Genomic DNA, 144,179 nt, shown 5'->3' with positions numbered 1-144,179 from the left:
TCCTACAATCCCAAACATCGAGTATCAGTAATATCACTTGGTCTGACCATGCCCCTATATCGTTATGTCTATCTGAAAAATTCTCCTCACCTTCTCCTTCTCATTGGAGGCTAAATGATTTCTATTCTACGTCACCCTGACCACAAAGAATTTTTAAGTAACGAGTAATCTCAATTTTTCTCCACTAATTTGGACTCCTGCCCCCACATACTCTGGAACGCTCATAAGCTCTTAGCTAAGAAAATTAAACAGATCTCCTTACGTTCTCGGATAGCATGTCTCTTAGATGTCCGAGGTACTAAAATAATTGATCATAGGCAGATTGCTAATCAATTTCACTCCTATTACAGTTCCTTATATAATATAGGTCAGGACCCCTCCACAATGCAATCCTCTGAGACTGATATCAATGACTTCCTGGATTTAGTATCTTTGCTGCAGATAACCTCAACTACACATACAAACGCTGACAGCACCCTTTACTGTCCCTGAAATTACTAAAGCTATCTCTTCGCTGGATTTAAGGCACTAGGCCCTGATGGTTTCATGAATAATTATTATAAATACTATGGATCTATTTTAGCCCAACACCTCCTTGAAGTATAAACAGTAATAAAGCAGTTGATAGTGGTAGCTTCCCTCAGGAAATGTTGGCTGCTACTATAGTTACTATCCCAAAACCTGGGAAGGAACCTACAGACCCGACTAATTTTCGTCCAATTTCTCTCTTGAATTCAGACTTAAAATATATTCAAAGATCCTGTCTGATAGATTTTCTCATATTATTCCCCATTTAATTGAGCCAGATCAAGTGGGGTTTGTGGCTGGTCGACAGGCCCCAGATGGAACACGTAGGTTCAGGAATCTCATCAGGTGGGCGGAGATTTCTGGGGTGCCTTCTTTGCTACTTGCCTTGGATGCGGAGAAGGCATTCGATAGAGTTCACTGGGGATATTTGTCTCGAATTTTGGATTATTTTGGCTTCAAAGGGTTTATTAAGTCAGCAATATTAGCATTATACTCAAATCCGTCAGCTAGGGTCCTAACCTCGGGATTCCTCTCTGATTCCTTTACAATTAGCAATGGGATGAGACAGGGATGCCCTTTGTCCCCAATTATATTTGCTATAGTTATGGAACCGCTAGCAGAATTGATCCGCACTAACCCTGATATAACTGGTATTCAAGTAGGCCCTTCATTCCACAAAATTGGACTTTATGCGGACAATGTTTTACTGTTAATTTCCCAACCTCTGAATTAATGCCTGCCATTCAGGAATCTATCTCTAAATTTGGTAGGGTTTCTTATTACAAGGTGAACTCGTCCAAATCTCAGGTCTTAAATATAGGGGTTAATCTGCGGGATAAAGCAGCACTACTTGATACATTTTCTTTTAAATGGCAGGATAATCATATTACTTACCTGGGTGTCTCTCTCACAAGCCCAAGCTCAGCTTTACCAAAAATTATTTACCTTTATTCACCAAAGTTACCAAACTATTGGATAGTTTCTCATAACCCATGATTTCCTGGGCAAGTAAGATAGCCATTGTCAAAATGATGGTTCTCCCTGTTATACTGTATATATTCTGTACTGTGGTAATACCAGTTGCAAATACTTACCTGGCCAAACTCCAAAGAATCCTTCCAAATTTTATTTGGGCTGGGAGAAAGCCTCAAATAAGATTTACTACTAGGGTTAGACCTTGGGCATCCGGGGGCAGGGGAGTTCCCGATGTCAAAAAATATTATTATTCCACAATTCTCACTCATTTAAAACAATGGTGGATAGACTATAATAAACTTCGATGGGTGGAAATTGAAAGAGTGGCCACTGGGTTTCCTCTCATCTCTCTCTTGTCACTTAACAAACCCGGGCACAATGTAATACATAAGTGTATCCCTTCAATTGCAGCATCACTCACTGCCTGGAAATATCTTACACTGTCTACACCTACATCAGAATGTATACAGTTGACCCAGTTACCACTTCGTTATCTTTGTTCCTATTCCCCTGATCTTAGTTTTGATGGTTGGGAGCAGGTGTGGATACTTAAAATTGGTTTCCTTTATGATTCCACATCCCTACTCTCATTTCAGACTTTAATGCAACAGCACAATTTACCCAAACAGGGGTTTTATAAATATTTGCAAATCCGACATATCTTACAGTCTGTACGATTGGATACCCCGATTTTCCCCTCTAGTGCCTTTACATTCTTTACCAGTATACATTCAAGCTTAAGGGGATATCTTTATTTTACTCTAATTTTACACACCCTCACACATTGGTAAAACCGGTCTACATTCAGAAATGGGAAACAGATTTAGCCCTTGATATTTCTCTTCAAGACTGGTATTCTGCAATTCATTGGGTTAAAAAAATCTCCGAAGGCGCTAGTCATTGGGAAACTGCTCATAAAATTTTACTTAGATGGTATAGAACACCCTCTCAAATTGCTAGAATTAACCCATCATTCTCTCCCTTGTATTGGAGGTAAAGTAGGAGCTTACCTACATGTTTGCTGGGATTTCCCATTAGTATTATCCTTTTGGACAGCCACATTTGCTTTTATTGGCAAAGTAACTAATTTCAATGTTTCCTTGTCCCCGACCCTAGCCCTTTGTTTAATTGGTCTTTGCGAAATTCCACAGGATTTACGTTATGTAGTAGGTCATATAATTTTTGCATCTAGATTACTCATTACTCGGACATGGAAATCCCATGTTCCCCCGACGGTAGCAGAACTGATTAATCTGGTTAATTTCGACTACACCATGGAAAAAATGGTGCCAATTTGGCTTAATTCTGTAGGCAAATTTACAAGTCAATGGTCCACATGGTTTGACTTTCTCACATCGGGAGCTTCTGTGCCTGCTATTATCTCAACTTCAATGATTCGCCCTCTGTTTATATATGTACATCTGTGGAATTAAAATGCGGACCTATTTATTTATGTGATTGTATAACTATATGAGCCAACATATTATAAGCTCTGGAGAGACCTGTTCCCCCATATTCTTCTCTTTAGAGCCTTTCACTCTTTGATGTGGGAATCTACCGACCTGACCATTTGTATAATTTTAAGTGCCAGATTATAGGACATACAATCCTTTTTCTCTGTCTAACTACATGTGCAAAGCAGCCATGAATGTTATTTTCTTTGTTCCTTATTCTTCGTTTGCATATATTGCATTGTATGCTTTATAATGTTAATTAAGAGTAATACTGCTTTTGTAGCCATGTTGGCTAAACCGATGCATACATTCTCTGTTTATGTAATAGTAAAAAATTCAATAAAAACTAAATTTAAAATAAAATAAAGAGCACCTTTCACCTGCCCATACATGTGCAGCTGAGTACAGCATGCAATGGCCAGGGCTGTACAAACTCTGGGGCACTTTACAATTTTTCCCTACCCTCCTCAGTTATTTCGATATTGGTGCCGTTATATTTGGTGCCCGATATTTAAATAACAACCTGAACTGTCAATGGGGCGTGTAATGGAAAGGGGGCGTATTACTATGGCTGCGACACTGTCCAATCTACGCACAGTGCCACAGCAAGAGCTGGAGAGAGGAAAGCATGTGCGCACGCACGTTCTCACTCTTCAGCTCTCGGCAGACAAGGACATGACTGATCTCTCGTGAGAGATCACACAGTCTTGTACTTGTCTGCCGAACTGGCTAAGGGGGCGTGTTATGGCAACATGGGCATGTCACTGCTACAGACAGTGCAAGAGCTGAAGAGAGAAGAGTGAGTATGCTCTCACTCACTCTTCAGCTCTCGGCAGACAAGTACAAGACTGTCTTGTCTTTGTCTGCCGAGAGCTGAAGAGTAGGAGCGTGTGCATGCGCGCACAGCTCCGAGCTCTTTAAAGCAACCTTGTCTCTTCCCCGTATATAAGCCTATACAATTATGGTGTCAGCTTTGCCCCCTTATTATTCAATTCTATACCTACATCTTGAAACCGATCTATCCCACTATACCTATGCTTGAATACAATCCTTTCATCCAGCGTCCTTCATAGATGGCATGGGGGCGTGTAACATCGCAGATCTGGTGAGAGGAGAGCGTGTGCTGTCACTGACTCTTCAGCTCTTGGCAGACAAGGACAAGACTGTGATCTCTCGCGAGAGATCACAATCTTGTACTTGTCTGCTGAGAGCTGAAGAGTCAGTGAGAGCGGACATTCACTCCATTCTCCAGCTCTTGCACTGTCCGTAGCAGTGACACACCCCCTTGCCAGTTCGGCAGACGAGTACAAGACTGTGTGATCTCTCATGAGAGATCAGTCTTGTCCTTGTCTGTCGAGAGCTGAAGAGTGAGAGCGTGCGCGCGCACACGCTCTCCTCTCTCCAGCTCTTGCTGTGGCACTGTCTGTAGCTGATTGGATAGTGTCCCAGCCATAGTAACACGCCCCCTTGCCATTACATGTCCTATTGACAGTTCAGGAGGTTATTTAAGTATCGGGCTCCAAATATAACGGCACCGATATCTAAATAACGGAGGAGGGTAGGATTTTTTTTTAAAGTGCCCCAGGGTTTGTGCAGCCTTGCCTATTACATGCTGTACTCAGCCTCAAATGTATGGGCAGGTGAAAGGTTCTCTTTAAGACCCCAGGCCCATACATTAACTCAGACCAATAAATTCAGTACCCAAGGGGTAACTAAACTTTTAAAAAACGTTTGTCGTGTCATAGTGATGTGTCAGAAGTTTTGATCGGTGTGGGTCCAAGCACTAAGACCCCCACGATCGCTAAAACAAAGTGGCAGAAGTGCTCCGGTGAGTACTGTTCCACTTAATTTCTGATCGTCTTTCCTCGGAGCAGTGTACGGACTCATAGACTTTCTATTGAACCCGTACACCGCTTGCTCGGCTACCAGAGGAAGGACAATCAGAAACATTGTTTTAGCGATCGGTGGGGGTCTCATTGCCCGGACCCCACCGATCAGAACTTTTGACATGTCACTATGACATGTAATTTTTTTTTTAAAGGTTTAGTTACACTTTAAGCAGTCTGACTCCCCTTCCCTTGCAGTAAAATGCGGACCCTGGGGCTGTCATCTACGGCCCGCAGAACACAGAGCAGCTAGTACAGACTCTGCTCCGGGACTCTGGAATTCCCTGACATCGCTGCCCACATATGGACAGTGTGTCAGGGTCTTCCCCAGAGCGGAGTCCCGGGCAGAGCGCTAGTATCAGCTCTGCTCCGGGACTCTGTGGAATTCCCTGACATCGGTGTCCATGTATGGACACATGATGTCTGGGGCTTCCCCGGAGCTGGAGTCCCGTGCAGAGCACTAGTATAAGCTCTGCTCCGGGACTCTGTGGAATCTTCTGACATCGCTGTCCACATATGGACAGCGATGTCTGGGGCTTCCCCAGAGCTGGAGTCCCGGGCAGAGTGCTAGTATAGGCTCTGCTCTGGGGCTCTGAGGAAGCTGCTGATATCAGTGTCCATACATCGACAGTGATGTCAGGGGCTTCCCCAGAGCAGGATTCCCAGTGATGTCAGAAGCACAGCTGGAGTCCCAGGAAGAGATTACTAGCACTCTGCCCGGAACTCCAGCTCTGCGGTTGCCCCTGAAATCCATGTCCATATATGGAGAGTGATGTCAGGAGCAGAGCTGGAATCCCAGGCAGAGTGCTAGAAGCGGCTCTGCTCCAGGACTCCAGCTCTGGGCAAGCTCCTGACATCACTGTCCATACATGGACACTGATGTTAATAGCTTCTCCAGAGTTCCGGCTCAGAGCCTATACTAGTGCTCTGCTCCGAGACTCCGGTTCTGGGGTTGCCCCTGATATCACATTCCGGTCCAGGAGGATTGAAAGTAATGCGGCACGTCAACTTCCCATTTTTTTCTATATGTGGCCCACTTACCCAGCCGAGTTTGAGACCCCTACACTATATAGACTTACATTATACACGCACTATACATTATATACACACTATACACACATACTATATGCATTATACACACACACACACACACACACACACACACACACACACACACTATATAGACTTACATTAAACACACTATAAACTCTATACACACAGCATACACTATATAGACCTACATTATACACATTATAGACACTATAAAAACACACACCACACACAATGTAGACTTACACTATATACACTATACACACCACACACACTATATACTCTATACACACACTATATACAAACTGTATACAGTATATAGTCTTACACTATATACACACACACACACACACACACCATATACACAATACACACTATATAGACTTACACTATATATACACACACATACGCTATATACACACACACACTATATGCACTATACACACACACACACACACTATATGAACTATACACACACACTATATACACTATACACACTATATGCACTATACACACTATATACACTATACACACACTATATACACTACACACACACGCTATATGCACTATAAACATACACTATACACACACTATATGCACTATACACACACTATATACACTATACACACACACTATATACACTTACTAATGCACAATACACACTATACACACACTATATGCACTATATACACACACACTATATGCACTATACCTACACACACACACACACACACACACACACACTATATGCACTATACCTACACACACACACACACACACACACTATATGCACTATCAATATACACACACACTATATACACACATACACACTATACACACACTATATATACACGGTATATGCACTATATACACACACACACACTTACCAGAGCCTCTTCCTCTGCGGTACTTGGGTACAGCCTACAGGACCTTGATCATGTGACTGTGATGTCACTACAGGTCCTTCACCTCCTACTTGCAGTCTTGCTGTTATCAAGCAGCTGCTGGAGGTGTAGACAGGTGGGACGGTCCACAGCAGCACAGAGGAGCAGACTGTCAGGGAGAGTGACTTCAGCACCTGCCCATCACTATCTCTAACAGTCTGCTCTGTACAGCTGATGTGCCGCCCGCCCCCTGTTCCCTGGCCTAGCTCGTCCCTGCAAATGACTCCCCCTGCACACACCCGTCACCTCTTCCTCCGCAGGTGAGACCGATAACCGCTAGAATGTGGCCGGCAGCATCCCTCCATAGTTTTTTGAGGTTATGTGCAGTTCAGGCGGCTATGGGCCCCCTGGGAGCCTTGGGCCCTTGGTGGCCTCCCGAACCGCCCATATGAGGATCCGCCACTGGTCCCTAGTTACATACAAGCAGAGATAAACTACAGGAAGTGGGGGTATCTCTCTGCAGAGGCGCGCTCCAGTGCTCTCGCATCCTGCCTCCTTGGTTTGGTCACGAGTCTCTCTTCATTCTGTTCAATTGGTGTTATGGGAACAGAGGAGCAAGAGCTGCTCGACTGTTTCCACAAGGACCATACAACAGAATGGAGAGAGTCGCGAGCCTCTCTGCCATAGTCTCCATCTGGATTCTGCGGACAGTTTTATATATAGGTGCGGGTCCCAGAGCTGCAGTACAGTGAAATCCAGTTACTCACAAGTGAAGTATTCTAAGATTAGGGACGATCACTTTCCTTTCTCTTCATCTGGCCCAGAACGCCATGATGACCTCTTCCAGCCACGACTCACCTTTACAGAACTTGCAACACAAACATCTTTGGCTCCTAACTTTTCGAGCACAATCCCTACTCAATCCTCACCATCTCACATTCAATCACTTTCACACTCCTGTTATTTTCACCTCAAAAACTTCTCCAGAATCCGCACTTTCCTTACGCAGGAAACCGCCAAAACTCTCATTGTTGTTCTGATTCACTCTCGTCTTGACTACTGTAACTCGTTACTAGTCAGTCTTCCCCTCACCAAACTCTCCCCTCTCCAATCTATCCTCAATGCAGTAGCCAGGCTCATATTTATGACTAACCGCTACACCAACGCCTCTAACTGTGCCAGTCACTACATTGGTTGCCCATCCCCTTTAGAATGAAATTCAAACGTATTACTCTTACCCACAAAGCTCTCCACAGTGCTGCACCTCCTTACATCTCCTCCCTCATCTCTGTCTACCACCCTACTCGGGCTCTACGTTCTGCCAACGACCTTAGATTAGAATCCTCCATAATCCGAACCTCCCACTACCCCAGATGGAAATAATGCCCCCTCTTGGTGCCCCACATAGTAATAGTGCCCCCTTTAGGCCTCACACAATAATAGTGCCCCCCAAAAATTAATAGTGCTCCTCAAGGTACTCCACACAGTAATAGTGCCCCCCAAACAGAATAGTGCCCCCTTTAGGCCTCCCTTCAAAGGAATGCCTCTGTATGTGTGTAGCATGTGAATGGGAGACCCAAGAATGTATGGAAAAGGTGTAAGCCCACAAAATAGCGGCCGGCGGGGCTCTCAGTGTGGATCACGATGGCTGACAGGCCTTCCCACTCTCTCAGGACTTGCTCACAGCTAGTGATGAGGGGTTTGCACGGGTTAATGACGATGTCAGTCTCTATCCCCCGGCACATCCCTGTGTCTGCTCCTCTCCTGATGATATTTGGGGTGTCCTTGATGTTAGGTGCACAGGAAGACACGAGGCTGCGGTGGCATTAAACAGACTCGGCTTGCAGCGGACTTTACTGCAGCGGCAAAATGTCAGTTACAAGTCCACACAAAATGGAGATACGAGGTCCTGTGATAATGTCAATCTACCACACAGCGCAGGGTCAGCATGGCGTTCTCCATGTTATAGTAGTTCTACTCGGCTGCTACCCGTGGTTGATCCCAGGAATATACAGTATGCTGTATAGGGAGTGTCTAACCCACATCAGCAGCTCTCTATCCTGTCAGACTCTCTGGCTCTGTCCTCAATTCCTGGGGTTCCTTATCTTCACATATTGTGTAGTCAGAGGTCCTTGTAATGTGATTTCTCTTCTCTTTCCCGCTTTATCACCTCCTAGAGCTGCTCTCGTCTGTCTTCAGGGGCTCAACTGCCACGTGCTGATACCAGCAGAACTGCTCACTACCGGCTCCAACTGCCACTCTGAGGGGGAGGGACCACTATATATAAACTAAACTCCTCCCACTTTCTGGAAACTTCCAGGAACATACCATCTTACACAACATCATAAAATACATATACAACATATTATCTCACAAGTTGTGTTTTGGGGGACACTACATGTGCTGCTGCACATTAGGAATTTCCCACTTTTTGTCTCATTCAGTAGTTAGGTCCTACTCTTTGTCCCCATATAGTAGTTAAAAACTAAAAGAGAAAAAAACACAAAGCACGGCGCCACATGGTGCAGATTACCCAAGGAGGGATAATGATAGAGATGAGAACAGCAGTGTGCTCACCTTGGAGAGTTGTGCAGACACAGACACAACTCTGGGTTACGACATTACACACAATCCACGTATGAAAAGCTGCTGACAGGGTCAAAAGCTGGCTACAAAAAATGTTGCCACGGGATTCAGGAAGAGATGGGTGAGAAGTAAAAATATATGACATATATTTTTATTTATCATCCATTTCTTCCCATATAGTAGTTAGGACTCCTTTGTGCCTCCATATAGTAGTTAGGTCCCCCTTGTGCCCCCATATAGTACTTTGGTCCCCCTTTGTGTCCCAATATAATAGTTAGGTTCCCTTTGTGCCCCATGTAGTAGTTATCCCCCCTTTATGCCTTCCCTATAATAGTAAGGCCCCCTATGTTGCCCTCATATAGTAGTTAGGCCCCATATGTGTCCCATATAGTAGTTGGTCCCCCTATGTGCCCCCATATGATAGTTAGGCCACCTTTGTGCCCACCATAATAGTTACGCCCCTATGTTCCCCCATATAGTAGTTATTAAATTGATAAAGATATATGATAAGATATTTTGCATTCAAATTAATGAAAATAGAAAAATCTGCCTGGAAAGAATGGTTAAAAAACAATTTTAATATTAGAACCTTTAAAATTTAGGGCTAAGCTAGCCAATATATTCCTGAAAATACCAGGCTAACCAGGTAGGGGGAAGCTAGAGTAGGGTATCAATAGTGAGTAATTGTACACATGAAGCACAACTATTGTAACAATGCCTCATACTACTAGCTAAAAATATTTAAAAAAATGTCCCTTCCTGAACTAGTAGCAGAGTGTGCATTCACACTGAATTGAGATCTGAGACCTAACAGAGTGTGCATTAACACTCAATAGAAGCAAAGCAACACCTATAACACAGTGTGCATTCACAAGCAGTAGCAAAGCAACACCTAAGGCACAGTGTGCATTCACAAGCAGTAGCAAAGCAACACCTAAGACGCAGTGTGCATTAACACTCAATAGAAGCAAAGCAACACCTAAGACACGGTGTGCATTCACAAGCAGTAGCAAAGCATTCACATTCAATAGCAGCAAAGCAACACCTAAGGCACAGTGTGGATTCACACTCAATAGTAGCAAAGCAACACCTAAGGCACAGTGTGGATTCACACTCAATAGTAGCAAAGCAACACCTAAGCCACAGTGTGCATTCACACTCAATAGTAGCAAAGCAACACCTAAGGCACAGTGTGGATTCACACTCAATAGTAGCAAAGCAACACCTAAGGCACAGTGTGGATTCACACTCAATAGAAGCAAAGCAACACCTAAGACACAGTGTGCATTCACAAGCAGTAGCAAAGCATTCACATTCAATAGCAGCAAAGCAACACCTAAGGCACAGTGTGGATTCACACTCAATAGTAGCAAAGCAACACCTAAGGCACAGTGTGGATTCACACTCAATAGTAGCAAAGCAACACCTAAGCCACAGTGTGCATTCACACTCAATAGTAGCAAAGCAACACCTAAGGCACAGTGTGGATTCACACTCAATAGTAGCAAAGCAACACCTAAGGCACAGTGTGGATTCACACTCAATAGAAGCAAAGCAACACCTAAGACACAGTGTGCATTCACAAGCAGTAGCAAAGCATTCACATTCAATAGCAGCAAAGCAACACCTAAGGCACAGTGTGGATTCACACTCAATAGTAGCAAAGCAACACCTAAGGCACAGTGTGGATTCACACTCAATAGTAGCAAAGCAACACCTAAGCCACAGTGTGCATTCACACTCAATAGTAGCAAAGCAACACCTAAGGCACAGTGTGGATTCACACTCAATAGTAGCAAAGCAACACCTAAGGCACAGTGTGGATTCACACTCAATAGAAGCAAAGCAACACCTAAGGCACAGTGTGGATTCACACTCAATAGTAGCAAAGCAACACCTAAGGCACAGTGTGCATTCACACTCAATAGTAGCAAAGCAACACCTAAGGCACAGTGTGGATTCACACTCAACAGTAGCAAAGCAACACCTAAGGCACAGTGTGCATTCACACTCAATAGTAGCAAAGCAACACCTAAGGCACAGTGTGGATTCACACTCAATAGTAGCAAAGCAACACCTAAGGAACAGTGTGGATTCACACTCAATAGTAGCAAAGCAACACCTAAGACACAGCGCGCATTCACACTCAATAGAAGCAAAGCAACACCTAAGACACAGCGTGCATTCACACTCAATAGTAGCAAAGCAACACCTAAGACACAGTGTGGATTCACACTCAATAGTAGCAAAGCAACACCTAAGGCACAGTGTACATTCACACTCAATAGTAGCAAAGCAATAGTGTGCATTCACACTTAATAGAGATTTGACACCTAAAACAAGAGTGTGTATTCACACTATAAAAAGAGATGAAACACCTAACACGTTTCTGCATCCTTTGTTAAAACAGGATGTTTCTTCAGAGGTGTGTAGTATAACAGGGCAGGCTAACACATCATTTGTCATGTACAGTTTTGAGCCACCCTAGAACTTTTCTCTAACAGCACGGCACTGGTATCTGACTGCAGCACGTGCGACGGAATGCCGGCTATTTAAGAGGTAAGCCCTGCCCATCAAAAGGCTAGACGAGTTAGTCATTCCCCCAATCAGAAGGCGCCACGTCATTCAAACGCCCCGCCTTCTCAGGAGCTCATCCATATCCATAATTACTGAGCAAACTAAACGAGGTTATCAGAGGATATAGCATTAGAAAGTTGTTAGATACACAAGCCCATCCACCATTGATGGACCATACACTAAATGCAGGCATATTAAACTACGCACTAATATGATGTCAGCCATCAATAGGATTGTGAAGCAGGACAGACTGGTCCAGAATAAAGGATAATATCCTCATAGGAAACATATATAGGAAATATTATCATTAAGGCCACCAGGTTTCACCGTCTGTTACAGGAATATCCAGCATGCTTCCCATTGGAGAATACGTTTATCCCAATTACCACCTCTAGGATGGGGACGTACCGTTTCAATACCTTGGAATTTCAAATGATCAGAGTTACCATGGTGTTTATCCCAAATATGGCGTGAAATTGGGGTATCAGCTCGCTCTTCAGTATCGTTAATATGGTCCCTGATACGTCTGCAGAACTCACGAGTGGTTTTACCCACATATTAAATCTTGCACTAATATGTCTTCAGGAATACCACACCCTGGGTCTTACAATTGATAAAATCATAGTTTTTATAGGAACGACCTAATGTAGTACTCATGTAAGATTTACTGGCTGAGATTGATTTGCAAGCCTTTCAGGTACCACAGGTACCACAGCTGTAAGTGCTTGTTGGGGCTTAGACATCCATGTTTGATGAGTGACTGGTTTCATATGGCTCTGGACCAGTCTGTCCTTCAAATTACGTCCTCTACTGTAGGAAATCGCTGGTCTATCACTCAAAAGTCCCACTATATTGGGATCAGCCTTTAAAATGCCCTATAATGTCTGGAAAAACTCTCTTACTTGAAGTTGTTTTGAATCAGAGGTCCATATGATCCTAAGATCGGTCCCCTCACTTCAGAAGCTCATTCCTTTTTACTGATAAAGAATGTTGGTGTGCGTCCTTGAGGACCCACTCTGGGTATCCCATCCAACCAAACCTCGTTTTCAGATCTAAGGCTGCATACTGATAATCGGAAAGACTAGTGCAATATCTACGGGTTCGTAGATACTGACCCTTCAGGATTCCCTTTTTAAGGGGTTTAGGACGGCAGCTATCCCACCTTAACAAAGTATTGGCGGCAGCTGGTTTTCTATGGATCTGTGTACTAACTCTTCCTGACACGGATTTGCTTATCAACAGATCCAAGAATGTAATCTTATCAACATGTATTTCTGATGTAAAAAATAAACCAAGGTCATTGACATTTAATATTTGCACAAATTCATTGAATTTGGCTTGTGAATCATTCCACAGTACTGAAATATCGTCAATGAACCTTAGCCAGAGAACAATACTTGAGGTCCAAAGTTCCATAGTCTCATGAAACACAAATTATTTCTCCCACCAGCCCAGGTAGAGATTGGCAAAAGTCGGGGCACATGGACTACCCATCGCCACTCCCGTGAGCTGATGGAAGAACTTGTTATCAAACGTGAAGGAATTCCGTTCCAGAACAAATTGAAGTAACTTCATAATGAACTCATTATGACTTGTATATTGAGTACCTCTAGATATGAGGAAATACTGCACTAAATCACAACCCATTTTCTTGCGGTATACTACTGTAAAGGGCCTCTACATCCAAGCTCCCCAAAAGTACATAAGCATCAAGCTGTACACCCTCTAGCTGTTTCAGAATATTCATTGTATCTCTAACATAAGATGGAAGAGTCACCACAAATGGTTGGAGGATACGATCAACATATAAGCTAGCATTTTGTGTAACACTATCAATGCCTGCTACAATAGGCGGTCCTTTGAGTGGTAATAGGCCTTTATGAACTTTGGGTAAGCTATAGAATGTTGCCATAACAGGAAACTCTGGAGTTAAAAAATGGAACTCTCTCTGGTCAATGAGACCTTCAGATCTCGCAGACAGCAACAGCTTATTTAATTCATCTTTCTAAGATTTGACTGGGTTAGCCGACAATATTTCATAACAACTGTGATCGTCAAAGATCACAAGGCACATAGATAAATAAGCCTGGCGATCCATGAAGACCACGTTCCCACCCTTATCGGATGCCTTAACAATGACAGATTCATCCCACTCAAGAAGCCTCTTCAGGTGAGATATTGTTCACTTTACCGCTATAATGTAGATGAGTCAATTGGTCAATGACTACTTTAAGGAATGTGTCAACTGGTATATTGTAATTTATTGGAGGATTTTTTGTCGAGGGGAGGGTCAGACTGGTGAATGGACCCTCATCTGGTTTTCTATTGCCCTCATCCAACAATCCACCCATTGTTCTCAAGAGTGGCATATCCTCCTCCTCTAAACCCAGTTCATCCCATATAGTAGATAGGCCCACTTTTTGCCCCTATACACTAGTTAGGTCCCCCTTTGTGCCACCTCTATAATATTTAGGCCCCTTTTGTGCTCCTATATATAATGTTTAGGTCCCCTTTGTGCCGCCAATATTCTTGTTAGGCCCCCTTCATGTTGCTAGTATATAGTTATCACCCTTTGTGCCTGCAATATATAATTAGTCCCCCTTTGCCCCTACATAAAGTTTGGTTCCCTATTGCGCCAATAAAAAACTCAAAAAACTCACCTGCCCCATTCCTATGATGAGCGGATTGATCCTCTACCTGCTGTTTGTGGCCCAGCACAGTAATAACAATGGCTCTATCTATCTATCTATCTATCTATCTATCTATCTATCTATCTATCTATCTATCTATCTATCTATCTATCTATCTATCTATCTATCTATCTATCTATCTATCTCATATCTATCTATCTCATATCTATCAATCTATCTATCTATCTATCTATCTATCTATCTATCTATCTATCTATCTATCTATCTATCTATCTATCTATCTATCTATCTATCTATCTATCTAGTATCTATCTATCTATCTATCTATCTATCTATCTATCTATCTATCTATCTATCTATCTATCTATCTATCTATCTATCTATCTATCTATCTATCTATCTATCTATCTATCTATCTATCTATCTATCGATCTATCGATCTATCTAATCTATCATCTATCGTAGACACAGACAGGAGAGGGTTCCTGGGCAAGAACAATATATGGACCCCTAAGGCCTTGTTCACACGGCGTTTATTTGCGCTGAAAAACGCGTCAGTGCATCAAAAACGCATGCTTTAAGCTTCCCATTGACATCAATATAAAAATGCATTGCAGTGCATACAACACTTTTTTTTTATGCGAATGTGTTTAAAAAACGCGTTGTTTAAAAAAAGAAGCATCAGGTCAGTTCCTGGCGCGTAAAATGTGCCAAAAACGCGCCTAATTCCCATAGTCAATGGGAGTCCTAATTACGCACCCAAAACCGTGCCGAAAATGCATACAAAAGTGTAAAAAACACATAAAAAATGCTTGTACATTACACTGGCGTCGTTTTTTTTTTGAGCGCCGTGTGAACAAGGCGTATTAGGGCATGTGGAAAAGTGTTGATCTAATGAGACAATTCCTTTGATTATTTTTTTAAGATTTTTTGTTTATGGCTGCTATGAAATGTGTCCACTTTGAAGTGTTAACAAATCCTCATACTTATTAAATAAATAGGGTCATCATACCTTACGATAATATTTTTGGAATGCTCAATTTAGTACATCCGAACAGACCGGCGTAATTATAACATAATATTAATGAAACGCTTCTCATATCTATTGTTCCTCTCTAAAATAAACATTGCAATTCTTCATGTATGCCTATGCTAACGCAGCATCCTCCTAAGCAGATTTGTATGCATGTCCTCAGATGCTGACAATCAATTTTAAGGTAAATTATGTAAACCGTCAAAGAATATTTCATGTATCAATTACTGTCTGATAAAAGATTTTCACAGTAAAGTTATAGAAATTGTGATTAGAATTTCAATGAATGATGGCAGAGGTATCTAAGAAATCTTATGCAGAAAAGAAAAGAACAAAAATATGGAATAAATCCAATTCTGAAGAATAAGGTAATTTTCCATGTCTTGAAGAAGCAGTTCATCAGCATCGGGTGTCTGTGAGCATATAGAGATGAAAAATAATTGATCTGCATTTTATACATGAAGGTGTTTTCCCCTATTCCTGCCTGAGATGGATATTCAGATATGAAAAGGGTTTCCCCAAATAGATGTTTGATTAATATAGAGTCAAGGAACCAAGAAGTCATTACTGGAAGTGCTCGGTGAGTAGTGGGTGAGTAAACCTGGTTGTAATGCTTCTTGTGCGTGCAAATGGCAGTATGGATAAGGGGAACACATTGTTTTCTGAAATTCAGCGTAGTGTACGATATACAGTATTGAATATAAACTGTAAGAAGCTAGTGGGAGCAGTGCTACGATCTAGAATGTTAGTGTTCAAAGAATAATATCCAGGGGGTAGCTAAAGGCTTGTGGGCCCTGGTGTAAGAAATCAGCTTGGGCCCCCCTACCTCTCCTCAACACCATCAGACCCCTGCACACGCCTATGCCCAGCCGCCTTGCCCAACAGGATGAGCCCACAGTACAATTGTCTCCCATAGCTGCCTCCACAGTATAATGACCCCACACAGTATAATGCTCCCCATGTCACACGGTAAGAAACGTCGGACAGTGGTTGGAAGAGCACAACCAAGACCTCCAAGTACTTCCCTGGCCCCCCTAATTCACCAGACTTGAACCCAATTGAGCATCTGTGGGACCACCTCTTGTTCGCTCTGTGGATCCTCCCCCACGCACCCTCCAGAAAAATGTGGGATGCACTGCAGTCATCATGGCGCCAGATACCATGAGTTACCCCCAGTCTGTCTAGCTACTGTTCCTGCAGCACACGGCGGTTACTCTGGATATTAGCTGGTGGTCATAATAACGTGACTCGACTGTGTAATATTGCCATATAGGTCCCATATAATAAAATAAAATTCAAAAATAATAAAATAAAATGGAACTTTCTAACTTTATAACCCTTATAAACATTGGTATCCTGTGGGGGTGAGTGGGGCGGTATCGTAGATAAACAATTTTATGAGGATGAATCACTTTATGTTTTTTATAGGAGAAAATGTTTGAAAGAATTGATGTGTGAAAAGTTCATGGATAACATTTAATCAGTTCTAGTATATAGTTAAATGATAAAGGCCAATACTTTGTCTAGTTAAGAACATCATGTATTTCAGAGCTTTGTATTTTTCAGTCTTTGCACATTTGCTTTGAAGAGCATAAAAAGTTATCCTGAGAACAAAATGTCAGAAAACATTGCAGAAGCTTTTATATAAACATATTAAAGTGTCTGCTGCTTACCTTGATTTTTACAATCTTTTCTTTAACACAATTGACCTTTTGATTCTATTGCATTTCGTTTACCAGAATTTACAGTTATACGTTTGGCCTACAAAGAATTGATAGGAGCTTTTCGAAAATAACACGGTTACCAATTTCAATACCTAATCCTCATATAAAGCAATTTAGAATATTTGTACTGAACTAAGGGCATTGGAAACAGTGTTAAATGTTTTTTCTGAAAGTTGTATCCAAAAAGTTCTCAATTTATAATACACGTGTTTATATTTGTATTAACTGTCTCTACCAGGGATGCCTAAGTGTTTGGCCTCAAAATGCATGTGACCATATATGCCTAATGCACAGCCCCCAAGAGAAGGCGGATTCACATGACGCACCTACTTTTCCCAGGAAAGTGATCTGGCATGATCGCTCCTGTATACTGAGTGCTCTACCCAACCATATAAAAGGGTTAATGGCCTATTACACGGGCCAAAGATCAGGCAAACGAGAGTGTAAACAGGACAACGATCCACCGATGAATGAGAAAACGCTCGTTCATCGGCTGATCTGCTCATTTACGCAGCAGAAAATATCCTTGTTGTCGGCAGCACATCTCCCTGTGTAATAGGAACTTAAGGCTGAGTTCTCCTCTGTTATGGGGGCATTGTGGCTTGTTTCCCATCTCCAGAAGATGTGTATGACAATGCCGACAGCAAATAGAGATGTTTGAAAAAGTCATACATGTGTGCCTACCGCATAACCAAGACCTGGGTGATGTGCGGCCCTTTGATAGATTTAAGAAGAGCATTAGAGGCCCACACGCGATATTGGGACGACCACTGGTCTATACAGTATTTTTTGTATTGAATAATATTTATGATTACATAAAGGTGTGTTCATCATGGTAAAATAAATGAAAAACAAAAAACTGCTTGGTGTATTAGGTCCTGTTTACATCACATAATAGGACCCGACATATAACTATGACTGAAGGCTGAAATATGTCCCACTGTATAGGTATACAGTGGTATACGTCACCCCAACCTCCCAGGCAGAGTCATACCTGTAGGACTGTGCCCGGGGAAGCTCCTGACATCACTGTCTTTACATGTACAGTTATGTCGGGAGCTTCATGACGTATACGTTTAATGTATACCTGCGATAAATGTGATACTGAAGCATCTGTCATCTATAGGCTCCCATGTTAAAAAAAATGTACACTGCTCGATATATCGTTTTTTCGGCTGGATCACTCAGGATCGAATAGTGTAGTCTACTGCGCTATTCCATCCTCCAAAAAAAGTATACCAATGTATACAAGCCCGACAGAGACTAAAAGGACACCTCTTTTGTTTTCCGTCATGGTGCCCTATGATTACGTTTATCAGGTTTAGAAAAATATGGCTGCTTTCTTCCAAAAACAGTGCCGCACGTGTCCATGGGATGTGTTTGGTGTTACAGCTCAGCTCGATTGAAGTAAATGAGGCTGAGCTGCAATACCACACACAACCTGTGGACAAGTGTGGTGCTATTTCTATAAGAAATGAGTCATGTTTTTCTAATCCTGGACAACCCTTTAAGCTGCACTGATGGTTCCAATATCTGAATCTCCAGACTGGGACTGATATTGGCAATGAAGCATAGATCCTCTTCACATTTACACTTAAAAGAGTATTTACAATTCACATGTATACATCAAAAATATTACTTTTAGAAATACCATAGGCATTGTCAAAGCGCGAACAATTACTTATATTGCCGGTTAGAACACCCGTCTGCACATTCACAATCTTGCGCAACCCTCGCAGCCTCCCTACCCTTATTAGTTAGTACAACCTTCTCCACGAATACACATCCTCTACGAAAACCTAAAATGTACATTACTTCAGATACTCTGCAGACACCATTTTATAAAAAAACAAAACATTAGTAGATCGCCATGGTGGTTTGGCGGGCCAAGGGGGTTTCTAGCGAGTAACCAGGTATAAAACCTTTCTTATAAAGAATAGGATGATGTGAATCCTTAGATTTGAGGTTCATCCTAATCGTACATACCCTTATTTTTTAAGTAAAAATTATAAATCGGTTGATAGAACAAGTAAAATGTCATGGGAATTGTCAGTGAACATCTGTTTAGAGATTTCCTACCAGAAAGAATAAGGAAATATATATTAATGACAGATGACAGCAAGTTCACAGCCACATTGAATAATGAGATGAGAAAGACGTACTAAGAATAGAGTCTGTGTAGGTAGATGTAAAGGACATACATTAAGGAGTATCGGTGAGGAGCCTGGCCATATATAAGATCACTTGTGTACCCCTTGAACAATAATGAAGCCAAAATATGTAAGGTACTGATCCATAATGTAGCTATATATCCACAGATCTTTCAAGAGGCTACCCCCTGCTTTAGTGATATTGCCACCTCGCTCACACATATTTATTCACTTATCTTCCATCAATCGATCCTACAGGACGCCCTGGCAGAATCATAAGCCACATATCTGACAGAAGTCTGCTTAACTTTCCTAGGACATGTCATTTAAAGGGGCTGTCTCATACCTAGACCTTATGACACAACCCCTTTAAGTCCACTTTAAACAATCAATTGTTTTAAAAGGGGCCCCTGATGACTGGAGTTGAGTTAAATCCAAAGCAGAAAATTACCACAGCACTGGACCACAAGTGGGTGCACGCCTCAATAGGACCGGATCCGCGGTCCCCAATATCAAATAGACAAAATAGACGAGGAGACAGCACTTCCAACATATGTCAGCTTTTTAATCACCCATGCGACGTTTCAGTCCATGCTTGAGAAAGGTCCTGCTGGACTGAAACGTCGCACGGGTGATTAAAAAGCTGACATATGTTGGAAGTGCTGTCTCCTCGTCTATTTTGTGGAGTTGAGTTAAAAGCATTTGAAAATGGGGCTAGGTCCTCCAGCAATCAGTTGTAATCTGTGGGAAAACAATGCAGCAAGGGTTAAGTTATTTATTTATTAATGATATAGAAGATGGGATTAATAGCACTATTTTTATTTTTGCAGATGACACCGAGCTATGTAGTATTGTTCAGTCTATAGAAGATGTTAGTAAATTGCAAGCTGATTTGGACACACTGATTGGGCATCCACTTGGCAAATGGGGTTTAATGTAGATAAATGTAAAGTTATGCATCTGGGTACCAACAATCTGCATGCAACATATGTCCTAGGGGGAGCTAAACTGGGGGAGTCACTTGTTGAGAAGGATCTGGGTGTACTTGTACATCATAAACTCAATAACAGCATGCAGTGTCAATCATCTGCTTCAAAGGCCAGCAGGATATTGTCATGTATTAAAAGATGCATGGACTCGCGGGACAGGGATGTAATATTGCCACTTTACAAAGCATTAGTGAGGTCTCATGTAGAATATGCAGTTCAGTTCTGGGCTCCAGTTCATAGAAAGGATGCCCTGGAGTTGGAAAAAATACAAAGAAGAGCAACAAAGCTAATTAGGGGCATGGAGAATCTAAGTTATGGGGAAAGATTAAAAGAATTAAACCTATTTAGCCTTGAAAAAATATGACTGAGTGGGGACATGATTAACTTATATAAATATATTAATGGCACATACAAAAAATATGGTGAAATCCTGTTCCATGTAAAACCCCCTCAAAAATCAAGGGGGCACTCCCTCTGTCTGAAGAAAAAAAGGTTCAACCTGCAGAGGCGACAAGCCTTCTTTACTGTGAGAACTGTGAATCTATGGAATAGTCACCGCAGGAGCTGTCACAGCAGGGACAGGAGATGGCTTTAGAAAAGGCTTCGATAATTTCCTAGAACAAAAAAATATAAGCTCCTATGTGTAGAAATTTTTTCCTTCCCTTTTTCCCTTCCTTGGTTGAACTTGATGGACATGTGTCTTTTTTTCAACCGTAGTAACTATGTAACTATGTAACTATGTAACTCTGAATTCTCTAATAGGGTAATTGAAAATAGCTTTCCTAAACGAGACAACCCTTTGCCAACTTATGCTGCTGTAATATACGCTGGACCCTATTTGGATGTAATAGAGGGCACCTGATATGGACCCCCTTCTATGGGTCAGAGCAGTGAGCTGCTGCAGGGAACAGCTAGTACTCTGAAGGATTCTGCTTGTCCGTGATTTACATTGATTTCAATGGGCACTATATAATGCTTCATGATTCCTAACTGGCCACTTTCCCTGGGAACAATAGCTGATTGTCTGTGGTCCTATTGGTCTGATCTCACCAATCACAAACTGAGATTGTTACATCTCAGAAAACCCCTATAATAACTGGTTGCAATGCCTAAATCAGGTATAATTACAAGCAAACTAGTCCTATAATTTGGTATAAGTCATTAAAATGGAGAGCTGTTACCTGGAAAATTAACTTAAAAATACAGAAGCTTCTAAAGAAAAATCAAAATGTCGCAGCTGCAAAGTATAATATACAAAACTTATTATAATGCGAAGCTCCATTTTTGTGTGTCAAAAAATATTTTCCTTCTAAACTTCCTCCTCTCAGCATTCAGAATTTTCTAGGGACCAGGAGATTTTTGTTGTCTAACCGTAGCACTCCAGAACCAAAAGCGGGCTATACTGAGGGTATGTTCACATGCTAAACTAAAAACGGCTGTAAAATACGGAGCTGTTTTCAAGGGAAAACAGCCCCTGAATTTCACCAGATTTTAAAACGACAGACTTTTTTGAGACGTTTTTTTGCGGCCGTTTTTGGAGCTGATTTTCTATTGACCCAATGAAAAACAGCTCCAAAAACGGCTTAAGACATGACATGAACTTTATTTCACGGGGCGTTTTTTTAAAGTCGGAACGAAACTTCGTTTTTCCCATTGAAATCAATTGCCAGATGTTTGGGGGTGTTCAGCTTCCGTATTTTGAGCCGTATTTCGCTGCGTTAACCCCCTGAAAAAAAAAACGGCTGAATATAAGCCGCGTGAACATTAGTCTACTGGAAAAGTGCACAATGCTCAGTATCCCAGAATATATCAAGTAACACAGCCACAAATAAAATGGGATTATAACAGGCATTCCGACCAATATCATATGTAAAAGAATATACGGTTTAATATTATATATATTAAAAATTATCATGAAAAAATCATAAATACTATTTTTCAAACCTATCCAAGGCAGGTGCTATACTTTATCCAGAACAGGAATTATTTACAGGTTGAATTGTTTGTAACTAATTCTAGTTTTTTAAGTATATACTGTATAACAAAATAATTGCATAATATGGGCAATAAATTATAGGACAGCTGTGGGTCCCAAAATTATTGAAATTTCCGAACAAGATTAGGACCCGACACTGATGTGGGCTAGAGAGCGGGGTAATTGATGGACTGCATTACAAAGGGGCTTCTTCTAATAATGGCGTTAGAATTCATGAAATGTCTCAATGCTCCAAATATAAACACCAACACATTCTGCATTCCCAGTAAAGGGTATGTTCACACGCACTGTTTTCAGATGTAATTCGAGCGTTTTACACCTTGAATTACGCCTGAAAAAACGGCTCCATTACGCCTACAAACATCTGCCCATTGCTTTCAATGGGTTTTACGATGTTCTGTTCCCACGAGGTGTAATTTTACGCGTCGCTGTCAGAAGACGGCGCGTAAAAAGACGCCCGCATCAAAGAAGTGCATATCACTTCTTGGGTCGGTTTTTGGAGCCGTTTTTTATTGACTCCATTGAAAAACAGATCCAATAATGTCCGTAAAATACGCTGCGAAAAACGCGAGTTGTTAAAAAACGACTGAAAGTCAGGGGCTGTGTTCAGGCGAAAACAGCTCCGTAATGTCAGACGTATTTTGCTACTGCGTGTGAACATACCCTTATGTGCATAAGGCCTCCTTCACTTTTTTTTTTCAGAGTTTTAAAATGCATATAAAAATGTGTCTTTGGTGGCGTTTTTTATTCATTGTCATTTTGCGCATGCGTTTTTCTAGGCATAGGTTTTTGGGTAAGTTCATACAAGGCGGATATGATGTGTAAGATACAAAACGTATTCGCCCTGGTAGCTGCAGGGAATTCTGCCTGAAAAACCACACCAAATTGTGGTGCAGTTCTTCGGCTTGAATGTCTATTGCGAAAAACAGAAGGGAAAAAAACAAACAAACACCCATACTTATCTTCTGACGACCTGCAGACCGGCCTCCTAGGATGATGTTTCATCCCATGTGACTGCTGCAGCCTGTGATTGGCTGCTGCGGTCACATGGGATGAAATGTTATCCCAGGAGGCCAGCCTGGACGAAGAAGCCCAGACTTCTGGGTACGTATAAGATTTTTATTTCTGAATTGAGATTTTTGCGGCGGAATCGCATCTTTTCCACCACAAAAATGGCAATATCTGCTATTTGTTGCGGGTATCAGCTCCCCATTGAGTTAAATAGGGAAAACTCGCAACAAAAAAGCAGCGATTATGCAAATACAATTGACACGCTGCGGATTAAAAAAACTCGCCACATCATTTACGCAGTATGCAGATGAGATTTGTTAAAATTTCATCCACGCTACTGCTTCTGTTTTGCGGAAAATCTGCAGTATTTACGCTACGTGTTAACCCGGCCTTTTGCTTTTTCAGTTTAATTCCTTAGCATTAACCAGATCTCTGCTTGTTAGTGAATTTTAATTTTGTTTTTTTTATATATGAAAACCCTTCCTAATCTTGAGCCGCTCACAAGTAAGGGCACATTCAGACGTGGCAGAGTTTTTCCGCTGCAAATGTTGGTGCGGATTTGGGGCAATTACGCAACGAATCTTCACCAACATTTGCATATTTGACAGGTAATTCAGACATTGCAGAATAGACAGCGGACTTGCCACAGATTTCATTTTTTGCATTGCAAAGGCTGAAATCTGCAGTGCAATTCCGCTTCTTCTTTGCAACAGACAGTGCATGCTGCAGATGGAAAATTCCGCAACCTATGGTCCGTAGCGGAGTTTTACGCAACGTCTGAAATAACTTGCCTAAAAATGTATTGAAACAAATGTAAAAAACGGCCGCTGGAGAATTCCACTGCGGACTGTCCGCAGCGGAATTCCACAGAAATTCCGCCACGTCTGAACGTGCCCTAAGGGTTTGCTACAACTGGACTACATGTTACTTACAATGATACATTGTAGCATTGGATGCATCTAGCTCAGAACGTTGCCTAGACTGGATACAATAGTAGCAAAAGCTCAACTGTGAAAAGTATTTCATCTTTGCAAGTTTGCAGACCCTGGTTTGAAACAAGGATGCTCCATTTCACTGACAGTAAGTCAAGATCTTTTTGAAAATGTGAGAAACTAAGACATATAGTACATAAGAAACCTCCATAACTTTGCCTTATGCATTGATAAAATGTAAACGCCCCGTAAAGCCACAGAGCAGGTTTTTATTAAAGGGGTTATCCGGGGACCAAAAATTAAATTGCATTTATATATTTATGTGAAACTAAGTAATTTACTAATATACTGTAATTGCTCGGGGACTCCAGTACTGCTGCCGACGTCCTTGTCCATATATGGACAGTGACAGTGACGTGGGCAGAAGTTGCGGAGTCCCCCGGCAGAGGTGCTCAGGAACTCCAGTGATAGGAAACCCCTGAATTGACTAAATATGACGTCGGGAGCAGGGCTGGAGTCCCGAGCAAAGCTCTAGTTGATGCTCTGCTCGGGACTCAAGCAATAGGCAATGTGACAGCCCATTGCGGTTATCTTCACGAACAGCACATGAAGCAAGAGCTCAGTCACGTGGGGCCGTGTCGGAGCGTTATCATTTTTAGAAAAGCTCCAGCACTTCAGGGAATAATTCACGAGGTTTGAACTCCACCATTTAGTACAGAATTTTTTATTAAAGTATATTAGTAAGTTACTTAGTTTCACATAAATATATTATTGCAATGCAATTTTTGGTCCCCGGATAAGAGGCATTTATTATGGATCGCATTACCCCGGTTGCATAGTGATCTTAGTATTAGATGTTGAGCTGATCAGTGCTTGGTCCATATCAAATGTTTATTCCTGGTGTCAGATTCATGAGTGGTTAGTTGGATGTGCTCAGTTCGCTTCTACAGCGGAGGCATCAAAGTGATATATTATTCAAAAGCTTTTGCGGCAGGTTCCCAAGAGACAGCTACACGGAAATGTCATTACTTCTTCAAATACACAATTTCAGATCTTATCTACGAGAACAATGCGCCAAGCAATAGATCTTATGTGTTCAACCAAATATCCCTCCAGTCACATCAAGCAGGAGGTCCTTCTTGTATTCACCTGTTTGGTGCATTTAGTAAAATTAAGTGTACTAACTTGTTGTTCCTTTTTGCAGTTCCCGGCCAACTGTGGGTGTAATGACCCGAACACACAGCATTATAGATCCCTATACAATACCGAGGGTAACCCCATACCCTCACACTGTCATAAATCATAAGAGATATCTCATATCTCTATCTGCTATATTCTCACCAGTTTTCATCTGTTTCACTGGTTATTATTTTTTTGGTTGTTTTTTAGTGGACAAAAAATTGCAGATGCATTTGCAACTTCATAACCCTTCAGTTATGGCGCCTAAATCCACACGAATATTGCACTAATGTAATTGCGTTAGATCACAGTGAATAATCACATCCAATGTATCTCAATAGGTTTATCTAAAACCAGCAACAATGTTGGGTTAGCAATTTTTTTGCATGGGGTTAATGGTATCACATTTGATACAATATATGGTGGAATTTTACATGATAATGCAATGAGCTTTCGATTTTTTTTTTTCCAGAAAGAAGGCTACACTCCTATATCGAAGTGGCAATGAGACTGGATCCACATTCATGGAAGGATTGTATACTTTTACATGAGCATTGATGTCATTTACAAACTGCCCCACCAGACTACAAGAGGATCTTCTGGTGGGCCCCAAAGGTCTAGGTGAAGACAACTCCATGTGGAGCTAACTTTGAAGACAATGACTTGCAACTAGGTTCTATTTCTTATGGGATTTATTCACAAATATCCTATGAGACTTTATTAATGATATGTCCTGTGTGTGCAATGATAACAACAAATATTACAATATCGTTAAAAGTGGACGTGTACATGTTCTGTATATATGGAGGGTGGGTCCTCAGAATCATCCTCTGGTGGAACCAACGAACACTGGTCTGAAACTATCCATGTCCATGCCTCTTTTAATAGATGAATTTTTATTTTCAATGGGGCTTCCTAACAAATGTTTTCAAATGTTCAATCACCAGCTCGTTGAAATCTGTAGTTGAAATCTAGAGGGTTTTTATGCAAAATTATGGAAATCAATAAGTAAGCGATAATAACAGCAGAGGGATCTGGCCTTATATCAAATGCTAGGACCACTTCAGTGAGAACATTAATGAAGGTCCCACATCTACACACAGAAATTTAATCTAGAGAATTAAAAATATTGGAATGGAGATGCTTCTTTGACAAATATACAACTTTTTCTACAATTTGTTACATTTACAGTAAAATAATAAAGCCATGATCTTGAATTATAGGAATATTCTGACTTCAGCAAATGAAGGTTTCTTCTTTGTGTAATAAAAGTTATACAACTTTTCTATATAATTTCTGTATTAATTTCTCACGGTTTTCAAGATCTTTGCTTGCTGTCATTTAATAAGAACCTTTATTGTTTATTTGCAGTGGATACAAATCTGTCCTGGCCATGTAAGTGGATACACAGGTGCACAGCTCTTTACAAGACAGATATCTGATAACTGTATTTCATCAATCCAAGCTCCTGTCTGTCCATCACATGGCCAGGACAGATTTTCCTACACTGAAAGTAAAGGTTAGTATTGAATGACAACCAGCAGAGATCTTGAAAACTGTGAGGAACTGATACAGACATTATATTAGAAAATGTTAGAACTTTTCATTATACATTGAATGGTTTTTATTTGCATTCAGATTTTCCATCATGTTCCTTTAAAGGGTGTGTATATATATATATATATATATATCAAAGGGGAGAGAATATGGACCGCACATCCACTGTATACTATGATCAATTGCGGCTAGGCAAAATATTTAAATATGAACGAGAGGTTCTTTGTAACATTTTGATCAAATTGTATGCAAGCCCACTTGCCACTTCACGGCGACCTCTAACAGTGGGTCCCTACTCTATCGCTTGCACCACCGCGTGGCGGCCACCGCCACCGCAGCACCGCTCCCGCAGAGGGAGCAACCCAGAGGCCCAAAAGCACCCATGCCATCAGGCCAAGCCAAGCCTCCCTGGCTCTGGGCCACGTCCCCCCACAAGTGCAGCACCACAGTAACAGACACCACCACACAGTAGCACAACTAGTGAACAGATGGAATGAGCTCACCTTACCATGCGCCCCCAGTGGCCAACTGAGAGTACAAGCAGGAGCAGGAACACTTATGAGGTCATTCCTAAATTAAAATCAGATGGGCCAAAAGTGTGGAGTGCTGGTACCAAGTAAAACAAAACAACAGAGGGGATAGACTCTGTATCATATCAAAGGGGAGAGAATAGACATGGACCGCACATCCACTGTATACTATGATCAATTGCGGCTAGGCAAAATATTTAAATATGAACGAGAGGTTCTTTGTAACATTTTGATCAAATTGTACGCAAGCCCACTTGCCACTTCACGGCGACCTCTAAAAGTGGGCTTATACAGTTTGATCAAAATGTTTACAAAGAACCTCATGTTCATGTTTCTAAATTATGCCTAGCGGCTCATATCAACGTATATACTGTGGATTGTGCGGTCCATGTCTAGTTTCTCACAATGCTGATATTGTATAGTCTATCCTCCTCATTTTCTTTGTTTTACTTGGTACCAGCACTCCACGCATTTGAAAAAATACCCAGCTGATTTTAATTCAGGAATGACCTCATAAGTGTTTCTGTTCTTGCTTGTGCTCTCAGTTGGCCACTGGGGGCGCATGGCAAGGTGAGCTCATTCCATCTGTTCACATGTTGTGGTGCTGTATGGTGGTGTCTGTTGCTGTAGTGCTGCACTTGTGGGGGGACGTGGCCCAGAGCCAGGGAGGCTTGGCACGGTCTGAAGGCATGGGTGCTTTTGGGCCCCTGGGTTGCTCCCTCTGCAGGAGCGGTGCTGCGGTGGCGGTAGCCGCCGTGCGGTGCTGCAACCACTAGAGTAGGGACCCACTTTAAAGAGGTCGCCGTGAAGTGGCAAGTGGGCTTATACAATTTGATCAAAATGTTTACAAAGAACCTCATGTTCATGTTTCTAAATTATGCCTAGCGGCTCAGATCAACGTATATATTGTGGATTGTGCGGTCCATGTCTAGTCTCCTACAATGCTGATATATATATATATATATATAATTTTTTTTATTTTTTTTTATTTTTTATAGCTATATACCTTGAACATTATATCAACACTGACTCCTATTGGTAGTACAACTACCATTAGGAGTCTAGGAAAAAAAGTTTCAAGGATTGAGCTATATAATAAATTGGCCATATCATAAAACATTACAAGCATTAACATCTTTGCAAAATATAAAACGGGGTAAGGATTTTGGATTGAGGGATTGTGCACTTATTCATAGGTTTTATGACTCCTGTTTACTTCAGTAGAGAGATGGTCTACACCAGTGCTTCTCAATCTGTGAGGCAGGCCTCCCTGGTGAGGCGCCCCCTAGTTGTTGGTGATGCGCAACTAGAGAGCCAGTCATAAAAGAAGGGATTATAAACTGCCCAGAGCTTTCTATGATTTATATGAATCTCTTGATTAGCAACATAATTAAGGGGTATTCTGAGAATCGATAATTAGAACCTACCCACCCCTGGCACCCCCACCGATCTTGAGAATGGGGGTTCCAAACCCCCAGACCTTCCTCCCTCTACCTCCATTGGGAAGAGGAGCTTGAATAGAGTAGCGGTTGAGCATATGCCCGCCTCTTCATTCAATGTCTATCGGACTGACAGAAACAGTCGAGCGATGTACTCGTCTGTTTCCGTCATTCCAATAAACTTTGAATGGGGCGGCAGCGCTCATGCTCATCTGCCGCTCCATTCAATGTCCTTTTCAGTGCGGTCAAGCAATGAGGAGAAACGGGGGGTTTGGGACCTCAATTCTCGCAATCAATGGGGCCTCAGCGATCAGACAATTATCACCTATACTGTGGAAAGGTTACAATTTTCGATTCTGAGAATACCCCTCTTAACTCCTTTTGTGCTTATTTTAATATTCTACTGTGTTTAGGAGACAAATTTGAAGATAAATTGAGGTCATTTTTTTAAATGTTGCCATGAACTACGATCATTGGTGAAACCAGAATACGCTTTTAACTAAAATTTAGATTTTCCATTTTATTTCTTTAAATATTTTTTTTTTATAGCTTTTTTTATACACCTTGAACATGCTACAAAAATATGAACTAATCCACGTTTAGCTTTAGTTTATCTAATTCATCTAGAAAATAAATCGAATCTGATAGGTTGCTTCGGGTTTCAGCACATTTATGACCATCAAGTCATCATTTGCAACTGGTAGTGGTGGTTATGGAGTAAGGAATATCTTCATATCTTCATTTAATGTTATAGGAAACTCTTGAGACATAAATACATGGCAGAAAATGGGTCATGCAGGCATTTTTACAAGATGTGGTCCAAGTGGGAATAGTCGATTGAGGTCATGTACGTAATGAAATGTAGAGGAAAAATCCAAGGCTAGTTTGAAATAATTGGGAAGGAAATATAGCATTTATAATCTGACAGTATTATACTCTATATACTCTAACAATGCTGCTCACGTTCTCAGTCCTCTACTGTATTTTGTGACTTCACATATTAATAGAACAGCAGCTTGAACAGTGTAAGGGCCGTGTAAGCGAGCGCCGATCAGCGAGACAGCTTGTTGATCGGCGCTCATTTGCTCTTTTCACAACAAGCTATGTTTGGGGACGAGCGATCGTTATGATTGCTCGCCCTCATACACTTCTATCATGTCGGAAGCACAACTAACTCCCAGTTTACACAGTTAGATGTGCTGTCAACAACGATAATTTTTCTGGCTGCATAAATGATACAATTAGATAATGAACGATCGTTTGCTTGTTCATCGGCTGATCGTTGTCCTGTTTACACAGGGCAGTGATTTGGAACATGCGTTTACATGAACGATCGTTTGCTTGATAATTGGTCCATGTAAAAGGGCGTTGAAACTGTGTAATGTAAGGCAGATCACCATCTATTTGTAATATGTGATTCTGTAAGTGTAAAATATAATTCTTAAAGGGTTATTTCTCTGGGAGCCACCAGAATGGAAGTCCCCTGATCTCATCCAAGTGGAGAATTCATATAGAGGTGGTCGGGAGGTAAGGAGACAGCCGAGCTCACTGTTCCCTGCTGTTTCTGTAACTCCCATTCACGTCTATGGGAGTTAAAGGGATCCTGTCATCAACATCTTACCTGTTAAACTCGCCTGACCCCTCAATGGCCGCAGCTGTCCAGAGTTCGTTCCTGTTCTCTTCTTTCCTGAAGTCCTCCTCTGTCGGTAAATATCGTCGTTTAAACTCTTCCCGCCTTTTATGGTAATTATTTTTCCCTCTGGGATGCAGCTTCTTAACCCCGCCCACCGTTGCCACCTGTCTGGCCCTGACTGGTTAAGGAGCTGTCAATCAAAAAGAAGGAGGTGGAGTCCACTCTGAGATGCTGGAGGAATGAAAATCTGACTCTTTTCAGATGAAGATTTGACTCTTTTCTGCTCATTTGCATACGGCGTGGGACCACTGAAAAACGGAATACTAAAGGTACAGAGCTTACTTAGAACATATTTATAGCTTAGATGACAATGATTTTTCACCCACTTTCACCAGGTATTGCTGGCTTTATAGCTAAAATGCTGGTGACAGGTTCCCTTTAAGAAAACAGTGTAGCACAGCGAGCTAGATATAAAGGATATGAAGAAGATCAGTGAACTCTACCGACATGTCTGTCTTAGTAATTACTTTTATTTCCCAATACACGAATATACCAATTCTGGGGAATCTCTTCTTATAACTCTGCATTGCGCCATTCATCTATTATTCCTCTTAGAAATTGATGAATAAATTGACAACTGTGTGTTACCAGTTGGGGGTGTGTCCCTACACATACTGACAATGTCCAATCAGTGATGAAGATTGTAATTACATACAAGCAAAAACACGAAAGAAAAGTGTGCAACGCCATGATAATCAACATGAATAAAAATGTAAACACTTTATTTTAGTACAAGCAATACATCAGGCAAACCTTTTAAAAACATCGAAAAAAGCAATTCATACACAAGAGTCAATGACAATAAAGTGACTCTACAGTAGCAAGAACCCAGAATTTGTGAATAGCCAGAAAAAAAACCCATGGTTAATCAATCAACAAGATCATAAAGTTCTAATATATGGCATGGAATTCTCATAGGTCAAGTATGAAGTGTGAAGTGCCCAAAAAAAACCCTAAAGTGTAACTGAGAAAGCTGAACTTTTTGTTAACGGTACGCGTGGGACTTCAACTGTAGTGCAGTGATAAGCTCCTCCGCTCTGGGCGAGATCTTAGCCGATTCTTCACAGTTCCGGTCCGCATTTCTTCTAGTAAGTAGAAAGTAAAGAGAAAATGTGATCTCTGGCAGCACAGGGCCCCGGGCTGACAACACTGAATGAGGCCCAGTGCAGCTGCACCATTTTCCCTATAATTAAAAATGACCCGACTAACAGTGCCAGGCTGTGTAGGGATATGCTCCTTTGACAAGGGGAATAATATCATCCACAATTTATTCATAGCATTCCATTTGCATTGGCATAACGCAGTATTGTAAGGCTATGTTCACACAGAGTTTTTGGACGAGTTTTTTGACGCGGAAACTGCGCCGCAAAACTCGTCAAAAACGGCCCTAAAATGTCTCCCATTGATTTCAATGCGAGGCGGGGGCGGTTTTCTCCCGCCTCGCGGGAGAAAGAAGGGACATGCCCTATCTTCAGGCGTTTATGCCTCTGACCTCCTATTGACTTCAATGGGAGGCAGAGAAAGCGTATTTTGCGGCGTTTTATGCCGCGGGCGAAATACGCCACGAAAATCGGCGTGCAGGGAGAGGAAAATCTGCCTCAAACTTCCAAACGGAATTTTGAGGCAGATATTCCGCCTGCAAAAAACTCTGTGTGAACATAGCCTAAGAGATGATGCTCCATGTCACGTACCTGAAGTAGCACATATGGATCCATCGGGTTGCCACGGATTTGACTTGGACTAAACCCTAGAGCGGAGTTTAAGAAATTCCCCGATATTCACCCTTTAACCCCTGTACAGGGATCTGGACTTCACTGCAGGAATCTCCCATGTTGCTCCCTCAGGAGTAGTCCTTGTTAGCAACAACTGACCAGCGGTTTAGAAGAAACTGATGATGCAGAACCAAGTGAGCAAGCAAAGTGCATAATGAGACAGGCAAACCGTCAGGACTGGCATGGTTCAGTCATAATGAGAGTCCGGCAGAGGTCAGGATAGGCATCGTACGGGCATAGTCAATGGACGGGCAGATGTCAGGGCAGGACGCAGAGAAGATATGTGGTCAGGAACAAGTTGGGTCATTAACAGTAAAACGGGACAAAACTTACTATAGCATTAATTAACAGTAAGGAACCTAATTGCTCAGGGGAAAGGTCCTTAAATGGGTATTGGTGGAGGAGCAAAACTTTTGGTGCATGTTGTTGGCTCCTTTAAGAAACCAAAAGACCAACACACACATGGAGAAGAGAGAGGCAGAAAATCCGGATAATCGCCCTGGAGCAACCAACTTGAGAAATTCTGATATCCGTAGAAACAGATGAAAAGGCTTCGTAATAGTTAAGATTATTGAATGAGTATTTGTACATAAAAACAACGCATTTCGAAGCCGAACCGGCCTCTTCCTCAGGTAAACTACAAAGGATGGAGCAACTAGAAATATAAGCAGTTGAATGGTGAAACAATCATTGGTGTGTAGCTTGCTGGTTCACAGGTCACAGACATTAGGGCACGATCGCGGAGAGCCAGATTGGCTACAGTGAAACAAATGGTAAAAATTGGTAAAATACTTTTAAAATGTAGCAGTTTGTCCCGCATAGCTAGAGGAATTGGAAGCAAGGTATGAAATGCTTCTGTTTGCAGTGGGTTTGTGGAAATACAATTGAGCAAAGGGTTAGAGCAAACTCTCAGAGGTAAGTGAGCTTGTACGTAGAGGGGTTCTGTTTATCTATTTTAACCCCTTAATGAACGGCCTGAAAATGTCTTCATGACCAGTTACATTTTTCAGTTTTTACCTCTCTGCATTTCAGCAGCCATGATTTTTTTATTTTTTCATTGACGTGGTCGTATGAGGCCTTGTTTTAGTTTGGAAGTAGAAAAAAAATATTTGTACGGCGTGAATATAAGAAAATGTGATTCTCAGCATAGTTTTTCTTATTTATTTTTGATCCCGTTCACGTTTCATGCTATATAACGCATTAGATTAATTCTTTAGGTTATTACAGCCGTTTAGATACCTAATATGTGTAGTTTTTTTATTCTTCTTTAGCGTAGGGGCAAAAAAATATATTTTATGCAAAATAATGACTTTTTTTGTTACTTTTTCTTTAATCCCATTAAGGGATAACTTTATTTATAACTTTATTTTTTACTTGTAATGTATTAGCATACTCCTGTATGCTAATACATTACACTGTGTCACTATGACACAGGCTGCTGTTAGGGCAGCACATAGTGTGCCCTAACAGCAGACTTACTGAACAGACAGCCCTGGGGTCCTTTGTAGGTCCCCGGGGCTGACTGCAGAGGGATTCCCCAGTGTTTGATCACGTCACCGGGTTTCCGATGACAAGATCAATGCGGGGAGTTCCCTTTGATCTTGCCGTGGAGATCAAAGGGTTAAACAGTTGGGGTCCGAATGTTTTCCGACCCCAGCTGTATTCAGCAGCATGCTCTAAGATCAGGAGCTGTTCGTTACAGCTCCTGCTTAGAGGATGAGCGCTCAAAGGAGCGCTCATCAGCCTCTTCTAGACCCCAGACCAGAGCTTGCAGTTACTTACCTCTCCTGTGCATTCCTCTTCACTACCGCCGCTGACAATGTCCTGATGGTCCGACCTCTATGACTCCCATCAATCACCAAACCACTTTGTCTCTTATCGACTCTACTCAGCTTTATTCTAGCCCCTTTGGCACAGAAATGGCTCCAGATTTTCAATAGTAATGTTATTTTGAAAAAAAATCACTGTAGGAAAATTGTCACAGGGTCATAGGACTTGCTAGTTATAAAAACTGTACCTGCGACAATCTTTAGTCTTCCTAATACAAATGTGTTCACTGAACATTAAAACCAAATTCTTCACGTTCTTAGTGTCTGTATTTATTTTCTTTGTGCATCATGGTATCCAACTCAAAATAATTTTTAACCCTTTCGATCTACCCCAATAGTACATTGCAGTGATCGGGTCGTTCTGAGGAACCGCCATACTATTAGGATGCAATGAAGGTGTAGGCACAGCCAAAACACTGCTCTAACAAGCGGGATTGGAGATAACTGTAATTTCGGCATTTTAACCTTTTACATGATGCGGTCAATAGCAACTGCGGCACCTAAGTGGTTTTACAGAGGGAGACGGACTGTACTTAAAAGGAGGATTTTACACAGGTCACTGGCTAAATAGCTGCTTATGGGCCTTGTATGCTCAACCACCGGACAGTGCTGTTTTTTTTGGTTGGCCAGAATGCCAGAAAGTTGTCTCTTTCTAGGGACAGATCGGCTCCCTTTGATCGGAGTTCCACACTGACTGGTGACACAAGCAGCACAGTCACCCCTTTTCATCTTACACCAGATTGAATTCCATCTCCACTCTCTCTACAAGACTATGAGGACACCTAGACCGGGTTCAACGCCGTACAGCGATTCGGTAGACACATACGTTTTTCAGCATTGTTTTGGCTGATAAAAACCATGCCCCTTGCGGGCATCAAAACACTTCACTGTCCCTTTCTCTTGGGAGGTTGGCACTTGTTCTCACACTCGGCTGTTGGGATTGTCTTATACCTGACTCTACAGGCACGGCCCCCCCCCCACTGCTTGTGATGGCCCCTCTCAGCCCAGCACAACTCTGCTGCAATTATTATTTATAAATAATTTTTCATGGTATAATTTCACATTGAGCTGTGATGTTGGGGACAAGAGCTGCTTGAACGATGGGTATCTGTTTGCACGTGCATACATCCGTGCAGCCGAGTCTATGGACAGACTGTATTTTTACTGAAGGATTTGCACAGGGCACCTTTAAAGACTCATGAATGGATGTGTGCAAGTGTAAAAAATACACTTGGTCCATGCAAATATCTAGACAGCTGGTTTATAGCTGAGATATTGGATTCCAGGAGGGCCCTGGAAAGCTTACTGTATAGGCATAGAAGTTTATGACCTGCTTGCCTGGGGCCTTCAAGCCTCTGGCCCCAGGGTAAACCTGGCACAGGGCTGGTCATAGGTGGTCAGCTAGCACAGAGGTAATGACCAGGTCACAGCACAGAGATTTTCCACCATAGCCGCTATATACATTGCCAGTATATAATAAAAATTCCCACAAATCCATGCTTGAGCCAATTTCATAGTGAGTCTATTAACCTATTAGTACATTTTCAATGTGTGGGAGGCAATTGAGGTAATATTAAATTAAAGCCAAGCCAAGACATTATGGAACAACATACAGACTAGATGCAGATGCTACTTGGACAGATCAAACCCACAGGACTGCAAGGCCACAGTCCTAACCATTCACAAGGACTACATGTAGAGGTGCGCACCCCATAGCAACATCACATCCCATCACAGCCAAGATCTAAAGCATTGCATACAATATGGTATCTGCAATCTCTATTATGTCACCAAAGGGACAATCCAAACCAACAATGACTTGTCCCATCACTGTGTCATCATCACTATGAAGCTAACTTCTACTATTTGTTGCGGTTTTTTATGCAAATTTTTGAGCCAAAGCCAAAAGTAGTTTCAAAAGGAATGTGAAATATAAAGGAAAAGTGTATCCCCTTCCTTCTGGATCTATTTCTGGATAGAGTTAAAAAAAATGCAGCAAAATCTGTACCAAAATCTGCGACAAATACGCGATGTGTGAATCCAGCCTTACAGAATTATTACTGAGAATGCTGAAAATGTAAAATACCTACATATTATTGTGAAAACTCACCTTGTGAATGCCGTAGTTTTGTCCTTAAACTTTTATCATGAAGGTGCAACATTTGCAAAAAACCGAGCACTTTCTTGAAATTTTCATTGTGGTTGTGATGGACATAATCGGGAAGTTCTGCTTACAAAAAAAACAATGGCAAACGACTATCTTCCTTCACTTACAAAGCAAATGAAACAATTTTAAGACTCAATGGGATGGTATAGAATGCGGAAGATCCTGATATTTACTAGAAGTGCGGAACTGGCAAAGATACAACGGCGTTCATCTTTGTAGAGTGCATCTCCATCCATTAGTTCTGCAATAAAATGGTTAAACAAATTTGAGAACAAGGAGTCACAACGCCACAAGTAATAGAAACAAGTACAACATTTTATTTATAACAATATCATACAAGGAAAGAACAAATTAAAAACAAATAGCGATCTAAAATACAGTATATGTGTGGACCACTCAAAGGTATTAATATTACCACGGGTATGATGTAATTTGAACGTATGTGCACCAGGCAGTAACGAAAACCATAAGTCAGTGATATGTCACCGCAGTGTCTCACCTGTGCTGTAAGAATATATAAACCACAGAAGTGAAGTTCAATAATAAGTAAAGCCCAAAATATCAACAATTTGGGACATAAAAGACACTGGGGGGAAATGTCACACCAAACATTGCTACATAGTTCACTATGCATAGGTCAAAAAGGAAATATCCTGGCATGTTCTATAAAGTAAATCAAAGCCTTCCTGGAATCACAAAATACTTTGTACAGGCAATCTTACCTATGGAAGTGAAGAGAGTAAGGGGGTCCACACAATATAACCAAATGTAATAACGCCCGACGCGCGTTTTGCTGGTACAGCTTCTTCAGGGGGTTAAAGTTATTGAGTTATTGTTGAAGTCTTCACTCTCTCAACCCTTCTTGAAGCTTTTTTGTTGTCCATGGTTCTCATCTGTTGAGCTTGAAGCAGTAACTAGAAATATTTTACAGCATTGTAGAAAAACAGATTTAGCACAAACTTTGGATGTGTGATTTTAAAAAAGTTGGTGGAACTTGGTGAAAGAGACCGAAAATGTTTAGTTTTACTTGCATTTTTAATAGTTATTAGCTGTTTTTAGATTCCATAGATTCAATGCTATAAAACTGTACAAATGATAATGGGACATTCTTTATGTGTGGAGAGAAGACGATTCAGACATCAATATAGGAAAGGGTTCTTTACAGTTAGAGTAGTGAGCTATGTAATGCCCTACCCCAAGAGGTAGATATAATGGCTGAAACTATGACAGCATTCAAAAAGGGGCTTTAAGCTAATCAAATGACAAAAACCACTGAGGGTTATAAATAATTTAGCAATGAATGATGTAGAATTAATCTAATTGAGTAAGGTGGAACTTGTTGGAATGTCTTTTTTTTCCATCCTAAGTAACTATGTTACATTGCTGATATAAAAAAAACCCTGTAAAGTACAAAGTGCTATATAATAGTACCATGCATATCTAGTAAAGTAATGCGGTGCAGGTACAATGAACAACTGCCTGTAAAGTGGTGACATATAATGTAAATACAATAGTGCACAAAGTACCACTATATTACTACTACATATTGCCTACTGTACATAATAGTAGTACTATATGATAGCACACTGACAATATTAATATGCCAAGCAGTGATATGTAAAACCAATATATATAAGGTCCATACAGTCCCAATATAATAGTGTTATACAAAGGTACCGTGATGTCATTGTGCTAATATAAAATGTGCCAAACAATATTGCTGCCAGGTAATGCCCGCATAACAGGCGTTTTAGCCACATAAAAAATGTCTGACACAGAAGCACTTATAAAGTATTACAATTTACAGTAGCCAACATAAAACACCCGCCACAGTGGTGTCTATAAATTATTCCAGTCACAGTACAGAATACCCTTTCCACAGTAGTGCCAATGAAGTATCCCACCGAATGATTAATACAGGGACACATTAAAAATGACAGTACAGGCTGTCACATGTGACCTAAAAAATATAAATCTAGCAACTTTAACTATGAAAGGGCCAAAACTTAATATTAGGTGCAACACGAGTAACTCAGGACCGGTGGTAATGGCCTCCTTCAGCTTTTCTGCCTAAAAGAGTACTACCCCTTCTAGTAAATATCTCCAATGTCTTCACATTGTTCAACTTTCACATAGTTTTGCTGAATGTCATCTAAAATACTTTTTATTTGCTCCTTTAATTTCAGACTCGAAAACCGAGCAAAGGATACGTCACTGATGAATGAACATCTTCACTCTGGGGATGCTGTAGAAGAAGTAAACAACGCTCATGTCTGGTATCCAAAGGAGGCGTCCATGGAAATGTCCGTCTGACTGTAGAATAAATGCTCCATCCATTGTGTTTCTTCACTTCCTGCAGTTGGTGCTGATGTGTGTGTGTGTGTGTGTGTGTGTGTGTGTGTGTATATCTGTGTGTGTGTGTGTGTTTGTATATATGTGTGTGTTTGTGTATATGTTTGTGTGTGTGTGTTTGTGTGTGTGTGTGTGTGTGTGTGTTTGTGTGTGTCTGTGTACTTTTTGCTGCTGTGTTAGGAAATCACGTTATAAAGCCACCTATCATTAAAACTTGTCTACCACTTTGAAGGTGTAAGATATTTTTTTGTTCTGACATAATAATTTAGACAAAGAACAGAGAACTTTAATGTGCTCAAGTATTCCCCCCCCCCCCTGAAAGTAAATCATTTGTGGATTTCCCTTTTGCTGCAATTACAGATGGAAGTTTCTTGGGTTATGTCTGTATTAGCTTGGCACACCTAGACACTGGGACTTTTGCCCATTCTTCCAGGAAAGACTGCTCCAACTCCTTCGGGTTAGATGGTTGGGTTGGTGTACAGCGTCTTCAAATCATACCACAGATTCTCAATTGGATTGAGGTCTGGGCCATTTCAAGACATATAGCTGTTCCCCCTTAAACCCCTCCAGTGTAGATTTAGCAGTATGTTTAGGGTCTTTGTCCTGCTGGAAGGTGAACCTCTGTCCCAGTCTCAACTCTTGCAGACCGAAACAGATTTTCCTCAAGAATTGCCCTGTATTTACTGCCATCCATATTTCCTTCAATCCAGACCAGTTTTCCATTCCCTGCCCCCACAGCATGACGCTGCCACCACCATGCTTCAGTGTGGGAATGGTGTTCTTAGGATGATGGCAAGTGTTGGGTTTGCGCCTCGCATAGCGTTTGGGGAGTCTGCCACATGCTGTTTGGTGGACTCAAAACGTGTTTTCTATGTTCTTCTTTAAAAAATGGCTTTTTTTTCTGGCCACTCTTCCATAAAGCCCCACTCTGTGGAGTGTACGGCTTATAGTGGTCCTATGGACAGATACTTCCATCTCCACGGTGAATGTTTGGAGCTTCTTCTGTGTTATCGTTGGTGTCTTGCTGAATCTCTGATTGATTCCATCCTTGCCCGGTCTGTGAGTTTCGGTGGGATGTCTTCTCTTCTCAGGTTTGTAGTTGTGACATATTCTTTACATTTTAATGGTGCTCCGTAGGATGTTCAAAGTTTGGGATATTTTTTTTCTTCTTCTCCACGACTTTGGCTCTGACCTGTTTGGAGAGCTCCTTGGTCTTCGTGTTGCTTAGTGGTGTTGCAGACTCTTTCAGAAGAGGTGTATTTATACTGAAATCATGTGACAGATCATGTGACACTTTGATTTCACACAATTAACTACTTATGTGACTTCTGAAGTTAATCAGCTGGAGTGGTGTAAGTCACCAAGACCCAGAAGAGTGGAAGTTCAGATTTCCGCAAAAGGAGGACCCAACTTCATATTTATGCCCATGGTTTTAAAATGTGATGCCCAATAACCTCATATACTATAGATATGATGGTCAAGTGTCCACATTATGTCCATAGAGTGTAACGTTTAGCACAGTTTGTTATATATTGCTTTATGTGCTATATCTATACAACAGGTTATACAGTATATACTTAATTTTTCCTCCAGAGTAACATATATACATAGAAAAGAAATAAAACTAAATCTTTACAATTGAAATGATATGTTTATTTACTATTTAAAGGCCTATCTGCAAAAAAAAGGGAATTTACTGGCATTAAATATTACCAAATAAATCACAAAATGTTACTTTTAGCTATACAATGTACATAAAACATATACAAAGTAATTGAACTGAAACCGCCCCTGCTTCCAAGGAACAGCAAGAGCACATTAGGCCAAATATAAGCCTACAGTATATACCTCTTTTCAAATAAATAAAAGTCTGAAAAATAAAATTACAATGGAAAAATAATTTTGAGTTTCTAATTTTATTTACACGTTTGGTATGATCATCTTATCCCCTTAATGACCGGGCCATTTTGCACGTTAATGACCAAGGATTATTTTTTGTTTTTTCATGGTCGCATTCCAAGAGTCGTAACTGTTTTTGTATTCCGTCTATATAGCCGTATAAGGGCTTGTTTTTTGCGGGACGAGTTGTATTTTGTAATTGTACCATTTTTAGATGCTTATAACATATTGATTAACTTTTATTAACTTTATTTTAGGAGAGAATTGAAAATAAGCAGCTATTCCAGCATTCATTTTCACGTTATAAATTTACGCCGTTTACTATGCAGCGTAAATAACATGTTAACTTTATTCTATGGGTCGGCACGATTACGGGGATACCAAATATGTAGAGGTTTTATATGTTTTCCTGCGTTTGCACAATAAAAACCCTTTTAGAAAAAAATTACTTGTTTTTGCATCGCCGCGTTCCAAGAGCCGTCATTTTTTTATTTTTCAGTCGATGTGGCTGTATGTGGGCTTGATTTTTGCGGGACAATGTGTAGTTTTCATTAGTACTATTTTGGGGTACATAGGACTTATAGATTAACTTTTATTTTATTTTTTATGGGGGGAATGGGAGAAAAGAGAGAATTTTGCCGTTGTTTTTTGCGTTTTCTTTGGACGCCGTTCATCCGGCGGTTTAATTAATGTGTTCATTTTATTGGTCAAGTTGTTACGATCGCGGGGATACCATATATGTGTATGTGTGATTTGTTTTGACCGTTTTATTAAATAAAACCACTTTTTGGGGCAAAAAAGTAGTTTTATTTGACTTTGACTGTAATTTTTTTTAGTTTTTTTTTCACAAACTTTATTTAACTGTTTTACTTTTTTTTTTTTAGTCCCACCAGGGGACTTCACTATGCGATCTGCTGATCGCATATATAATGCTTTGGTATACTTCGTATACCAAAGCATTATTGCCTGTCAGTGTAAAACTGACAGGCAACCTATTAGGTCATGCCTCCGACATCGCCTAACAGGCAGATGCTGAAGACAGACCTGGGGGTCTTTGTTAGACCCCCGGCTGTCATGGAAACCCGACGGCGACCCGCGATTTGTTTGCGGGGGCGCCGATCGGGTGACAGAGGGAGCTCCCCCTTCTGTCAAACACATTAAATGCCGCTGTCACTATTGACAGCGGCATTTAATGGGTTAAACTGCCGGAATCGGCGCGCGCTTCGATTCCGGCAGTTGCAGCAGGAGCCAGGCTGTGTATAACAGCCGTGCTCCTGCCGCTGATCGCATGGGTACGCTGTCAGTACCCGCGCGATCACAGGACGGATATATCCGTCCTCCTGCGCGAACTAGCAGCTGCTGAGGACGGATATATCCGTCCTTCGGCGTTAAGGGGTTAAAGAAGCAATTCTAGAAATGAAAAATGTATATAGATGGGTGTATTTCTCATAATTGTAAAGACCTTCATCTACATATGATGTATTAGATGGGAACGTCTGGTTATGTGTGTGTGCAAACTGTAGTAGAGTTCGGCTGCTTTTCAGCATTGGATGCGTTCTTTCAGGATAATGCTTTGGATCACAACATGTGTAAATAAAGTACATATCTTCATTTTTTCTAAATTAGATGGAAAATATACAAAATATAAAGTTATAATAATTTTTGAGTACAAAAAAATATTTACCTTAAAGTGAATGTATTTTAATATCAGGTTGTTTTTGGCTCCAAACTCCTTTGCTGATAAATTTAATATATTTTCTTGGAATCAGAGCTTTATTTCTCTGATAGAGAGCTCCAATTCCACTGCATAGACATAATGTAAAATTATAAAATTCTGGCTGAAGCAGCCACCACTAGAGGGAGATTGCTGTATACTGTGTAATTAATTTTTTTCACTGTCGCATTCTGAGTCGTAACTTTTTTTTTATTCCGTCGACATACACGTATAAGGGCTTGTTTTTTGTGGGACGAGTTGTTATTTATCAATTGCACCATTTTTGGGGGCATATAATATATATACTATTATATATATATATATATATATATATATATATATATATATATATATATATATATATATATATATATATTTTATTAACTTTATTTTAGGAAAGAATTGAAAATAAACAGCTATTGCAGCATTGATTTTCACTTTATAAATTTACGCCGTTCACTATGCGGCATAAATAACGTGTTACCTTTATTCTATGGGTCGTCACGATTACAGGGATGCCAAATATGTAAAGGTTTTATGTTTTCCTACATTTGCAAAATAAAAACCCTTTAGAAAGAAAAAAATTACTTGTTTTTGCATCGCTGCATTTCAAGAGCCGTAACTTTTTTTTATTTTTCAGATGATGTAGCCATATGTGGGCTTGTTTTTTGTGGGACAAGGTGTAGTTTTTATTGGTAGTATTTTGGGGTACATGGGACTTTTTGATTAACTTTTATTTTTTATTGTGGATTGGGAGAAAAAAAAGGAATTTTGCCGTCGTTTTTTGGATTTTTTTTGGACTTCACCTTGCAGTTAAATTAATGTGTTAACGTTATTGTTTGAGTCGTTACGATGGCGGCGATACAATATATGTGTATGTGTTATTTTTTACACTTTTACTAAATAAAACCACTTTTTGGGGAAAAAAGTGGTTTTATTTTATGTTTACTATAATCTTTTTATTTATTTTTTTCATAATATTATTTAACTATTTAACTTTTTCTTCTTTGTCCCTCTAGGAGACTTCACCATGCGATCTGCTGATCGCTTATTAAAATGCTTTGGTATACTCTGTATACCAAAGCATTATTGCCTGTCAGTGTAAAACTGACAGGCAATCTATTAGGCCATGCCTCTGGCCTAATAGGCAGTTACGGAAGGCAGACCTGGGGTCCTTTGTTAGGCCCCCCGGCTGCCATGAAAACCTAACGGCGCCCTGTGATTTCTTTGCGGGGGTGCAGATGGGGTGACAGAGGGAGTTCCCTCCCTCTCTCAAACACATTAGATGCCGCTGTCGCTATTGACAGCGGCATCTTATGGGTTAAACTGATGGAATCAGGGAGTGCTTCGATTCCAGCAGTTATGGCAGGAGAAAGGCTGTGTGTAACAGCCGTGCTCCTGCCGCTGATCGCGTGGGTACACTGGCAGTACCCATGAGATCAGAGCAACGGATATATCCCTCGCTATGCGGGAACTATCTACTGCTTGTGACGGATATATCCGTCGCTCATCGTTAAGGGTTTAATGAGTGCAATAAACAGTATGCAGCAAGTTCCTAGTCTTTGTAAGGCTGGCCATACATTTTAGATAGCTGTCGGTTGAATGCTTGTTCGGCCGACAGCTATCTCTCCCAAATCCGCTATACACATGCACGCTCGGCTTGGCTGAGCATCCATGTGTGTGTTCTCAGGGGGAAAGTCGACTTATCTAATAATGAACAAAAGTATTGGACATGTCGGAACACTGCCATACACATTAGATGGTTGGACGGTACCGCCGGCGGGTTTGGCCGACATACTTTTAATGTGTAAGGCCACCTTAAGTGTGGGAGCTCGACACGCTACAAAAACTGATTCTCTTTATTTTAAGCCAGCTGTACACTGTTCTCTTATCTACTAAAGCTTTGCCTTCTCCTTACTCTTTAGAAACAAGACCCTTCTAATTTTTTGGGTCAGGATTTCATTGTGTTATAAGACCCTTCTCAGGTTTAGAATGGTTACATAGAGGAGGGGTATCGTGGCCAGCTAGTTTTACCATCCCCTATTGACATTTTAAGAGGTTGTATAAAGGGTCCAAATGATTCCACTAGTTTAGTATTTTTATGGCTTCTGTAACCTGTTATAAAGGTAAAGTTCCCTGTCCTGGTCACATTTTCCCTTTTATGAACTGCTACTCTATTTTATTGTTAAGATTTCCACCCAAAATGTAAATTGGTTATATATTGGTAAATAAGAAGTTACAGGAGCAGCCAAAATTTGGTAATTGTTTTCTTTTACTTGCCATTTTCCTGTTTAGTTGCGGCCACCATTTCTTTAAAGGTGATAACAGGTAGTGCAGCCATATTGGTTGTCACTTTAAAGGGGTTGTCTGGTTTAGAGTATCCATTTTCATATACCCTATTAGGGAATTCTAAGTTAATAGAGGGGGCTCCCCTGTTCAGGATCATTATCTCTTGGCCAGAGTGGAGAGCAGTATCAAAGAGCGTATCTCACTCTGAAGGACCTATCCTGTTCTGCCTTACATAGACAACACATTAATTTAAACGGACACTGTGTAATGCTTAATTTATCCTGTGGTGGAGCTGCAGGGAAAATGAACAATTGCTGCCAGGTTTCCCCACAGGGGGTCACAGCAGGGGGACACTTTGCAATCATCTTATTGTCAAGGGACTTGGATTAAATCTGTGGATAGAAGGACAGTTCAGCATCTATTTACTAATAAATGGAAACTGTTATATTTTGCGTAGAAATAGTCTTTAAAGGCTCAGAAAATAATTCTCTTTATGGCTTTTTCTCCTTTTCTTTGCAAACTGGAAATGTTTTCTTTATTAAGATAAGAATAAACTGATGTCGGACGCTTGACTTTAAAAAATATATATTATTTGTGTATTTATTTATAGATTTACAGACTGTGGGGAAATGTATCAAAATTTGTACAAGAAAAAAATTTGAGAAATTGTTCAAAGCAACCAATGAGATTTCAGCTCTCATTTTTCAGACGTCCTTCGAAATATTAAAGCAGCAACCTGATTGGTTGTTATGGGCAACTGTTTCATTTTCCTTTGTACAACGTATAGTAAATCTCCCCTGGTGTCCTTTGCATTTCTGCTTGATTTAACTGAAATGTGCAATAAAAATAGTAATGGAGAAACAGATTGCAAATTGCATTAATGTCATTAGTATTTTTAATGTTGCATAAATAAAGAAGTCAAAATATTTTAGTTGGTTCTGGAATATATAGCACATTATATTAAAGTCAGTGTCTAGTTTAGAAAACGCATCTTCAAATACCCTATTGGGGAATTCAGAATTAATAAAGGGGGCCCCTACTCATCTCTTGCAGCATAGAGCGGCTACAGAAAGTGTTTCTATCTCTGGGGCACCCAACATATCCGTGAATTGCAAGGACATCACATTGACTTCAATAGGGATTGTGTAATGCTTCATTTCTCCTGTGGTAGTGCTGTAGGGAATGTGAACACTTGCTGCCAAACTCCTCCACAGATTACAGCTGATCACTGGGGATCCCAGCATCAGGACACCATGTGATGAGCTTGGAGAGTCATTCTACCAAACAGGGATTGTCCAAAGAAGACATGCCCTTTAGCTTTACGTTATATAACTGCAAAAAGCATACATTTAACAGGCATTTGTCACCATTTTAAAATGTATATTTTGTAACTTTTTTATAATTTCTGCCAAAATATATATTCCTAGAAAATCTTTTTGTCTAGTTTCAAAGGGATATTCCAACTTTCCCGTTATATGTATGCCAACTTTTTCGGCTTGACTAATTGGGGTGAGGTGATACCCGTTCTCCTGACCAGAGATGACAACCCCATCTAGCAGACGTGGGCAATCCTGTGGATATGCCACACATATCTGAAGTAGGAATACCCCCTTCAAATACAACCAGCATGTTAATTTAAATATTCATTACCTGTTAATCTGTATAAATGATCTCTATACATAATGTCATGGCGGCATCTTTGGTGTCTTACATTTAAAATGCTTGTCAAGGATTAGATAAATAGTGCCACCCCTGTCCACATGTTGTGTGTGGTATTGCAGATCAGCCCCATTCACTTCAATGGACAGACACAACCCATGGACATATGTGGAGGTGTTTCTGAAATAAATCGGCCATGTGTTTCTATTCAAAGTTTTTACAACAACTTTAATGTCATTTGTAGACAGCACACAATAAATATTTAAACGGATAAGTGAAGATCATTAAAAGGAATTTCCGGGAACAAAATATTGATGGCCTTTCCTTAGGATAGACCATGAATGTGTAGCCAGTGGGCATCAGACTCCCTCCAATCGGCAGAATTAAAGAGTCCCTAATGATATGCCATCCATTCACAGAATACTCTATAAAACCCACTTTAAATGGTAAAATTACACATTTTTACTATCTGTCTGGAGACTGCCTTTAAGTTTATCCAATTTAGTATTCAAATTTACGCAATGTATTTCCTATACAGGTTATTGGACTGGACATGATGACCTCTGATTAGGATCTGAGCTCACAAGAATGGACCACCTAGGTTATCCTTTGGGGGAGTGGTGAATGCCTTTACTGCAGCCAAAAACTGGTTCAACATGCAGTAATGGAAATGTTGTTGGTATTTCTAGTTTAAGGGCATGACCACACATGGCGGAATTCCTCCGCAACTGTCCGCATCAATGCCGCACAGAATCTGCGTTGCAGATTCTGCAGCGGATCTGCACAAAATGTGCAGAAAATTGATGCGGACTGGCCGCTGCGGACTGCAGGAAAAGTGCTTCTCTTCTCCCTATTCAGTGCAGGATAGAGAGAAGGGACAGCACTTTCCCTAGTGAAAGTCAAAGAAATTCATACTTACCGCCCGTTGTCTTGGTGACGCGTCCCTCTTTCGGCATCCGGCCCGACCTCCCTGGATGACGCTCCAGTCCATGTGACCGCTGCAGCCTGTGCTTGGCCTGTGATTGGCTGCAGCCGTCACTTACACTGAAACGTCATCCTGGGAGGCCGGACTGGAGACAGACGCAGGGAGTTCTCGGTAAGTATGAACTTATATTTTTTTTTACAGATACATGTATATTGAGATCGGTAGTCACTGTCCCGGGTGCAGAAACAGTTACTGCCGATCGCGTAACTCTTTCAGCACCCTGGACAGTGACTATTTACAGACGTCTCCTAGCAACGCTCCCGTCATTACGGGAGCCCCATTGACTTCCTCAGTCTGGCTGTAGACCTAGAAATACATAGGTCCAGCCAGAATGAAGAAATGTCATGGTAGTAAAAACAATACGCTCCGCAGCACACATAAGATCTGCGGACTTCATTGCGGAATTTTGACTCTCCATTGAAGTCAATGGAGAAATTCCGCCATGAGTCCGCAACCAGTCCGCCACTGCTCCGCAACAGACAGAGCATGCTGCGGACACCAAATTCCGCTCCGCAGCCTATGCTCCGCAGCGGAATTGTACGCATCGTGTAAACGAACACTGCTAAATTAAAGTGAAAGTCAATGGAGAAACGGCTCCGCTGCGGATTAACGCTGCGGAGTGTCCGCAGCGGAATTTAAGTGAAATTCCGCCATGTGTGAACCCGCCCTAATTCATCCTCATCATGATATACAAACAATACAGCATGATAAAATCCCAAAAATAAAATGATAAATTGATGTCTGCTACATCTGAATGCAACGAGCCACATCCAAGTAAAACCAAATTAATATTTAGACAAGAAAAGTCCAAAATAAAGCAGAAACAACCAGGATTTACCAGAAATCATCTCCACCGCTGCTTCTTGTACTTGCTCGTTCTCGTGTTTTCAGTCGCAACATTTCCATAACACTTTTAGCATAGATGTCCCTCAAATTGACATTTATATCGGATTCTGTACTGATGTTTTTCATTAGTTTCTTTAAGGCCTCTCTTTGCCTCAGAGCTGCCTCCTTCATTTTTAATGTGAAGTAACAAGCAGCAAATCGGTCATTGATAATAGCAATTGGCAAAGCTAAAACTAAGATCCCGGATAAAATGCACAAAAAGGCGACAATTTTACCAAGTGTGGTGTCTGGTCTGATGTCTCCGTATCCTACAGTTGTCATGGAGGTTGTCGCCCACCACCAGGCACTGGGCACACTTGTAAAAGTCGTGTCAGGGACGTTAAACTCAACAGCGTATTCCAGGGCAGAGAATATGGAAATGCCCACCGACAGGAAGAGAAGCAGAAGGCCGACTTCTTCATAGCACTGCGCGATTGTAATTCCTAAAGACTTCAAACCTGAAATGTGAAAATACAATAATAAATTTTTTAGTTTTTTGTTTGAGCAGAAACCATCCATGTTATCGTCAAAAATTTTTAACTTCTATTTGTCATTAGCATGATGGTTTATTTTTATATTTTTTTATATTTAGTGAAGTAAACCATTGGGACGACAGCACACATAGCGGATTTTCCATCCGGATGTGTGGGTGAAGAAATCCCCAGCGGAAGAATGTGGCAGGCAAATGGATGAGATTTACAAATTTCATCCACATGTGAACATTTTCCACAAGGAGTTTCGATCATGGTCATTTTGTTCTGGATGTTTACTGTGGATATCACTCTTTTTAATGTCGAAGGGGTGAAATCCGCAGCAAATTCCTTTTGAAACTAGAAGAATTTTTACAGTTTGTAACACACCAGCACTCAAGTATGTATTGGTCTGGACAGGACTACTCTATTAAAGGCATAGTGACATGTCAGAAGTTTTGATCAGTGGGGGTCCAAGCACTGAGACCCCCTCCGATCGCTAAAACAAAGCGGCAGAAGTGCTCGGGTGAGCGATGTGCAGCTTTTTTTCTGATCGGCTTTTCTAAGAAAGCCGAGTGAGCAGCAGTGCACGGGCTCAATAGAAAGTCTGTGAATCCATACTCCGTTTGTTCGGCTTTTCTTTGAGAAACTAAGCCAAGTGCTACTGCCGCTTCGTTGTAGCAATCCGTGGGGTTCTCAGTGCTCATGTCCCCGCCGGTCATAACTTCATGACAGTTTTTTTTTTTAAAGTTGAGTTACCCTTTAACTTAAAATGAATGCCTCGGATTCTGGGCGCCAGGATTGCACCAACAAGACACTCTGCATTGGCCAATTCATTTAGATACAAGCTAAGTGAAACCAAATACATTTTTTCTCCAGGTAAAGGAAAGCTACAACTTTGCTCCTGGCTCGCCCTTACTTATGCCTATTTCCTTCAGTATATGTGTGACAATTACCTGATAATCATCTTTTTCTCACTTTATAATCTGCACTTTATAATCATTCTGCCCTGGTTGTAACAGAAATAGGCTCTAACATCCTGCTGAGCCTATGATAGTCTTGTGTTTATACAGCCGCCAATCTGAGGAGGTGGAGCTGCAGTGTGGAGGTAGAGAGCAGTGGCGTTAACCAATGATAAGACAGGGGGTGTGTCTCAGACTTCTTCAGGTAACCTGTAGTTAAGCTGTAGTCACAGATCACAGCTCTGCCCTAATGGAAGTCTGCTAAAAACAGACAAGCAGCAAGCACTGATGAAAATAAACTGCAGGTGAGCAGCACCTACAGCAAATAATTCTTAAGCTTGAAACAGAATATTCACTTTAAATTAGTTCCTCTTGTAGTAATATTAAAACAAGAAGACTGCATACCTATTGAACAGAAGGATGATGTGAATGTCCTACAATCTTCTATATGAAGTTGTGCGTTTTACTACATATGACACATCCAATAGACACAATAAGGCCATGTTCACGTGGTCAGAATTCGCAATAGGCTACAGGGAAATTCGTTGCAGAAATCCACATCTGAAATCTCGGGTTTCTGATATAGATTTGTACACGGATTAGCTCTACTAAATGGATTTGCTCATTTGACATTCAACAAGGCTAAACCACTACTGTTCAGCACAGGATACGTGTAGATAATGAACATGAGAGGGATTATAAAATCTGCAGCACAGATTTAGGGCTAGTTTACACTAGTACGTTTTTTTGGCGCTGTTTTTGATGCAGAAACCGTGTCAGGACCCACGGCAAAAAACTTCCAAAATCGCCTCCCATTGATTTCAAGCGAGCGGGAAAAAACGATTGTAGGAAAAAGAACGGCATGCTCTTTCTTCCTGCGGTTTACTTCTTTGACCTCCCATTGAAATCAATGGGAGGCAGAGAAAGCATTTTTCACAGTGTTTTTTGCCGCTGCAGCGGCCGAGAAACGTTGTGAAAAACGCCGCACAAAACACTGCAAAGAAAGTGCAGGCAGGTCAAAATCTGCCTCAAAATTTCTAAAGGATTTTGAGGAAGATTTTCTACATGTGAACATACCCTAAGGGCTCATTCACACGAGCGTGAATCTCGTCCGTGTGCTGTGCAGTGAAACAACGCACAGCAGACGGCCCCATTGATTTCAATGGGGCTATTCACATATGCGTGAGTTTTCACGCAGCGAGTGTGTGCGTGAAACTCACTGCATATCCTATATTGGTGCACCTAGCCGCCCATTAAAGTCAATGGGTGCGTGAAAGCCACGGACAGCACATGGACGCACATCCGTTTGCTGTCTGTGTTTTACACATCAATTACATTGTAAAAAAAAGAAGTGCTTACGAGTGCGTGAAAAACACATGCCACTCGCAAAGCACACTGATGCATAACGCAACGCACACGGACAGATTTACTCGCGGTTTTGTCTATTATTTTCAGAACATGTGAATGCGACATAAAAGACCCCATTCACATTTATTTTTGGTGGAATTCTGTTCGGATTTGGATATGGAAACAGCATGTAAAGGCGTGAACGCATGTACATATGCTAATAGTTTGCTTCAGCCAGAAGACTAAATCCGACAATAGTGGGAAACTTGTAAAGACCATCTGTCACCGTTTTTCAGTTATATACAATAATACATTACAATATATTCTCATTGGAGGAATCGTTTAAATAAGGTATGTTACTTTTTCAGTGTCCCATTAAGCTATTTTTAATGACATTTTATTGAAAGGCAAATAAGTCAATATGAGCCCTGGGACCATATGCAATGGCTACAATTAGACTTTCACACTGACAATATTGCAGACACATCCTGACCCCTAAACAGTGACAAATTGGATTGTAAAATACATAGAATTTTCTTAATATGTCACAACCATAGCTGAATATGTTGTAGAAGAAACTGATAAATGATATATACTAAGGGTATGTTCACACGGCCTATTTACGGACGTAAATCGGGCGTTTTTGCCCCGAATTACGCCCGAAAATAGCGCCTCAATAGCGCTGACAAACATCTGCCCATTGAAAGCAATGGGCAGACGTTTGTCTGTTCACGAGGCGTATATTTACGCGCCGCTGTCAAATGACGGCGTGTAAATAGACGCCCGCATAGAAGAAGTGACCTGTCACTTCTTTGGCCGTAATTGGAGCCGCTATTCATTGACTCCAATGAATAGCAGCGCTAATTACGGCCGTAATTGACACGGCGTTCAAGCGCCTGCACATGCCGGTACGGCTGAATTTACGGGGATGTTTTCAGGCTGAAACATCCCCGTAATTTCAGCCGTTACGGACCCCCGCCGTGTGAACATACCCTAAAAGTCATACAAAGACATTCATAGTGCAGAGTATTTTTTTATTATATCATTTTGTGCAAAGGAATAGAAAAAGAGCATTTTGGTGGAAGATACTCTAGTACAGATACAGATATACAGATGCTTATATGGACTGAAAATATGGCAATGATAATGAATAAATTGTTACTTTTTACCATGAGTTTAATGCTTTGCTTTGCCTGTAGGGGTGCTGCAGGGAAAACAACTGCAAAGCTAAGACATGGGTTTGGCTTGTCATTGTAATACTGTGCTGTATGCCTATTGCTAGGTGAGGTAGAAAAAAGAACACGGCGCCGCAAATCAGGATCTGATACAATAGTAATAAAAATGGGTCGGTGAGACAATTCCGCTCACCTCGGGTGGTGGACACCAAGGAGGTGTCAACAAAGCTTGGGAAGCTGCAGCCAGGTCCACATCACAGCCAAACGAAGTTTGCTGTCGGTTTGTAGTAGTTTAGGAGTAGGAAAAACGGGACCACCGGCGCTGCTTAAATCTTTAGGCGATACACAATACACAACCAACGTAGTGGATTAAGTGTATAGAGTTTTATTGTTGATAGGCTACGCGTTTCGACGTCGAACTGACGTCTTCCTCAGGCCAATCCGTCTTCCTCAGATTGGCCTGAGGAAGACGTCAGTTCGACGTCGAAACGCGTAGCCTATCAACAATAAAAGTCTATACACTTAATCCACTACGTTGGTTGTGTATTGTGTATCGCCTAAAGATTTAAGCAGCGCCGGTGGTCCCGTTTTTCCTACTCCTAAACTACTACTGTATGCCTATTAAGTACTATAATGTATGATTATTGTTATTATTTGAAAGCGCTATTAATTCAGGGTGCTGTACATATTACGAGGGTGAGTAAAAAAAAAATCTACACTCCGGTTATATTAAAACTTTTGTTGGTCGCACTGTCTTATTAGCGCTTTTAGTACGAGGTCGCTGTCTCCCCAGTCACTACTGCGCAGGTTTGAACACGTTACATCTGTTTATTTGTGACTGTGGTGCGAGAAACCATGGCTCCCCCACTTGTGATTCGCACGAAAGAAGAGCAGCGTGCTGTGTCTCAGTTTTGTGGTCTGGTGGGTCTGGTGCCAATATTTAGCGAAGACTTTGTGCGCAGTATGGAGAAAGTGTTTTGTCCCGAAGATGTGTGTATGAATGGATAGAGAAGTCCAAGGAAGGTCGCACAAGTGTCAGCCATGAAGAAGGAGCCGGACACCCATCCACGACTGATGACAACATTGAGCGTGCACGTGAACTGATTCTATTGGATAGACTATCACCTTTTTGGTCCCCTGGAAGAAGCCGTATGAGGATGAAGATTCACGTCTGATGAAGAGGTGAAGACAGCGGTGCATTCGTGGCTCGCAGCTCAGCCTAAAACATTTTTTAATGTGGGACTACGAAACTTTGTAGACAGATGGACAAAGTGTATTAAAAAGCAGTGAAATTATGTCGAAAAATTATGTATTTGTTTTTTCTGAAGCTTGATTAAAATAAATTCTACAGCCAGAGTGCGGATAATTTGTGACTTACACTCGTAAAAAGGGTTAAAGAAATGTACATAACATGAGTCAATAAAAACAGGTACAATAAACATAAGGTTAACCCCTTCCCTCCGTATAGCATATACCTATGTCATAGCCAGGTAGAGGAAGTATGGAGCTTCTCACGGGCTGAGCCCACTCCATACAAAGCGGGTGTCGGCTGTATGTGACAGCCGACACTTCACAGTAACGAGCGAAATCCTGCTTGTTAAACACATTAAATGCAATGGTCAATAGCGACCGTGGCACTTTAATCGCTAGAAAAAGGGGGGCGACCACCTTTAGCAGCAATGGGGTGCCGATGGTTGTTGTGGCAGCCTGGGGCCTTAAATGAAGGCCCCCAGATATGCCATCTTTGTGCTCCTATTAAGCCCAGGGCTTAATAGAAGCCTGTCAGAAAGGAGATATACTGCAATACATTAGGATTGCAGTATATAGTGCAAGCGATCTAACGATCGCTGGTTCAAGTCCCCTAGGGGGACTAATAAAAATAAAAAAGTAAAAATCTGTTACATAAAGTTTTTTTCTGTACAAAAAAAATAAAAATATTAAAAGTAATAAAAAACAAAACGTTCCCCCCTAAAGCACTGTAAAAAAAATAAATAAATAGATATACATAATTGGTATAGCCACGTCCGTAAAAGTCTAAACTATTAGGGTAAGGCCACGTGGTGCGTCGTTGACACGGTTTTGTTGCGTTTGAAAACCGCATGCGGTCAACTGCATGTGTTTTTATCTCTGTTAGGCCGGATTTACACGAGCGTGTGCGTTTTGCGTGCGCAAAAGGTACTTAACAGCTCCGTGTGTCAGCCCCGTATGATGCGCGGCTGCCATCATTATGACACTCTGTTTGTATGTTTGTAAACAGAAAAGCACGTGGTGCTTTTCTGTTTTCATTCATAGTTTTTACTGCTGTTGCGTGAATCACGTGATTTTCACGCACCCATTGACTTCAATGGGTGCGTGATCCGCGAACAACACACAAATATAGGACATGTCGTGAGTTTTACGCAGCGGACACACGCTGTGTGAAAATCACGGACTGTCTGCAAGGCCCTATAGACTAACATAGGTCCGTGTGAGGCGCGTGAAAATCACGCGCGTTGCATGGACGTATATCACATTAGCCCCTTCAGGACCAAGCTCATTTTGGCCTTCAGGACCAGACCCATTTTTTCAAATCTGACATATTTCACTTTATGTGGTAATAACTCCGGAACGCTTTTACCTATCAAAGCGATTCTGAGATTGTTTTCTCGTGACACATTGGACTTTATGATAGTGGAAAAATGTGGTCGATAAATTCAATATTTACCAGTGAAAAACACCAAAATTTGGTGAAAAATTGCAAAAATTAGCATTTTTCTAAATGTAAATGTATCTGCTTGTAAGACAGGCAGTTATACCACACAAAATTGTTGCTAATTAACATCCCCCATATGTCTACTTTAGATTGGCATCGTTTTTTGAACATCCTTTTATTTTTCTAGGACGTTACAAGGCTTAGAACTTTAGCAGCAATTTCTCACATTTTCAAGAAAATTTCAAAAGGCTATTTTTACAGGGGCCAGTTCAGTTGTGAAGCGGCTTTTAGGGCCTTATATATTAGAAACCGCCAAAAAGTCACCCCATTTTAAAATCTTCACCCCTCAAAGTATTCAAAACAGCATTTAGAAAGTTTCTTAACCCTTTAAACGTTTCACAGGAATTAAAGCAACGTCGAGGTGAAATTTTCAAATGTCATTTTTTTTTGCAGAAATTCATTTTTATTCTATTTTTTTTTGTAACACAGAAGTTTTTACCAGAGAAACGCAACTCAATATTTATTGCCCAGATTCTGCAGTTTTTAGAAATATCCCACATGTGGCCCTAGTGTGGTAATGGACTGAAGCACCGGCCTCAGAAGCAAAGGAGCACCCAGTGGATTTTGGGCCTCCTTTTTATTAGAAAATATTTTAGGCACCATGTCAGGTTTCAAGGGCTCTTTCGGTGCCAAAACAGTGGAAATCCACCAAAAGTGACCCCATTTTGGAAACTACACCCCTTGAGGAAATTATCTAGGGGTATAGTGAGCATTTTGACCCCGCAGATTTTTTGCAGAAATTATTGGAAGTAGGCTGTGAAAATAAAAATCGTCATTCTTTCAAAGATTATGTAGGTTTAGCTAATTTTTTCTAATTTCCACGAGGACTAAAGGAGAAAAAGCACCACAACATTTGTAAAGCAATTTCTCCCGAGTAAAACAATACCCCACATGTGGTTATAAACAGATGTTTGGACACACGGCGGAGCTTAGAAGGGAAAGAGCGCCATTTGGCTTTTGGAGCTCAAATTTAGCAGGAATGGTTTGCGCAGGCCATGTCGCATTTGCAAAGCCCCTGAGGTACCAAAACAGTGAAAACGCCAAAAAAGTGACTCCATTGAGAAAACTACACCCCTTGAGGAATCCATCTAGGGGTGTAGTGAGCATTTTGCCCCCACAGGTGTTTCATAGATTTTATTAGAATTGGGCAGTGAAAATAAAAAAAATCCTTTTTCTTCAATAAGACGTAGCTTTAGCTCCAAATTTTTAATTTTCTCAACAAATAAAGGAAAAAAAGAACCCCAACGCTTGTAAAGCAACTTCTCTGGAGTACGGCAATACCCCACACGTGGTCGTAAAATGCTGTTTGGGCACACGGCAGGGCTCAGAAGGGAAGGAGCGCCATTTGCTTTTGGTGTACAGATTTTGCTGCATTTGGTTTCTGGTCGCTATGTTGCATTTGCAAAGTCCCTGTCGGACCAAAACAGTGGATCCCCCCCAGAAGTGACCCCATTTTGGAAACAACACCCTCAAGGTATTCACCTAGGGGTGTAGTGAGCATGTTAACCCCACAGGTGTTTTGCAGAAATTCGTGTGCACACGATGTGTGAGAATGAAAATGGGAATTTTTCCTTAGATACGCCAATATGTGGTGCCCGGCTTGTGCTACCATAACAAGACAGCTCTCAATTATTATGCGGTGTTTCCCTGTTTTAGAATCACCCTACATGTGGCCCTAATCTTTTGCCTGGACATTCGACAGGGCTCAGGAGTGAAAGAGTACCATGTAAAATTGAGGCCTAATTTGGCGACTTATAAAGTATTGGTTCACAATTGCAGAGGCTTTGATGTGAAATAATAAAAGAAACCCCTGAGAAGTGACCCCATTTTGGAAACTGCACCCCTCAAGGCATTTATTAAGAGGTGTAGTGAGCATTTTCACCCCACGTGTCTTTTCCATAAATGATTGCGCTGCGGAAGGTACAAATTAAAATGTTTCCCTAGATATGCCAATTCAGTGTCAAATATGTCATGACCAGCTTGTGCAACTTTTTTTTTATATACACCGTTCACCGTACGTTATAAACTACATGTTACCTTTATTCTGTGGGTCAGTACGATTCCGGCGATACCAAATTTATAGAACTTTTTTATAACTTTTTGCACAATAAAATTACTTTTGGAAAGAGAATGTATTTTTTCTGTCGCCAAGTTGTGAGAGCCATAACTTTTAAATTTTTTCGTCGATGGAGCGGTGTGAGGGCTTGTTTTTTTGCGAGACGAGGTATAGATTTTATCGGTACCATTTTTGGATACATGCGACTTTTGGAAGACAGTGACCAAAAAAACAGTAATTATGTCAGTGTTTTTGAGGTTTTTTTTTACGGCGTTCACTGCGCTGGATAAATAACATAATATTTTTATAGTTCAGGTCGTTACGGTCGCTGCGATACCAAATATGTATGGCTTTATTATTTTTTTCAATAATAAATGACTTGATAAGGGAAAAATGGCGATTGTGTTTTGTGTTATTATTTGAAACTTTTATTGTATGTTTTCTAACATTTATTTTTACTTTTTTTTACACTTTTTTTTACACTTTTCTTTAGTCCCACTAGGGGACTTGAATGTCCAACTGTTTGTTTGATGTTCTAATACATTGCACTACCTATGTAGTGCAATGTATTGGAACTGTCAGTTGTTCACTGACAGCAAGCCGATCAGGCTCCACCTAATCAGCTTATGTAATGGCAGACAGGAGTCCATTGTTAGGGCTCCTGTTGCCATGGTAGCAGTCGCCAGCCTTGCCATCGCATGGCAAGGCTGCCGATTTTCTACAAACCTCTAGGATGCAGCGATCACAATGGATCGCTGCATCGAAGGGGTTAATGCCAGGAATCGGAGCTAGCTCCGATTCCTGGCGATAGATCGGGGTGTCCGCTGTAACATACAGCGGACACCCACTGCTGATGACGCCGGCTCAGCTTCTGAGCCGGAAGATGAGCCGGCGCCATCTTGCCGATGTTACCGGAAGCCTCCTGGGCCCCGCCGACGACGGGGCATAGGAGGATTCCGTTACAGGCTGATCGGGAAGTAAGCATTAGCCCTCCGATCGCCTTTGCAGCCACCGGCAACCCAGCGATCACGTTGCTGGGGTGCCGGTGGCTATAAACTCCTCACATGCTGCGATCTCTATTGAACGCAGCATGTGAGGGGTTAATCGGTCGGATCGGAGGCTAGCTCCGGTCCTGGCCGATACCTTAGGGTGCCAGCTGTAACATACAGCTGTCACCCGGTGGTGATGTCGCTGGCTCAGCTCCTGAGCTAGCTTCATCTCCATGACGTACATTTACGTGAAAAGGCGGTAAGCCACCGATTTTAATGACGTTTATATACGTGATCCGGCGGGAAGGGGTTAGTCTAAATAAGCCCTAATGCTGCAGTTCTGTTGTGTTTTTAAAGGAAATCATTGATGGACATAGTTTTCAACCGTGTTGAAGTTTGTTAGGTGCATCCTGTATATAGTTCATTACAATGCATTGCAGAACTGTAAGGCTGGATTCACACGAGCACATTACGTCCATTACGCAGGCAGTTCAGCAACAACTTTGGCAGCGCGGTCATTAACTGCATGCGGTCGGACATTATGAAGATGCAGATAACTGCACAAAACACACATTGTAATGTAATAGCAGCCGTCTGTCCATAACAAACATTTCACCATTGACTTCTATTGAAAAATGACTAGCTGCAGTTTAAAAACGCAACGTGGCCGCAACGTGTGGCTTTACCCTTACAATGTTGCAATACATCATTATTTAACCTGCACAATGAATGGCATAAAAAAAAAAAGTTAAACGACAGAATCGCTGTTTTTTGGTTACCTTATATCCCACAAAAAATTGAATAAAAAGTAATCAAAACCTTGCATGTACCCCACAATGTTATCACTAAAAACTACGGCTTCTCCTGCAAAAAATAAGCCCTCATACCACTCAATCGATGGAAAAATAAAAAGTTATGTCTCAGAATTTGGCAAATAAAATTAATTAAATTTTTTACAGTTAGTTTTTTCCTTGTAAAAGTAGTAAAACATAAAAATCTTGATATAAATTTGGTATTGCCGTAATCGTATTGACCCGCAGAATAAAGTTAACATGTTGTTTTAATTGCACGGTAAATTCCATAAAAACGAAGCGCAAAAAACAATGGAGGCATCGCTGTCTTTTTCATTTTCTACCCCACAAATAATTTTTTTCCCATTTTCAAGTACATTATATGGTACAATAAATGGTTCAATGAAAAACTACAAATTGTCTCGCAAAAATCAAGACCTCAAAGGACTATATTAATGGAAAAATAAAAAAGTTATGGCATTTGGAAGGTGGGGAGGAAAAATATGAAGATGAAAATCTGAAAAATGGCTGTGACGGGAGTGCATCAAAGGAGCTATTAGTGATTATGAAAAATCCAGAAGGCACCTGTATGTCTAAATGCTCAGCAGGTGATGCCATCATAGCTCAGGAGTAGTTATTTTCTTTTTCATTACGTTACCCAGCTCTGTACAACTTCTCTGTTTTGATGCTGACCTGTGCCAGTAGGCAGCCCTGGCAGGAGTGTCTCTGCTAAAGTTAATACCCAGGGATGGATAAGGGGGATGCCTGCAGAAGGTGCTCGGTGTTATGAGAAGCCCACCACAATGTTCTGCTTCTTTTTTCACAGACATATATTTTTGAAGTCATACATGACTAAGGCCTTATTCACATGAGCGTATTTCACGTCCGTGTTACGCGTGTTAAAAAAACACACGCCACACGAACCTATGCAATTCAATGGGGCCATTCAGACATTCAGTGTTTTTCACGCAGCGTGTGTCTGCTGCGTGAAACTCACTGCATGTCCTATATTTGTGCGTTTTTTGCGCATCACGCACCCATTGAAGTCAATGGGTGCGTGAAAATCACGAACAGCATACGGACTTACATCTGTGTGCCATGTGTTTTTCACGCAACAGTTGCTAAAGAAATGATCAGAAAAAGAAAACCACCTCCTTCAGTTTATTTTGCTGACGTAAAAAACGCAGACACGCACCATACACGGATGTCACACGGAACTGCAACGCAGGAAAAACGCTGCATTTTTTACGCACGCAGAACGGACACGTTCGTGTGAATAAGGCCTTAAGGCGTGGGCTACTTGTTAAGTAGTGTTAAAGTCGCCAGATACGTTGAGCCCACAAGTTCCTGATATCTTGAGTTGTAAACTGGTTCCATTTGAATGTCTATTTTTCCTATGTTCCCCGACCTTTTTCGTGGAATAAGTTTCGAATAGTTTCTAGTTTTATTTTGACCTTCGGTTTGGAGTTGGTATTTTCCTCCGTGTTTCATCAGGTCACGACGATAACAATATTTTGATTCCTTTAATTTCCAGTTTGGAATTATAAGCAAAATCAGTTGAATGGAGCATCATACCTGATAAAATCAATTCTGTATTTTTTGCTGTGATGATCTAGAAACATGCATAACCTACAGAACTCCTTACATCAAGAACTCAGCATTTTTTTTCATGCTCTGGTGACTATTGATACATATGTATTCCTTTTGACCGTGTTCTGCCACAGACCTGCTCCTCTGGGAAGATGCTGAGAATCTTAATTTCTGAGCGCCTGTGGCATCAGCTCAGCAATAACAGCCAAGGTTAAAGGACCAACAAACGTATTTAATAATAATTATGTTTCTCATATATTTATGTATTGCCCTCACATAGCACCGAAATGAATATACTTTAATTATTCATGTTTGGGGCTATGAAAAATGAAATATAAATTAGTCAACTTGAATTTCATTATGCATTTATTTTTATTAATATCTAATGGATAATAGTTAGATTTAGAAAATGTAAGAATTTGTGAGTTTGATTAATATTGAACAACATTAAATGCTATGTACACCTAGTTTTTTTTTTTTTAATCACCTTTCTGTTATCAATCACCTCTAAGTTATGAATGTAGATGTGATCGGTAGCAGCTTGATCCTGTGTGACCCGCTGTCACTGAACCCGTCAGTCCCGCTGACCTGACGGACATAGGTGTCAGTACTAGATGCAAATGCTCTGTACACAGTATACAAAGCAGCTAGATCTCAAAAAGTAAAAATAATAAATCATTTTTAATAGAAAGTATTTAGAAAGTTGCACAAAACAAACACTGATAGACACACACACACACACACACACACACACATGCACGCACGCACACACACACACACACACACACACACACACACACACACACACACACACACACATACACGCACACACACACACACAAACACACACACACACAAACACATACATACATATATATGTGTAGCTATAAAATATACAAATCTACCACTTTGTAATACAGTAAAGGAAATAAGTATTTGATCCCTTGCTGATTTTGTAAGTTTGCCCACTGTCAAAGACATGAACAGTCTAGAATTTTTAGGCTAGGTTAATTTTACCAGTGAGAGATAGATTATATTTAAAAAAAAAACAGAAAATCACATTGTCAAAATTATATATATTTATTTGCATTGTGCACAGAGAAATAAGTATTTGATCCCTTTGGCAAACAAGACTTAATACTTGGTGGCAAAACCATTGTTGGCAAGCACAGCAGTCAGACGTTTTTTGTAGTTGATGATGAGGTTTGCACACATGTTAGATGGAATTTTGGCCCACTCCTCTTTGCAGATCATCTGTAAATCATTAAGATTTCGAGGCTGTCGCTTGGCAACTCCGATCTTCAGCTCCCTCCATAAGTTTTCGATGGGATTAAGGTCTGGAGACTGGCCACTCCATGACCTTAATATGCTTCTTTTTGAGCCACTCCTTTGTTGCCTTGGCTGTATGTTTCGGGTCTTTGTCGTGCTGGAAGACCCAGCCACGAGCCATTTTTAATGTCCTGGTGGAGGGAAGGAGGTTGTCACTCAGGATTTGATGGTACATGGCTCCATCCATTCTCCCATTGATGCGGTGAAGTAGTCCTGTGCCCTTAGCAGAGAAACACCCCCAACACATAATGTTTCCACCTCCATGCTTGACAGTGGGGACGGTGTTCTTTGGGTCATAGGCAGCATTTCTCTTCCTCCAAACACGGCGAGTTGAGTTAATGCAAAGAGCTCAATTTTAGTCTCATCTGACCACAGCACCTTCTCCCAATCACTCTCAGAATCATCCAGATGTTCATTTGCAAACTTCAGACGGGCCTGTACATGTGCCTTCTTGAGCAGGGGGACCTTGCGGGCACTGCAGGATTTTAATCCATTACGGCGTAATGTGTTACCAATGGTTTTCTTGGTGACTGTGGTCCCAGCTGCCTTGAGATCATTAACAAGTTCCCCCCGTGTAGTTTTCGGCTGAGCTCTCACCTTCCTCAGGATCAAGGAAACCCCACGAGGTGAGATTTTGCATGGAGCCCCAGATCGATGTCGATTGACAGTCATTTTGTATGTCTTCCATTTTCTTACTATTGCACCAACAGTTGTCTCCTACTCACCCAGCGTCTTACTTATGGTTTTGTAGCCCATTCCAGCCTTGTGCAGGTCTATGATCTTGTCCCTGACATCCTTAGAAAGCTCTTTGGTCTTGCCCATGTTGTAGAGGCTAGAGTCAGACTGATTAATTGAGTCTGTGGACAGAACACATGGAGAAAACAAAAAAAGATACGCAAATCTAAACTACCAAGTTCCAAAATATTTCCGACTATTAGTGGCTCATTTAAATGTTGCCACCCACGTTGTTTGTGTTGTAAAAACATCTCCCATAGACAAACTATTTTTACCTCTACAGTTACGAATGAATCTTTTAAAATGAAAACTTTTCTTAACTGCGGCAGTTCTTATGTAATATACTTGATAGAATGTCCCTGCCACCTGCAATATGTTGGCAGGACAACGCAATGCCTACCTACCAGAATGAACAACCATAGATACAACGTCAATACGGGTTTTTCTAAACACAGCCTTTCCCGACATTGTGCCTCTTTTCATAATAAACAGTTTGAAACACTAAATATTATCCCTATTGAACACATTTCATGTGATGTTCCCAATAGATTCCATAAATTGAAACAAAGGGAGAACTATTGGATTTTTAAGTTACAGACGCTGAATCCACGTGGTCTTAATGATATTTCAGAATCCTCTTTGGATTGATGCCTATTTGATCCATCCTTATATATAGAATTCTATTGAATAATGTTCTGTCTAATATACTAATGGTTTTAATATCGCGAAAAATTCTATATTTTGTACATTTGAGAAACTGATTTATGTAGTGTATATGGGTATATATTTATATCTATACGTATATACACAGCGTTGACTTTTGGAATGTCCCCCCCTTTTTTCTGATTTAATATCAGGTATTGGAACATTTTTATCCCAATGATTTTCAGTTGACAATAATTATAGGAATTTTTTTTGACTATTTCAGACAATACATATATTTAGAAGTATTGTTTAAATATGGCTTATCTATTGATATTTATTTATTTATACTTTTTTTCTTTGAGGAAACATTTCTTCTATCTATTTTTACGATTCGATATGTATATGCGTATATATTATACATCATTAATATTGACCTGACTGTTGCTCACAGATGGCTATTTAGTGGTAAAGAAATATGTCTATCAACTTTTTTCACTGTGTTAATAACCCTTTGATATTTCGTTATTATCGGAATATGGGCACTTGCTATCATTCAGACCACATAGACACTTAAATACAGCATATTTATAATGCTGTTACTCTTGATATTATCAATCGGTGTTTTGCTGCCTATTGACAGATATATTTTTAACATTATTTCGAGCAGTAATAATCAAACATTGCATTGAAGGTCGTTCGCATGCTGCCAATTAGTGTTAGCAAAGTGAACGATCTTCACTATCTATTAATAATCAAAGAATTGACGATGCTTTTTATATGTATTAAATTTTAGATTCAACTTTTTTATATTTACGGTTTCCTATTGATTTTACTGTTTGTTACATAGAAATAGATAGCTATTTTTATTGCCTCTCTGATCGCAAAATCGCATGTCAGGTCGTTTCGGCCATTAGTGACACCTTGCGTTTCTGTACACCCGTTTTTTACATTCGATGTTTTTTATATATCCAATAGTTTTATCATTTCTATACAATTTTTATTTCCTTCATTTTTAACATTGTCTAAACAGAATGATTCAGTATGGGGGATACTAACCATTCATAAACACTAATAACATACATGTGTCTTTGTATTTATATTTATAAGTGTGTGTTTTCCTATTTTTGATAAATGTGTGTTTATGTGTGTGTATATATATATATATATTTTTTATATGTGTGTATATATATGTATATATACTTTTTGACAGTTCGGTATAGCTGTTATTAGATATATATTTCTTGACCATTTGATATAACTGATTCTCCTTTTTTATTACACATTTCTATTACTGATTTCGTTTTGATTGCATTGCATGGTATGCATATGTTTATTCATTTCTCTAAACGTGAAGTCTAAAGGACTCATTATTCTGTTATATGTGTATTCATTCATTTATATATCGTTTTTCTTTCCTCGGGACATGCAATAATTTGTTTGATAACGATTTATTCTAAGATTGTCGCTAATACACCTGTCATTCATGACGTCATATTTAACCTTCTTGACCTTTTTCTCTCCTCCCCCTCCCTGATCCTCATTTCCTTCCTGTTTGTTTAACATCCATAGGTATATAAGCACCCCTTTATATATGTTTTTAACGGCCTGAGGAAGACACTTGTCCAGTGTTGAAACACGTAGCCCTTCATGTGTTCAATAAATATATTTTATACATTTCCTACTATTATTTACGATCTACTTCAGCCACGCAGCAGAGCCCTATAGGATCCTTCTTTTTTTGTTTTCTCCATGTGTTCTAATTAGCGGTGACTGGTTGTTTCACCGGCTTGGATCCTGGCAGCAGCATCAGTGGATTTATCTATTGCCTTTAGCAACTTCTACGTGGTGAGCATAGCTACTACGTTGTCTATCTCGTTTTAGTCCTGCTGACCTGCACTATGTGGCACCGTGCTTTTTGCTTTTGTATTTATTTAGTCTGTGGACAGGAGTCTTTTATACAGGTGATCATGTAAGAGCTGTCTTTAATGCAGGCACCAAGTTGATTTGGAGCGTGTAACTGGTCTGGAGGAGGCTGAACTCTTAATGGTTGGTAGGGGATCAAATACTTATTTCTCTGTGCACAATGCAAATAAATATATATAATTTTGACTATGTGATTTTCTGTTTTTTTTAAAATATAATCTATCTCTCACTGGTAAAATTAACCTAGCCTAAAAATTCTAGACTGTTCATGTCTTTGACAGTGGGCAAACTTACAAAATCAGCAAGGGATCAAATACTTATTTCCTTCACTGTATCTCTTTATTACCTATTTTGTCTACTTAGTCCTGTTTCACTCCTGGGTGTTGTTGCTACTGGTGTACAGAATTGTGTGGTTAACTAGTAGAGCCTGACTACAAACATTCTCTTCTGTAGTCAGGTTCTATCAGTAGATGCTCAGCACACAATAATTAAAGTTTTTTTTTTTCCATGTAATACATTAATCACCTATAAACAGGATAGGTGATAAATGTATGATTTATGGGGTCCCCACCGATCACTAGAATGACAGTACCAAGTCCTCGTTCCTGCTCACCACACAACCTTGGAGAGATGAGGTTCGAACGGAGTGGCGGTCAAGCTTGCTCTACCACGGCTCTATTCATAGTCTGTGGGACTGATGAGAACAGCAAATATAGAAAATATTTGAGTCATTGTTTACATGGATATTTCATGTATTTATAATGTTCATAGCTAAGTCATTTGGAACACCTTAGAAGACTAAAATAGATGTATCTGTAAGCCAGGTCTCATGTTAAGATACTAATTATATAAATAGGATGTAGCCTAAAGCCCTTTTTCAAACCTCAAACAAGAGCTAAGAGTTCTTCTACTGAACTTAACATGGCAGCACCAACTGAACTACGCAGCAGCTATCCTAAGCTTATTATTTCTCATTACTCAATATGTACATTGGCCGTCAAGTAAATGTTAACTAGAACACTGCTTGCTTCACTGAAGAGCACCCAGATATTCAACAATTTTTTCATATTAGATTTGTGCAAAAGACGTTTTTTTTTACCAAATGCTGAGGAGTTACGAGACAACATTGACTTGAACTAACAGACAATGGGTTATATTATGTTTTTTTGTAAATATTTTTCATTTGTGGTAATTTTAAAAGTAATTATTAATTTCTATAAATCTTATGATTTTGTTTTAGTGAATTTAGAGGTTTTTGGTGGCATGGAAGGATCCAACAATAAGTAGCGTAGGGTTAAGAGGAGACCACTTTTATAAAAATGAGGCATACACTGTTATGTGTCCTTAAAGGGTTGTCTCATCATGAGGTAGACCAAATTGCATCTTGCGCAGCTCATCGATAATTTTCTGAACTCTGCACCCCATTTTCTGTCATTTTTGTAAGTGTCTGAAAAATTGTAAGCATCAAAAAAGCTTAATTAATATGGTGTTCAGGCTGACCATCATTCTTTTTAATGTCATTATGCTAAAAAACTGTCATAATGACATTGATAAATATGCCTCATTGTGCTACCACTGCTACATCTGTCTAATTAGAATTAATGGGGCCATTCTGTTGCTACCAGTCAAATGGATTTTAAGGTAAAACCTACACATTGTTATATTTTCTTGAACAGGGTGGGGGCTCCCTTTATATTAGGGGTTTGTTTGGGACAGAGGTCAAGGACTCAGGTAAGACCTGATCCCAGCTGAACGAGCAGAGATTTATTTTTTTTACAATATTCGCATATGTTCAGTATTGCTGAATGCGGCTGGAGGGCTCTGTAGAGAACAGACCTTTTAAGAGTGTATACACTAGAAGGGGCTGTATGATAGATTCTGGTCTGTATAAACTCGGGGGAATAGCTTATAAATTTCACAAGCATTCAGATCACTTCCACAAGGGATAACCAGAATTATGATAATGTGAGTCGTGTTTCTGAATATAGAATCTACTTAAATCCATATTCATAATCAGAACACAAGGCACAGCTGTAATAACATAAGAAAACGATAATAAAAGGTACAATAAACATAAATATATATATATATATATATATATATATATATATATATATATATATATATATATATATACTAAGTGGATTGTATCGTCAGAAAATTACCAAGTTTGGTAACATATTTTGTTTTTTTATGAAAATTGGTGTTAGTTTTGTTTTTTTCCATATCAATCTAAAAAAAATCCTATATCAATAGGTTGATACTTCCTGTTTTGTACAGATAACTTTTCAGCTTGTGCTGTGTAGATTGGAGGTAGGGTCACTCCTTATCATAAAATGGCGATGGCAGGATTACAATGAAAGCTGTAACAAAATTTTACGTTTCTACTGAGGAAAGAGGAGTTCCCCTCCAAATACAATGACCCCCAGAAAGGGCCATCAAATGAACTGTCTATTCTTAATTGCCCTCTGCTGACCGGACAACATTTTAAATATAATAGTGTATTTGGAGTAATAATACCTGGTGACCTCCAGTTGGGCCCCTCTTCCGTGGATCTGCTGTTTTAGGGTCCCCTCTGTTTTAAGGTCCCCTGAGGCTGCAGCGCTTCTTAGACTATGAGTCTAAGACACATCTCACTGTTATTGGAATGGCCAGAGCTGCTCACGTGAGGAGTTCTGGCCAATCAGTGATTGAGAAGCGCTCAGTCTGAGAAGCGCTGTGGCCATTTTGGGACTACACAGAGGGGACCCAAAAACGACGGATCCACGACAGAAGGGCACAACTGGAGGGCACCAGGTAATATTACTCCATATACCCCATCACATTTATAATTTTGTCCTTAGAATGGAGGGTCACTTTGAAATAATAAGTTTGCCCCCAAAAAGATCATAATTGTAATGAAGTCGCCAGAGAACATAGAGCTATTCCCGGACAGTGAATCATATCCACTAGGAGGCAAATATGCACACACCGACAGCGCGATCATGTGATCGGAATGCTGGAGTCAATGACGCAACCAAAGAGTGGGTCTCTCAATAACACAGCGTCCAGCGTGGGAGAAAAACAGCAAACACTGTTGCAGCAGGTGACATATAATTAATAGGTATACACCAGCCATATTAGAGGTACTCCAGTTATACTGTTTTGCTTGGTGGGTCCCACCGCAGAATCTGCCGCAGAGTTATTTCTACCGTCAGCAGGAACATTTCACTTTAATGGGTGGTTTGGGCGGAATCAGCCCGAAGATCGGGCAGGACGCTTCTTTTGTCTCGTAGCTGACAAAAGCAGCGGAATTTTGAGGTGAAACCCATGGCGGATTGTGCTGCAAAAATTCTGCCGTTTAAACTGAGCCTTAGACTGACCTTACACTGTCTAAAACGCTAGTATCGGCTCTGCTCTGAGACTCTGGAATTCCCTGACATCGCTGTCCACATATGAACAGCGATGTCTGGGGCTTCCCCAGAGCCGGAGTCCCGTGCAGAGCGCTAGTATCGGCTCTGCTCCGGGACTCTGTGGAATTCCCTGACATCACTGTCCATATATGGACAGTGTGTCAGGGTCTTCCCCAGAGCGGAGTCCCGAGCAGAGCGCTAGTACAGGCTCTGCTCCGGGACTCTGTGGAATTCCCTGGCATCGCTGTCCATATATGGACAGTGTGTCAGGATCTTCCCCAGAGCGGAGTCCCGAGCAGAGCACTAGTACAGGCTCTGCTCTGGGACTCTGTGGAATTCCCTGACATCGCTGTCCATATATGAACAGTGTGTCAGGGTCTTCCCCAGAGCGGAGTCCCGAGCAGAGCGCTAGTACAGGCTCTGCTCCGGGACTCTGTGGAATTCCCTGACATCGCTGTCCATATATGGACAGTGTGTCAGGGTCTTCCCCAAAGCAGAGTCCCGGGCAGAGCGCTAGTACAGGCTCTGCTCCAGGACTTTGTGCAATTCCGTGACATCGCTGTCCATATATGGACAGTGTGTCAGGGTCTTCCCCAGAGCGGAGTCCCGAGCAGAGCACTAGTACAGGCTCTGCTCCGGGACTCTGTGGAATTCCCTGACATCGCTGTCCATATATGGACAGTGTATCAGGGTCTTCCCATAGCGGAGTCTCGGTCAGAGCGCTAGTACAGGCTCTGTTCCAGGACTCTGTGCAATTACGTGACATCGCTGTCCATATATAGAGAGTGTGTCAGGGCCTTCCCCAGAGAGGAGTCTTGGGCAGAGCGCTAGTACAGGCTCTGCTCCGGGACTCTGTGGAAATCCCTGACATCACTGTCCATATATGGACAGTGTGTCAGGGTCTTCCCCAGAGCGGAGTCCCGAGCAGAGCGCTAGTACAGGCTCTGCTCCGGGACTCTGTGGAATTCCCTGGCATCGCTGTCCATATATGGACAGTGTGTCAGGGTCTTCCCCAGAGCGAAGTCCCGAGCAGAGCACTAGTACAGGCTCTGCTCCGGGAACTCTGTGGAATTCCCTGACATCGCTGTCCATATATGGACAGTGTGTCAGGGTCTTCCCCAGAGCGGAGTCCCGAGCAGAGTGCTAGTACAGGCTCTGCTCCGGGACTCTGTGGAAATCCCTGACATCGCTGTCCATATATGGACAGTGTATCAGGGTCTTCCCCAGAGCGGAGTCCCGGGCAGAGCGCTTATACAGGCTCTGCTCCAGGATTCTGTGCAATTACGTGACATCGCTGTCCATATATGGACAGTGTGTGAGGGTCTTCCCCAGAGCGGAGTCCCGAGCAGAGCGCTAGTACAGGCTCTGCTCCGGGACTCTGTGGAAATCCCTGACATCGCTGTCCATGTTTGGACACGCAATGTCTGGGGCTTCCCCAGAGCCGGAGTCCAGTGCAGACTACTAGTACAGGCTCTGCTCCGGGACTCTGGAAATCCCTGAGATCGCTGTCCATATATGGACAGTGTGCAGAGTCTTCCCCAGAGCAGAGCGCTAGTATAGACTCTGCTCCGGGACTCTGTGGAATACCCTGACATCACTGTCCATACATCAACAATGATGTCAGGGGCTTACCCGGAGCAGGAGTCCCAGTGATGTCAGGACCACAGCTGGAGTCCCAGGAAGAGCCTACTAGCGCTCTGCCGGGACTCCAGCTCTGGGTTTGCCCCTGACATCTCTGTCCATATATGGACAGTAATGTCAGGAGCAGAGCTGGAATCCCAGGCAGAGTGCTAGAAGCGGCTCTGCTCCGGGACTCCAGCTCTGGGCAAGCCCCTGACATCACTGTGGCAGCATCTGCGGTTGGCACTGTGGCAGCATCTCCGAAGGGCAATGTGGCAGCATCTGCGGAGGGCACTGTGGCAGCATCTACGGAGGGCACTGTGGCAGCATCTACGGAGGGCACTGTGGCAGCATCTACAGAGGGAATTGTGGCAGCATCTACAGAGGACACTGTGGCAGCATCTACAGAGGACACTGTGGCAGCATCTACAGAGGGAACTGTGGCTGCATCTACGGAGGACACTGGCAGCATCTACAGAAGGCACTGTGGCAGCATCTACAGAGGGCACTGTGGCAGAATCTACAGAGGGCACTGTGGCAGTATGTACAGAGGACACTGTGGCAATATCTAGGGGTGTGTTGCATTATCTACAGAGGGCACTGTGGCATTATATAGGGGTGTGTTGCATTATCTACAGAGGGCACTGTGGCAGCATCTACAGAGGATTCTGTGGCAGCATCTACAGAGGACACTGTGGCAGCATCTACAGAGGGCACTGTGGCAGCATCTACAGAGGGAACTGTGGCTGCATCTACGGAGGACACTGGCAGCATCTACAGAGGGCACTGTGGCAGCATCTACAGAGGGCACTGTGGCAGAATCTACAGAGGGCACTGTGGCAGTATGTACAGAGGACACTGTGGTAATATCTAGGGGTGTGTTGCATTATCTACAGAGGGCACTGTGGCATTATATAGGGGTGTGTTGCATTATCTACAGAGGGCACTGTGGCAGCATCTACAGAGGATTCTGTGGCAGCATCTACAGAGGACTCTGTGGCAGTATCTACAAAGGGCACTGCGGCAGCATCCACAGAGAGCACGGTGGCAGCATCCACAGAGGGCAATGCGGCAGCATCCACAGAGGGCACAGCGGCAGCATCCACAGAGGGCACTGCGGAAGCATCTACAGAGGTCACTGTGGCAGCATCTACAGAGCGCACTGTGGCACTATCTAAAAAGGGGCTGCCCAATCTTGACATGTGTGTCTGCCAAACGCTGCTAACTGAGCCGCCGGACTGCATTTAGCGACACTTAAACTGGAAAACTGGATTGTTGAAATAAGCGCGTGGAGAAATATCTCAAATTTTAAACCTAGCGGTATTATTATAGTAATGTAGTATTAATTTTATAGTAATGTAGTATTATTATTATTATTATTATTATTATTATAGTAATATAGTGTTATAGTAGTTCAAATAAGTAATTTATTAACAATAATTTTGTATTGTATCAAATTTGAAAGTAATGTGGCCCGTCAACTTCCCATTTTTTCTATATGCGGCCCACTTACCCGGCCGAGTTTGAGACCCCTGGTCTAAATCTTAGACAGCTTAGTAAATCTGCCCCCATATGTTTTAATCTAAATATCTTTCAGTCAAATCTTTAAATATCTTATTTTTGTCCCAAGTTATCAAAGATTGAAGTTACAGGCTTCCTGTGAGAAGAGGGTGTGATGACGTCCCTATGACAACACTTCCTTCCAGGCACTTTTAGTATGATCCATTCTACTACTAAAGTGTTTATATATGGAGATTGCATAGGTGTATGCTTCAATTCATTACCTTTAAGCTGTATGCATCAAGTCTGTCATATTTGCTGCACCGAGTAACTAGGATTATCCATTGGCCATATAGTGTATGCTTATTATACGTCAGTTTTATCAATTAGGCTGATATATCTTAATGTGTGTGAGGTAAGAAAATTATAGAGAACACATTATTTGAAAAGGGTTATATGAGATGATGAAAACGTCTGCTTTTTTTTCCCCCAGAAACAGCGCCACTCTTGTCCGTGGGTTGTGTCTGGTATTGCAGCCCCATTTCATCTTTCAAATGTTTTTTTTTTGTGAACTACACTATTCCAGTGTCTTGAGGCTTACAGTACAGCCCTTCGCAGATCTCAGGTTTACATTTAAAATAGATTTATTATACAAGCCATACACAGAAGAATAAGAAGTGAGAGATGTTTTTATAATTGTTTCCATAGTTACATTGAACAATACAAGAAAACGATCCTGCTCTTCATTTGTTTATGTCAAATAAGGAATATAAATACGTAAGCTATTCGAAGAAGAGTTTTAGGCCTTATTCACACAAACGTGTCCGTTTTTCGCGCGTAAAAAATGCAGCATTTTTCCTGTGTTGCTGTTCTATGTGACATCAGTGTATGGTGCGTGTCTGCGTTTTTTACGCGCTTTTGTCATCAGTATGTCACGCGTTTCACGTCAGCAAAATGTGAGGTGTTTTTCTTTTTCAAAATCATTCCCTTAGCAACTGTTGCGTGAATCACGCACAGCACACGGATGTGCGTCCGTGTGCTGTCCGTGATTTTCACGCACCCATTGAATTCAATGGTTGCGTGATGCGCAAAAAATGCACAAGTATAGGACATGCAGTGAGTTTCACACAGCGGACACACGCTGCGTGAAAAACACTGAATGTCTAAATGGCCCCACTGACTTGCATAGGTCCGTGTGACGTGCGTTATTTTCACACGCGTAACACGGACGTGAAATACGCTCGTGTGAATTAGGCCTTAGAAGCAGAATTGTTTTTACTTTTTATTCTTTTTTAGTAACTCACTGGTTGGAGTTCACATGGGGTGGATACGCTGTGTAAGGGTATGTGCACACACACTAATTACGGCCGTAATTGACGGACGTATTTCGGCCGCAAGTACCGGACCGAACACACTGCAGGGAGCCGGGCTCCTAGCATCATAGTTATGTACGATGCTAGGAGTCCCTGCCTCGCTGCAGGACAACTGTCTCGTACTGAAAACATGATTACAGTACGGGACAGATGTCCGGCAGCGAGGCAGGGACTCCTAGCATCGTATATAACTATGATGCTAGGAGCCCGGCTCCCTGCACTGTGTTCGGTCCGGTACTTGCGGCTGAAATACGTCCGTCAATTACGGACGTAATTAGTGTGTGTGCACATACCCTAATAGCACTCTGCGTATCTGCCCTGTGCACCACAGAGAATACCGAACAAAAAACCGCACCAAACTATGAAGCAGTTTTTCGCCCGAAATCTCTGCTGAGTAAAATTGCAGCGCTTGTAAGTATGAGATTTTTTCTTCTTTCCTGAGTTGTGTTTTTTGCGGCGGCATCGCTGCGTACCTGTCGCAAAAACACAACAACTGCTATTTGTTGAGGGATTTACCTCCCCATTGAATTCACTTTGGAAAACCCACAACAAATAAGCAGCGTTTACGCAAATACAATTGACATGCTGCGGAATAAAATTCCGCACAGCAGGTCAATTTCTGAGCTTTTTTCCGATCAGTATTTACGCAGCGTGCGGATGAGATTTGTTTTATCTCATCCACTTTGCTGCTATTGTATATGCTGCGGATTTTCAGCAACTAATTCCATTGTGGAAAAACCGCAGTTTTTACGCAATGTGAGAACTGACTCTGAGGGCTTATTCAGACGAACGGGATATACATCCGTGCAACGCGCGTGATTATCACGCGCGTCGCACGGACCTATATTAGTCTATGGGGCCGTGCAGACATGTGCGTGAGTTTTCCGCTGCGTCAAAGTCACGACATGTCCGTTCTTTGAGCGTTTTTCGCGCATCACGTACCCATTGAAGTCAATGGGTGCGTGAAAACCACGCATGCCACACGGAAGCACTTCCGTGCGACCAGCGTGATTCGCGCAACAGCTGTGAAAAGGATGACTGAAAACAGAAAAGCACCACGTGCTTTTCTGTTTACAAACATCCAAACGGAGTGTCATAATGATGGCGGCTGCGCAAAAAGCACGTAGCCACGCACCATACGGGGCTGCCACACGAAGCTGTCAAGTGCCTTCTGCGCGTGCAAAACGCTGCGTTTTTTGCATGCGCAAACGCACGCGCTCGTGTAAATCCGGCCTTAGGCTCATTTTTAACTGATATGTTTGTTTTGATTAATAAAGATATACCATTTATATGAAAAGGTTTTGTTTTTGCTTTTTTGAGCAATCTGTTCTCTCTCTGTTGGTTTTGATAACATCTGCATGGATTTGGTAAGATTTCTTATTGCCTTTGTGGTTAATCTCACACACTGATACCCCTGAGGATGCTGGATTTGCTGGATATGCATGGGGTGGTCCCTGTTTTTGCCAGATTTATACTTATTGTTTGATTCTTATAAAGTTCTAGGTAAGTGCTCTGTTGCAGGTCACATTTCTTATGGCCCTATTTAACTTTTAGGGAATTGTTATGTATTGAAGTGGGTCCTTATCGGGGTTTCTCATATAGTCTAGCAGGGTTTATTCAGCTTGGGGTTTTCACACATTTTATGGTGTATCTTATTGTGGATCACCGTTTTTACCTTTGTATACAACGCTTTTAACTTGTCTGTGTATAATTGGTGTCAATAAAATTTTATAATTGCTTTGAAATATCCCTGGATGTGCACATCAATTTTTTGACCTACTTTTTCTGGTAGCTATAATATCACACACTAAGGGGGGATTCACACGAGCGTGTATTCGGTCCGTGCGGGCCGCGTGGTTTTCACGCACCACGCACAGACCAATACAAGTCTATGGGGCAGTACAGACAGTCCGTGCTTTTTGCGCAGCGTTTGTCAGCTGCGCAAAAAGCGTGACAGGTTCAATATCTGAAAACCACGCAGGTCGCACGGAAGCACTTCCGTGCGAACCGACTGAAACAGCACACCAGCTGTCAAAAGGATGAATGTAACCAGAAAAGCACCATGTGCTTTTCTGTTTCCAAACATCCAAATGGAGTGTCTTTGAGATGAGCGAACCCGGACAATCGAACCGAACTTCACCGGGTTCGGCCGAACTAGTTTTAGCCGAACCCGGCAAAAAAATTTCCGGTACGCGACGTCCGGAGATAGTCACTGTCCAGGGTGCTGAAAGAGTTAAACTGTTTTAGCACCCTGGACAGTGAATACCGATCCCAATAAACATGAACCTGTGAAAAAAAACAAAGTTCTGACTTACCGATAACTCCCGGCTTCTTCCTCCAGTCTGACCTCCCGGGATGACAATTCAGTCCAAGTGACAGCTCCAGCCAATCACAGGCCAAGCACAGGCTGCAGCGGTCACATGGACTGCCGCATCATCCAGGGAGGTGGGGCCCGATGTCAAGAGAGGCGCGTCACCAAGGACGTGTCACCAAGGCAACGGCCGGGAAGTTCTCAGTAAGTACGAACTTTTTTTTTTTTTTTAACAGGTTGCTGTATATTGTGTTCGGCATTCACTGTCGAGGGTGCTGAAAGAGTTACTGCCGATCAGTTAGCTCTTTCAGCACCTTGGACAGTGACGGGCGTCGACTAGCCTCATCTCTATGATGGCGGCTGCGCGAAAATCACGCAGCCGCGCATCATACACGGATGACACACGCAGCTGTCAAATGTTTTTTGCGCGCGCAAAACGCTGCGTTGTTTGCGCGCGCAAAAACGCAATGTCCGTCTGTATCTGCCCTAACACATATGGGGGAATTTATTATACGTTTTACGGCACTTTTCTGGCGTAGGAAAGTTAGAAAAAAATTCTGACTATTGTGCCGCTTGCGCTGCTTTTCTAAAAAGTGGGCAGAGCTTAGCAGAAGAGGGCGGGGCTACCCACGGCGCAGCCAATTTACTATAATTTACACCAGCTATGATTTTATGTATAAAATGTCAGCCTTAATAAATTCTCACTAATTCAACTCATTTTTTATTGATCCAACACATCTAAAATATAAAAATAAAGCAACTTTACATACAGCTTCTATGCAGACTTATGTGACTCTATGGTTACAGGTGAGAATCAAAGCCGGTGTGTGTGGTCTGATCCTGCAATCATGTGTGATCTCTGACTGCAGTTGCGTCTGTTTATGCAGTTCCCAGGGCGAGCTGTATACTTTTATCTCCTCTGTGTAAACCATAGTTCAGGGCTGACAACCTTTTCTGGCCTGCGAGTCACATTCTCAGATTATACCACTCCTAAGTGTCGCAATAAAACTTAAAGGCTATGTAAACCTTATTTATTATAACTTTATATCCCGTCCTGAAAATTATATCCTGTCCAATAGATCCAGGTCCCACCTCTGGGACCTGCACCTATCTCTAGAATAGGGCCCCTGACTCCCCCGTCATACCTTGTCCCGCTGCTCTCTAATGAGTATACCCCTTTAAGGCAGTAGCCTCAGTTACTAACAGAAGCAGCATAGCATAATAGAGGTGGCTTAGAAATATTGAGAAACAAAGTGAAGTTCCCCTTTAAGTCCCAGTTTTGAGCCTGACTACACAATATATAATCCCCAAGTGCCTCAGTCACACAAGAAATTATTTGTAAGAAGATTTTTTTTTTTCCAAAGTAAGGCTCAGTTTCTTGCTAAATTAATGACACCATTTATGCGTTGCCCTGTGTACCTTCCTGTTAACATTATGTTCCGCTCTGTTTCCTTGGTTCTCAGAACCACATCTAGTTGACTTTAACAATTGATTTTCCTTTTCTCCTCAGTAAAGCTGGTATAGGAGTTTTAATGTAGGCATATAAATCAATTCCTATGTATACATACAAACAGGACTTTACACATTACCGCCATAAAATGAAGAATTTTTAGGGCTGCATAGCACAGAATTATTTAAATGAGTCTTGCTTTACTGTAGCTGTTGTTGTTTGTTGAGCTAACAATGATGAAATATATTGTATAATGCACGTACCAATGGAGCCTGGTGAATCCAAACATTTATGGCCTCACCTGTATTTATTATTCTTGTAATATTGAGTCTCATGCACACGAGCATATTATGGTTCCACACATTCTCCGAGTTGTACAAAACCGTAATATGGGCCGTTTTAATCATAGGGCAAGTGATGCAGCTGCACTGGGCCCTCTTTAGGGTACGTTCACATGGCGGATTTTATGTGGCGGGTCCCTCCAATCCACGGCGGATAGATCATAAAAATTCCACCATGTGAACTGACCCGTAGTGTTGCCAGTCTTGCGTGTTACCATATACCTGTTTTCTCTCCGACATTCGACTCACTAGAAGGACTGTAACCTGTAAGGAGCTTCTGAAATTCCGTTTAGAGTATGTAAATAGCAGTAAAGAAATGTGATTCCAAATTGTTTAATTTTTCACCGCATGAGTTTCTGTATTTCCAACTTCTGTCCAGGCCACAAGGTAGTGTTTAAACCCCTAGACTGGCCCTGCCGAAAATTCATCCTAACAAGGACGGCCCAACACAAACCATATCCCAACGTGTTTCCTCCAACATGAATTCATCAGGGATATCAATAGTCAATAGAGAAATTGTACAAGACATGGATGGCCACACCACATGCACGGCCTGTACAGTATTTCTAGCCCAAGAAAAAAAGACTCAGTCCCAATTATCTCCATTCTGGAAAATCTATATATTATGTAGCACTAAGCACACATGTTGGTGGCACAAATAGATATGTTTTTCTAGAAAATAAATAATGGTCACATTTAATTTTAGTTAATTCCTGTAATGATGGGGGTAGGGAAACGGACAAGTGAGCCCTAATCTACCCGCCACTCTGTCCCTGCCTACTTGCAACGACCCGCCCTAGGCGACGGGGTACAACTGGGCGGCGGTCCCTACGCTCAGTAAGTGCACGAGACAAACAGACAAGGGTACACAAAGCTAAGGGAAATGGGGCAGTTGCCCACAGCAACACCGTGAGCAACAAGAGTGGTGAACGAGCCGAGTCAAACCAGGAGAGAACGAGGTACCAAACGCAGAGCAGGAGAGTAGTCAGTAAGCCAGGGTCAGTATGGAGCAGGATCAAATAGTCAGAAGCTGTAGCTGGGCCAGGAAACCACACGAGAAGAATCACAAGCAAAGGAGGAACAGGAAAGGCAGGTATAAATAGACAGAGGGCGGGAGCTAGCTCCGTCTGGCCAGGCTGCGATAGGCTCTCCCGCTCCTAAGCCTGCCTTCCTGAGTGGTGGAAGATGGAGTCAGTCTCAGAGACATAGACTCAGGTGCAGACTGATTACCTATGTGCGTATACACAGAAGTTGTGCCTGGCAGATCCTTTACAATTCCACTTAAAGCCTGTGATTTGGCAGTTTTGCTGTAATCAGAGAGCTAATGGATAGTAAATAGTAAATTTAAAGCAAAACCATATATACCAGTGTATATATATATATTTATATATATATATATATATATATATATATATATATATATATAGGCAAACGAGCCCCAAAGTAGAACTACACTTTAAAGGGTATGTAAACCTTTGAGCAAATGTATTTTTATAAAAGTGCGACGTTTCAGTCCAACATTAGGACTTTTTTCAAGCATGAAAGTCCTAATGTTGGACTGAAACGTCACACTTTTTCTATGTTGGCTTGAATAAAAAAAACACAGTTTTTCATCTATACTATCGGAGTGCTGCAAGATTCATTTCTTTGGGATATCGATATAGTCTCTGGATCTGGACTACTTGCTGGCACCCGTTTACATATCAATTTGACTGTGTTGGAGTGCTGCTGTCTTTTCTGCTTGTATATATATATATATAAATCTGTATTAGAGGATTTTGAGCAACTTTTTAATTGATTTTATTTTAAAAAATGTTTTACTATTTGAGATACAGTTTCTATACATCCTGGATACATAGGGGCTGTGGCTTGCATTTAGAGACATGCAGGACCCGCTGTCACTGAAGCCATTAGTCCCGCTGACCTGGACCTGACGGACACGGGTTTGTGTGCAAGCTACATCATCTATATATCCGGGATACATAGAAGTTGTATCTTAAAAAGTTATTTTTTGAAAAAATAAAAAACAATTAAAAACTTGTCTAAAATACTGCTATGTTCACACTGAGTTTTTTGACAAGTTTTTTGATGCGGAAACCGCACCGCAAAACTCGTCAAAAACGGCCCTAAAATGCCTCCCATTGATTTCGCTGGGAGGCCGGGGCGATTTTCTCCCGCGAGCGGCAAAACAGCCTCGCGGGAGAAAGATGGGACATGCCCTATCTTCGGGCATTTACGCCACTGAACTCCCATTGACTTCAATGGGAGGCAGAGAAAGCGTATGTCGCGGCGTTTTATGCCCGTGGCGCTCAATGGCCGCGGGCGAAAAATGCAGTGAAAAACGCAGGGAAAATCGGCGTGCAGGGAGAGGAAAATCTGCCTCAAAGTTCCAAACGGAATTTTGAGGCAGAAATAGCGCCTGCAAAAAACTCAAAAGTGTGAACATAGCCTGCAGGTCCTTCTGTTTTCAGTGCCTTCCACTCATTTCAATGGAGAGTGACCGTTCATGTAATGCCAGCTCCTCATTCAGTTGGTCTCCACAGATCACACTTATATGGCAGGTCTTAGACATGCCGTGTGATCAGTGGAGACCAAGCCATAAAAGTTTAGAACGTTTGGCAGAAAAATGTCATGCTTTCACCTTTTTTAACTTATATACCTCAGTATATGTGAGGCAATAACCTCATAATATGTTTTGCTGCTGATTTAGTTGCTTGAACCTATAATAATTGTGTTCTTGACTTTAAGGGTATGTTCACACGGCGGGGGTCCGTAACGGCTGAAATTACGGGGATGTTTCAGCCTGAAAACATCCCCGTAATTTCAGCCGTACCGGCATGTGCAGGCGCTTGAACGCCGCGTCAATTACGGCCGTAATTAGCGCTGCTATTCATTGGAGTCAATGAATAGCGGCTCCAATTACGGCCAAAGAAGTGACAGGTCACTTCTTCTACGCGGGCGTCTATTTACGCGCCGTCATTTGACAGCGGCGCGTAAATATACGCCTCGTGTGAACAGACAAACGTCTGCCCATTGCTTTCAATGGGCAGATGTTTGTCAGCGCTATTGAGGCGCTATTTTCAGACGTAATTCGGGGCAAAAACGCCCGAATTACGTCCGTAAATAGGCCGTGTGAACATACCCTAAAGCTTATTGTACTTTGCACTTACACACAACAGCTAATATAAAGAAGCAATGCTGCAATGCAAAGCATGGATGGCAAATAACCACCAGCCTGAGCCTCTGATGATACTAAAGGGGGATTTTAGACTCAGACTCAATTGAAACACTTCTCTGCCATTTACATTAGCCTCATGACCACCTGTTTATTTTTTTCTTACCTTTTTATGGGACACAGGTAATCCTGATTTACATATTCAACTTTAGATAAGAAGACAGGTCCACCAGGACTATCATCCTAATACCTTTGTGTTTACTCTATTATGGAGCGCCCTCTTCTTACTTTTACCTTTTTTCACACTTTTTTAAGGCAGTACAGCACTTACTGATTGTTTTCGTGTTCCCCAGAATGGGACAGGGGTAAAATACAGCCAAGCAGCCAAACATTGAAGAAAATAAATATAACCTACAATAAGTGTTCCTTAACGAAAAAACCTTGACTACAATTTTAAGAACATAACTTTCCACTTTAACCTTTGTAAATCCCCATTTCTGCAATGTATCAGAAATACAAGTCTTTTGTGAGAATTCAAACCAAAAAAATCTGAGTGACATACTTAGTGCTCGTCGGGTTTCATGTGAACATTTCTATTTTATCTATAGTATTCCAATCTCTCTGAAACAGAAATGTTCCTTTATCCATACATCATGGATAACAGCTATTGCAAAGTATAGAACAAAAAGGGTCCCCCTTCATGTATTGTGCAGTGTCTGCCTTCCTCTATATAAAACACAGAAATGAAATAGTCACAAATACCAGTGATGGAAATGGATCCAAATTTTACTCAAGTAACAGCTGTGTGTGATATGAATGACATGCTAATAAAGAAGGATTATTTACAATGCATGCAGCTGATGGCATTGTCCGACTGACGCGGCACATATATTAACTCAGTTTAAGATTTAAAAAGACAGTGCATGCATAATACTTGTTTATTTGGATGAAAGTTCAAAAAAATATTCAAGATTTGAACCTTTGAATAGGAGGCAAATTATAAATATGATTTATCAATCCGTTTTATTTGACCCAATTTGCCATATTGGTCAGTAAAAATGCTCTGTAAACTGCTTTGTTGTTTCTTGTACACCTAAGTGGAAAATAGAATTTCTCATGGACGTTTTGCTTCAATGCATTTAAAATAAAAACTATTTATTAACTTCTATTGTTGATTAAAACGCTCCAACATTTTGTGTCTGCAGCACCTATGTGCCTCCATGGGTACTAATTACATAAACATTTTGTGTGCAGTCTGACTCTGTTGTGATCATTTACATCTACCAAAGAAGAGGGAATGTAATAATACATGACTACAGTCATGGCTGGCTTGAAGTTGGAAAGCGCCCTGTGCAGTACCTTCTGTTGGTGCCCCCTCTTCCTGGTATACTGTGCCTTATTAAAACTGCCATAGAGTATGGTGCTTAAATATCTGTTCTATACATTGGCCAAATGCCTAAACTATAATTCTGCATAGTGGTGGCCCCGTCATGCACTGCAATAAATATACTATACAGCGTGTAAGTAGCAGTACCATACAATTCTTAAGTAAATACCACCATACAGTGCTTAAATAATACCCATAATACAGTGCTCAAATAATATCACCATATAGTGCTCAAATAATGCCACAATTCAGTGTTAAAACAATACCACCATGCCGTGCTCAAATAATAGCAACATACAGTACTCAAATAATAGCAACATACAGTGCTCAAATAATACCAAAATACAGTGCTCGATTAATACCAAAATACAGTGACAAAATAATACTTGTAGCGTTCAAGGCCGCGGGCCGTCGGGTTTACTCACCTCTCGACGCCCGCAGCCATGGATCAGTGAGAGCTGGCTCGCATCTCCTTCCTAGGAGACGCCAGCGCTCACTTTCGCTCCGGTTCGCTGTGTCCCGCAGGGTGCTCGCGCACGCTCGTGCCTGGCCTTAAAGGGCCAGCGCGCGCACATGTGGAAATCTTCAACTGCTCATGATTTCCTGGACTATAAGAAGGCCTCTCCCTTCTGATCCTTGCCTGAGCATTGTTAGTGTATCCCAACTGTGTCTTGCAAATGGTTCCTAGTGTTTTCCCGTTCCAGTTGTTACCCGTACACTGTTACCTGTTCCTGTATCCTGTGCTGTGTTCCTGTTCCTGTGCCTACTAGTGTTGGAGTCATGTCTACTGCAGCTGTTGTCATTTGCCACATCCTGTGTCATCTTCCACGTCCAGTGTGATCCGCCACGTCTGGCGCAACGTGCTGCACCTGCTGTCATCTGCCATGTCGTGTGCCATCTCCCTCGTCCAGTGTGATCTGCCACCTCTGGCGTAACGTGCTGCACCTGCTGTCACCTTCCACGTCTGGCGTAACCTGCTGCACCCAACTCCATCCGTGCCAAAGCCTCGGCCACTGTATGGATTATTCAGGTACCCATGTGTGGGACTTAGTATTGCTGGGGTGCTTTGTGGTTTGGCCAGCTACCTCACCGCTACGGCGGTGCGGCCCAGTGGGTTCACATACCCACAGACAATGACAATACCAACATATAGTGCTCAAATAATGCCACCATACAGTGCTCAAATAATAACAGCATACAGTGCTCAAATAATGCCACCATAAAGTGCTCAAATAATAGCAACATACAGTGCTCCAATAATAGCAACATACAGTGACCAAATTATACCACCATACAGTGACCAAATAATACCAACATACAGTGCTCAAATAATGGCACCATACAGTGCTCAAATAATACCAACATACAGTGCTCCAATAATACCACAATACACAGCTTAATTAATACCACCATACAGTGACCAAATAATACCACCATACAGTGACCAAGTAATACCGACATACAGTGCTCAAATAATACCACCATTCAGTGCTCAAATAATATCACTATAAAGTGCTCAAATAATACCACCATACAGTGCTCAAATAATACCACCATAGAGTGATCAAATAATACCAGCATATAGTGACCAAATAATACCACCATACAGTGACCAAATAATAACAACACACAGTGTTCAAGTAATACCACCATACAGTGCTCAAAAAATACCACCATAGTGACCAAATAATACCACCATAAAGTGACCAAGTAATACCACCATAGAGTGATCAAATAATACCAGCATACAGTGCTCAAATAATACCACCATACAGTGACCAAATAATAATAACATACAGTGTTCAAATAATACCACCATACAGTGCTCAAATAATACCACCATAGTGACCAAATAATACCACCATAAAGTGACCAATTAATACCACCATAGAGTGTTCAAATTATACCAGCATACAGTGCTCAAATAATACCACCATACAGTGACCAAATAATAATAACATAGTGTTCAAATAATACCACGATACAGTGCTCAAATAATACCACCATAAAGACCAAATAATAACAGCATAAAGTGACCAAGTAATACCACCATAGTGTAATCAAATAATACCGGCATACAGTGCTGAAATAATATCACCATAGAGTTCTCAATTAATACCACCATAGAGTGATGAAATAATACCAGCATACAGTTTTCAAATAATACCACCATACAGTTCTCAAATAATACCACTATACAGTCCTCAAATAATACCACCATACAGTGACCAAGTAATACCGACATACAGTGCACAAATAACACCACCATACAGTGCTCAAATAATAGCAACACACAGTGGTCAAATATTACCACAATACAGTGACCAAATAATACCACCATACAGTGACCAAATAATACCAACACACAGTGTACAAATAATACCACCATACACTGCTCAAATAATATCACTATCATAACTCCTAAGCAGCACGCCCGCTGTCTCGGGGTTATTTTTGACTCAGATCTTTCCTTTACTCCTCACATACAATCACTTTCACGCTCCTGTCATTTTCACCTCAAAAACATCTCCAGAATCCGCTCTTTTCTTACGGAGGAAACTGCCAAAACTCTCATTGTTGCTCTGATTCACTCTCGTCTTGACTACTGTAACTCATTACTAGTCGGTCTTCCCCTCACTAAACTCTCCCCTCTCCAATCTATCCTCAATGCAGCAGCCAGGCTCATCTTTATGACCAACCGCTACACCAACGCCTCTAATCTGTGCCAGTCACTGCACTGGTTGCCCATCCCCTTCCGAATAAAATTCAAACTTATTACTCTCACCCACAAAGCTCTCCACAGTGCTGCACCTCTTTACATCTCCTCCCTCATCTCTGTCTACCACCCTACTCGGACTCTACGTTCTGCCAACGACCTTAGATTAAAATCCTCCATAATCCGAACCTCCCACTACCGTCTCCAGGATTTCTCTCGTGCTGCACCCGTCCTCTGGAATGTGCTACCCCAGACAATCAGATTAATTTCCAATATCCACAGTTTTAAACGTGCCCTGAAAACACATCTATTTAGACAGGCCTATAACATTCCCTAATCTGACTCCTTTCCATGGCCCTCCATTTAGATTAGTCATCAGAATAAGATTCCCTCACACTCCTTCTCTTCATGTCCATCATACACGGATAGTGGCTGGTGACCGGCTCATGCAGCTTTATGTTACCACCGCATGTGTATAAAAATGGCCGGACTATTGTACAGAACAAACACTGTTACACTTTGTGTCTCCCTTATGTCCTCATAGATTGTAAGCTCTTGCGAGCAGGGTCCTCACTCCCCAGGTTTGAATTGTAAATGAACTTTGTCACTATGTAATGTCTGATATTGTTTGTTTCATGTTCCCTCTAAATTGTAAAGTGCTGCGTAATATGTTGGCGCTATATAAATAAAGATTATTATTATTATTATTATTATTATACACTGCTCAAATAATACCACCAAGGAGTGCTCAAATAATACCACCATAGATTGATCAAATAATACCAGCATACAGTGACCAAATAATACCACTATACAGTGACCAAATAATAATAACATACAGTGCTTAAATATACCACCATACAGTGCTCAAATAATGCCACTATGCAGGGCTCAAATAATGCCACCATACAGTACTCCAATAATAGCAACATACAGTGCTCAAATAATACCAACATACAGGGCTCAAATATTACCCCCATACAGTACTCAAATAATACCACCATACAGTGCTCAAAAAATAGCAACACACGGTGACCAAATAATACCACCATACAGTGACCAAATAATACCAACATACAGTGACCAAATAATACCAACATACAGTGCTCAAATAATACCACCATGCAGTGATCAGATAGTACCACAATAGAGTGCTCAAATAATGCCGTTATACAGTGCTCAAATAATGCCACCATACAGTGCTTAAATAATACCACCATGCAGTGATCAGATAATACCACAATAGAGTGCTCGAATAATGCCGTTATACAGTGCTCAAATAATGCCACCATACAGTGACCAAATAATACCAATATACAGTGCTCAAATAATACCACAATACAATGCTTAATTAATACCACCATACAGTGCTCAAATAATACCACCATACAGTGACCAAATAATACCACCATACAGTGATTAAATAATACTGACATACAGTGCTCAAATAATACCACCATACAGTGCTCAAATAATACCAACATACAGTGACCAAATAATGCCACCATACAGTGATGATATAATACCAACATACAGTGATCATATAATACCAACATACAGTGCTCAAATAATGCCACCATACAGTGCTCAAATAATAACACCATGCAGTGCTCAAATAATACCAACATACAGTGCTCAAATTATACCACCATACAGTGCTTAAATAATACCACCACACAGTGCTCAAATAATACCACCATTCAGTGACCAAATAATACCACCATAGAGTGACTAAGTAATACCAACATAAAGTGCTCAAATAATACCAACATACAGTGCTTTTCTTAATACCACCATCAGTGCTCATATAATGCCATCATAGAGTGCTTAATAATGCCAACATACAGTGCTCAAATAATAGAAACATACAGTGACCAAATAATACCACCATACAGTGCTCAAATAATGACACCATACAGTGCTCACATAATACCAACATACAGTGCTGAAATAATATCAATATACAGTGAACAAATAATGCCAACATACAGTGCTCAAATAATGCCTCCGTACAGTGCACAAATAATGCCACCATACATTGTTCAAATACCAACATACAGTGCTTAAATAATACCACTATATAGTGCTCAAATAATACCACCATACAGTGACCAAGTAATACCGACATACAGTGCTCAAATAATACCAACATACAGTGACCGAATAATGCCATCATACAGTGCTCAAATAATACCACCATACAATGCTAAAATAATACCACCATAAAGTGCTCAAATAATAGCAATATACAGTGCTCAAATACAGTGCTCAAATAATACCACCATACAGTGACCAAGTAATACCAACATACAGTGCTCAAATAATACCACCATACATTGCTCAAATAATAGGAACATACAGTGCTTAAATAATAGCACCATACAGTTCTCAAATAATACCAACATACAGTGACCAAATAATTCCACCATACAATATTCAAATAATAGCAACATACAGTAACTAAATTACAGCTCCATATATAAAGTAATGTAATAACTGTTCTATTAAATGTCTAAATAACACCACTATACAATTATTTTTATAAATAGTATTAACTAGCTTTTATAGCCGGCGTTGCTCGGGAGGTTGACTTACGGTATAGATAGAGTAAAAACTCACTATTTAAATACCCAATTATGTGTTGTAAGGCCCCGTAGAATTTGTCCGTAATTACGGACCCATTCACTTCTATTGCCCATCGACACCGTCCTGTATATTTACAGGAAGGTGTCCGTGCCGTAGAAAGGCTCCGCAAAAGATAGGACATGTCCTGTTTTTGTTTTTTATGGACCGTGCTCCCATACTTTATATGGGAGCACGACGCGCATAATAATTAGAGAGTATTAAAAGTTAACTTACCTGCTTCTTCCTCCAGTACAGCCTCCCGGGATGATGTTTCATCTGATGTGACCGCTGCAGCCAATCACAGGCTGCAGCGGTCACCAAGACAACGGTACATATGAACTTCTTTTACTTTCAATCGCTGCGGAAACTCTACCCGAAAGGGCTGCCCCTTCTCTCTTTCCAGCACTGATAGAGGGAATGGGCTGCCGATTAGTGCAGAAAAAACGGGTCCGTAAGTACTGGCGGAATACTGGTGACACCGGACCCAATGTTATTGTAAACACCATTAAATATTCTTAACACTTTGATCACATGATCAAAAAAAATTGATTCCCTTTAGGAAATAAAAGTCCTAAGCCAGCGCTCCTAGACTAAACTACGAAGTGGTGGATGAGGGGCGGGGACTTCTGATTCATGCCCATTTCGCATATCTTTTCCTCGCTCCTCATCTTTACCATTAGTCCCTCCATCGCTCATTGCTTCTCCATGCAGTTTAGACCCTCAATCGCTCATTGCTTCTCCATTCATTTTAGTCCCTTAATTATACGAGACAGGGCAACTGTCCTGCCTCTGTGTAAACCCGCTGTGGCCAACATCGCAGTGCTGCTGTGTTAGGCAATTCAGCGAGGAATGATGTACGTTGCAGCCAATTATGGGCTGCCATGTCATCAATAGGGGGCGGAGCCTGTCAGTGCAACCCGTTATCTGGGGAATGCGTGTCCAATCAAAAATAGCTATTCCCTGATTTAAAAAAAAAATAAAAATCGTGCTTCAAACAAACTTTCGAAAATATATATAAGATAAAAGATTTGTGGTGGGTGCAAGTCTTGGCTGCCAGGACATCTGCGGCACCACCCTTCAGCAGATGCGGCTGCTGCGCCCTGTGTGACTGCACATAGATCTGCATACACAAAACAAAGTATATTTTTAATCTAGAATTTTTGCAATGTTGCTTCATTTTTATATTGCTTGCAAAAGTGCACAAAGCCTTTAATGGTTATGATATAGATGTGCATGATCTTTATCGAAGATTATATAATAACTTTTATGTCCTCGCATTTGTTATTTTTTTACTGTAAATTTTACTATCCCATATAAAGAAAGACAGATTCAAAGCTTACAGACATAGGACATTTTCACACCTACTTCACATTTCCTAGCAGGGTGAGATCACGGGATAGTTATAAATACTTGGATGGTGCTGCTAAAAGATCATGTGCACAATATAGTGGAGAGAAATAGGGACAGTTCAGAATATAATACAAAGGCTGCTTCGTGGTTTTGAAATTTCGGTCTCAGATATTTATGCATAGTTAATGTACATTGAAATTCTATGTCCTCTCCAATCCCTCAAAATCCTACATGCTTTACATCTTCTAATAAGTACATTGGTTCTTCTGACATCATTCTTCAAGGTCATTGAGGTCTGTTCACGTGCACTAAGCAAGGTCATGTACCGTCCTCCCTGTACTATAGACTTGTGATCACTATTTATAGTATTTATACAGGCTGTGGGGTGGACCATTGTATGAAGGTGACAAGGGCTCCAAAGAACAGAAGATGTCTCCATCTCTGATGTCAGCTAAGTAATATTTCGGAGGCAGAAGATAATGAAAACTTTCAGTTTTTTCAAAGATTCTTTGTTTAAAACCCTATAGAAACATTTTGGAAATGTCTCTTATAAATGTCAGATGGCAGCGATGTACAGTAGGTCTGTGAACTTGGCTCACATTGCTTTATATAAAGAAGGGGAAATTTTTTGAGCACCCAAAACATTTTGGTGTCATTGCCAACATTCATTTTTATGACATTATGCTACTCACATTGGGAGAAATTTAATAAACAAAATGCGCCAGATTTCTAGCTCAATTTGTGGAAAAAAACAGTCGTACATGCATTGCCCTAGATGTATCATGTGTATTAGACACTTTTTGCACCTCACTAGACAGTTTAAAAAATTGTCTAGAAAAGGGGGCATAATGAAGCGAAAAATGGGCATAGCTCAACTATGCCAAAGTGCATCAAAATTATGCCAAAACTTTGGTGCAAAATCTTGGTCTAAAGTAAGCCAACAAAGAGGTGGTATAGGGAAGAGAAAAGTATCTAGTAAATTTATCATACAGCATGCAACACTGTGATGAATTTAGCGCCACTTCTGAATGCCTGGTCTAGTTTTAAGCTGTTTAAGACAATAAGGATATGTTCACATGTAAAATCAAAAACGTCTGTAAAGTTTTTTAAGCCGCTCACGTTTTTTGCTGCGTTTTTCGCTGCATTTTTTTTACGTCCAGTTTTGGAGCTGTTTTTCTATAGAGGCTTTGGAAAAGCGGCTCCAAAAGCAACTGAAGAAGTGACATACACTTCTTTTTCGCGGGCCTTTTTCTTATGTGGCCGTTTTTCAAAACGGCCGCGAAAAAAACGGCCCATCGGAACTGAAATCAATGGGCAGATGTTTGGAGGCGTTCTGCTACTGATTTTTCAGCCGTTTTTCTGGAAGTTTACGGCCCGAAAAATGGCTGAAAACACTCTGTGTGAACATACCCTAATAATAAATCTGCCCCATTGAGTCTTATATATCAGAGCTGTCATTGAGGAAAACAATTATCCTTATTAACCATAGCAACCATTTTTCCTAAGCCGTTAAATAAATGATTCTGATTGGTTGCTATGGGCATCAAGGTTGTTCTTTTCTTTAAGACAGCTTTGATAGATGAGGCCCATTGTGTCAATAATTTCCAGTGATTTAAATCTGTGGTGCCAAAATGGTACAGTGCCTATCCAGGTTGAAGCCAAAAATGCCTGTGTCATATGAGACAGACTATTTGCTTGGAAAATTCTGGACTTCATTTAACTCTATATGAACCAGCCTATAACTAACACCTTTTTATTTAATTCTATATCAACCAGCCTAAAGCTAGGAATCAGTTTATGGCTAGGCTACGATTACTTTTGGTTGCCCGCAAGTTGTAGGCATAAAAGCGGTTTTCCAAGCTTATGAGAAACACAGAAAAGTACTAATATATGTCTGAATGATAACCAGATGATGTCACCATAGCTCAGAAGAAGTTATTTTTCATTTTTATTATGTTATTCAGCTCTATGCCGCACTATTGTTTTTATTTTATCATGAAAAGGACTACAGTTCCTATTATTTATCTCCCTTCTCGAATACATTGCCTATATTAACAGCTGCCTGCATGCCCTTAAATTACAAGGTTTATAGTGCTGCTATATTCTGCACTATCTGCTGGTCATAATTTTGGAGGGGGATAACAGTGAGCAGTAAAAAAACGAGGCATGTGTTGTGTGGCGTCCCATTCTACAGGGAGGGAGAGAGGGGAGATAACCACGTGTTCAGTGTATGGAACATCACAGCAAGAAGCAGATAAACACAGGAGCATGGTCATGTGACTGTATGTGAGACTGGCATACAGAGGCAGTTCAGCTACAGACAGCACATTAGTAAGTGACTAATCTTACTGCAGTTAAACTATCTGCACAATTTTTTTAAAGATCAGAAAAATGCTTATTTATGTGAGAAAACCTAAAGTTAACTTGAGATGATTGCAAAAAATCTGAACATGTCAGAATTCTTGAAATGCTCATGAGACCTTTTCTTCAATAGGGAAACATTGGGGTTACACAGGAGTTGCGGTAATGCAGCCATTTTACTAAGACTCTTGGGTGACCAAATGACGCTGTGTAGTATGTTATTAAGGCTAGGGCTCCTCAGTAGCATTTGGTCACCCACCAGTCGCAGTAAACCTCAATGTTTTCAGTGAGGGGTAAAGAAAATCAAGAATAACAACATGGTCGAAATGATCCTCGACATTTACTATTATGATGTATTGTCAATAAAGTATGATGTAAGTATTAATTGCCATGATATAGGTTCTGGAAAATATATAATTCTTATTTTATCATCATAGAGGCAATTGTCCTTTTAATCATTCCTTTTTGTGTAGGTGAAGGCATATATGAGGTCCTTCCAAAAAGTGTAATCTCCCTATGATACTCAAATATATTATAGTGAGGAGAAAGCGGTAGTGATAGCCAAAACACAAGCGGAGCCAGCCACAGTGGCCTAATTGCCGTGACATTTACAGTTCACCCATAACTGAAGCAGCCACGTCATAACACATACCTTCTCTGTTCTCCTGCACTACTCTGTCTGTCAATAGAACTAGTAGAAAGTTACATGTTAACCTCTAAAATGCTGCCACTCAGGTTACTTAATCTTCTGCATGCAAAAAAAAGTTCACAAAGCTCAAAAAGTTACAATCTCTGACAGTGGTACGGTGCTGACAATCTGGGGTTGTTACTATAAAACCAGAATTCCTGGAAGACCTTGCTTGGGCATCAAACAATTGGCAGCCCTTTAAATGTGTTGTATAAAAAGGGTCTACTATATTTCTAGAAACAGCACCATTCTTGTCAATGGGCTGTATCTGGTATTGCAGCTTTACTCCATTCACCTGAATGGGACTTAACTGTAATACCTGACACAGTCATTGGATAAGAGTGGCGCTTCTGGACATAAAGTAGTGTAGACACTTTTTTTTATACAACCTTTTTGATATTGTGCTCATGAGCTGTAGACACTTTTCTTAAGATATCATGGTAGATCTAAAATAGAATAGTATCGTTTTTTACATCTATACTGTGTAGACTCTTATCATAGGCAGGTGTAGAGAATGCTCCATTTCCAGAATAGATAACTGTACAGACAGCTTTAATAAGCTCATTTAGCGCCTCTAGGTACGCCAGTGACGGGCTGCTAATTGACAACATTGCATAATTTAAAGGTATTTATTCCTCTTGAGAGTTTTCTAATCTTCCACTTTTCAAATTACTAATTAGAATTGGGCTGTACACAAAAAAATGAAGCATGTGCTGCTGTGTAATACAGATACAGGTCACAGTTAGATATATGATGACTATAAATATACAATGACCAGCTTAAGGATAGAAGGTGACAGAAGCCAAATCTACTTATAGGTTATGTATTAATGGTGCATATATAACTTGTGTATCAGGGGTGGACAAAGATGACCCCTATGTTAAAAAAAAAATGTGGGCCCGTTCCGCTTCCACCAGCTGATTGGCTGAGAATGACATGAGAGCGTTCCCAACACCAAAATCCTCAACAACCTCACAGCCATTAGGCCTTTTTACATGGGCCAATCATTGGGCAAACGAGCGTTTATAAGAAGTAGAACGATCAGCTAATCAACGAGCAAATGCTCGTTCATCACCAGATCGTAGTGTTTATGGAACACAAAATATTATCGTTGTCGGCAGCACATTTCCATGTGTAAACAGGGACATGTGCTGCCGACATGATGGAAATGCCTGGGGACGAGCGATCGTAGTAACGATCGCTCATGCCCATTCATTACTGATCATAGTTCCTTGTGTAAGGAGCAAACGAGTGCCGATCAACAAGCTGTCTCATTAATCGGCACTCGTCTTTATGGCCAATATTGGCCGGTGTATTACTGGATTGCCATTATCTACTGTATGTGTCCAGGGCCCCTAACCCCTATTATCAATGGATGTTACACCAGTCCATCCCTGATATCCAGAGGTTTATACAGATCACAAAAACGTCACTGTTCTTGTCTGGAGGAGGGAGAATTCATTGCCCGTTCATGCTCAGAGCCTGCATAGAATATTGATTTTGCTCATTTTACTTGATTACATTATATGGTATAATTATATAATTGCATGTGGCCTGCAGTTTCCCTTTAACATAAATATAGCATATCCGAGAAAATTCTCAGAAAGGCCATAACTTTTAATAATGGGACAAACTTACTGCATGCATTGGAGTGTATCATTGTATATAAAACAACCTACATAACCTAAAAAATTATATATTACTGCCCTGTTGTCTGAGAAAAACAAGCTAACCAATTTGAAGATGGAATATTTGTTCTTAAGATGTGCAACCAATGTAAGTATAGGACAGTCATGGAAGGTTACTGTCTGTTAGAAGATCATCACACTCCTCTGTTGCTGCTGTAATTGTTTTGACCGGCTAAAGCATGTTCTAGACCCCCCACTGCCTCATCCTGCCCCTGTCACATGACCTCACTAACATACATTAACATATGTTACTCACATGAGTCACTCTCATCAGTGGGCAGGCCACTTTCTCCCTCAAGATCAGCACACTCTTCTCCTGCTGCTGTGATTAATTACATTGTGATTAATTACAGGGTGTTCTATGCCCACCCACTTTATGACACTGTCCCTGTCACAAGTATCCCAGTCCTTGCTAACATAATCACGTGTGTAGTAGTCAATTCTTCCCATCAGATCAGTACACTCATGTACTGCTGCTGTGATTATTTTCCATCCCCTGATTAGCTATAGGGTCTTCTATACCCACCCACTTCATGATTCTCCCACTGTTACAGGGTCCGGACTCACTAACATAATCACATCAGGGGACAGGTCAATTCCTCCTTTAAAGAGGCTCTGTCACCAGATTATCAAATCCCTATCTCCTATTGCATGTGATCGGCGATGCAATGTAGATAACAGTAACGGTTTTTGTTTTTTTTTAAAACGATCATTTATGAGCAATTTTATATTTATGCAAATTAGCCTTTCTAATGGACAACTGGGCGTGTTTTCTCTTATTTCTAACTGGGCGTGTATTGTGTTTTTAGCAACTGGGCGTGTTTACTTCTTTCACTGCACAATCACACTGTGCTGTGGATCATGCTGGGCTGGAACAATGAGAAGTGGATGACACTGATTGGGGGTCACTGATTGGTCAGCCTCATACATTCCTCTGTACAATGCCCAGTTGGTAAAAAGTAAAAACACGCCCAGTTGTCCATTGAGAAACTCATTAGCATAAATCTAAACTAGCTCATAACTTGCTCAAAAATGATCGTTTTTCAAAATAAAAACCACTGCTGTTATCTGAGCGCCGATCAGATTATGTAGGAGATAGTCAAGTTATAATCTGGTGACAGAGCCTCTTTAAGATCAGTACGGTGATTTCTGTTTCTATGATTGTTCCCAGCTGTAGGGTCTTTTATGCCCACGTTTTTAATGACACTGTCCTTGTCACAGGCATCCCTGTCCTCACTTACATTATTACATAAGTAGACCGGTCATTGCCTCCTGCAAGATCAATACACTCCTCACCTGCTGATGTCATCATTCTGTTGATTTGATTTGAGGAGTGTAATTCCTCCATGTAATTACTTCATGATGCTGTAACTGGAACATGCAGCCCCCTCCAGCTGACATACATGAGTGGAACTGCCAAAGTCGTCCACAAAGCCCATTTACCAAATTCTGCTACATTATGTCCTATCTATTACCATGGGAATATGGGTTCAAATGAGCAACAATAATAATCCCAAAAAGAAGTACAGGCACTGTGTTATGTACTAGAAGAATAGACAAGACCATTACACAGCATGATCCTAGCTGGAATATACGTATTTATAGGACATAGGAATTATTATAAAACATTAAATTCTAATATTCAAAGTAATATGTTTATATATTGACGTTTCCTCTGTATTAGTAAGGCTGGGTTCACACGACCATGTTACGTCCGTAATGGACGGAACGTATTTCGGCCGGAAGACCCGGACCGAACACACTGCAGGGAGCCGGGCTCCTAGCATCATAGTTATGTACGATGCTAGGAGTCCCTGCCTCGCTGCAGGACAACTGTCCCGTACTGTAAGCATGTTTTCAATACGGGACAGTAGTTCCATGGAGAGGCAGGGACTCCTAGCATCGTACATAACTATCATGCTAGGAGCCCGGCTCCATGCAGTGTGTTCGGTCCGGGTCTTCCGGCCGAAATACGTTCCGTCCATTACGGACGTAACATGGTCGTGTGAACCCAGCCTAAGTGTTTATTATGATCATCATACAACCATGTTTTATTTCTTACCACCCATACATCATCAACTATATTATTATTATTATTATTATCATTATTATTATTATTATTATTATTATTATTATTATTATTATGCTGCTAATAGTATTGGAATGAAAGAGTAAATCCCGGCATTTCTTTACTGTAGTCATTGATAATTGCATTGTGAAACCCATAAGAAATGTTCTCCTATACTCAATTCTACGCTTACAGGGAAATACCAATAAAAACCAGAGATTCCCATTGTAATAATTCATTAGAGCAGCGTTCTGCAACCTGTAGATCTACAGCTGTTAAAAAGCTACAACTCCCAGCATGTCCCGACAGCTGCAGGCTATCAAGTCTATCTGGGAATATTAGTTTCCCAACAGCTGGAGATCCACAGGTTGTAAACTGCTGCATTAGGCTGGGTTCACACAACCTATTTTCAGACGTATTGGAGGCGTTTTACGCCTCGAATTACGTCTGAAAAAATGTGAAATGACAGCCGGGCTCCTGCTCCATTGTCCGGGATCGAAGTTTACTTCAATCGCGGCCGTTTAACCCGCTAAATTCTGCAGTCAATAGCGACCGTGACATTTAACTCGTTTACAGAGGGAGGGAGCTCCCTCTCTCACCCATTGGCAGCCCACAAATGCAATTGAGGACGGGCCTCCGATGGGGTGCCATGACAGCCAGGGTCCTGATAAAAGCCACCAGGTCTGCCCTGGACATATGCCTATTAGGTCGCGCCGGAGGCACGTCCTAATAGATTGCCTGTCAGATATACACTAACTGGCAATAATGCTCTGGTATACTAAGTATACCAGAGCATTATAGCAGCGATCTAAAGATTGCATAGTAAAGTCCCCGAGTGGGACTAAAAAAATAAGTAATTAATGTGAATTTAAATTATTAATAAAAATGACACCAAAAAATAAAAATAAAAATTTTTTATTTAGTAAATGTGTAAAAAAATTAAATAAATGTACACATATATGTTATCGCCGCGACCGTAATGACTCAATTAATAAAGTTAATATGTCATTTAAACCACAAGGTAAACACCGTAAAAAAACCCGCAAAAAACAATGGCGAAACTGCTATTTTTTTCCATTGCCACCCAAAAAAGTCATAATAAAAGTTAATAAGTCCCACGTACCCCAAAACAGTACCAATCAAAACTACATCTTGTCCCGCAAACAACAAGCCCAAAAAAGTCACTACATTGATAGAATAATAAAAAAAAAGTTATGGTTCTTGGAAAACGACGATGCAAAAACAAATAATTTTAGTTAAAATGTGTTTTTATTGTGCAAAAGTCGTAAAACATAAAAAACCTCTACATATGTGATATCGCCGTAATCGTACCGACCCATAGAATAAAGGTAACATGTTACTTATGCCGCGTAGTGAACGGCATCAATTTTAAACGCATAGAACAAGGATGGAATTTAGGTTTTTTTTTCTATTCCCCCCCAAAAAAAGTTAATAAAAGTTAATAAAAAAATGATATGTACCCCAAAATGGTGCCATTAAAAAGTACAACTAATCCCGCAAAAAACAAGTCCTCATACAGCTATGTCGACGGAAAAATAAAAAAGTTATAGCTCTTTGAATGCAAAATAGAGATGTAGCAGAGCTGAATGTGTCATTGAACTAATGTGCAGCGTGATAACTCAATGAGTTCACATAACTTAATAGGCTTACCCACAGTCCATCAATATATCACGGCACATATCAAAACGCCAAACTCACATCTGTGTCATCTGTACATCCATCGACCTCAATAACCCATCATAATTATTTTTGATGAGCAGATTCACCAGTCCAGAGAATACAATGGAGGATTTGCTTAATCTATTATTCTTTTAAAGGGTTTGCCTAGTTTATATAATCCATTTTTAAATAACCTATTAGGGAATTGCATGTTAATAGAGTAGGTCCCACATTCAGGAATACAATCTATTAGCTAGAGCAGAACGTGGCTGCAATGAATGTCTCTCCATCTGGAGGACCCGGCATGCCCATACATTACACAGCCATCCCATTCATTTGAATTGGATCTGTGTAATTCTTCCTTTTCCCCGTGGTGGCGCTGCAGGGGAAATAAATATTAGCTGCCAGGTTCCCCCACAGATTACAACTGATCACATGGGGTCCCAACATCAGTATATCCTGTGATTATTGTATTTTCAGGGCACCCTGGTAATTAAAAGAAATTGTTCAAAGCCGACAGACCCTTTAAACTCACCAAAAAGTGAGTCGGCTTATTGATACTTATTGATGTATCCTGATGGCCAATGAATTGAAAATTGATTCACTGATTGGCAACAGTTTAATTTGGTAAAAAAAATTAATGTGCCAATTTTGACATAGAATTTAGAAATGCTAATACTATTGTATATTATCTATCTATCTATCTATCTATCTAGCTATCTATCTATCTATCTATCTATCTATCTATCTATCTATCTATCTATCTATCTATCTATCTATCTATCTATCTATCTATCTATCTATCTATCTATCTATCTCTATCTATCCCATATCTATCTATCTATCTATCTATCTATCTATCTATCTATCTATCTATCTATCTATCTATCTATCTATCTATCTATCTATCTATCTATCTATCTATCTATCTATCTATCTATCTATCTATCTATCTATCTATCTATCTATCTAATCTATCTACACAGTAACCAAGCATGTCTTTTGCAAAGTTACATCCAACCCAGAGATATTTCATTGCTTTCCTGGTTGTAGCCATAGCTCTTAGGAAATGATTATTTAATAATGTTAATGATGGTTTGTGCTCAGAAATTTCGAGGTGTGTAATTGCACCTGACCTAGAAGAACCACATACATAATTAACAGCTTATTCTGATGACCATGAATACTTAATACATGACTTTACCTGTAGAATGTCTTCCAAGCTTCAACATCCTCAGTGATCTCAGCAGTCTCAGAACCTGCACTATCCTCCCGACGTTCTCAAGGTCGGTACTCTCACCAAGCCAGGCTTCCACTACCAATGTAATGTAAAAGGGTAAGATTGCAACCAGGTCTATGATATTGACCACGCTCCTCATGAAGCGACATTTGTCAGCTACACATAGAAACCTGAGCACTAACTCCACTGTAAACCAGAAGACGCAGATATATTCCAGGACATTTAAGAGAGGATGGTCTATGGTGTTGACCTCAGAAGAGATCAGGACCATGTTCGCTATGGAGACCACCACAAAAGTCATAGAAATAGTGCCAAAGGTCTTCGCTGCTACTGAAGATCCAGGCTTCTCCAGGACATCCCAGAGCTTCTGTCTAAAGTCTTCAAATGCAACACCTGTGAAGTCATCTTCTTCAGGCTCGATCTCCTCCTCATCCTTCTTAATGTCAAGGGACTCAATCTTTAGTTTTTTCCTGAAATACCTGTCTCTACAACAATGGTCAATGCTCAACTCATCTATACCCCAGTACTCCATCTCCTGGAGGAAGGACACTGCGCAGAGCTGGTCCATGACATGAAGGCGTCCAGTCTTGTAGTAGTTCATGATGTACTCAAACATTTGTGAGCTCCGGTCAAAGAAATACTCATTGTCCATCAAGTTGGCATCATCACATAGGTCATAGACCTCGTCCCCCCCTGAAGTTGCCAGCTTACCCAGTCGTGTCTGTGGGTGGCTGGATAAGGTTTGCAGTGAAAGATTGAATCTGCTGCCCCCCACATTGATTGTGAAATGATCCCGGGGAGCTGCAGAATAATCGCTGCAGAAAACGCTGGAGTCCAGGGACAGGGCAGAATCCGAATCTCCGCACATGGGAAAGGGCATTTGCTGCTTCAAGTTACTGCTGCCGGTATGTGGGGGCATCCTGAGACCCCCCTCATCATCGGATTGAGATGGGACATCAGAACAAAATAAATGTGGGAGCATCAGTCCTAGACCCTGGAGCCGGCTGTGTGCAGCCGATGATCTCCTTACTGTCTGCTGCTGCTGCTGCTACTGCTGCTGCACTCAAGTCGTGTCTACCTGTGCAGTGTCTGCTGCCTGCCTGCCTGCCGTTCATCGCTCATGAACACATGGTAATTGCTTCTTTTGTCTTGACCGCTCCCCCCTTTGGTATTGAAAAGTTCTTTGGACCCAAGCGAAGAAAAGACTCACCCAGCACTGCTTCATATGAACATGGCAGTATGATTCCATGCGATTTCAACACCTGCAGATTGGACAGCACCCTCACAGTGGACGGGGCTCTGTGCATTCAGCACCCTCACAGTGGACGGGACTCTGTGCATTCAGCACCCTCAAAGTGGACGGAGCTCTGTGCATTCAGCACCCTTAGAGAGGACATGGTGCCTGTACCTTTAGTGCACTTTAAAGACTATGTAAACCTTTGAATGGCATTTTTTATTACATAAACAGGTCAGTCCGTGTGATTGGAGCAACTTTATAAATAGTTTTTATTAAATATTATTTTTACTTTTTGAGATTGTAGCGCTAAATCCTGTTCCCGTCAGGCCCGCGGGACTGATGGGTTTAGTGTCAGCGGGTCGTGCATGTCTCTGACATATAGGCTCCAGCTGTAATCTATCACATCTAAATTAATAACTGTGGGACTGACAGATTCAGGATTTAGCAAACGATACAGCTGCTCTGTATACAAAATACAGAACAGCTGTATCTTAAAAAGTAAACATTTTTTTTTTATAAAAACGAAATGAAAAGTTGCACCAATCACACTGATTGACCTTTTTAAAAAAAAAAATAAAATAAGAAATGCCTTTCAAAGGTTTACATAGCATTTAAGTGGACAGGGCTCCTATGCTTTCAGCACCCTCAGAGTAGACAGGGCTCCTATGCTTTCAGCACCCTCAGAGTAGACAGGGCTCCTATGCTTTCAGCACCCTCAGAGTAGACAGGGCTCCTATGCTTTCAGCACCCTCAGAGTAGAAAGGGATCCTATGCATTCAGCACCCTCAGAGTAGACAGGGCTCCTATGCTTTCAGCACCCTCAGAGTAGACAGGGCTCCTATGCATTCAGCACCCTCAGAGTAGACAGGGCTCCTATGCTTTCAGCACCCTCAGAGTAGACAGGGCTCCTATGCATTCAGCACCCTCAGAGTAGACAGGGCTCCTATGCTTTCAGCACCCTCAGAGTAGACAGGGCTCCTATAATTTCAGCACCCTCAGAGTAGACAGGGCTCCTATGCTTTCAGCACCTTCAGAGTAGACAAGGTTTATTTGCTTTCAACACCATTATTATGTACAGAACTCCCTGGTTTCAGCACCATTACCATGGACAGTATTCTTTGCTTTCAGCAGCTGACAGCTCTCTGTGTACAGGACTGGAATCAACCCATTCTTACACGTTTCAGAAAGTAGATGCACATGTCAAAGCCAAACCAATCAGATGCACCTTTCCGGGCCATCAGTTTCGGTAAACCACATGCTAAAAGACATGGTCTCTCATGTAGATACCCATAGCCTTGTGAGAATGATTGTATAACATCTATCTATCTATCTATCTATCTATCTATCTATCTATCTATCTATCTATCTATCTATCTATCTATCTATCTATCTATCTATCTATCTATCTATCTATCTATCTATCTATCTATTTATCTATCTTAAAATGGATATATATATATATATATATATATATATATATATATATATATATATATATATATAGTTTGTCATAATAAGAGAATATAATACTAATAATATAACAGTATGTGTAACATAGATGAGTTCATTATTTACGCAATGAAAGACGATTATAAAAATAAAACTGCATTAGTTGGTGATGTTGTTATTAATAGGATATAGTACCGGTATGAAGGGAGCATAAACTTTGTTTGTGTTTTATGAGATAGATAGATAGATGATAAATAGATAGATACATAGATAGATAGATAGATAGATAGATAGATAGATAGATAGATAGATAGATAGATAGATAGATAGATAGATAGATAGATAGATAGATATGATAGATAGATAGATAGATAGATAGATAGATAGATAGATAGATAGATAGATAGATAGATAGATAGATAGATAGATAGATAGATAGATATGAGATAGATAGATAGATAGATAGATAGATAGATAGATAGATAGATAGATAGATAGATAGATAGATAGATAGATCGATATGAGATAGATGGATAGATAGATAGACAAGATAGATAGATAGATAGATAGATAGATAGATAGATAGATAGATAGATAGATAGATAGATAGATAGATAGATAGATAGATAGATATGGGATAGATAGATATAGATAGATAGATAGATAGATATCATTTAGTTGGAATGTGCTGTTCAACTTTTTGTTGTGTTTATGTGATCCATATATGTGGGGTTAGTGACTGCCTCCACTTGTTGTTCTTGCACTCCTCCCATTCTGCCCTGGGTGATTTTAATCAGTTCAATGCTGGATCCTACCATCCCCAGGTATATATGTAGGCTTAGTCCCAGTTCTGGGTGTATGTGCAGCGTAGGTTCCCACCTTACAGAGGTCGCCTTGTCGTGGCAGGTGGGCTAACACTTTTTGATCAAAATGTGCACTAAGAACCTCCCTATTTGTAAGTAGATTTAGCTTTAGTGCATATTTATTTATATTTAGTGGTTTAGGTGGCATTAGTGTCGCAGGGTGCTGTCACCATTCTATGTTTGCTGTATATCTGCAGTCATGGGTGTTCTTGCACCTGCATACATTTTGTATCATTTAGTTGGAATGTGCTGTTCAACTTTTTGTTGTGTTTATGTGATCCATATATGTGGGGTTAGTGACTGCCTCCACTTGTTGTTCTTGCACTCCTCCCATTCTGCCCTGGGTGATTTTAATCAGTTCAATGCTGGATCCTACCATCCCCAGGTATATATGTAGGCTTAGTCCCAGTTCTGGGTGTATGTGCAGCGTAGGTTCCCACCTTACAGAGGTCGCCTTGTCGTGGCAGGTGGGCTAACACTTTTTGATCAAAATGTGCACTAAGAACCTCCCTATTTGTAAGTAGATTTAGCTTTAGTGCATATTTATTTATATTTAGTGGTTTAGGTGGCATTAGTGTCGCAGGGTGCTGTCACCATTCTATGTTTGCTAGATAGATAGATAGAGATAGATAGATAGATAGATAGATATTAGATAGATGGATATGAGAGATAGATTGATTTTAAACCTATCCCAAGTGATCTCTGAGATCAACATGGGATCAAATTGTAACATATGCTATTTTGGAAAGTGCAGCATATTGATTTTAGATATACAGATGTAATAGAGCTGAAATGCTATTTTAGCTGTTTTTTGTTTTTACCATACAATAACTCAATGAGTTAATAAAATTCAGTTTTGCTGCAGTCCTCTTGAAAATCAAAGATAACACATAAGGGAAATTTTACCAAATTACCGCTTTGTTCCATCTGCTGCACCTGTTTGTTCAATAATGATATCATTAGTGATACTATTATTAATAATCATCATTATAACAATAACAGGAAAGAACAATAAATGACTTACACTTTTTTTTTTGCCATTTAAGTATACACTTTTACTGCCAGACAAATGAATAATCAAAATGTAACAAAATAAAGTAAAGCTACTGTCTTACAATATATCAACAAGTTGTCAATAGGGATTCTAGGTAAAGAGGTTATCTTACCCTGACAACCCCTTTCCATGTGCCCTATTATGACATAAGGACATCATAAAGGTGTTCCTCCGCTCGGGACCACCCTCTATGAACCAGAGCAAAAGCTCCAGAGAAGTAATGACTCTCACTCTTGTGGACTTGGCCTGTCCGTGTATTACATAGATGATCATTATTAGAAATCACCACATGTAATACTACATATCCCCTGTAGTGGCCTCTGCAGGAAAAATGAGCAGCTTGTGGCAATTTTCCCTGCCAAAATTAACTGTTTGCTAAGGGTCTTAGGAGCTAGACCTGCTGTGATCAGCTGATGGCCGGGGTGGCTATCATATTAAAAGGATTGTCTGTGATGAGACACCCCCCCCCTTCTTTAACAAAACATTCCATGCTTATAAAACACTGCATTAAAATGTTTGATGATGGGTGTAGTGAATAAAGAAAACCTATTTATTGTATTTTATACCTTTTTTATAGCTTTACACCAGTTTACAGACATTATTACGTTTCTCAATAGATGGCAGTTTTTGAAAATGTCATAAATACTACAAGGTTAAATGTATATATGTATTTCAGAGCCAGTGGCATGACCATGTTTCCATTTGTACATGAATAAATAAACTTGTAAGCATTTCAAACAGGTGAATCATATTTTAGTTTGAAAGAGGTCGCCGTGAAGGGGCAAGTGGTCTTATACAGTTTGATCAAAATGTTAACAAAGAACCTCATGTTCATGTTTATAAATTATGCCTAGCGGCTCAGATGAACGCATATATTGTGGATGTGCGGTCCATGTCTAGTTTCTCACAATGCTGATATTTTACTTGTAGTACTGCATCAACCGAATGCACTGAAAAGATATAGGAGAGAGGAATTTGTCATTCAACGGTTTCTCTTGTGCACAGTAATATCTTGCTGAGCTTCTATAACTAGGTAGGTTTCACCCACAGTCCTATGGAAAAACAAAGCTAACACTTGTTGAAATAATGGGGCAATAAGCTAAATTACAAATTCAGCCCTGCTACATTTCTGGACATGATGTTGGGACAGTTAACAGTGCTGTTCTCTTTTTGATTTATGAGTGTTTTTGTCTGTGATTTTTGGAAGGTCTCAATCAGTAGGATATTTTTACCTAGCTAGAAAAGTTCTGCTGTATGCTCCAAAGCACGAAATATCTAGGATTTATTTTATCAGGAATTATTACATAGGGAAAGGATGCAAAAACATGATAGCTTTAAAGGGAACCTGTCACCAGCATTTCTCCTATTGAACTTTACTTCTCCCTCACTGGCCGCTGCTATAAAAAGTTCATTGTCGTTCTCCCCTCTCCTAAACTCCTCCTCCGACTGTAAATAACGGTCTGCAAACATTTTGCGCTTTTTATCGTAATAATCCGGTGTCACTTTGTGCGCACACCCCAGAAGAGGACTTCAATGGACAAGTGCAGGATTTTGTGTGCTGGGGGAAGGCGAGGAGCTGTCAATCAAAAGTAAGGAGGCGGGGTAAACCCAGAAAGACTTAAGGAATGAAGATATGACTCTTTTCATACGAAGATCTGACTCTTTTATGCTCATTAGCATACGGTGTGGGAACACAAAAAAACTGAATACTAAAACTACAGAGACAACTAAGAAAACAATTATAGGTTATATAGAAATGGTTTTTCACCCACTACCACCAGATATTGCTGGTTTAATAGGTGAAATGCTGGCGACAGGTTCCCTTTAAGTTCATCTCCAGCCTTGAACATCATTTTGTTTTTTAATCGAAATAAATTCAAAATGCTGTTCTCATTAATACCTTAATACATTACATCTTTATAGTGGTCGTAGCTCCTAAATCCCCTGTATAAACATAGGGTTTAAGCGTACCTAACTTTTCCAGTGACTTTTCCTTATACGTACATGAGGAATAACACTTTTTTCTGGCCATTATATAACTTGTATTTTGCATTTTTTAGCAGTTTTCCCTTCTGCAGGCACTATCTCTAATTCTACGGTTTTTCTAAGCTAGTGGGTGGAGCCTAACCACTATCATGTCTTCTATACACTGCATACATAGAAGAGAACATCCTGCTCTTCTATCTCTTTATGGCACACCCTTAGAAGCAGTAGTATCATGAAAGAGATTATACAGCAGTAATGAGCAGTGTAGCTGAGAATCCAGCGCTGGGGTGAGATAAAACACTTACTAAGAAACTGCAGCAGCGTCTCTGTGTGTGTCTCTCTCAATCTCTTTCTCTTTGCACCTGCTCCCTCCTCCCCCTCCCCTCTGCATAGACTTCTATTAGCAGCATATAACCTGATCCCTCAGTGAGCTGATAATCCGTCTCCTCTCTCAAGATGGAATTTAGCAATCAAATGAGAGTGAATGATCAGTGCAGGAGGCAGAACGTTAGGACAATTTAAATCATACAATTCTGGCAGCCTGCCATTCCACTAGGGGGAATTTAGTAGCTGACAGCATACAACATTGTACTTAATGGGGGAGATTTATTAAAACGGGTGTTTCATACGCCAGTCTTATTAAACAGTACACTGTAGTAACATACAACACATTTATAAATTTGTCGCATCTTTTGGATGGCCATGTGCAACAATCGTGGCGTAACAATCCCTGCGACCTCAGCCCCATCCCTCTCCCACCCCGATCGGACATAAAATTAAAAAATATGTATATTCTCCTCACCGATCTGCTTCACTCCCTTAGGCTCTCACTTGCAGGCCGCGGCACATACAAGGTCCTGACGCCAAGCAACTTCAGGGCCTGTGATTACAAGTATTTCTTTGGGTTAAATTTATTTTATTATCTTATTTGGGGGAGAGCAGGTAGATTGATCAGGGGGGAAGCAAGGAACAGAGCCCGGCACGAGCCTCTACCTTGCCATGGCCCACAAAGTGAAATCTAGGTCAGCTAGGAGCTGGCTTAGATTTCGCCTATAATTTATGCCATTTTTCTGGCATATATTATAGTCAATCTGTCGTGGTTAGCATGGGATAAAATGCCCACAGTCACAGTGTTTACCGCAAATTATGACTTTTGTGACTTTTCGACACCATAAAACTTGCATAGAAAGGTTAACAAATTCCCCCAATGGGCCAATGTTCCTATATGCAAATGTAGAGCCATTTTGCACAGCTCATTGTGACCTCTGTTGCTTTCTAAAAGTCTGCTGGCAAAGCAACTTATCAGGGTTATTCGAGATGAGAAAAAATGGTCGACAATCATTTTTTTCCCCCAGAAAGTGTCAGACACAGCTCACGTGTGGTGCTGTTTTTGAAAATAAATAAATAAATAAAATAAAAAGATCTTTTATGACTTGCACTGGGAAAAAAGAAAAAAAGAGTTAGAGGAACACTCCAGGCAAAACTGATGCTGTGTTATAACTAGTGCAGGGTCTGAGGGGGTGGTGCATGACACTAGTATTCTGTTTTTGGAGGTCTTTGAATCCGTGTGACATGCAACTCTCCCTCTGGCCCTCCGTAAGACATAACACAGTGTATCAGCGCTAACCCTGGTGTTGCTTTAAACTACAAACTCAGCTCAGCTACATCTATAACTGTATGAACTTTTAACACTCTCTCACTTTCTTTCTTCTGCCTTGTCTGCCTCTCCTGTCCCATGGCACATTTTCAGAATCTGTCGTTTGTATATTTTTGCATAATATTAGTTTCTCACTTCAAGGTGCTAAAATCAATTCCGTCTGAAGAACACTGGGGGTCCAATTTAATTGGTAAACTGTAGTTTTTCTTATGTAACTAAGATTATCATTCCGATCTATTCATCCAGAAATCTCCATGGCAAGCCGGAAATTCACTAATGAAATTCAATATCCGGAGAGATCCTGCGGGTTTTCACTACAGGTGCTGCCTCCTGTCTGCAGAACCGATTGATTGATTTACTGATTGACTTATTGAAATGAGCCCAATAATTGTAAATTAGACCGACCAGGAACCAGATGTGTTGTAATATCCAGGTACAAGGTCAGGCCATTGTATGAAAAAATATAGAACTGTATTATTATATAGTTTGATACATAATAACGCGTTATAATACACAACAATATAAATTTTCCATTGACATCTCTGTAAATAATTGTATAAACATCCCATTCTGATGTCAGTAACCTGGCTTTTTTTTTTTACAAAGATGTGCGGTGTCACATAGTATAGGTGCCGCTTATCTCTGCCTGCAGAATTGATTGCTTTTGCCATCCACTGATTGACTGACATGCAGCAATCCCTCTCTCTAATAAGAGGTTCTTCAACAACTGCAGTATGTATTATATAGCACTGGGCCCCATCTCCTGCAGAATATCAATATACAGGGTGGGCCATTTATATGGATACACCTAAATAAAATGGGAATGGTTGGTGATATTAACTTCCTGTTTGTGGCACATTAGTATATGGGAGGGGGGGAAACTTTTTAAGCTGGGTGTTGACCATGGCGGCCGTTTTGAAGTCGGCCATTTTGTATCCAACTTTAGTTTTTTCAATGGGAAGAGGGTCATGTGACACATCAAACTTATCGAGAATTTCACAAGAAAAACAATGTTGTGCTTGGTTTTAATGTTACTTTATTCTTTCATGAGTTATTTACAAGTTTCTGACCACTTATAAAATGTGTTCAAAGTGCTGCCCATTGTGTTGGATTGTCAATGCAACCCTCTTCTCCCACTCTTCACACACTGATAGCAACACAGCAGAAGAAATGCTAGCTCAGGCTTCCAGTATCCGTAGTTTCAGTTGCTGCACATCTCGTATCTTCACAGCATAGACAATTGCCTTCAGATGACCCCAAAGATAAAATTCTAAGGGGGTCAGATCGGGAGACCTAGGGGGCCATTCAACTGGCCCACGACGACCAATCCACTTTCCAGGAAACTGTTCATCCAGGAATGTGACATGTCAATGGCTGTAAACAAAGAGAAGCTTGTAAATAACTCATGAAAGAATAAAGTAACGTTAAAACCAAGCACACCATTGTTTTTCTTGTGAAATTCTCGATAAGTTTGATGTGTCACATGAGCCTCTTCCCATTGAAAAAACTAAAGTTGGATACAAAATGGCCGACTTCAAAATGGCCGCCATGGTCAATACCCAGCTTGAAAAGTTTCCCCCCTCCCATATACTAATGTGCCACAAACAGGAAGTTAATATCACCAACCATTCCCATTTTATTTAGGTGTATCCATATAAATGGCCCACCCTATATATATATATATCACACCTCATGCTGCAAAATTTTGTTTTGAAAGGGATGAGAATATTTCATATCAATCAATTTATAAATAGTGGACAGGAAGGTCCCCTATTTCTCTTAAAAAGAGGTTCTGCGGCAGCTGTGGTGTGAATAATAAGGAATAATTTAACCCTTACCCTCTAACCCTAACACTAAACATCTATGCCTAACAACCTAACTCTAACCCCCTAACCCTACCTACCTAACTCTAATCCTAACCTACTAACCCTAAGCCCAGCCCTCTAACCCACTAACCCTAAACATCTAACCCTCTAACTCTAATCCTAAACCCCTAACCCTCTAAACACTAACACCCTAACCCTAGCCCTCTAACTCCAACCCTCTAATCCTATTCCTAACCCTAACCCTCTAACTCTAACCCTTTAACCCTAACCCTCTTACCCTAACCCCCTAACTCTAACCCTAGTCCTATTAGAAGTCACCTTTGAGTCTGATGACCCTTATAAATGCACTTATTTTGCGACTTCATTATTTTATTATTATTTTATGTGCTTAAGGAACTCCTCAATGAATTCTTAAATTCTTATAATTTCTAGTAGGTGGCACATTATCACGTATTATATGAATCCACCACCTTTCATAAAATTATGCCCTGGAGATTTAACCTGCTTTAGTCACCAAGGATCAGGCAATCATATTGTACATCGACTTAACCTTTATCTTCAATATAGTTTGCAGCAGCTTACTTTACAGCTAGAAAATATTGATGGAGTGGTTCTTAGTGAGAGCTGTGCTCACGTTTGTGTTATTTGAAGGGCTGTGTTAAGAATGTAAGGTCCGAGATTCTCAGTGATGAAAATCTCTTCGCAGTGTGAAAGAATTTTACATTCAGTAGTTTTCGAAAATAGGTGGAGGTCCAGTCCCACATATGATCCCATATCTATAATACACTATATGGAGAAAAGTATTGGGACATATTACACCTAGGAGCTTTTATGACATCCCATTCTAAATCCACAGGCATTAATATGGGGTTAGCCCCTTTGTAGCTAAAACCGCTTCCACTCTTCTGGGAAGTTTTTCTACAAGATTTTGGAGTGTCTGTGCGAATTTTTGCCCATTCATCCAGAGGAACATTTGTGAGGTCAGACACTGACGTTGGAGCAGAGGGCCTGGCCTGCAATCCCCATTCTAGTTCATCCCAAATATGTTGGATGGGGTTGAGGTCAGGGCTCTGTGTGGGCCAGTCAGGTTCTTCCAAACCAAACTCCCCCAACCAACCAACCAATCAACCAACCAGCCAGCCAACCAACCAACCAACCAACCAACCGACCGACCCACCAACGATGTCTTTATGGACCTTGTGCAATGGGGCACAGTCACAATGGAACAGAAAAGGGCCGAACCCAAAACTGTTCCCACAAAGTTGGAATCGACAATTGTACAAAATATCTGGGTATGCTGAAACATTAACATTTCCCTTCACTGGAACTAAGGGGCCTTGGCCGACCTCTTAAAAACAACCCCATAGCGTTCTCCCTCCTCCACTAAACTTTACAGTTGGCACAATGCAGTCTGGCACGAAACGTTCTCCAGTCATTCGCCAAACCCAGACTCGACGATCAGACTGAGAAACGTGATTCATCACTCCACAGAACACGTTTCCACTGCTCCAGAGTCCAGTGGCCGGCGGCTTTACATCAGTCCATCCGTCGCTTGGCATCGTGCTTGGTGATGTAAGACTTGCATGCAGCTGCTCGGCCACCATGCCATGAAACTACCGGGACACAGTTTTTGCTTATGTTAATGCCAGAGGATGCATTATATCTATAGTATACAAACATACATTTTGGTAGATATACAATGGAACATTCTACTAAAAGTACAGTATAAGCGCAGAATAAATAATATCAATTTAAATGCAAAGAATTTAGTAAATCTATTATATATAATGTTATTACTGTCTTGTCTTCGATCAGTCTATTACCAGGTCATTATTACATTATACAATACAATTTTTCGGGTTTGAGTTATGTACTCTGCCTAGAGGCCTAGAAACATTGACAGATTTAAAAGCAGTGTGTCTGGAAATATAAGTAACACTTTATAAATAATTCTTTCTGCTGAACGACCAAAGGGCATGATAATGTGTTCTGCTCCCACCATGTGAAGTGTGAACAACGGATTCTGAAATTTCACATAATGCCCTCAGCACTCAGTGACCATGCAGATAAAAATATTTATTCATCTAAGTACATTACAGGGGATTTTTTGTTACTATTGTTGTGTAACTAAATTATTAGTGCACCCCAATTTACTAAAATCACAATTTACTGAGAAATTATCTTTATATTATGAGAAAGGGCAAAGAAGAGAGGAAAGGAAAAAAGAAGATGAACAATAATAATAATAATAATAATAATAATAATAATAAACAATCATAACAATCCTAAACTTGCCATTGAGGAGCCTGAAGACCCAAATAGCAAACAGGACATTATAGAGAGATGGGAACAAGGAGTTTACAACTTACTGGATAAAAGATATTGGGGTTGTATGAGATTAGAAAAAAAATTTTTTTCAGAAACATCGCCACTCTTATCCATGTGGTGGGTCTAGTATTGCAGCATCAATTGAATGTGGCTGAGCTGCAATACCAGACAGAGTCCAAGAACAAAAGTGACGCTGTTTCTCCAAAATAATAAGGAGAACCATTTTTTTATTATCTCAGACGTCATTAAAGGATGACAAATCTTTCTGAAAAATGAAGCTGGCTTAAATATCAGCTGGTCACCCTATGTACAGCCACTGAAACTGTCAGCAATCAGTTTTCATCGTTGTGGGGAAGGGGGGAAATGTAGTATTACATGGCGTCCATTAAAATCACTGTTTTTCCACTTTGGCTTCTAAGCAGGGGACCCTCCTCAATGACGTCCATAAGCCATAATCAGGACACACCCTTTAAGGGTTCAATAAGAAAAAAAATCACATTGATCTAGTTAGGAAAATTAACAGATCAATGAAAAACAAATGGAAATAACGGTTAGACTTAGGCTTGCATGTATTCTGTACCATGAATGCATGTAAACTGACCAAACAAAACCCCCAAAATGTGGCAATACATAAAACATAAAGGATAACTTAATTTTTATTGTTATATCCAATGCTGATGTGATGTAATGTATTGTCTTTTATAAAATAGTTATATTGGGACCTCCCTCTATGAGCCTCACAAAGAGCGACTCTTCTACATGGTTGGCCATTACATGTACAGATGCTGTAGGTGGATTTGAATAAGGATGTGCATGCAAGAAACCTCTCAAACATTGCATACCTGAAAAAAATCATCATCAAATCTGAAACAAAATTCCCCCATTCGATAGGCTGCACGGCGGTTCAGTGATTCGCACGGTTGCTTTGCAGCACTGGGGTCTAGGATAAAGATAAACAATTTTCCAGAAATACGTTTCAGTTCCAATTTGGTTCGGCCGTCCGATTTGAGTCAGTTCAAATAAATTTGTTTGAAATCAAAAGTGCCCCGATTGCCCTTAAAAGTTGTGTATGACACTCTGAGGTCTTCTAGGACTGTATCCAAACCCTTACAAGCACTTTAAAGCCAATACAGCATTAGTAATGACAAAATGACAGCAACATACAGTGAAGGAAATAAGTATTTGATCCCTTGCTGATTTTGTAAGTTTGCCCACTGTCAAAGACATGAACAGTCTAGACTTTTTAGGCTAGGTTAATTTTACCAGTGAGAGATAGATTATCTAAAAAAAAAAAACAGAAAATCACATAGTCAAAATTATATATATTTATTTGCATTGTGCACAGAGAAATAAGTATTTGATCCCTTTGGCAAACAAGACTTAATACTTGGTGGCAAAACCCTTGTTGGCAAGCACAGTAGTCAGACGTTTTTTGTAGTTGATGATGAGGTTTGCACACATGTTAGATGGAATTTTGGCCCACTCCTCTTTGCAGATCATCTGTAAATCATTAAGATTTCGAGGCTGTCGCTTGGCAACACGGATCTTCAGCTCTCTCCATAAGTTTTCGATGAGATTAAGGTCTGGAGACTGGCTAGGCCACTCCATGACCTTAATGTGCTTCTTTTTGAGCCACTCCTTTGTTGCCTTGGCTGTATGTTTCGGGTCATTGTTGTGCTGGAAGACCCAGCCACAAGCCATTTTTAATGTCCTGGTGGAGGGAAGGAGGTTTTCACTCAGGATTTGACGGTACATGGCTCCATCCATTCTCCCATTGATGCGGTGAAGTAGTCCTGTGCCCTTAGCAGAGAAACACCCCCAAAACATAATGTTTCCACCTCCATGCTTGACAGTGGGGACGGTGTTCTTTGGGTCATAGGCAGCATTTTTCTTCCTCCAAACACGGCGAGTTGAGTTAATGCCAAAGAGCTAAATTTTAGTCTCATCTGACCACAGCACCTTCTCCCAATCACTCTCAGAATCATCCAGATGTTCATTTGCAAACTTCAGATGGGCCTGTACATGTGCCTTCTTGAGCAGGGGGACCTTGCGGGCACTGCAGGATTTTAATCCATTACGGCGTAATGTGTTACCAATGGTTTTCTTGGTGACTGTGGTCCCAGCTGCCTTGAGATCATTAACAAGTTCCCCCCGTGTAGTTTTCGGCTGAGCTCTCACCTTCCTCAGGATCAAGGATACCCCACGAGGTGAGATTTTGCATGGAGCCCCAGATCGATGTCGATTGACAGTCATTTTTTATGTGATTTTCAGTTTGTTTTTTTTATATAATGTATCTCTCACTGGTAAAATTAACCTAGCCTAAAAATTCTAGACTGTTCATGACTTTGACAGTGGGCAAACTTACAAAATCAGCAAGGGATCAAATACTTATTTCCTTCACTGTATATGGCTATGGGTAAACGGATAGTAACAAACTAGATATTTGCAGAACAATTAGTGACGTCACGTCTGTGAAATCTGTACCAGTACGCAGCGGCATGCTATCAACACCAGGATTTAAATTTAAAATTTATTTATTTTAAAATAAGGTGTCACTTAGACACAGACTAAAGTATAACGACGCTGTATAAATTCTTGACACAGAATAATATGTCCATTTTTGGTGGCACTATTATTAGCAATTAGATATATGCAAAACAATGAGTGACGTGACGTCCGGGACCACTGTTTCAGCAGGCAGCAGAACGCTATCAGCACCAGGATAAAAAAAATAAAAATTCAACAAGAAATTGTTAGTGAAATTTTACAAGAATACAAAGAAAAAGTATAAGCGTAGTCCATATAAGCACCAAGACTCTGCACACATACAAATAAAGGAAAATAATCATGGGGCCAGTGACAATACACTGCCTCAAATGTGGTGCATATACAGAACATACCAGAATAGTAATAAGAAGAAAAAAAAAAAACAGAATACTGTCTACCTGGAACATTACCTCAGAATGTCTGCAAGGAAAATTAGTGTATACAACAGCCAAGCATACAATATACAATACAGTATACCTGCAGCAGCACTCACTCACAGCAAGGGCTGCCTGTGCCTGACTAACTAACACACTGACACTGACTGACTCCTATCTCCATCTAAAATCTATATCTCTATCAAATTCTTGTAAATCTAACTATCTATTCTATTCTCCTCACTATGAAACACACTCACTGACACTAATCCACTATCTATCTGTATTCTGTGTTTTACTATCTCTCACTCTCTGTCTGGCATCCTCTCTCTCCTCTCTGTATCCCCACAAAGCAGCAACATTTCCTGGTTGGGCTGTTTATAATGGCTATAACTCATATAACTGTCATCCACTGAGTCATCAGTGACTCACACCTTAAACCCATCATGATTGGCTGTGCTAGAGGGAGGCTTGCCTGCAAGGCATTATGGGGGAGACTGCCAGGTCATCCTTCTTTTATGTCTTCTTCTGATCTGTAAAATAATGGCCACCATTTTGAGCGATTCGTGCAGGACAAATTCCAAAAGTTTCGTGTTCGCTAAAATCTGAAAATTTTGGGTAATTCGTAACTAATTTGATTAGTGAAGAACTCAAATTCACTCATCTCTAGTCCTAGATTCAAATCTGGCCAAGAGCAACATATGCATGAAGTTTGTAGGTTCTCCCCGTGTTTGTGTGGGTTTCCTTTTGGGTTCTTCACGTTCCTACAACACTTACAGATAAGTTAATTAACTTCTTATGAAATGGGCTCTAGTGTATGTCTGAGATAGGGAACTGATATGAGTGATGACAGCTCTGCAGAATATATCAGCGAGCCCCTCACTCTCATCAAACTAGCTATTAAATAACAAGGGGCCTTATGCTGTCCATGTCCACCCCTGACCGTTAGGGTATGTGCACACGATGAGAGGCATTTATGTGTGAAAAGACAGACTGTTAACAGCTGCCTCGTTTCACACGTAAATGCTCCTCCTCGCATTTTGCGAGCCGTCTGATACGCTCGTAAATCTTGAGCTGTGCTTCATTGAGTTCAATGAAGAACAGCTCAAATTACGTGGCAAAGAAGTGCCCTGCACTTCTTTGCCGAGGCAGTCCATTTACGCGTCGTCGTTTGACAGCTGTCAAACGACGACGCGTAAATTACAGGTCGTCTGCACAGTACGTCGGCAAACCCATTCAAATGAATGGGCAGATGTTTGCCGACGTATTGTAGCCCTATTTTCAGGTGTAAAACGAGGCATAATACGCCTCGTTTATGCCTGAAAATAGGTCGTGTGAACCCAGCCTAACAGTTAATTTACTTTGGTTTTCCTTGGGACTGCAAAAAAATAACAACTCAGTGACAAATTTAGCTCTTTTTAATATTTATGAGGGGGTGACTGCTTAGTATTATCATTGCACACAAATGTAGCTTTTATAAGAGTGTCAGTCACATGGGTTCATGTAGTGCACATGTTGGCTTACAGCCTATTAGTCACGCCCATATTAGACAAGGCGGGCTGCCCAGCACCTTCCAATATACTGACACACCATTCTCCCCCAGCACTAGACCTGGCTGCATCCTGAAAAGATATCCATAAAAGCTACATTTGTGTGTAATGATAATACTAAGCACCCACCCCCCCCCCCCTCATGAATATTAGGCGTGTGAGTGGGTGTTCATCAGTATATTGCACTTGTGTGATATCTCTCTATGTAGCATTATGGTTTGTCTGCGTCCTGCTGGGAGATGTTGTTCCTCCCTCATCAGTAAGTATGGCCTGTTCAGTGATTTTAAATTAATCTAGTTCTTTTTCAGTGATTTGTTTGTAATAGGTGTGTAGGGACTCGCAATATGATGAGGACCCTTGACCCGGGTTGCGAGCTAGTGTATTTTGGCCAAAATATATATATTTTCAGGATGCAGCCAGGTCTAGTGCTGGGGGAGAATGGTGTGTCAGTATATTGGAAGGTGCTGGGCAGCCCGCCTTGTCTAATATTATGGGCGTGACTAATAGGCTGTAATCCAGCATGTGCACTACATGCACCCATGTGACTGACACTCTTATAAAAGTTACATTTGTGAGCAATGATAATACTAAGCAGCCACCCCCTCATAAATATTAGGCGTGTGAGTGGGTGTTTTATCAGTATATTGCACTTGTGTGATCTCCCTCTATGTAGCATTGTGTTTCGTCTGCGTCCTGTTGGGAGGTGGTGCGTGTACTTGCCTTTATGAGTAAGTGTGGCCTATTCAGTGATTTTAATTTAATATAGTTCTTTTTCAGTGATTTGTTAATACAAATACAATTGTTGAATAATAATTTATATTTTATTTCTGGCTCACTCCTGATATAATTTCAGGCCCAAATTTATAATGCAGTACACCACACATTTTTCTAATCACATTAAGTGTCATAGGTGACAATTATTTATGTAATTGATGCCGTATCTCTGCACCAGAAACACATTTGCACACTTCACATTGATGAGGTTTGCGAGTTACTATTAATTCTGATTTTACTTTTCAAGGTTAATGAGTTTGTTGTACAGTTCTTATTCTTGATAAAAAAAATGAAATATCTGTCACATCTAATTCTCATCAAAGCAGTGTTTATGTGTTCTGTTTTAGATGATCATTAAAGGGGTTGTCTGGTTTAGAAACTCCATTTTTAAATATCCTATTAGGGAATTTTGATTTAATAGTGGGGAATATCCTGTTTAGGGGTTCATGTATTAGCGGCTGCAAAAAGCGTCCCTAGATCTGGAGGACCAAACATGTCCATACATTAGGGACAGACGATTTAATTCAATGAGAACTGTGTAATGCCTAATTTGCCCTGTAGTTGTGCTGTATAGTAATAGATCACTTGCTGCTGAGTTCCTCCTGTGATCAGTCCCTTCCTACAAAATGGGATTGTCCAAAGCAACTAACTCATTTGAAGAGTTTATCCTCCTTTTATCATCGTGTTGTTTCTAGGTCCAAAGTTCTGTGCTATAAATGTTTTGATTATATCTTTATATTGGTCGGAGTTCCATTTTTCGTACACAGAGCTCTAAATTCTCTGCATAGACAATGATTTAAAAGATAGCATGTTGGTTGCCTGCAGCCACCTCTAGGGGGAGTTAAAGAGCTTACTGCATACTGTTTACACATTAAATGAAAAAATATACAGTATACAAGTTGCTCCTAAGCTCCCTCTAGTGGAGGCTTCTGGTAGCCAGCATGCTATATATGCAGGGGATGTAAAGAATAATTTTTACATTTAATGACAGCAAGCATACTATTTTCTCAAGGTTTATATATATATATATATATATATATATATATATATATATATATATATATATATATGAAACTAGACATATCCAGTGGAAAATTCCCAGAAAAAGAAAAAAGAGACTCGTATTCAAACCAAACCTTGAATCTACAATATTGTTTAACCACTTAATCACTGCGGTTAGGCGATTTTAGACATTTCTGCATTGCCAAGAAAATGTAGTCTTTCTTATTTAAAAAAAAATGTTTAAACTTGGATAAGCATTTTTTATAACTATTTTAATATTATTTAAATAAAAATGTGCTGTTAAAATAAATAAATAAAAAAAAAAGGTCAAAAATTAATACAACCCCAATTAATCATGAAACAAAAAAAAAAAAAAAAAAGACACAACAACAACCAGCACAAGTGGAAAAATCACAAAAAGATATCTGGTCGTAAAGTCTAAAAATATGTGAGGCATTAAGGGATTGAAAGATTAATTACTGATTCCTTCGAAATGGTTCATGTCTTCATGTCTTATATTTGGATTCCTATACTTTGTCCCCGTTCTTACTTTGAGTATAAAGAGCTCAGTACGTCTCCTGGAGGGGTTTTCACTAAAGTGATGATTGTGGGAAGCAATTTTAAAGTATTTTACTAAATATAGAACTGTAATTTCTGCCCTGATAACATTTTGCCCAGAGAAGAATTACATTGATCACATTTATTCTAGAGATCCCTGATTATAATGACTCCAACATTTCACAACTTCCAATCAGGCAACATGTGGATTTCCACTGATTCTTTACCTAAAGAAAAACGCACCTCGTGAGCATCATTTTACAACATTTTTCAGGTAAACTCGACATATAATACTTTATAAACACTTTGCTGTACTCATCGTGTACTGATTTTCAGCAATAAAATGTTTTCCTCTCTGATCATGTCTAAAGCTAAGTTCAGATTTCTACTGTTTCCTCTTGGTAACCAGAGAGCAGGACAATGACCTGGATCTAAGTAATGCCATATCACCCACTCTGAGCATTACAAATCAGAGGAGTAAAAACCTCTGCAAATTTCTAGTTCATAGTCATTAATCTAGAGAGCCAACTTCACATAGTACTTGGCTTCACTCTTCTATTAAAGGATCCCACCCTTGTAGGAGATGTTCCTTTTACCCTCTTATGCCAACAACAACATAGTACCCCCCTGTAGATTGTGCCATACAGCCCCCCTGTAGACAGTGCTATACAACCCCCCTTTAGACAGTGTCACACCCCACTTGTACATAGAGCCCCCCACCTCCCTCTTGTTGATAGTGCCATACAGCCCTCCATGTAGATAGCGCCATATAGCACCCCTTGTATATAGTGCCACACAGCCCCCCTTAGTAGATAGTGCCACACACAGCCCCCTGTAGATAGTGCCACACACAGACCACTGTAGATATTGCCACACATAGACACCTCTAGATTGCGCCACACACCACCCCCTGTAGATAGCGCCACAGCCCTCCACCTTGTAAATAGTGCCATGCAGCCCCCTAGTAGATAGTGGCACACAGCCCCCTTTAGTAGTGCCACACAGCCCCTTGTATATAGTGCCACACAGATCCTCCTTGTGTATAGTGCCACACAACCCCCCTGTATAGTGCCACACAGCCCCCTAGTATATGGTGCCACACAGCCCCCTAGTATATAGTGCCACAAAGCCCTCCCCTTGCATATAGTGCCACATGGCCCCTGTAGATAGTAGCAGACACAGACTCCGATAGATTGCGCCACACAGCATTCCCTTAGTAGTGCCGCACAGCCTCCTCTTAGTAGTGCCACACAGCCCCTTGTATATAGTGCCACACAGCTCCCCCTTCTGTATAGTGTCACACAGCCACACCTGTATATTGCCACACAGCCCTCTTGCATATAGTGCCACACAGCCCCCTAGTATATAGTGCTACACAGCCCCTTTGTATATAGTGCCACACAGCCCTCCCCTTGTATATAGTGCCACACAGCCCCCTGTAGATAGTGCCACACAGAGACCCCTGTAGATAGTGGCAGACACAGACTCCTGTAGATTGTGCCACACAGCCCTCCCTTAGTAGTGCCACACAGCCTCCCCCCCTAGTAGTGCCACACAGACCCTTGTATATAGTACCACACAGCTCCCCCTTGTATATAGTGCAACAAAGCCCCCCTATATAGTGCCACACAGCCCCCCTTGTATATAGTGCCACACAGACCACTGTAGATAGTGCCACACACAGACCCCTATAGATAGTGCCAGACATAGACCCCTGTAGATTGCCCCACACAGCCTTCCCCCTTGTGTATAGTGCCACACAGACCCCCTTGTATATAGTGCCACCCTGCTCCCCCTTGTGTATAGTGCCACACAGCCCCCGTTATATATAGTGACACACAGCCCCATAGTATATAGTGCCACAAAGACCTCCCCTTGTATATAGTGCCACACGACCCTTGTAGATAGTGCCCCACACAGATCCCTGTAGATAGTGCCAGACACAGACTCCCATAGATTGCACCACACAGCCGTCCCTTAGTAGTGCTGCACAGCCCCCTCTTAGTAGTGCAATACAGCCCCCCTTGTGTATAGTGCCACACAGACCCCCTTGTATATAGTGCCACCCTGCTCCCCCTTGTGTATAGTGCTACACAGCCCCCGTTATATATAGTGCCACACAGCCCCCTAGTATATAGCGCCACAAAGACCTCCCCTTGTATATAGTGCCCCACACAGATCCCTGTAGATAGTGCCAGACACAGACTCCCATAGATTGCGCCACACAGCCGTCCCTTAGTAGTGCTGCACAGCCCCCTCTTAGTAGTGCCACACAGCCCCTTGTATATAGTGCCACACAGCTTCCCCTTCTGTATAGTGCCACACAGCCACCCCTGTATAGTGCCTCACAGCCCCCTTGTATATAGTGCCACACAGCCCCCCTACTATATAGTGTTACACAGCCCCTTAGTATATAGTGGCACAAAGCCCTCCCCTTGTATATAGTGCCACACAGCCCCCTGTAGATAGTGCCACACAGAGACCCCTGTAGATAGTGGCAGACACAGACTCCTGTAGATTGCGCCACACAGCCCTCCCTTAGTAGTGCCACGCAGCCCCCCTTAGTAGTGCCACACAGACCCTTGTATATAGTGCCACACAGCTCCCCCTTGTATATAGTGCCACAAAGCCCCCCTATAGAGTGCCACACAGCCCCCCTTGTATATAGTGCCGCAAAGACCTCTGTAGATAGTGCCATATACAGACCCCTGTAGATAGTGCCAGACATAGACCCCTGTAGATTGCCCCCACACAGCCCTCCCCCTTGTAAATAGTGCCATACAGCCCCCTAGTAGATAGTGCAACACAGCCCCCCTTGTGTATAGTGCCACACAACCCCCCTTGTATATAGTGCCACCCTGCTCCGCCTTGTATATAGTGTCACCCTGCTCCCCTTGTATATAATGCCACCCTGCTCCCCTCCCTTGTATATAGTGCCACCCTGCTCCCCCCTTGTATATAGTGCTATACAGCCCACTAAAAAAATATATATATACCTTACCCCGTTCCTTCGACAGATGGTCGGGACACATGCTCCGGTCGGGACACATGCACAGATGCAGTGACGTGATGCGTGATCGAGCGCCTTATAGGCTGCAGGCCTAAAGTGGTTTGCAGCCTCAGGGCCGATTCTAGCTTTTCTGCTGCCTGAGGCAAAAATTGAAATGGCGCCCCCCAGATTTTTATTGACACCCCACTGGCTGTTCTACATCACTACCAGCCTCCGCAAATTCTTTGGATGCGCCGTTGCCTAGTTCTCCCCGCATGTGCGGTGCAGCGATGAAGCTGGGCAGAGTACACCTCGCTGCACGGTGCATGCCGAAGTAGTAAAAGGCAATGGGGCATTCGAGAAAGTTGTATCAGCCAGGGGGATGTCAATCAAACATGGAATGGTAGGCTTGGAGGCAGGACCATGTGACTCTTCAGGATAGCGGTACCACCCCATGACCCTTTAATGAGTAATTAGCATATAGTGTGCACTGTTTTAAAGGTTGATTTTTTAGATTTTGCTGCATCTGAAAAAAACATACAGGGAAATATTTGGAAATTTTGTCAGGTCATGTATTACCGCATGGTGGTGGTTCAAGGGGTTAAAACTACCTGACAGGTTCCCATTAAATATACAATAAATTTAAAATAACTTCATCTGCCCTGCAATTTTGTTATTATAATTATATCCTACATAATTACAGCATCAGTACCAAGCTCTTGCATATACGGCTCCAGAACCAAGAGTATTACATACATACAACACCAGCAACCAAGCTCAGTACATATATACAGCACCAGAACCAAGCTCACTACATATATATACAGCAACAGAACCAAGCTCAGTACATATATACAGCCCCAGAACCTTGCTCAATACATATATACAGCACATATATACATCACCAGAACAAAGCTCAGTACATATATACAGCACCAGAACAAATACAGCTCAATTTAGTGCAACCCCTGCCGTACAAGTTTGTACGGCGTAAAAAACTACAGCTCCCAGCATGGCCCGATCAATGGTAAGGATATGCTTGGAGTTGCTGTTTCACAGAAAAAAATCATATCATAATCAAACCACCCATCATACAGTAATGATTAGAGGCAGAATAAACATTTCAATTAAGTGACTCACCTGCGACGTCTCAGATTCTAGTTGTTCTTTTTCTCTTTTCTTCTTCATCCAGTCCAGACCGGACCTCTATGATGACTTCTCCCAGCCACAACCAATTTCTGCAGTTTTCTTCTCAGATGTCTTTAACTTATCACTTTTAAAACATTTCTGCACCTGTAAATGAAGATACAATTCTCAACGCCCCTAAATATAATAGCGCCATACACTCCACCTCTAATTATAATAGCACCATACACTGTGTCTCTGATTATAATAGTACTATACATCCGCTAGGATGGTTTAAAGGCACTGATTGGCAGGGCAAGTCATTTTGCCCTGCCAATCAGCGTCATTGTAAGGCACTGAATGGTCGGACATGGAACGTGCCCGGCCATTTAGCTCTAATGCATGTAATTGTATATGTGTGCTATATACGCAGGTACAATTAGTGCAAGAGGGGTAGGCAGCCGCTAGGTTTCAGAGGTGCCGCTGCCCCCTCATAGAGAATGAGGCTGTCGCTAGCACCGGGTGCCCATACATGTTAGGTGCCGGGCAGTGTGGCCCCATAGTGGCTTCGCTACCACTGTAGCAACAATAATGCCGTTCCACCGGGTATGGGGGGCTTTGTCGGTGGGCAGCATGGGCCCCCTCATGCCTGCAGGCCCTATAGCCGCCGCTATGGCTGCTACAGCGGTAGTTACGCCACTGCTCACTGGAAAGATTCTGATTGGACTAATGCAGTGACTATCCCCCATGATGTCAACAGAAGTCTATAAAAAGGGGAAGTTTGATAGTCGCCGCTATTGGCCCTGAAGCCTCTGAAGACGCTACACGTTGCAAAACATGTCAGGGGGGCTAACCAAGTTATAATAAATTGTAATTTTCTGGCAGCTATAAAGAGTCTATTACTAAATAAAGCGGACTCAGCCATTGTTTTATATAGCAAGGAATTCGCTGTAACCTGTGGCACTGCAGTGCTAGTCAGACACTTAGCATCTGCAATTCACCTCTCTGCCAGTTTGCATTGACTCTGGTGTGTTATTGCTACTGAATAAAGTTGACGTTTTAATGAAGTATAGGTACAAAACGGGTAGTTGGAATTTATGGCTTTTTTTGCCTTTTGGCAGTTAGGTATTATTACAGGACACTGTGGAAGCTCAAAGGATGGCAACATAGTTAAAACAAAATTGTTAGGTCACATGTCTGACAACAATGCGGAGATAAACCGTTGTCTGTTTCTAAGGGCAACCAGAACAATTTTAAAAACAGATATGTACATGATTGGAAACAAAGAAAAGAAAAGCTTAAAACTTGTTTTCAACATCTTCAAGAAAATACAAAAAAGTATTTCACACCCTAAAAAGTCAACATGTATGGATTACCAATAGAATATACCATAAATGCTTTATCAGTGGGAGTCTGACCAATGGGACGCCACCAATTCTGAGAATGAGGGTCCTGTATGCCCCATATGGAGATGAGCACAGACACTATAATTCTCTATGTTCTTCTTAATTTTTACTTATTTCTCTTTTTTTATAGTATGTACAAGGCATATGGGATTGGACTGGATGACCATGGATCACATTGACGACAGGGAAAGGTGCCTGCTACCCTGGAAGTTACAGTATGCCTTTGTATAGTCAGGGGCGTAACTAGGAAAGACTGGGCCTCATAGCAAACTTTTGACTGGGGCCCCCCTCCCCTGGGTGTCACACAACCCCCCCTTGTAGATGGTGCCTTTTTTACAGCCCCCTGTAGATAACGCCATACAGCCCCCTCTGTAGATAGCGCCATACATCCCCCTGTAGATAACGCCATACATCCCCCTGTAGATAACGCCATACACCCCCCCTGTAGAGAACGCCATACAGCCCCCTCTGTAGAGAACGCCATACAGCCCTCCCTGTAGATAACTCCTTGCAGCCCCCTTTGTAGATATCTACAGAGGGGGCTGTATGGCGTTATCTACAGAGGGGGCTGTATGGCATTATCTACAAAGGGGGCTGTATGGCGTTCTCTACAGAGGGGGCTGTATGGCGTTCCCTACAGGGGGGCTTTATGGCGTTATCTACAGGGGGCTGTATGGCGTTATCTACAGGGGGGCTGTATGGCGTTATCTACAGGGGGGATGTATGGCGTTATCTACAGGGGGATGTATGGCGCTATCTACAGGGGGCTGTATGGCGTTATCTACAGGGGGGCTGTATGGCGTTATCTACAGGGGGGGCTGTATGGCGTTATCTACAGGGGGGATGTATGGCGTTCCCTACAGGGGGGGCTGTATGGCGTTATCTACAGAGGGGGCTGTATGGCGTTCCCTACAGGGGGGGCTGTATGGCACTCTCTACAGTGGGGACTGTATGGCGTTATCTACAGGGGGGATGTATGGCGTTCCCCACAGGGGGGGCTGTATGGCGTTATCTACAGGGGGCTGTATGGCATTCTCTACAGGGGGGGCTGTATGGCGTTCCCTACAGGGGGGGCTGTATTGCGTTCCGTACAGGGGGGGGCTGTATGGTGTTCTCTACAGTGGGGGCTGTATGGCGTTATCTACAGAGGGGGCTGTATGGTGTTATCTACAGAGGGAGCTGTATGGCGTTATCTACAGAGGGGGCTGTACGGCGTTATCTACAGGGGGGCTGTATGGCATTCTCTACAGGGGGGGCTGTATGGCGTTTTCTACAGAGGGGGCTGTATGGCGCTAACGCCATACAGCCCCCCCTGTAGAGAACGCCATACAGCCCCCCTGTAGAGAATGCCATACAGCCCCCCCCTGTAGGGAACGCCATACAGCGCCCCCCCTGTAGGGAACGCCATACAGCCCCCCCTGTAGGGTCCGCCATACAGCCCCCCCCTGTAGGGAGCGCCGTATAGCCCCCCCTGTAGGGAACGCCATACAGACCCCCCTGTAGGGAACGCCATACAGCCCCCCCTGTAGGGAACGTCATACAGCCCCCCCTGTAGTGAACGCCATACAGCCCCCCCTTGTAGAGAACGCCATACAGCGTCCCCCCTCCCAAAAAAATGCGACCTACAGTGTGTCCTACAAAAGACATGTATCCCCTCTCCACAGGTTAGGGGATACATGTGTGATCGCTGGCAGCGATAAGGAGAACGGGGGACCGAAAGTCCCCTGAAGTTCTCCATGACTAACCTCTGACTTCCGGCGTCTGTGCAGCTCAATAAAAATGAAAGGAGCGCTGGTCATGCATGCGCACAAGCGCGACCGGCGCTCCATTAATTTCTACGGAGCTGCCGACACAGACCCCGGTAGTCCGAGGTTTGTGATGGAGAACTTCAGGAGACTTTCAGTCCCCCGTTCTCCCTATCGCTGCCAGCGATCACACATATATCCCCTATCCTGTGGAGAGGGGATACATGTCTTTTGTTTAACGGCAGAGCGGGGAGATACCTCCCTGCTCTGCCGTAGTGTTCAGTGGCGTCGCGCTGTAGCAGCCATAGCGGCTGCTAGTGGAGCTTCCGGCCATGGTGGGGGCCCGTGCCGGCGGGCGACACGGGCCCCCTCATGCCGCGGGACCCTGTAGCAGCCGCTACGGCCGCTACGGCGGTAGTTACGCCACTGTGTATAGTGTGTCCACATAGACCTCTGTAGCTCGTCTCATAAGCTGCACTTTTCTAAGCTCTCGACTTCAGGTTTCATGCTATACAGCTTCATCATTAGGGTATGTGCACACACAAAATAAAAAAAGTCTAAAATACGGAGCTGTTTTCAAGGGAAAACAGCTCCTGATTTTCAGAAGTTTTTTAATCAAAGTCACGTTTTTCGCAGCGTTTTTAATGGCCGTTTTTGGAGCTGCTTTTCTATAGAGTCTATGAAAAACGGCTCCAAAAACGGCTGAAGAAGTGCCCCGTCGGAACAGAAAGCAGTTTTTCCCATTGAAATCAAAGGGCAGATGTTTGGAGGCGCTCTGCTTCTGATTTTTCAGCCGTTTTTTGGGACGTTTACGGCCAGAAAAATGGCTGAAAACACTCCGTGTGAACATACCCTAATTCTACATTGAAATGTCCTTCTGTAAGAGAATCACATCTGCAGTTTCATATCAAATAACTAGGTTTACATTGACATAAACACAACGGCTGCAACATCACCAAGGAGACAAACGAACACAGTAACGAAGCTTATCCCGATACTGCTGAGGATTCTTTCCGTGAAACTTTAAATATTCTACATATTAAGGCCTTATTCACACGAACGTATTTTACGCCCGTGATACGCTCGTGAAAATCATACGCGTCGCACTGACCTATGTTAGGCAATGGGGACGTTCAGACTGTCCGTGATTTTCACGCAGCGTGTGTCCACTGCGTAAAACGCACGACATGTCCTATACTTGGCCGTTTTTCACGCATCACGCACCCATTGAAGTCAATGGGTGCGTGAAAATCGCGCACGGCACACGGAACTGCTACGCGCCCAAAACACAGTGTTTTTTTTGCGCGCACAATACGCACACGCACATGTGAATAAGGCCTAAGGCTGGGTTCACACGACCTATTATCAGACGTAATGGAGGCGTTTTACGCCTCGAATTACGTCTGAAAAAACGGCTCCAATATGTCGGCAAACATCTGCCCATTACTTTCAATGGGCTTTACGATGTACTGTGCTGACGACCTGTCATTTTACGCGTCGCTGTCAAAAGACGGCGCGTAAAATTACAGCCTCGTCAAAAGAAGTGCAGGACACTTCTTGGTACTTAATTGGAGCCATTTTTTATTGACTCCAATGAAGAACAGCTCCAAATTACGTCCGTAAAAGATGCCCCGCAAAACGCGAATACATGCAATTATGTCTGAAATTCAGGAGCTGTTTTTGAGACGTAATCCAGTTATCGTGTGCACATACCCCAGGGGCGTAGCTAGGGGGGGGGGGCAGGCGGGACATGTGCCCCGGGCGCAACTTAGAGGGGGGTGCCAGCGCCACCTCCTCCTGCACTATAATTGTACCTGTGTCTATAGGACACAGGTACAAATAGAAGCAATGAATGACTGGGCACGTTCCGTGCCCGGCTATTCAGCGCTTTTGCAGCAGTGAAGCTTCTGTCGATGAAAGGCGCTGATTGACAGGGAAAGTCATCCTGCCCAGCCAATCAGCGCCTTTCATAGACGCTTCGTTCAACCCCCAGGAGACCTGCGCAGAAGAGAGCAGGTCTCCATTGCTGCCGGCCGGCGTGGGAGCGGGATTAAGGTGAGTTTGAATTGCTGTTTTTTTTTAAATTGTAATAAAAAAGTGTGTGCCTGTATCTACAGGGGGGAACTTTATCTACAAGGGGGACTTTATCTATGGGGGGACTTTATCCACGGGGGGGGGGCTTTGTCTACACGGGGGGGGGCCTTTATCTACAAGGTGGACTTAATCTACGGGGGGGACTTTATCTACGGGGGGACTTTATCTACAAGGGGGACTTTATCTACGGGGGGGGGCTTTACCTACGGGGGAACTTTATCTACAGGGGGGGCTTTATCTACATGCGGGGGGCTTTATCTATGGGGGGTGTCTCTACAGGGGGGCTATATACTGGGGTGGGCTATCTATGGAGCACCATATACAGGGGTGGGCTATACAGGGCCGCCATCAGGAATTTCAGGGCCCCATACATCTAAATTTTCTGGGCCCCCCTACCGTGGCACCGCCTGTTAACGGTACTCCGTCCAGCACTATATCATGGTACCCAGGGCCGCCATCAGGGGGGTATTAGGGGTACTTCTGTGAGTGGCTGTGTGATTTTCGTGCAGCCGTCATCATTATGACACTCTGTTTGTAGCACGTGGTGCTTTTCTGTTTTCATTCATAGTTTATACTGCTGCGGAAGTGCTGGGCGTGATTTTCACGCACCCATTGACTTCAATGGGTGCGTGATGCTCGAACAATGCACAAATATCGGACATGTCGTGAGTTTTACGCAGCGGACACACGGACACACGCTGCGTGAAAATCACTGACAGTCTGCACGGCCCCATAGAGTAACAAAGGTCCGTGCGAGGCGCGTGAAAATCACACGCGTTGCACGGATGTATTACACGTTCGTCTGAATAAGCCCTAACAATAAGGCCCAGTTCACAGAGTTTTTGGGCCTTGATATTGACTCGGACACTGCGTCAGAATCAGCACCAAACAACTTCCAAAACCACCTCCCATTGATTTAATCTGAAATCAATGGGAGCCAGTCACGGAAAAAAGAAAAAGCAGCACATCCTTTCTTGCCGCGGTTCCGCCTCTGACCTCCCATCGAAATCAACGGGAGTCAGAAAATGCATTTCTCGCTGCGTTTTTTTGTCTGCTGTCCTCAATCGCCGCGGGCAAAAAACGCAGCAAAAAACCCGGCAAGATAGTGTGGGCAGGTCAAAATCTGCCTCAAAATTCTTTAAGGAATTTTGAGGCAGATTTTTTCGGCCTGCAAAATACTCTGTGTGGACAGGGCCATACTTAAACAGCACTTTGAGACACTTTACTCACTGTGTCAGAAGAGCTGCTGCTTCCACTCCAGTCCTCGTCAGGCGATGTCTACAGTCCAGATGTCCAGTCCTTCACCTCCAGGCTCCAGAAAATGGCGGGGATCATAGAACTCCTGCCGCCGTGCAACAACTGGACTCCTCCCTCTCTCCTTACGCAGCTACGCTCTGGAGGAGGAGGAGGCGGAGGAGGAGACGAAGGAGGAGGCGGAGGAGGCGGGCCAGCAGGTAACTAGTCTGTGCGCCGCTCTCCCTGTGTGGCTGTCCTTGCCAGTAGTTTGGCGATGTTCTTGTGGTGCGGGCGCACCTCTTCCCTCTTGCCGGCGGGCACGAGCGTTTTGCGCGCCGTCACGCCTGGTCGTTCGTGCGCGGGCGCGCGCATGCGGTCCTTCGTGCGCGCTTGTGCGGTCGAGCGGGCGTGGCCACGCGTTTGCGGTTGAGCGTGTGCGCGCAAGCGGGCGGTGTTTCACGGCGGTGTTTGATGAGAGGGGGGCCCGCAGCTCACGGCGGTGTTTGACTAGAGGGGGGCCCGCAGCTCACGACATTGTTTTGGTGAAAAGAACAGGCCCCATTGCAGGCCCCTGATGGCGGCCCTGGGGCTATAGCTAGTGGGGGGCTATATACAGGGGTTGGCGATTTATGGAGCACTATATACAGGGGTTGGCTATATCTACAGGGGGGCTATATAGTATATAGCCCCCATGTAGATATAGCCCACCCCTGTATATAGCCCCCTTATAGGTATAGCCCACCCCTGTATATAGTCCCCCTGTAGATATAGCCCACCCCTGTATATAGTATTCCACAAATAGCTCCCCCTATAGTGCTCCACAGAAAGCCCACCCCTGTATATAGCCCCCCTGTACATATAATCCACCCCTGTATATAGTGCTCCACAGATAACCCACCCCTATATATAGTATATACAGGGGTGGGCTATCTGTGGAGCACTATATACAGGGGTGAACTATCTAGTGGAGCACTATATACTGGGGTGGACTATATGTACAGGGGGGCTATATGCAGGAGTGGGCTATCTGTGAAACACTATATACAGGGGTGGACTATATGTGGAGCACTATATACAGGGGTGGGCTATATCTACAGGGGGGCTATATACTGGGGTGGGCTATATGTGGAGCACTATATACAGGGGTGGGCTATCTCTACAGGGGGCTATCTGTAGAGCACTATAGGGGGAGTTATTTGTGGGACACTATATACAGGGGTGGGCTATATGGGGGCACTATCTACACGGGGCTCTATGGCAGACACTATCTACGGGGGGCACAGTGTGTGTGTGTGTGGGACACGGTGTATGGTGCTATTATAATTAGAGGTGCTATTATATTTAGGGGCGTAGTGTGTGGTATAATGAGAACTTTATCTTTATTTATAGGTGTAGAAATGTTGGAAAAGTGAGAAGCTGAAGACATCTGAGCGGCGAACTGCAGAAATGGGCTGTGACCGGGAGAAGTCATCATAGAGGTCTGGACCAAATGGAGAAAAGAACTAGAATCTGAGACGTCATCGGTGAGTCACTTAATGTAAATATTTATTCTGCCTCTAATCAGCACTGTAGTCACTGTGTGATCTGCAGCGAGATGATGGGTGGTATGATTATGATAGGATTTATTTTTTGTGAAACAGCAACTTCCAGCATATCCTTACCATTGTTTGGGCCATGCTGGAAGCTGTAGTTTTATGCCGTACATACCTATACGGCAGGGGTTGCAGTAAATTGAGCTGTATTTGTGCTGGTGCTGTATATATGTACTGAGCTCTGTTCTGTTGCTGTATTTATGTTCTGAGCACTATTCTGGTGTTGTGTAGAGAACTATATTGCTTGTAAAATGTACAAATGTTTTTGTGCTCGAGTTACATAAAAAGAAATGTGGAAAAGAAATGACACGTCGATTGGTAGAGAAAAACAAACACGGCGAGGGGGAAGGAGATGTCGGGAAAGAGGTTGGGGGGGGCGCCAAACTGAATCTTTGCCCCGGGTGCTGGAGAACCTAGCTACGCCTCTGGTTTGATTAATATAGAGTCAAGGAACAAAGTGTCACGGAGCGGGTTAGTGGACCCACTAGGCTGTACCGCCGCAGCGGGGAGGCAGCTCGCCAAACAACAGGACACCCCAGAAATACAATGTCCCGCACAAGGTTACCTGAATAGTCCAGATGGTGGCCGCAGCTCTGGCACAGATGAGATGGGGGCAGCAGATGGCGCCAAACGTGGCGGATGACACAGTAGCCGCAAGTTGCGCAAGATGTGGCGGACTCCTCCGGGCGTGGCAGAAGACACAGGACGTGGCGTATTCCTCCGGACGTGGCAGATGACACAGGATGTGGCGGAATCCTCCGGACGTGGCAGATGACACAGGACGTGGCGGATTCCTCCGGAAGTGGCAGATGACAAAAAGGCACTTAACAGCTCCGTGTGTCATCACATAGGATGTGCGGCTGCGTTATTTTCGCGCAGCCGCCATCATTATGACACTCCGTTTGGATGTTTGTAAACAGAAAAGCACGTGGTGCTTTTCTGTTTCCAAACATACTTTTGACTGCTGTTACACGAATCACGCGCGTCCCACGGAAGTGGTTCCGTGTGGTGCTCATGATTTTCACGCACCCATTTACTTCAATTGGTGTGTGATGCACGAAAAATGCAGAAACATAGGACCTGTCGTGAGTTTTACGCAGCGGACTCACGCTGCGCAAAAATCACGAACAGTCTGCACTGCCCCTTAGACTTGCATTGGTCCGTGCGACATGAGTGAAAACACGCGGGTGGCACGGACGTATATCGCGTTCGTGTAAATCCACTCTAACAGCCACAGTAATCACAGCAGCTAACCCAATTAGGTCCAGGGCATTTTTCGTTTTTTGAAGATTTTTGTTCTTTCCTCTCTGCAATAAAAGAGCCATAACTTTTTTTTTTCTGTCGACGTAACGTCATGATGGCTTGTTTTTTGCAGAACAGGATGTAGTTTTTAATGGTGCCATTTAATATAGCATGTAATGTACTGGGAAACTGAAAAAAAAAATTCAGCTCTCCACTGTTCTTTGGGTTTCGTTTTTAAAGGCGTTCACCGTGCGGTAAAATGACATGTTAACATTTTTCTGCTGGTCAGTAAGATTATGGCGATACCAAATTAATATTTTTTGTATGTTTTACTACTGCTACAGTTCTCAGACCCATCATTTATTTATATTTTCTTCGTCAATTGAGCAGTATGAGTGCTTATTTTTTGCAGGGTGAGCTGTAGTTTTTATTGGAACCATTTGGAGGACATACAACTTTTTGATCTCTTTTTATTCCTTGTTTTTGTAGACGAGATGACCAAAAACAGCAATACTGGCGTTTTAATATATATTTTTTTTTACTGAGTTCACCGTACAGCTTAAATAATGTTATATTGTAATAGTTTGGACTTTTACAGACACAGCGATATCAATTATGTTTTTATTTTTATTTTTTTATATTTTGAGGCAAAATGAGAATTTTTTAACTTTGAATATTTTTTTGGATATAATTTTTTTAATTAGTTCCCCCTAGGGGACTTGAATTAGTGAACGTTGAATCGCTTGTACAATATACTGTGATGTATTGCAGTATATCGTGATTTTCCAGGCTCCTATTAAGCCCTGTCCCTGGCCTTCATTAGGCTGCCATGACAACCATTGTCTCTTCGCAACTGTGTCAAAGGGGGTGTCGAAGGGGGCCGCCCCTCTTTCTAACAGCTTAGATGCCGCAGTCGTTATTGACCTCAGCATCTAAGAGTAGAGATGAGCGAACCGGGACAACCGAACCCGGTTTCGGTCCGAACATCGGGAAAAGTTTGGTTCGTAGCGAATCCGAATTTCACTGGGTTCGGCCGAACCCATTTTTGACCGAACCCGGTCAAAAATATTATACAAATCGGCAGCCACTTGTCTCTATCAATCACTGATAGAGAAAAGAGGCTGCTGATTAAAAATAAAATAAAAAGCATTTCATACGTACCCGGTCATTGTCTTGGTGACAAGTCCCTCTTCTTCCTCCAGTCCGACCTTCTTTTCTGACGCGGCAGCCTGTGATTGGCTGCAGAGGCCTCTGCAGCCTGTGATTGGCTGCAGCGGTTACATGGGCTGTATCGTCATACAGGAATGTCGGGTCGGATGTCGAGAGGGACGCGTCACCAAGGCAACGGCCAGGAGACCGGGCTGGAGGAAGCAGAAAGTTCTCGGTAAGTATGAACGTCTTTTTTTTTTACAGGTTACTCTATATTCTGATCGGAATTTACTGTCCAGGGTTCTGAAACAGTTACTGCCGATCAGTTAACTCTTTCAGCACCCTGGACAGTGACTATTTACTGACGTCGCCTAGCAACGCTGCCGTAATGATGGGTGCACACATGTAGCCACCCGTCATTACGGGGCCCCATGCACACGACCGTAAAAACACCCGTAATTACGACCCGAAATAGCGGGCCCATAGACTTCTGTTAGCCACGGGTACCTTCCCGTTTTCTCACGGGAAGGTGCCCGTGCCGTTAAAAAGATAGAACATGTTCTATTTTTTTATTTTACGGGCCGTGCTCCTATACTTTATAATGGGAGCACGGCTCGGAAAAACGACCGGCTGCCCGTGGCCGGCCGTGCTCATCTCCTGAAATACTCTGTGCTGCCTTAAACTCTGTGGACAGGTCAGGATCCTGTTTCTTTTAAATGCTGCTATACTATATAAGGCTGCGCTACAGTGCAGCATTTAAAAGAAACAGGATCCTGACCTGTCCACAGAGTTTAAGGCAGCGAAGAGTATTTCAGGAGATGAGCGTGCAGATTCAGTGCTGCTGTGAACTCTGCTCTTACCATTACGTAGCTCTCAGTCTGTTAACTCTCCTCCACTCCTGTCCTCAATAACACCTTCACATGATTGGCAAGTCACCACCCCGCACAAGATCCGCACGCTCATCTCCTGAAATACTCTGTGCTGCTGTGAACTCTGCTCTTACCATTACGTGGTGACTTGCCAATCATGTGAAGGTGTTATTGAGGACAGGAGTGGAGGAGAGTTAACAGACTGAGAGCTACGTAATGGTAAGAGCAGAGTTCACAGCAGCACTGAATCTGCACGCTCATCTCCTGAAATACTCTTCGCTGCCTTAAACTCTGTGGACAGGTCAGGATCCTGTTTCTTTTAAATGCTGCACTGTAGCGCAGCCTTATATAGTATAGCAGTATTTAAAAGAAACAGGATCCTGACCTGTCCACAGAGTTTAAGGCAGCACAGAGTATTTCAGGAGAGCGTGTGATTGGCTGCAGAGGCCGCTGCAGCCTGTGATTGGCTGCAGAGGCCGCTGCAGCTTGTGATTGGCTGCAGAGGCGGTCACGTGGGATGAAGCGTCATCCCTGGAGGCCGGCCTTCTGACGTCATCCTGACGTGCGTGACCGCCACTACAGCCTGTGATTGGCTGCAGCGGCGACATGGATGAAATGTCATCGCTGGAGGCCGGACAGGAGGAATGTAAGTATGAACGTATTTATATATTTTTTTTATTACATTAAAATTGTATTTTCCGCGCGCCGAGCATGTACTGTCAAGGTTGCTGAAAGAGTTAGTGCAGCCCATTAACTCTATCAGCACCCTGGACAGTACCATGCTCGGCGCACGGAAATTACAGGTTCGGTCAGAACTAGTTCGGTCCGAATCAAACTTTTTCGTGAAATTCGGCGTACTAGCCGAACCGAACTTTTCATAAGTTCGCTCATCTCTATTTAAGAGGTTAAAAGACCGGAATTGGAGTTATCTCTGATAGCATTCATTTCCGTGAAGTGTGAGGGTATGTTCACTCGACCTATATTCAGCCGTTTTTGGGGCCATAAATGCCCCAAAAAACGTCTAAGAATGTGGGGGCTGAACGCCTCCAAACATCTGCCCAATTATTTCAATGGGAAAAATAGAGTTTTGTTCCCACGGGGCGTTTTTTACCCAGCTGTTTTTAAAAACGTGTCACTTCTTGAGCCGTTTTTGGAGCCGTTTATTTTATTGACTCAATAGAAAAACTGTTCCAAAAACGTCCGTAAAAAACGCATAAAAAAACGCTTGATGCTTAAAAAAATCGCTGAAAATCATAGGCTGTTTTCCCTGGAAAACAGCTCCGTATTTTCAGCAGTTTTTTGTTAAGCGTGTGAACATAGCCTTAGCTGTAAAATATAGCCGACACCCGCTGAGTATGGAGTGGGGTCAGCCCGTGAGCCAACTCCATACTCTCCCTTGGTGAGTAAAGCATAAGGCATGTTATTTTCTACCCAGTTGTTCTAGAACACAAAAGCAAAAAACAAGCAAGAAGTGTCTGTCAACAGATAGATACACAACCCTTGAGATAGCGCACAAATATACTGTATATAGCTTTTTTTGCATATCTAGACGCCGGTTATTGATTTATTGTCTTGTGCTGCCATCTGCTGCTCATATAAACAGTTGCAGGATCTGAGTGAACGCTTTGTACATGACTCTTTCTGTCTTATTTCACTTTATTATTTGGGACATTTTGTTCTCTTTTTTTGGTTTGTTAGTTTCAGGTCAACGAATGACTAGGCAGCTGTTACTCTTTCCTAGGACCTGATGGAGGCTCCGGTTCGGGGCTGAAACGCGTTGTCCGTTATTTCCCAATAAATACCGCTACCTTTACCTGGAAGTCAGTTTTGTGATGTTTAGCAGCACTACAATTGCCCTGTTTTTTCTACCTATTATTTGCATCTGATTACGGCCGTTGCTCACGTATTTGTCACCAGGGAAAGCAGCAGCTCACATCATTTCAGCCTATTCACTTATCCACAGAGTTGTGCCTCATCCTGACCAGGTGAGCAGTTCTGCTTTTACTTATGTTCATCCAAACCCACAAAGGTTCCACGCTATAGAGTGCCATCTTTTTCCCTTTTAATCATGGGCTCTGCAGTCCAATAAAAATACAAAAAACTATTTGTGCCACTAAATAGTTTTTATTAAAAATTATTTTTACTTTTTGAGCTACAGCTGCTTTGTATTCTCTATGCAGAGCAGCTGCATCTAGCGCTGAAACCTGTATCCATCAATTCAGCGGGACTGACGGGTTCAGTGTCAGCTGATCCTGCTGGTTCAAGCTGTTAGCGATCACATCTAAGTTCATAACGTAGATGTGTTCGATTACAGGTGGATCCTGCGTGTCAGAACTCGTCAGTGCCGCCGACCTGACGGATTCAGGTCTCAGCGCACGATATAGTTGTCCTGTATGCAGCATACAATGCAGCTCTATCTAAAAAAAAGTAAAAATAATTAAAAAAAACAACTATTTACCTTATTTTTCGGACTATAAGACGCACCTGACTATAAGGGCATGACCACACGTGGCGGATTTCCTCCGCAACTGTCCGCATCAATGCCGCACAGAATCTGCGTTGTAGATTCTGCTGCGGATCTGCACAAAATGTGCAGTAAATTGATGCGGACTAGCTGCTGCGGACTGCGGGAAAAGTACTTCCCTTCTCCCTATCAGTGCAGGATAGAGAGAAGGGACAGCACTTTCCCTTGTGAAAGTCAAAGAAATTCATACTTACCGCCCGTTGTCTTGGTGACGCGTCCCTCCTTCGGCATCCAGCCCGATCTCCCTGGATGACGCGGCAGTCCATGTGACCGCTGCAGCCTGTTATTAGCCTGTGATTGGCTGCAGCCGTCACTTAGACTGAAACGTCATCCTGGGAGGCCGGACTGGAGACAGAAGCAGGGAGTTCTCGGTAAGTATGAACTTCATTTTTTTTTACAGATACATGTATATTGGGATCGGTAGTCACTGTCCCGGGTGCAGAAACAGTTACTGCCGATCGCTTAACTCTTTCAGCACCCTGGACAGTGACTATTTACAGACGTCTCCTAGCAACGCTCCCGTCATTACGGGAGCCCCATTGACTTCCTCAGTCTGGCTGTAGACCTAGAAATACATAGGTCCAGCCAGAATGAAGAAATGTCAAGTTAAAAAAGCAAGACGGATCCGCAGCACACATAACATGTGCATGACAGCTGCGGACTTCATTGCGGAAATTAGAATCTCCATTGAAGTCAATGGAGAAATTCCGCCATGAGTCCGCCACTGCTCCGCAACAGACAGAGCATGCTGCGGACACCAAATTCCGCTCCGCAGCCTATGCCCCGCAGCGGAATTTTACGCCTCGTCTAAACGAACACTGCTAAATTAAAGTGTAAGTCAATGGACAAACGGCTCCGCTGCGGAATTTAAGTGAAATTCCGCCACGTGTGAACCCAGCCTAAGGGTATGTTCACACGGCCTATTTTCAGCCGTTTTTCGGACCGTGAATGCCCCGAAAAATGGAGAATATGGGGGCTGAACGGCCTCCAAACATCTGCCCATTTTTCAATGGTAAAAACAACGTTCCGTTCCCACAGGGCGTTTTTTACGCGGCTGTTTTTAAAAGCGGCGCATGAAAAAACCCCCGTAAAAATGAAGTGCATGTTACTTCTTGAGCCATTTTTTGAGCCATTTTTCATTGGGTCAATAGAAAAACAGCTCCAAAAATGGCTGTAAAAAACGCATTAAAAAAAAACTTGATGATGAATGCTGGATCAGTTATGGAAACAGCATAAATCGTTGAGCTGCGCTGTGTCCGTAACTTCCATAGTAGAGAATGGCACTTATGGAAGCAGCGTAGCATGCGAGCTACTCTGTTTCCGTAACTACAATTCAGTTCTATGGGAGTTACGGAAAGAGCGTAGCTCAGCAAGTTACGCTGTTTTAGTAACTCGACATGTAATCAAGTGGCCGGGAGAGCACAAAGCTAGAACGGGGTTTAGGGGACCCCGTTCTAGAGATAAGTGCGGGTCCCAGAGGTAGGACCCGGCATCTGACATTTATGACATATCCTGTGGATATGTTAGGGATCTGCCAGGTACTTCATCTAGGTATACTCCTGGGATTAATCAATCCACAACTGAGGCCAGACCTGTTCGACTGACACCATCTCCCACCAACCAGGGTGGCAGGCTCAGGAGTGGGAGAGCCTATCGCGGCCTGGTCTGTCGGAGTTAGCTCCGCCCCCTGTCCTTTATTACCTGCCCTGTTCTCTCCCTCAGTGCTTGTAATTCTTTTGGATTCCTGGCCCCACTGCTGCTTGCTCCAGCCTGCTTCTGCCGTGCTTCTGCCTTGCTGCAGTTCTGCTTGGCCTGCTTTGCTTTGCCCCTGGCTTGCTTCTGTCTCCTTGCCCGCTTGGGTGTACTCACTTCGTCCTGGTCCTGACTGTCCGTTCGCCGCTCCGTTTCCTCGTGGCGTTCCGTGGCTACTGCCCCTTCCCTTGCATGTTCCCTGTTTGTTTTCCTGTGCACTTAGACAGCGTAGGGACCGCCGCCCAGTTGTACCTCGTCGCCTAGGGCGAGTCGTTGCAAGTAGGCAGGGACAGGGCGGTGGGTAGATTAGGGCTCACTTTCCCTTCACCTCCTTCCGGCCATTACATAATTACAAGCCCTTACCTAGTCTAACATTTCTCCTACGCTGACGCTATCATGGACCCCCTTGAGACCCTGGCCCAGCAGATGCAGGGCCTCTCCCTACAGGTCCAGGCCCTGGCCCAAAGGGTCAATCAGGGTGACGCTGCTTTAGTAGTACCCCTCACCTCACCTCTAGAACCCGACCTCAAGTTACCTGACCGGTTCTCAGGGGACCGTAAGACGTTTCTCTCCTTCCGGGAGAGTTGCAGACTGTATTTCCGCCTAAAGCCCCACTCCTCAGGTTCCGAGAACCAGCGGGTGGGTATCATCATATCCCGACTCCAGGAAGGGCCCCAAGAGTGGGCCTTCTCCTTGGCTCCTGACGCCCCTGAACTTTCCTCTGTTGATCGTTTTTTCTCTGCCCTCGGACTCATTTACGACGAGACTGACAGGACTGCTTTAGCCGAGAGTCAGCTGGTGACCTTACGTCAGGGTAGGAGACCGGTTGAGGAATACTGTTCTGATTTTAGGAAGTGGTGCGTAGCGTCTCAGTGGAACGATCCGGCCCTAAGGTGCCAGTTTAGGTTAGGATTATCTGACGCCCTGAAGGATCTGCTGGTTAGCTACCCCTCGTCTGACTCCCTTGACCAGGTTATGGCCCTAGCAGTACGACTTGACCGACGTCTCAGGGAACGTCAGCTAGAACGCTTCAGTGTGCTCCCCTCTGACTTTTCTGCGATCCCCCCCGAGGTCCCGTCTCCTCGCCCCTCCACGGAGGACTCAGAGGTACCTATGCAACCCGGGGCCTCCATGTCCCCTCGACAACGTAGGGAGTTTCGCAGAATGAATGGTCTCTGCTTCTACTGTGGGGACGACAAGCATCTACTGAACACCTGTCCCAGGCGCAAGAATAAGAAGCCGGAAAACTTCCGCGCCTAAGTGATCATCGGGGAGGTCACTTGGGCGCACAGGTATTTCCCGTTAATGTGAAACGCAATAAAATTTTGCTTCCCTTTCAGGTCTCGTTTGCTGGCCGGGCTGCCACGGGCAGTGCTTTCGTGGATTCAGGGTCATCTGCTAATATCATGTCTGTGGAATTTGCTATGTCTCTAAAGATGCCTTGTATTGATTTACATTATCCTATCCCTGTAGTAGGAATCGACTCAACTCCCCTTGCTAATGGTTATTTTACTCAGCATACTCCTGTTTTTGAACTCCTGGTTGGCTCCATGCATTTGGAGCAGTGCTCTGTACTGGTGATGCAGGGATTATCGTCTGATCTGGTTTTAGGCCTTCCCTGGTTGCAGTTGCATAATCCCACGTTTGATTGGAATACTGGGGATCTCACCAAATGGGGTAATGAATGTCTTATGTCATGTCTTTCTGTTAACTCTATTTCTCCCCGGGAGGAGGTAAACACGCTTCCTGAGTTTGTTCAGGACTTCGCCGATGTGTTTTCTAAGGAGGCCTCCGAGGTGTTGCCCCCCCATAGAGATTACGATTGCGCTATCGATTTGGTGCCTGGTGCCAAGCTTCCTAAGGGTAGGATATTTAATCTTTCATGTCCTGAACGTGAAGCCATGAGGGTGTATATCCAAGAATGCCTGGCCAAGGGTTTCATTCGCCCCTCGACTTCTCCTGTAGGTGCTGGCTTCTTCTTCGTGGGGAAGAAGGATGGTGGTCTTAGGCCGTGCATTGATTATCGTAACCTGAATAAGGTCACCGTAAGGAACCAGTACCCACTTCCTTTGATTCCGGATCTTTTTAATCAGGTTCAGGGAGCCCAATGGTTTTCTAAGTTCGATCTACGGGGGGCATATAACCTTATCCGCATCAAAGAGGGGGATGAGTGGAAAACTGCGTTCAACACACCCGAGGGTCATTTCGAATACCTGGTCATGCCCTTTGGGTTGTGTAATGCCCCTGCTGTCTTCCAGAATTTTATTAATGAAATCCTGAGAGAGTACCTGGGTAATTTTCTTGTTGTGTACCTTGATGACATACTGGTGTTTTCCAAGGACTGGTCCTCCCACGTGGAGCATGTCAGGAAGGTGCTACAGGTCCTTCGGGAGAATAATCTGTTTGCTAAGACTGAAAAATGTGTCTTTGGGGTACAGGAGATACCATTTTTAGGGCAAATCCTCACTCCTCATGAATTCCGCATGGACCCTGCCAAGGTTCAGGCTGTGGCGGAATGGGTCCAACCTGCCTCCCTTAAGGCGTTACAGTGTTTTTTAGGGTTCGCCAACTATTACAGGAGATTTATTGCCAACTTCTCGGTCGTCGCTAAGCCTCTTACGGACCTTACCCGCAAGGGTGCTGATGTCCTCCATTGGCCCCCTGAGGCCGTCCAGGCCTTTGAGACCCTCAAGAAGTGCTTTATCTCGGCCCCCGTGCTGATTCAGCCCAACCAAGAGGAGCCATTTATTGTGGAGGTTGACGCTTCCGAGGTGGGAGTGGGGGCCGTCTTGTCCCAGGGTACCAGCTCCCTCACCCATCTCCGCCCCTGTGCTTACTTCTCTAGGAAGTTTTCGCCCACGGAGAGTAACTATGATATTGGCAACCGCGAACTTCTAGCCATTAAATGGGCTTTTGAGGAGTGGCGGCACTTCCTGGAGGGGGCCAGACACCAGGTAACGGTCCTTACGGATCACAAGAATCTGGTTTTCCTAGAATCGGCCCGGAGGCTTAATCCTAGACAAGCTCGGTGGGCACTATTCTTTACCAGATTTAATTTCTTGGTTACCTATAGGGCTGGGTCCAAGAATATTAAGGCTGATGCTCTGTCACGTAGTTTCATGGCCAATCCTCCTTCTGAGAAGGATCCTGCTTGTATTTTACCCCCTGGTATAATCGTCTCTGCCACGGATTCTGATTTAGCTTCTGATATCGCGGCTGATCAGGGTGCAGCTCCCGGGAACGTCCCTGGGGACAAACTGTTTGTTCCCCTGCAATACCGGCTGAGGGTACTCAGGGAAAACCATGACTCCGCTCTATCTGGTCATCCTGGCATCTTGGGCACCAAACACCTCATTACCAGAAACTATTGGTGGCCTGGGTTGCCTAAAGACGTTAGGGCTTACGTCGCCGCTTGTGAGGTTTGCGCTAGGTCCAAAACCCCTAGGTCCCGACCTGCGGGCCTACTACGTTCCTTGCCCATTCCCCAGAGACCTTGGACCCATATCTCCATGGATTTTATCACCGATTTGCCTCCATCTCAGGGCAAGTCGGTGGTGTGGGTGGTAGTCGACCGCTTCAGCAAGATGTGCCACTTTGTGCCCCTTAAGAAGCTACCTAACGCCAAGACATTAGCTTCTTTGTTTGTGAAACACATCCTGCGTCTCCATGGGGCCCCAGTCAATATTGTTTCTGACAGAGGGGTACAATTTGTTTCCTTATTTTGGAGAGCTTTTTGTAAAAAGTTGGAGATTGATCTGTCCTTCTCCTCCGCCTTCCATCCCGAAACTAATGGCCAAACGGAAAGGACCAACCAATCCCTGGAACAATATTTAAGGTGTTTCATCTCTGACTGTCAATTCGATTGGGTCTCATTCCTTCCCCTTGCTGAATTTTCCTTGAATAACTGGGTCAGTAACTCGTCAGGGGTCTCCCCGTTTTTCTGTAATTTCGGGTTTAACCCAAGATTCTCCTCCGTCTCCCCTGGTTGTTCCAATAATCCTGAGGTAGAGGATGTTCATCGGGAACTGTGCACTGTCTGGGCCCAGGTTCAGAAGAACCTAGAGGCGTCCCAGAGCGCACAAAAGATTCAGGCGGATAGTAGACGTTCTGCTAACCCCCGGTTTGTCGTCGGGGATTTGGTCTGGTTGTCGTCCAGGAACTTGCGCCTTAAGGTCCCGTCCAGGAAGTTTGCTCCCCGATTTATTTGACCTTATAAGATCATTGAAGTCCTCAACCCTGTATCCTTCCGTCTGGAGCTCCCCCCATCATTTCGCATACATGACGTCTTCCATGCCTCCCTCCTTAAACGCTGCTCCCCGTCCTGGTCCCCCTCGAGGATACCTCCTGTTCCCGTTCTCACCCCTGAGGGGGTGGAATTCGAGGTGGCCAAGATTATGGACAGTAGGATGGTCCAGGGCTCCCTCCAGTACCTGGTCCATTGGAGAGGATACGGGCCGGAGGAGAGGACTTGGGTACCTGCCCGTGATGTTCACGCTGGGGTATTGATCAGGAGGTTCCACCTTCTCTTCCCCACTAAACCGGGTCCCCTTAGTAAGGGTCCGGTGGCCCCTCATAAAAGGGGGAGTACTGTTAGGGATCTGCCAGGTACTTCATCTAGGTATACTCCTGGGATTAATCAATCCACACCTGAGGCCAGACCTGTTCGACTGACACCATCTCCCACCAACCAGGGTGGCAGGCTCAGGAGTCGGAGAGCCTATCGCGGCCTGGTCTGTCGGAGTTAGCTCCGCCCCCTGTCCTTTATTACCTGCCCTGTTCTCTCCCTCAGTGCTTGTAATTCTTTTGGATTCCTGGCCCCACTGCTGCTTGCTCCAGCCTGCTTCTGCCGTGCTTCTGCCTTGCTGCAGTTCTGCTTGACCTGCTTTGCTTTGCCCCTGGCTTGCTTCTGTCTCCTTGCCCGCTTGGGTGTACTCACTTCGTCCTGGTCCTGACTGTCCGTTCGCCGCTCCGTTTCCTCGTGGCGTTCCGTGGCTACTGCCCCTTCCCTTGCATGTTCCCTGTTTGTTTTCCTGTGCACTTAGACAGCGTAGGGACCGCCGCCCAGTTGTACCTCGTCGCCTAGGGCGGGTCGTTGCAAGTAGGCAGGGACAGGGCGGTTGGTAGATTAGGGCTCACTTTCCCTTCACCTCCTTCCTGCCATTACAGGATATGTCATAAATGTCCTTCATTGAAAAACCCCTATAAATACCACAGTCGCTATTGACCGCGACATTTAACTAGTTAAATGGGCAGGAACAGCATGATCACTGTTCCTGTGCGTTAGGGCAGTGTGTCAGCTGTAAAACACAGCTGACACCTGCAGTGTATCATGTTCCTCAGAAGAGGAAAGACGCTACCCCTGCCCTCCCACCCTATTGTTAAGATTTATGGAATGTTTGTAGTTATGTAATATTGTTTGTTACGGCCTTTTTGTTGTAAGGGGGTAAGTCGCTCAGTATGCTGAGTGGACATATTGCATTTTGGTAGGCTTGAGTTTATGGCTAACCCCAAGTATTAATATGTTATTTTTTTTATTTTCTTTATTTTTAATATTAATAAGAAATAGTTATGTAATGGCCTCCGTTCCCCGCGTTGTACTTACTCTTCCTTGGCCTCCTGACCCATGCTGCTCCTCTTCTTCCTGCTCAGCAGCTGGCGGTTGCTTCTGCCGCTGACGCTCTGCGCTGTGTCCTAGTGTGTGTGTGCTGACCCTTGCTTTATTAAAGGGCCAACATGTGCCAAAATTATTTTCACTCTGCTTATCTGGCAATTTTAGTTCCTCCCCTTTCCTTGCCAGAACAATTTAGTTCTCTAGTGTTCCTAGAATATCTGCTTTCTCATTTATTGGATGTCCTGTGTTTTTAACCTCAGCCTGTATATTAACCATCGGCGCCTGCTGCCTGCCCTAACCTCTTGCCTAGTTACCCATGACAAACTGCTGCCGCCTGCCCTGACTATAGCTACGTGACCCATTTTGTACCTTGCTATACCTATCTGACAATACACCTGTTATGTCGGCCGTCACCGAGGGAGAATACTCTGGGGGTAGCGACCTGGGGTTCCCCAGCACCGAAGTCCAGATCCCTGTACAGGGGTTAAAGGGTGAAGACCGGGGTTCCCTTAGACTCCGCTTCCAATTTTAGCCCCACGCCAAATTCCTTGGTGACAAGGTGGGTTCCCATGACAGAAAATCCCAGGGGCTCTGTGACAGGTTATAAATTGAATAAAACTTTTATATAGTTAAACCATTAATAAAAAGGCTGCAGCAATTTTTATCCACCAATAAGTCTGTGTGTTATTTATTTACTTATATATTGATGGGCTTTATTCGATTTATTATCCCATTCCTGTAGTTCAGTATATGCACTCAAATAAAGAAAGCATGGTGTTCTGCTGGTCACTGGGCTGGCTGGATAATCACATCCCACTAGATCTGCCAAGCAAAGCTGGTACTTGTCCTGAACTGCCTACATTAGGTACAGGTAGGTGACGGGTGTTATGGCTATTCTAGTGAGAAGATGGATACCAGTCTTGGGCAAAAAATGTAAGAGCATTGGGCAGAAATGGTGAAGCACTGAAGCACAAACTATATAAGAAAGTTGCAGAACTTTTCATTACTCAATGATATAGCCGTCTCACTATATGGACGCTCTCTTACGTGAGAGCGCTAAATTGGTTGTTATTATCTTCCTTCCCACAGGAAACATTTATTAAAGCTAAAGTGCTCAAGAAATTTGGCAGAGACAGTTTTAGCTTTGTGTTTCTCCTCCTGTCTGACATTTTACAAAATATTACACTGGTTCTACCAACTCCCCTGCTCCCGTCCTACTGTGTCTTCCTAGGTAGTTAAATGTGATGATTTATTGGCAGATAGTTGGCAACTGTTTTCCATAGTAACAACACTCCAGCAATGTAAATTAGATGCTGTAACATTATATATAGCCTATTTTTCATACTATAGGATGCACTGGATCATAAAGGCACCCATAATTTGAAGCATAAAAGAGTACTGTACATGGGTAATATCAGGCAATTTGGTACAGACACCATACCCCAACACATTGCCGGCCACAGTGCCCCAATACAATGCCAGCGCCAGTGATACAATATATTGGCAGCTATAGTGCCCTCACCCTCTCCTTAATTC

General features: G+C 42.2%; 1 protein-coding gene across 1 annotated transcript; it reads right to left on the bottom strand.

The window, feature by feature from the left end:
- Positions 1-48,056: 48,056 nt before the first annotated feature.
- Positions 48,057-99,298, bottom strand: KCNV1 (potassium voltage-gated channel modifier subfamily V member 1). Its single transcript, XM_075825815.1, has 2 exons — positions 98,069-99,298; positions 48,057-48,833 (listed from the first exon to the last, which is right to left on the bottom strand). The coding sequence occupies exons 1-2, from the start codon at positions 99,084-99,086 to the stop codon at positions 48,325-48,327; spliced, it is 1,527 nt and encodes a 508-aa protein (XP_075681930.1). The 5' UTR covers positions 99,087-99,298; the 3' UTR covers positions 48,057-48,324.
- Between the last annotated feature and the right edge of the window lie 44,881 nt (positions 99,299-144,179).

Source organism: Rhinoderma darwinii, chromosome 5, assembly GCF_050947455.1.
Source record: "Rhinoderma darwinii isolate aRhiDar2 chromosome 5, aRhiDar2.hap1, whole genome shotgun sequence".
Taxonomy (NCBI): Eukaryota; Metazoa; Chordata; class Amphibia; order Anura; family Rhinodermatidae; genus Rhinoderma; species Rhinoderma darwinii.
The sequence above is the reverse complement of the archived record's forward strand: the minus strand, read 5'-3'. Positions and strand labels throughout refer to the sequence as shown.

Excerpts from the sequence above, each read along its gene's own strand:
- KCNV1 (XM_075825815.1), bottom strand. The coding sequence starts at position 99,086 with ATGCTCCCACATTTATTTTGTTCTGATGTCCCATCTCAATCCGATGAT. Across the intron at positions 48,834-98,068 it reads GCTTGGAAGACATTCTACAG|GTTTGAAGTCTTTAGGAATT; the intron begins GTAAAGTCATGT and ends TTCACATTTCAG.